Source organism: Rhododendron vialii, chromosome 4a, assembly GCF_030253575.1.
Source record: "Rhododendron vialii isolate Sample 1 chromosome 4a, ASM3025357v1".
NCBI classification, from domain to species: Eukaryota; Viridiplantae; Streptophyta; class Magnoliopsida; order Ericales; family Ericaceae; genus Rhododendron; species Rhododendron vialii.
This window is the reverse complement of record NC_080560.1, coordinates 5751973-5871393: the sequence shown is the minus strand read 5'-3', so window position 1 is coordinate 5871393 and position 119421 is coordinate 5751973. Positions and strand designations below refer to the sequence as shown.

At 38.8% G+C, this 119421-nt stretch overlaps 9 protein-coding genes and 1 long non-coding RNA gene across 32 annotated transcripts; 3 read left to right on the top strand and 7 right to left on the bottom strand.

The window, feature by feature from the left end:
* Positions 1-11970: 11970 nt before the first annotated feature.
* LOC131322883 (receptor-like protein 7) lies at positions 11971-14721 on the bottom strand. The gene has a single exon (XM_058354438.1). It carries the CDS (start codon positions 14584-14586, stop codon positions 12247-12249), a length of 2340 nt encoding a protein of 779 aa, XP_058210421.1. The 5' UTR covers positions 14587-14721; the 3' UTR covers positions 11971-12246.
* An 18700-nt stretch (positions 14722-33421) lies between these two features.
* LOC131323575 (receptor-like protein 6) lies at positions 33422-36058 on the bottom strand. Its single transcript, XM_058355428.1, has one exon. The coding sequence runs from the start codon at positions 36056-36058 to the stop codon at positions 33422-33424; it is 2637 nt and encodes an 878-aa protein (XP_058211411.1).
* A 4288-nt stretch (positions 36059-40346) lies between these two features.
* On the bottom strand, positions 40347-43278 carry LOC131323574 (uncharacterized). Its single transcript, XM_058355427.1, has 5 exons — positions 43273-43278; positions 43103-43157; positions 42900-42970; positions 40600-40680; positions 40347-40500 (listed from the first exon to the last, which is right to left on the bottom strand). Exons 1-5 carry the CDS (start codon positions 43276-43278, stop codon positions 40453-40455), a joined length of 261 nt encoding a protein of 86 aa, XP_058211410.1. The 3' UTR covers positions 40347-40452.
* Positions 43279-43348: 70 nt separating this feature from the next.
* LOC131323573 (receptor-like protein 6) lies at positions 43349-50171 on the bottom strand. The gene is made up of 7 exons (XM_058355425.1): positions 50070-50171; positions 49071-49322; positions 47903-48946; positions 45574-47799; positions 45386-45456; positions 44468-44525; positions 43349-43552 (listed from the first exon to the last, which is right to left on the bottom strand). The coding sequence occupies exons 1-7, from the start codon at positions 50169-50171 to the stop codon at positions 43349-43351; spliced, it is 3957 nt and encodes a 1318-aa protein (XP_058211408.1).
* Positions 50172-77815: 27644 nt separating this feature from the next.
* LOC131322884 (uncharacterized) lies at positions 77816-80511 on the top strand. Its single transcript, XM_058354439.1, has 2 exons — positions 77816-78233; positions 78348-80511. Exon 2 carries the CDS (start codon positions 78604-78606, stop codon positions 79969-79971), a length of 1368 nt encoding a protein of 455 aa, XP_058210422.1. The 5' UTR covers positions 77816-78233; positions 78348-78603; the 3' UTR covers positions 79972-80511.
* Positions 80076-84629, bottom strand: LOC131323572 (receptor-like protein 7). Its single transcript, XM_058355424.1, has 4 exons — positions 81681-84629; positions 81483-81545; positions 80293-80451; positions 80076-80222 (listed from the first exon to the last, which is right to left on the bottom strand). The coding sequence occupies exons 1-4, from the start codon at positions 84627-84629 to the stop codon at positions 80076-80078; spliced, it is 3318 nt and encodes a 1105-aa protein (XP_058211407.1).
* Positions 84630-89439: 4810 nt separating this feature from the next.
* Positions 89440-92473, top strand: LOC131324649 (putative FBD-associated F-box protein At5g56390). Its single transcript, XM_058356704.1, has 4 exons — positions 89440-89590; positions 90376-91350; positions 91493-91648; positions 91985-92473. Exons 2-4 carry the CDS (start codon positions 90883-90885, stop codon positions 92258-92260), a joined length of 900 nt encoding a protein of 299 aa, XP_058212687.1. The 5' UTR covers positions 89440-89590; positions 90376-90882; the 3' UTR covers positions 92261-92473.
* Positions 89460-117596, top strand: LOC131324648 (F-box/LRR-repeat protein At4g14103-like). 12 transcript variants are annotated; one of them, XM_058356692.1, is made up of 6 exons: positions 89460-89497; positions 105987-105995; positions 114629-114713; positions 115276-116248; positions 116382-116537; positions 116902-117596. In XM_058356692.1, the coding sequence occupies exons 4-6, from the start codon at positions 115283-115285 to the stop codon at positions 117202-117204; spliced, it is 1425 nt and encodes a 474-aa protein (XP_058212675.1). In that variant the 5' UTR covers positions 89460-89497; positions 105987-105995; positions 114629-114713; positions 115276-115282; the 3' UTR covers positions 117205-117596. The 12 variants fall into 12 exon arrangements, with proteins under 12 accessions (XP_058212675.1, XP_058212681.1, XP_058212682.1 ...); XM_058356698.1 differs by lacking the exons at positions 89460-89497; positions 114629-114713; positions 115276-116248; positions 116382-116537; positions 116902-117596 and adding exons at positions 107987-108124; positions 110074-111054; positions 111225-111380; positions 111498-112139 and having other exon boundaries at positions 105907-106079; XM_058356693.1 differs by lacking the exon at positions 89460-89497 and having other exon boundaries at positions 105941-106059; positions 114696-114713.
* On the bottom strand, positions 93039-97919 carry LOC131324650 (lycopene epsilon cyclase, chloroplastic-like). 12 transcript variants are annotated; one of them, XR_009199404.1, is made up of 6 exons: positions 97516-97919; positions 95926-96028; positions 95309-95479; positions 93557-93686; positions 93393-93459; positions 93039-93238 (listed from the first exon to the last, which is right to left on the bottom strand). XR_009199404.1 is itself a non-coding variant. In XM_058356708.1 (4 exons), exons 1-3 carry the CDS (start codon positions 96336-96338, stop codon positions 95385-95387), a joined length of 390 nt encoding a protein of 129 aa, XP_058212691.1. In that variant the 5' UTR covers positions 96339-96650; the 3' UTR covers positions 93039-93238; positions 95305-95384. The 12 variants fall into 12 exon arrangements, 7 of the variants coding, with proteins under 7 accessions (XP_058212691.1, XP_058212692.1, XP_058212695.1 ...); XR_009199405.1 differs by having other exon boundaries at positions 93393-93451; XM_058356708.1 differs by lacking the exons at positions 93393-93459; positions 93557-93686; positions 97516-97919 and adding an exon at positions 96139-96650 and having other exon boundaries at positions 95305-95471.
* LOC131324651 (uncharacterized) lies at positions 116141-117012 on the bottom strand. The gene is made up of 2 exons (XR_009199406.1): positions 116911-117012; positions 116141-116543 (listed from the first exon to the last, which is right to left on the bottom strand). It is a non-coding gene; the product is annotated as an uncharacterized LOC131324651 (long non-coding RNA).
* Positions 117597-119421: the final 1825 nt, after the last annotated feature.

Genomic DNA, 119421 nt, shown 5'->3' with positions numbered 1-119421 from the left:
CCTCGAGCGCAGGGTCACCCCGAGTCTTTTCCCTCAATAACGACCACTTGGGTCACCTTTCACACTTTTCACAATCGACATCATTTCATAATCAATTTCATCATCCCTTTAACGGTTATACCACTGAATTTTAATTAATCATTACGTGACTCCACAAATATACATGTTCATGCCTTTTCATTAATTTAGCCATTCACATTTGACATAGCATACTAAGCCCGTACATATAATCCTACCATACTTTATCCGTTAGTTTCTACACTTGAGCCTCATAGAGAGAGTGTCAAAAGGATTAAAAGGCTTGACGAGTCGAGAGGACACGAGTTATTTCCTCATTTCAAACAATTCTTTCTCACATCAATTTTCACTTCAAGCATTCCAAACAATCTACCAATCTACCACGTTGACTAGACTTTACGATGCCTGATCATCTAGTTTCTATACTTGGAGTCCGTAAAAGCATGTACTAAACGAATCTAAGAAATTTACGAATCGAGAGAGGGAACGGATTGCAACACTACTCATCGAATCCCTAGACATGTTCACTCTAGTCCATTGGATGCCACTCTAAGTGAGAAATGAGTAATACTCATCAAAACACTTGGAAGAATACACAAACAAGCTCATTAGAGTCGATGAGAGGCTTTGACATGCAAGTTGAAAGATATAGGAAAGCAGCTGAAAGATACTGCAGCAGCTCAAATAAGCAGGTGAAAGCAGGTGAAACTTCTAGTCTCCTACCGGTAGGCAAGCAAGTCCTACCGGTAGAACTTGAAAACAGAAAGGCTAACATTCCGGTAAAACCAAGACCTACCGGTAGGTGAACAAGTCCTACCGGTAGAAACTCCAATTCACGCAACCTACCGGTAGGCAAGCAAGTCCTACCGGTAGAACTTGGAAACAGAAAGGTCAACATTCAAATTCGAGCGTGACCTACCGGTAGGCAAGAAATTCCTACCGGTAGAAGTTCGATACATGCTTGACCTACCGGTAGGTAAGGAATTCCTACCGGTAGAAGTTCGATACGTTGAGCAGCTTTTGAGCTGCTGCTGTACGTTTGAGCTGGTTGACAAAATTTCTCAATCGTTCTACCGGTAGGGTAAAAGCTCCTACCGGTAGGAGGAGTTACTTACAGACGATTTCAACAGATTTCGACAGAAAATTTTAAGTTTCGATCCAATCTCAACGACAACCAATACCAGCTCGAATAAGGCATAAAAACACTCAAATAGCATATAAAGTGAGGTAGAATTCCCTACCTCGAAGTCGGAGCACGAAACCCAAGAAGTTACAAGCCCTAGCTTTCCGAAAACCTTGTTCCAACCGGAATACAACTTCTCCGAGCTCGAACCGGAGCGATACGGACCACAATACACGAGTAGAAGATGGAATGGAGGTTATTTGTTGTGGGTTTTGAATTTAGAGGTGAGTTTTTGGGTGAGGGAGTGAGAGAGGTAGAGAGAGCCGAGAGAGAGAACGGGAGAGAGAATGGGATGGGGTTTTGGGAATTATTTTCCCCTGGCACACACACACTTATACACACATGCACCTTATCACACTAACACCCACATATTTTAAACTCTTGCACATTGACCCACAATTAAAATAAACTCAATCAATTTCACATTTTATTTTATTTTATTTTATTTTTTTTATAAAAATGTTCAAATAATATCCGAAAAAATACGGGTCCTTACACCCTACCCTCCTTAAAGAAATTTCGTCCTCGAAATTTGCTAAAACTAATCTAGCCATGCCAAATAACATATCAACACACTCGAACCGTAGCACTATCCATCACGCAACAATTCAATAATCATCGAAGTCCACGTCTAGATTCATATCAAGCAAACCACAACAAACACGCGTATATCTTTCGAACTTCGTACCCCCATTTCCACGTAACCATGCACTAACAACATCAGCTTACCTTTCAACAATGGACTACGCGAGTCTAAGGTACGCATCGGTTTCTTTTCATAGGACACTTGAGCTTCTAATTCAATTTCGGACCTCTCTAACACATGCAATGGATTTATTTCATACCTCCTCAATCTCCGTATACATAATGCATCATATATTTTGAAAAAGTCAGGCGGTAACGTCAAACGGTACACAGTTTCTAAACTTTTCTTTATTATACAAATCCTATACACAATTATCTATCTCACCATGGAGATCTTACCTCCTAAGTATAATCAGATAATCCATTTGACTTCCCGAGACTTCCATCTAGAATGGGCGGTGATCAAGCGCCTCTTCCAAGTGGATTTCACCGGTTGTCGCCTGGGTATCCCAAAACACGCACATAGTGTCCGACACTTAGACTATCCTTCTTACGGTGAACGCTTCCTTTCTGCCAGAACGAGACAAACCCCAACGCAACTATACTTTACGAAATTCATGATTTCCCTTCTTCAAATAACATTGGGTGACGTCGACGGTCAACACAATCCTTTGGTCAGCCCTCCGCAGTTAGCAATCTTTGACGATCTTTACCTTTCTCTTTTCGGTCATTCTCCCTCGAGCTTCCAACTATCGTTGGCGAATCGAATTAATTGTTTTAGCGGGTCCATAACACAAGCCAATCCTTCTAAAGGCCGCACCAAATTTTCACTCTAGGTTGGGTCATTCTATATTACGAGAAGGATTCGATTCGTCATCTCAAATGAAACGAATAAGCTACAAAACTCAAGCAGCATTAATCAAGAATTTGAAGAACAGCAATAGGGCATCTGAAATTTAGAGAGCACTTGGAATCTTTACGGCGGTTCGGCAACAAACTCGAAGTACCTATTTATGCCAACTCACGAAATTTGAAGTGACAGGTCATAACTCTCTTATTGCTTTACAAGTCAGAGGAGTCAACGGATAACATTTTTCAAACGAAAGATTTCGATATTATGAATAAGTTCCAGGTAATGAGACTGATCTCGCGCAAACCAATTGATCCAAAATAGGAAATTTTCCATACTAGAAATGAGTAGAACTTTCAACAATTTGAGACTAAGCATCACAAGATGAATCATGTGCCTCCAGAATCGAGGAACCACGACAGAGTAAAATACCACTGAAAGTAATTTCCACAATTGAATTTGTATTGAACGGTGTCAATGAATAGACATCAATAGATATGTCACCACAAGATTTGACTCCAACAATGGAAATTCGAACCAACCAAATAGGCAAGGGCAAACAAATAGATACAAAGAGGATATGAGTTCAAATCATATGACTTCTTAGTCATGGGACCACAATGAATGATGGCCCAAGCAGGCAATGATGGGTACAAGGTCTAAATTTTGATAGTGTTAACGAATTTGTATTTCATACGGTACATAGCTAAAGGTTGGGTTCAACAGATTGATGTTGCAAATTAAATACTCATATGGAATAACGGTTATAAGCAAACGACGAAAATGATAATCGCATCAAGGAAATCTAAACTGACCAATGAAAACTTATCTCAAGCAGGATGATGTCAAATAAGACCTCGAATAGGGAACGAGAAACACTTGTCAAATTTGATAGCAACAGTGTCATAAGATACTTCGCTATAAGAATTTAAGTATGCCCAAGAAAAGTTAGGAAGGGATCGCATGACAATTGACTCAAATACTGAGAATTATAACGGGTCATCCACCCACTGGATTTCATGGAAGAATAAATTACGATACAATTCTGGCAATATTCAGCTCGGCCAATGAAAGATGGTAATAAAAGAAACGACTCTTCTAAACTCACATTTGAGATGTCACCAATCATCATGGATACAAACAATCCCTGTCCAAATCAGACCAAATCTCGATATAAGCAATTTAAAGAGGTCAAAGACAACACTTCAATACGGAATGATTAACCTCTAATCTCGGCAAATATGATCTATCGATATTTCTCAACACGCGTGGACTAAGATTTCTTATTTTCTATTCCAAACATGGACAAGAATAGGATTCTCAATGAGTGAAATGCTTCCAAATCAAAAGTATTGTAGAGAATGAGTAGCACAACTAGGAATAAATGATACCTCAAACAAGTGACGCTTCTAAGAGCTAGAGAATAAGGGGGGGGTGGTAGTTTAGCGGCGGAACTGCATCTGTTGCTGTTTCGACGTATGTGTTTCCTGCTGCATCGAGCTCGACTCACCATGTACTCCCAATCCCCGAGGACAATTCCTTGCCATGTGGCCACGTTCACCGCAAGTATAACAAGATCCCCCACGCCGTGGACATTGAGAACGAATATGGCCAAACTGACGACATCGATAACACATAGTCTGACACTTGAGAAGAGCTCTTGGAGTCCCGATATAAAGAGGTGGCTTAAAGCCCTGCTGGTCCTGAGTAAAGTGATTTAATACTCTAGGTTTCTGCCTTCCTGAACTCTCAACACTCTTAGAAGATGATTTTGTGCTAACGACTCGATGCCTAATTTCTCCCACATTCACACCACCTTGCGCACCTTCCAGTGTCTCGACACCTTTTCCGCACTCAGCAATCTCAGGAAACATCGCTTCATCCCTGGTGCATTGACTCACTTCATTCTCCCCGTTTGCACTACAGCCCTGGTGCTCACGATCCCCAGTCTCACCACACCTATCTCCACGTCCCGAAGACATCCTACTATGGAAGCATAAGAAATGAAATCATCAACATTAGCCACCTAATTATGTGCTACAGGTCTCCAACCTTTCCAACCGAAGTCAACAACTTTGTGCCACTCTATGTGATATATATATGCAATGTCACATCGACATACTGACTCTTCATGCAAGCACACATGTGATTTTTGTAAAAAGATGCATCGATTTTTTTGAACCCATGAGACCAAAAGTCTCCCCACGGTCTCGAGGTGTTCTAAACTTATGCTTTGATACCAAGTTGTCACGCCCTCGATTTTCAACATAATTAAGTAATACATTTCAATAAAAGAGAAACCTCGCATATCATATACGTTACCCAAATGAGTTTCCCACCTGTTTAATTTACAAACAAGTCCTTAAGTTTAGATAATTACAACTTTAGTCAAAAGAAAATTCAGTAATAATTAGTTACAAAACCACCTTTAACAAAATGAGATCTTCACAAAGATGACGAAATAACCAGTGATGTCAGCTTCCAAAAGTCTTTTACTGTCAAGCACATAATGCATGCAATCTATTGCCCGGCATCAGAACCTGAAAAGAAAGATTTGGTTGAGCTACACTAGCCCAGTAGAAAATTCTAAACTCAAGCTATATGCAATTTGAATGAACCATGCACCGAGAATGAATGAGTACTGACAGATACGCCTATACCACAAATGACTACCAACAAGCTGCGAATTATCGCCTAAGAGTCCTAGACTTCACATCAATGTCACTAGCCGTTTACTTCTTTAACTAGTTACATTATTAAACTCACGTCATCTCACACTTGTCTATAATCAAATCAAAACATCTTATTATTCTCCGTATGATAGTACAATCTTTCTCGTGTCCACATTGATCTTCATTAAATCCCTTAATTGCAAAACCTTTCTTTTCCTTTAATCCGGTATTTCCCATCAAATAATCACTAGGGTCACCTCGGGTCTAGTTCCCTCGAGCGCAGGGTCACCCCGAGTCTTTTCCCTCAATAACAATAATCAGGTGGGGTCACCTTGGGTCTAGTTCCCTCGAGCGCAGGGTCACCCCAAGTCTTTTCCTCCAATAATATGAATCAGTTGGGTCACCTCGGGTCTAGTTCCCTCGAGCGCAGGGTCACCCCGAGTCTTTTCCCTCAATAACGACCACTTGGGTCACCTTTCACACTTTTCACAATCGACATCATTTCATAATCAATTTCATCATCCCTTTAACGGTTATACCACTGAATTTTAATTAATCATTACGTGACTCCACAAATATACATGTTCATGCCTTTTCATTAATTTAGCCATTCACATTTGACATAGCATACTAAGCCCGTACATATAATCCTACCATACTTTATCCGTTAGTTTCTACACTTGAGCCTCATAGAGAGAGTGTCAAAAGGATTAAAAGGCTTGACGAGTCGAGAGGACACGAGTTATTTCCTCATTTCAAACAATTCTTTCTCACATCAATTTTCACTTCAAGCATTCCAAACAATCTACCAATCTACCACGTTGACTAGACTTTACGATGCCTGATCATCTAGTTTCTATACTTGGAGTCCGTAAAAGCATGTACTAAACGAATCTAAGAAATTTACGAATCGAGAGAGGGAACGGATTGCAACACTACTCATCGAATCCCTAGACATGTTCACTCTAGTCCATTGGATGCCACTCTAAGTGAGAAATGAGTAATACTCATCAAAACACTTGGAAGAATACACAAACAAGCTCATTAGAGTCGATGAGAGGCTTTGACATGCAAGTTGAAAGATATAGGAAAGCAGCTGAAAGATACTGCAGCAGCTCAAATAAGCAGGTGAAAGCAGGTGAAACTTCTAGTCTCCTACCGGTAGGCAAGCAAGTCCTACCGGTAGAACTTGAAAACAGAAAGGCTAACATTCCGGTAAAACCAAGACCTACCGGTAGGTGAACAAGTCCTACCGGTAGAAACTCCAATTCACGCAACCTACCGGTAGGCAAGCAAGTCCTACCGGTAGAACTTGGAAACAGAAAGGTCAACATTCAAATTCGAGCGTGACCTACCGGTAGGCAAGAAATTCCTACCGGTAGAAGTTCGATACATGCTTGACCTACCGGTAGGTTAGGAATTTATTCCTACCGGTAGAAGTTCGATACATGCTTGACCTACCGGTAGGTAAGGAATTCCTACCGGTAGAAGTTCGATACGTTGAGCAGCTTTTGAGCTGCTGCTGTACGTTTGAGCTGGTTGACAAAATTTCTCAATCGTTCTACCGGTAGGGTAAAAGCTCCTACCGGTAGGAGGAGTTACTTACAGACGATTTCAACAGATTTCGACAGAAAATTTTAAGTTTCGATCCAATCTCAACGACAACCAATACCAGCTCGAATAAGGCATAAAAACACTCAAATAGCATATAAAGTGAGGTAGAATTCCCTACCTCGAAGTCGGAGCACGAAACCCAAGAAGTTACAAGCCCTAGCTTTCCGAAAACCTTGTTCCAACCGGAATACAACTTCTCCGAGCTCGAACCGGAGCGATACGGACCACAATACACGAGTAGAAGATGGAATGGAGGTTATTTGTTGTGGGTTTTGAATTTAGAGGTGAGTTTTTGGGTGAGGGAGTGAGAGAGGTAGAGAGAGCCGAGAGAGAGAACGGGAGAGAGAATGGGATGGGGTTTTGGGAATTATTTTCCCCTGGCACACACACACTTATACACACATGCACCTTATCACACTAACACCCACATATTTTAAACTCTTGCACATTGACCCACAATTAAAATAAACTCAATCAATTTCACATTTTATTTTATTTTATTTTATTTTTTTTATAAAAATGTTCAAATAATATCCGAAAAAATACGGGTCCTTACATTTCTTTTGATGTACGAATGATTTTGGATCAAAACCAGTACTCCAGTTCTAGAGTAGATTTCAAATTAACCGTCTACTTTCAACAAAATTTTCATAAATAAAACTTCACTAATTTTGTTGTCCCACTACAAGAAATTACACAATTCCTGACTAAATAAAATTTAGTCGGAAATATTTACACCATTGCCGACTAATTACTATTTGGTCGGAAAATAGTAAAACTATCACCGACTAATTATTTTTGGTCGCCGAAACACTATTTTTCCTGACTAAAATTATTCTTTAGTTGCTAAGCATGTGGCGCGAAGGAAGATACTTTAGTACTTTGGAAACACTATTTTTCCGTTTTCATCATATTTTAGTACTTAATTTGGAAATCCAATTTGTCAATATACAATTGGTGTTGGTTTGATTTAAAATGAGGGAGATACGAGCCTTTTACCAAAATAAATTTTTTTGACCACTAAAGGTAAAATGGTCATTTCATTTGATGTACGAATATCAAAAGTACTTCGGTTCGAAAGTAGATTGGACAAGCTTTTCAACGGTTCAAACCACATGCAAATCGGATTTCGGGTGTGTCCGTGCCAAGTCCGCAAAATTTCGTACGCTTGTCATAAAACTTTAAGAATGTGCCCCGGGCGCAATAGAGTGCGCCTAGGGAGCATCAAAATGCGCCTGGGCACACAAAAGCTGCATAAAAGGTCCAACTTTGCATGTGTGTCCCAGACACTCCGAAAATCAGATTTGCGCGTCGTTTGGACCGTTAAAAGGATTGCCCAATCTCCTTTCTAACTCAAGTAGTTTGGACCGAAGATGATTTATACATAAAAATATTTGACCATTTTACACTCAGTGGGTCAAAAAATAATTCATTTCAGTAAAACGCTCGCAACTCCCTCATTTTAAATCAAGTCAAGACCTATTACATAGGGAAATTTTTATAAATGGTCCCTCTAGTTTGCATGAATTTTCATTTTCGTCCCTCTAGTATCAATTGTGTTACTTTTAGTCCTATAATTTTGAAAAGTTTTTATTATATACATCACAAAAAATATGAGAAAATTCGAAAAACAACCCTTATGTTATTTGTCTTGGTCTTGTATTTTTTTTTTCAATTGAATTTTCACTATCGTTATTTTTTTTGTCACATGATTAAAAAGAAAAAGTTGTTCAGTAGTATTTAGAAATCTTGTAATTGTGTTTAATTAAGCAATGAAACACTATTAAATATTAAGATATCAAATACATTAAATATGGGTATAAGTGTATTTATTTTGAGACTTACTCATAAGATCACTCATATAACAAATAAACACAGATTTTAAATATTTTTTTATTGGGTGAAAAAATAAGAAGATTATAAGAACATGATACAAAGACATTAGCTAAGAGGTTGATTTATGCATTTTCTAATATTTTTGTAATGTGTAATGAAATATAAATTTTTCAATATAGTTTGATTACCCAATAAAAAATAATTCAGTTGTCAAATACATTACTTATGGTCTTTTTTATTTTATTTGTAAAAAACGAAAGTAAAATGTAAAATTTTAAAAATAATCCCTCTGGTTTGCATAAAATTTCAATTTGGTCCCTCTGTGAGAGAAAATGACAATTTTGCCCTTCAATTCCGTTTGTTTCGTGGACGGCGTCAGGGAGAAGGACGAAATTGAGATGGAATGAAAACTATAGGGTTAAAATTGATACAATTAATAGTAGAGGGACGAAAATGAGAACTCGTGCAAACTAGAGGGACCATTTTTAAAAATTTCCCTATTATATATTGATAAATAGGGGTTTCAAAGTACTACAAGATATTAGAATGCCACCGTAAAAATGTTTAGCTTCAGTTCGTGAAAAGTGGGTAGAAAGGAAACCGTTACAAAAATCTTCCAACCCGTAAGGCATACACTGTATTAGGAGTTCCGTAAGGGGCATGTTAATGGTGTGCGATTGCAAGCAAGAAAATGAAGTTGTGACCTCGCCATCAACAACCTAAATCTTGTGTCACAGTGTGCACGACAAGTTCGCCTTATGTTTGTTTAGAACTCTAGTTGCAAGATTTCTCACACTGTTTCTTCAGTCCTTCTGAAGGTGAAGAATTACTCCTGGACGCAAATAATTACTCAAGGCCATGAAGAAATACTTTTGACCACAATGAATTACATTTGGCCGCAAAAAATTATTATTGGCCGCGAACAATTACTCATGGCCGCAAAGAAATACTCTTGGCCGTGAGGAATTACTCTTGGCCGCAGAGAACTACTTTTGGCAACGAAGAATTACTCTTGGGCGCGAGGAATTACTTTTGGCCAGAGAGAATTAGTCTTGGCTGCAAATAATTACGCTTGGCCGCGTAATTCCTAGCGGCCAATAGTAATTCTCAGCAGTCAAGAGTAATTTCTCACGGCCAAAAGTAATTCTTCGCGGCTAAGAGCCTTTCTTCGCTGCCAAAAGTAATTCTTCGCAGCCAATAGTAATGCTCTATGGCTAAGAGTAATTCCTCGCAGCCAAGAATAATTCTTTGTGGCTAGCCAAGAGTAATTCTCTGCAGCCAACAGTAATGCAGCGAAGAATTACTCCAGACTGCAAAAAAATTACTTGGGTGGCATATATAAAAAGCCCTATGACCTCCTAGAACTATGAATATTATTGCCAAATGGAACTTAGAATGTGTAGAAGCCCCGCAAATGATCGACTTTAGTGGCTCCAATGATCATTGAACCGGTCCGCTTTCAATCAAATTTTCATAAATGAAACTTCAGTAATTTCGTTGTTGGTTTTCATCGTATTTTAGTACTTTCGAAAATTCTATTTGTCAATATACAATTGGTCGTGGTCCAATTTAATATGAGGGGGATACGAACCTTTTCTCAAAATAAATTTTTTTCCTGACCTGCTTAGGGTAAAATGGTAATTTCATTTGATGTACAAGTGATTTTGGATCAAAACTAATTTGGTTAGAAAGTAGATTTAACAAACTTTTTAAAGGCCCAAATCATGCGCAAATCTGATTTCAAGTGTGTCCGTGCCAAGCCCGCAAAAATTCGCTTGTTGTAAAATTTTTTGGATGCGTCCAAGGCGCAATGGAGTGTGCCTAGGGAGCATCAAAATGCCCCTGGGGTGCACAAAAGTTGCTTAGAAGGTCCCAACTTTGCATGTTTGTTCCAGACACTTCGGAAATCCAATTTGTGCATGGTTTGAACTGTTAAAAAGCTTGTCCAATCTACTTTGTAACGCAAGTAGTATGGACTCAAAATGATTTATACATAAAAGGATTTGACCATTTTACCCTTGGTGGGTCATAAAATAATTACTTTCGGTAAAACGCTTTCAACTCCATCATTTTAAATCAGGTCAAGACCTATTATATATTGATAAATAGGGTTTTAAAAGTATACTCCAAGATATTATAAGGCAAACATATAAATATTTAGCTTTAGTTCATGAAAAGTGGGTAGAAAACAGACCATTACGAAAATCTTCCGAGCCAATAAGGTATACAATGTATTTGGATCCACGATGCTATAATCAAAAATTAAAATATCAAAAAATTGCCACATCAGCTTTTGATTATTTATTTAAGAGATTGCTAACTTTAAAAATTTTTTAGTTTTGCTTATAGCATTGTGGATACTCTTAGGAGTTCCGTTAGGGGCATGTTAATGGTGTGCGATTGCAAGCATGGAGAACGCCCCAAATCAAGCAACGAAGTTATCAGTTCTCGACGACGTCGTATGCTTTTCTCCTGGGTTATCAATTCCCGACCATTGTTGGTCAAATTCTCACACTCCTCTTTTATCCAAATACTTTTGTAGTGATTAAAATTATATGATTACCGTTTTCATGTGTAAAGAAAAAAATGTACGAAGGTAATTAATTTTACACTATCAGAACACCAGTTCCTCCTTGATTGTTCCAACTTTGATTCCTGTTGTAGTTCCTAATTCTACATATGAATGAAGACAAAAAATGAAATGCATTCAGACAAAAGGAGGTGTGAAAATCTTTTTTTTTTTTTTTCTAGACGATAGGCATTTAGCTTAAGTTCCGCTAAGGAATTTTTGAGATTTTTGGACTTTTTCTTATTTTGACTTTATTTAAAAATTTCGCATTGGTTAGTTTTGCTCCTAATTTTTTAGGATTATTGATTCGTCTAGTCAAGACGAATCGAAAAAGTAAAAAATTATGACTTTTACTCAAATAAATTTCAAAGATAAAACTCAAAAAGCTGATCCACAAAAATTAGGCTCAAAATTGAGAACAAAAGTAATCGAAGACATTTACTACATAGAGAGCAATTTTCTAATATGCTACACATAAAATCAGCTCAATCGAATATTGAAAAGTGCTTGATCAATAGATCTAATATTCAGTTCAAAATTCGTAGTTCAAAATTGTGAATGAATTATTCAAGCACTTGTTTATATCCGATTAAGCTGATTTTTTTTTATACGAAAAGAACACGTTTTAACAAACGAATCGTTGGACTATAACAGAAAGGTAGCAGCATCATTTGATCTGTTGATTGTAATTACATACTTCATCAAAATTACATGGCAAGAGGAATTTACACAGACTAAACAACAAAGTAGCTGTAGTTCTAAAATAAACAACCATCAGATGAACAAACAGTACATGTAGTAGGAATCACTTGAAGGAAAACTTAAAAATGACAAACGACATGAAAATTAATTCTTCAAAGCTAAGAGCACAGCACACACATGGACACACAACAGTATAGTACCAGCAATGCTAATAGATTTAGTTTCTTCGCCCCTTCCTTTTCGACCTCCTTTGAGTTTTCTTTGCCCTTTCAAATATCTCAACAAACCGTTCATGATACCTCGTGGTCAGCATCTGCCCAATAACCAACCCAACTATCAGCCCACTCCCATACCCCATCATTATGACCATCCAATAGATACCCGTCGAAAACTCTAAACCATTGCCTTGCGAGTTGTGTGTCGGTGGTGGTGGGGGTGACGTTTCTGAATTATTGCATAACCTCGTCAGGGGGACACCACACAATCCCATATTCCCACCATATGAACTATTATCAAATGTATCGAATTGTTTACCTCGAGGTATGGGGCCTGTGAGATGGTTATGAGAGACGTCTAGAACTGAGAGGAAAGTGAGTTTGGTTAGCTGCTGCGGGATCTCTCCAGAGAGCCGGTTTCGAGATAGGTCCAACGATTCCAGGTCCATCAAATTTGAAAAGGATGACGGGATGATGCCAATGAGGTTGTTTTCGGAAACGTTTAGCGCTTGAAGTCCCCAAAGACTCCCAAGGGATTCTGGAATTTCACCATTGAATTTGTTGTCTGAAAGATCAATAACTACAAATACACTTTGGATCTTCTCATACAGCCTTTTTGTCCCTTTGCTAGATATTGTTATTGAATAGGTAAAATCCGTTACAAATGTATATCGTCCGTTCCCTCCAAATCGTGGATTCGTCACCATGTGCATATACGTTGAATTCCCTTTCCCGACCACTTTCATCTCATTCCAGTTCTGGAAGTACTCTGATGGCAATGTACCAGAGAAACTATTGTGAGAGAGGTCAATGATCCGCAGCTTCGGAAACTTCAAATCAGTTTTAGGATTCTCAATGCCACCATGGAATCTGTTAGATCGGAGAACAAGAACTTGTAACTCAAGAAGAGCTCCCAACCAAAAAGGAAAAGTGTCCTCGATCTGATTATCTCCCAAAACAAGAATTTCAAGCATTGTACAATTAGCCAATGAACGTGGTACCCGCCCATGCAATTGATTTTGACTCAAGTCAATCATCTTGATCCCCCTCATGGACATCTGCGGAACAGTACCTTGAAAATTGTTGTTACTCAAATTGAGTAGCAGCAGAGAATCACTAGTAGTACTAGCCAAGCACCGAGGAATGGCGCCGCTTAAGTGATTGTTAGACAAGTCAAGCGTAAAAAGAGCACTGTTTTGGCAGAATGATGGTGGGATGTCTCCGGTAAGTAAATTATCATTGACAACATAAGAAACGATAGATGGTGGTGGAAGTGGCAGTGGTCCTTGCAGCCTGTTAACGCTCAAGTCTAGGACTCGTAACGATATCCATGGAATGGCATTTGGATGCTGCTCAAATCCTGTAAGAAAGTTTCCTTGAAGGTTGATATCTCTCATTGTTTCTTTACTTATGTTCCACAACCATGTTGGTACTAGACCACGAATACCATTATTAGCCAAATCAAGGAGTTCTAATTCATCCTGGAACCGTAGGAAATCAGGAAACTCCTTCAAGTTGCATGAAGCCAATCCTACACTATTGAATTTTGGTAGAGTAGCGTTGATACGGTTTGTTTCGAGCACCGTCAATTTATTTTCGGACAGAATCAATACATAAAGGTTTTGGAGATTTTGAAAGATATCTAGATCGACTTTACCACTCAAAATGTTTGACAAAAGATCAAGAACTTCAAGATGCTTGAGTCGAGAGATTGAGCTCGGAAACATGCCGGATAGTTGATTGTTGAAAAGTTCAAGAATGGTTAATCTAGTGAGGTTCAAAAGCCAAGATGGGATCTCACCAAATAACTCATTCTCGTTGAGAACCAACGAAGATAGCTGGGTCATGTTAGCAAGAGACTGCGGTAATACATCACTTAGTTTCGTATTCCAAAGTAGTAGATTTGTGAGTTTTGATAGCTTTCCAAGGGGTCGTGCATCAAAAGTGCCGCCACCCAGTCCTAAGTGAGTGAGTTTTGATAAGTTTGCTATTGATGAAGGAACCTGTCCCCAAAAATTGCATCCAATAACATCCAGAAATGTGAGCTGGGCTAGATTGCCTAGCGAGCTTGGAAGCGTCCCATCTAAATTGGAGTTTCCTAACTCTAACGCGTTTAAGGAATCAAGATTCACAATTGAAGATGGAAGCAATCCGGAAAAATTTGTCCCCCAAATCAACAATTCCTCAAGTGGACTACCACTTGAAAATTCAGGAAGATAACCATACAGGTTTTCATTGGTTGACAGGCCTAAAATCCGTAGGTTTGGTAGATGAAAAATTCCAGTTGGGAATTCACCATAAAGCAAACAATTCCTAAGCTTAAGATGTGTTATAGAGGTCATATTCGATAAAGCACCTGGCACTGTAGAAGATACGTTCACCACATTGAGGTTTAGTACTTTTAGGTTGGTGAGGTTTTGAACTAGGTCTCTCAGACTGGGTTTTTCAAGTTTCAAAAGATATCTAGTAAAAATTGGGTCCAAATATGGGTCAAAATATCCAGACAGATCAAGGAAAGTCAATTGAGAAAGGGAGGAGATCTCCGAAGGGATCTGACCGGAAAAAGATGAATTGTGGAGGTTGAGACTCCTTAGTCTCGAAAGATTTCCAATTTTGGTCGGAATTTGAGAATGATTGAAGTGGTTGTCAGCAAGGTTCAACCTCCGAAGGTGAACAAGGGTGAAGAGGCTGCTGTTGGAGTTGATAGAACCATAGAGGAAGCTGCTACTGAGGTCGAGACCAATCACACGACCAGTATCATGGTCACACTCCACACCATCCCACGAGCAGCAATCGCTAGCATTTCCATCAAGCTTCCATGACTCAACCTTCGGATAAGCAGAAGGATTGCTGGAAGCAAACTTCTTGATGTGGAAGCTATGCTTGAACTGCAGCAAGGCTGAACTCTCATCTTCATGGCATAGTGGCTGCGTAGGAGAGTAAGAGTTAGTCAAAACATTAAAATTAAAGCCACAGAAGATCATCAGGAACATGTGAAGATACAAAGATGAATCCATCATGTGTATAAGTAGCTATCTTAGAGATACAAATCATGGATGAGAAAGCTAATGCCCATAATGTGCTTTTATACACTCCGAGTGCTCAAAATGCATCTAATAATGGACCCCTCCCCCTCCCCAGGAGTCTTTGGAGTTGCACCCTAGCTAACTGATAACCTTTGAAGTCAAGTCCACCCACTGAACTTGTTGGAAATAGATTTGTTTGGTTTTTTTTGCACAGAATAGATGGGCGCATCGATCTACATCTATCCAATCTTTGTGAATTTTCATTTTATATCAGTAGTAACTAAGGAAGTTTTACTTGTGAATAATACTAACGCGCAAGACGTAAGGATTTTTTTGAAAAGGTGGCGTGTCACATTGGAAACTGGAACGACACTTGATCCCCGGCTGGTTATTTTGGTGAATGTATGCGTTTAGTGAATTATTTTTTCTTAAATGATCTTGGTTTCTTTTATTAATTTGTTTTGACGGAATATTAATCTGCAATTCTGCTTGACCTCTTGGAGTTTACGTTATCAATTCGTTTGAACCGATGTGAAGATCTTATTTCTCTGATCATTTTATTCTAAAGGGTTATAGTTAATTTTTGACTCTAAATTTTTGACTCTAAGGCTCTCGTTAGTTAACCCTAAGAAATATTTGATTCTATGACTTTTTTAGGGCTGACTAACGAGAGCTTTAGAGTAAAAAATTAATTATGATTCTTTAGAATAAAATGATCAGAGAAATAAGATCTTCGCATCGGTTTAAACAGATTGAAAATTGGAACACTTAATTTTTAACCATATTTTTTAATATATAAACGGTTTATATATACATGGTTGAAAAATTAATTGCTCCAATTTTCAATTCGTTTGAGCCGATGTAAAGATCTTATTTCTCTGATTATTTTATTCTAAAGGGTCATAATTAATTTTTGACCCTAAGGCTCTCGTTAGTTAGCCCTAAGAGATATTTAATTCTACGACTTTCTTAGGGCTGACTAACGAGAGTTTTAGAGTCAAATTAATTATGATTCTTTAGGATAAAATGATCAGAGAAATAAGATCTTCGCACAAGTTTAAGCGGATTGAAAATTGAAGTACTTAATTTTTTAACCATATTTTTTAATATATAACAGTCTATACATGGTTGAAAAATTAATTGTTCCAATTTTTAATCTGTTTAAACAAGTGCGATGATCTTATTTTTCTGATCATTTTGTCCTGAAGAATCATAATTAATTTTTGACTAGAAGGCTCTTGTTAGTTAACCCTAAGAGATATTTGATTATACAATTTTCTTAGGGTTGACTAACGAGAGCTTTAGATTCAAAAATTAATTATGATTCTTTAGGATAAAATAATCAGAAAAATAAGATTTTCAAACTTGTTCAAATAAATAAAAAAATTGGAGCACTTAACTTTTTTTTTTTCCGTTTGGTTTTAGACGGAGGGGTGACGACATGTGTTGAATTGATGAGTATTTAGAAAGCTCAGGTACTTATATAAAATTTAAGAAAGGTCAGGTATTTATGTGTGATTTGTATGAAAGATCAGGTGCCTACATGAAATTTTCCCTATCAAATATTAAATTTCAAAAAAAATGTCATGTTAATCTTGTTATTATGCATCGTTTAATCAAATTAATTTCTCACTCTCTCTCTCTCTCTCTCTCTCTCTCTCTCTCTCTCTCTCTCTCTCTCTCTCTCTCTCTCTCTCTCTCTCTCTCTCTCTCTCTCACACACACACACACATGTGTGTATATATATTTCTAACGGGTACCAATGAAATCACGTTCTGATCACATTGAGCGGCTCGGATCATCAAAATTTGATTGGTAACTATGAGATGTTTTTATAGGTGTTTCCAAAACCGCCCCGTATATATATATATATTTGTAGGTATATAGCATAGTCAAGGTCTCCTCGGCGTGCTGTCATGTCCGGCATAATTTGAATATCTTGTCCTGTTACTTGACTTAATGCCTTCCATTGTTCTCGGACATGTTTGATGTTCATTTAGTGCATTAGCGAAACATAATTACATCTAATGGGAATGGGGACCAGTTAGAAAAACGCTCGTCACTTGAACTTCTAACGAAACGGTCAACACACGGCAAAAGACTTCTACAGAAGAGCCAAACATGATCGATTGATCGTGTTCTACTGGCAAGAAGCTCGAACGCAAAAATTAAGAGGTTCAGATCACACCATTCAAGACACATAAAAGGAGGAAAGAAAAATTCATAAAAAGTAGTAGTTCATACTTCTTATCTTTAGTAAAGAATTTTTCGTTTTTTCAGTAAAGGTGGTTCATACTTCTTATACAAACCTCGAGCAAAATTCACTCTTAAAAACCAAGTTGTAAAGATTGGGTGTCCAAGAACTTATATGCTCAACGCCAAACACATGATTAGCGACTTAGATATTGAAGGTGACTAGCTAGATGCTTCGCTTGCGTATCGGTATGCAATATTTTGCAAAGCCAATTTATGGGTTGCCTCCTTTGAGGCTGGTAAAAAACAACTTGAGTCCAAAACAAAAAATAAAAAATGCCAAGTATTTCAAATACATGTGGTTTAGGTTTTTTTTTTACAGAATAAATGGCCACATGTATGTACATCTATACAATCTTTCTGAATTTTGCATTTTATATCAGTTGAAACGAAGGATGTTTTACTTGTGAATAATAACGCGTAAGTAGGTAGGATATTTCTAAAAAGGTGGGGTGTCACGTTAAATATTGCTATAACACTTGTCAGACAATCCCTTAGGTACACAATAATTCAAACATAACACTAAACACAACCATTTTAATAATACTCGTACCATTTTGGCAAAAAAAAAAAAAAAGGGTTATCAAATATTAAATTTAAAAAATTGTCATGTTACGCTTGTTATTATGTACTCCCTCGTCCCCTTTTTAAAGTCCAGCATTCCATTTTGGGCTGTTCTTTAATAAGTGTCCATTTTGTAAAGTTAGTGGGTAAAAGTTGAAACAGTTTTCATTTTTTCCCTGAAAGTAGATTCCATTTCGAAAAATTAGTGAGTAAAAATGTAATAATGATGTCTCCATAAAGGATAAGTAAGAAAAGTAGAGGTAAAAGTTGATTTGAAAAGGTGTAATGATGATGTTTTCTTAATATGTTGGAGTTACGAAGCGGGACATTTAAAAAGGGACGGAGGGAGTATCTTTTGATCGAATTTCTTAAATATATATGTCTTCATTCATACATGTACATATAAATATATGCCTTGAGAATTTTTTGGGTGTGGCAGTACTTGTCAGCGATCTTAGCCATCCAAACGTGTTTTGGATGACCAAGATTTACTCCCTCTTTGTCCCCTAACCCGACTACTCTCTCTCCTCTTTTTCTCTCTCTATAATCTGATCGTCCAAAACAAGTTTGAACATTTAGGATCGCCGACGAGGTACCATATGTGTGGTATCTGCCTCGTACCCAAAATTTCTCAAATGGCTTGCATAAATATCAATATAATAACCGAGCTGTGTTTTTGAATTTTATATGCATACATAAATCTAATGGTCTGGAGTGGTTCCTTAAATCCAATAGTGAGGATCCTAGGGTCATTTTTGGGAAGATCAAAATCTCTCTCTCTCTCATGTTTTTTCCAAATTCGATTTCAAAATACTCTCTCTCTCTCTCTCTCTCTCTCTCTCTCTCTCTCTCTCTCTCTCTCTCTCTCTCTCTCTCATTTTTTTAAAAAATCAATACCAAACAGGAATTTCATAGGTAATATGAGGTTTCTAACCATTTAATGTTTGCAGAATGTGATTTTAAGGGTGCCCGCGAGAAATTACCAAAAAAAAAGGACCGAGAAGTGCTTGTTTTGACCAGTTTTTAATTGAACCGTTCATCAAATCTAAGCTAAAAACTACTTAGATCAAGTCCTTTCCGGTCTTTTTTTTTTTGCTAATTCTTGTAGGTACAGTAAAAATCACGTTCTAATCACATTGAGCGGCTCGGATCATTAAAATTTGATTGGAAACTATGAGGTATTTTTTTAGGTGTCTAATTAGTTGTCCCCAGAATCGCCCCGATGTATATGTGTGTATATATTACTAACGGGTACGCTTGAAATCACGTTGTGATCACATTGAGCGGCTCGGATGATCAAAATTTGATTGAAAATTATGAGATATTTTTTTAGATGTTTTTATAAGTGTTCCCGAAACTGTCCGGTATTTATATTTGTGGGTATATAGCATAGTCAAGGTCTCCTCGGCGTGCCTGTCATGTCCGGCAAAATTTGAATATCTTGTCCTGTTACTTGACTTAATGCCTTCCATTGGCTCTCGGACATGTTTGATGTTCATTTTGTGGACTTCAGTGCATTAGCGAAACATAATTACATCTAATGGGAATGGGGACCAGTTAGAAAAACGTTCTTGTCACTTCAACTTCTAACGAAACGGTCAACACACGGCAAAAGACTTCTACAAAAGAGCCAAACATGATCGATTGATCGTGTTCTACTGGCAAGAAGCTCTAACATAAAAATTAAGAGGTTCAGATCACACCATTCAAGACACATAAAAGGAGGAAAGAAAAAAAAATTTTACCACCGATTTTATTGCCGGCGGTATTATTACCAGCGGTTTTCTAATGCCGCTTTTGTTTTTCCGACAATTGTGTTCCTGACGAATTTTGAACTATTTCCGGCGGTTTTGAGTATTACCGGCGGTTTTGGGACTATTAACGGCAGTTTTCTCATGCCGCTAATGCTTAAATTTGGCGTAGTGATCATACGTGTCAAAGAATTTTTGGTACGACTCATTGTGGTAAGATAATGCTAATTTATGGTATTGTCATAACATTTGTGGGTATCATTATTTAATTTGTGATATTGTACACATATATTTGGTTGGGGTACAAGTATTATGGTTTCTGGTATGAATAATTATGGCTACATAATAACAATATTTTTTTGACTATGGATAACCTGCTAATGACCTGTTCAATAGGTAAATTTTAAAGTAGAAGTCGTAACTAGCATAAAAAATATGCATTAGAAAACCAAAAATTGTCATAATGAAAATCACAAATTGTCATAATTTAGACATATGGTATACCCTGTGTACCATAACTTTGTCCCTCTTTCTATATCAACATTTTCCAACAACTGGACTTATATATAGGCAATTAAGTGTCCTTTCCAAAAAGACACAAACCAAATGTAACGGTCACCTTAGCAGTCAACTCCTCCACAATGGTCTAAAACTGAAACCATTCAAATGGTGCAACAATTCAAACATTAGTAAAATATCAATAGAAGCCACCGATTCACATGTACTGAAATAACCTGGGAAAGTATGCAAATCCATCTGATCTCGTCAAAGATTTGATACATGCATTACAACAATATCTCCATGGATATTAATGGAGTAATGCAACAATTAGATAAAATTAAATCTAATTACTACTTCATAGATGATAAGTCTCGAAACCATGTGAACCTACTGCCAGTCATGACTTGGTTCGGTGGGGCCATGTAAAAACAAATTTTACTAAGTCACAAACTGAGCCCGTTCTATCCGTTTACCCCAACCGATGCCACACTAACAAAGGAGGCCTATCAAATACATCAGTAATGTGCAAATTTGAAATGCATACAATACGAAGATTTCCTAATCCATTAGGTACATTAGGTACTGATCAAATGCAAACTGACTAATCATGCTCTTTGCAATTCCCATCAATACGATAATCAAGAAAACAAATTCATAGGAAAAGAAAAACGTACCCGTTTCCGCATTAGTTTTGTCGTGATATAATAATTCAATTTATCACACCCATTTCTGATGCAATAACAAATCCAAATCAAAGATTGAAAACTCACAGCATTCTCCAAACACATATCCGTCTTCGTCTAAAGAACCCATAACGTTATCAATCCACTTTCATCTTCCCGTTGGTATCGTCTTAAGAATGTTGGTGCAAAAGTCGTTGTAGTTTGAAGAAAGTGGATAAACAGAGATGCTTCAAGTCACGTTACTATGTCATTGTTCTTAAGATGATATTCGCCCCCACCAATTCGAGAAAATTCGGTGTGCACCGGGTTACAACGAAGCCGTTTCCAAGATAAAATGAAGCTCAGTCTCCAACTGTTGTCTAACTGCGTTATGCATAAACGAAGAAAGACCTGAATACCTTTGGATTTTGCAAGCCCCTCAAGTATAATCGTAGGAGATAATTCTAGAAACAACAATCAGAATGATTCTGATTATCTCCTCTCCAACTGGTAGAACCCCTTGCCCTTATATAGGCACGGATCATGACTGTTAGCCAAAGATCACATCTCTTGATTAATCGCAACAGTCATATCTATTCATAATAGCCATGTCTATTCATTTAACTTGAATAGACACATCTTTTAAATCCAATAACCATGTACATTCATATAACCTGAATAGACACACTTTTTGGATTAAAACCGTTCACCTATATTTACATTTAATATCCATTAAATATTTTGAAAATGTTCCAACAGGATTCACTCAAGAAGTCCAAATCCTAATGAGAAGTCCAAACTCTAATGAGAGAGCAAGGCTATATTTATAGCCACAGATTGCTTCCTAAAGCTAGAATCTTTACCAGATTATGTTTCCTTTGCATATAGAGTCCAAAACCAAAAAGGAAACTCCAAAATCAATTTTTAGGAAGTCCAAAATATAACCAAAATCAACTAAATCGCGCAGATTCGCGCTCGTTGGTTCGGACCACCACATACCGTGGTTCGGATAGAGATTCTAGAATGCACTGCCCCATCGCCGTGGTCCAGACCACGGTATGTGCTTGTCCGGACAGAAAAAATAGATTGCTCCAGAAATGCATACCAAGTGTTGATCCCAACCACCAAGGCCTTGGTCCAGACTAACCAAGCTACAAACTCCCAAAATCGACCTGAAAATCAACAACGGGATGCATGAAACTATGTATTTTGTCAATGAAATTGCCAACACAAAGAACTCGGCGTTTTGGGGCTCACAGAAGATTTAAGGGTAGGTCATTTTCATCAAATTAAATGAAAATATTTTTCTCATTTTTTATACAACCAAATACCGAAAAATAGGTAAAACATTTTACGCCCAAACAAACGGAAACCTTATCAGTTATTTTTTATCTGTTGATGTAATATTCTGTTACTTCTAATGAAATATTACTTTCTTAATTTCCTGATCAAGAAGATTTTTATTTTATTTTTATCAGTGGACCGTAGTTTGTTTCATCCTAGTCGAATAATTACGTCCAAGATTACCATGTTGGGGGACGGGATGCCGGAGGTGAAAGCGATGTCGAATGCACCATTTCCCGCCTAGATGCATACCTTGAGAACATTGGACCAATGCTTATCAAATTAGATCATTTCCTTTTGACTTGTGAATTTCAAAAGTCTCCCGTAATTAGAGGTGTTTGTACCGCCTTAGTTGTATCTTTGTAGTCTGTAATTTGTAACTGTGAGTTTCTGAATATCATCTAGTGGCGTATGCTGACACGGAGTTCAGAGCATATTTTTTGGTGTTGCAAGCGAATTGCACATGTGCAATTCTGATGAAAGGAAATGCGCGAGTGTTTCAGCGAAATTGATTATATCAATGATCTATCTGGGTTGCAAGATATTAGTGTTGGTTCTTTGTGTCGACGTACTGATGGCACGATTGAATCAAGAATTTCATCTTATATTTAGAACAATGGACCCCTCCCCTGGAGTCTTTGGAGTTGTTCCATTACCCTCTTTCTAGTCAAGTCCACCCACTGAACTAGTGGTGGGAGTAAATTGAAAGCATATTATTGTGTCGCGGTAGTGTGCAGAACACCAGGGCTCGAAGATAATGGAAATCATGTTCCACAAGTGAACATAATCTAGGCCGCGTGTTGAAACACGCATTGATTGCAAAAAGGGGGGAAAAAATATATCTTGCAAGGAGTGGGAAAATAATCTGGGCCGCGTGTTTCATTACCTATTGATTGCATTGAACTATTGAAGTGCTCAAAACGACTGTGAAATACAATTTGATCAAAAGGCAATTTTAGCGATATAATGCTGCTTCGAAACATCCACTAGATTCACTTTTCTTTTGTTCTGTGTCTACTTTTTTCATGTGCTTGCCTTATGATTTCCTCCTCCAACTTTGAAATTTGAATCCACTTTAAACCTCATCAGTTATTTCTGTTGACTGTAGTTTAGAGGTAAGGTCCCTGACTTCTGAAATTCAAATTTCGAAAGGAAATGATCTAATGTTCTCGGTATGCATCTAGGCGGGAAATTGTGCATCGCTTTGACCTCCGGCATCCTGTCCCCCAATGATGTAGAACATGTGGAGGCCCAATTCCATGATCAGCTAGACCGAGCTAAGCCCCGAAAGTCTAAACGGTGTTTAATTTCAGATTACCCAAATCGGTTAAATTCGGACGAGCTCAGAATAGGCCCAAACTTGGTGGGCTGACTTATTTTCGCGCTCCAGTCGATACTCATGAACCCTAAAGGTTGATGATGAATGGTGTTTTTCGGCCCGATTCATTCGTTTAGGCTTTCTATTGCGTTATTTTGCCGTTTTAGGAAAGATTTGTTTCTTTAATAACTCTTAGATCGTAATTCCTTTTAAGTTGATTCTTTTTGGGAAAGTCTTGTTTTTCTTTCCCGTTTTCAATTTTAGGAAAAGCCCCAAATTCTGGAACTTTTTAATTTCCAAGTTTATTTTTAGGGTTTCTAGAGTTTCGGCCTATATGAAGGTTTGTAACTTAGGGTTTATGCAGCTTTTGATTAATAATATTACAGAGATTTTCTCTTTCTTTCTTGTGCGCAAGATTTGCTCGTTGCGACGAGTTGTTTATCTCGTTTGGATTAGTACGCTAACTAATCTCTTCGTGAATTCCGCTGCGTCACCCAAATTTGGTAATCTTGGACGTAATTGGAGGCGTTTGTACCGCTCTAGTTGCATCATTGTAGTCTGTAATCTGTAACCGCCAGTTTCGGAACATATCATTTAGTGGTGTATGTAAACACAGAGTTTGGAGCATATGTATTTTTTTGGTGCTGCAGTTCAAGCGTAGTTTTGTCTTCAGTGATTCATCTAGGTTGCGGGATATTAGCGTCGGTTCTTTCTGATCATCCAACTGATCGCACAACTAAGGTTGTGTTTAGATCAAGAATTTGGAAGGATCAAGAGTTTCCTCGTAAATTTAGAGCAACGTGGTGGATCGATTTTGGAAATTGAATTCTGATGACTATTGCTATGATATTCAGTTTGGTACAGATCTCCATCTCCCACAGGCAAGTGGGGTTTTTGGGTTTGAAGGCATGAGCACCCTAGTCCCCAACCCAAGAGCAGCTACTCCTGTCGATTTTTTTAAAACAAAAAAGGGTTTCGTCAACTAAATCAAACAGATATGACATTCATATGTGGGAAAGTTTCTATCTGAGTGATATTTTTTAGATTAATCATTCGTCTCGATAAGAGGAGTTTAAAAAGTATAAAATTAACTGAAAGAAAAAAAAAGTTTACTTCACACGAAAAAATATCAAACAGCTGTTTTGTTTGTCTAAAATGCCATCTTAATTGAATTTTTTGACATTAGTCCATGTTTTTATACTTTTCTAATTTATCTCGTTAAGACGAACAATTAACCCCATAAATTACGACGAAAAGCTAAACAAAATGTTCCAAAAATAAAAAAATGTCAAAATAAATTTCAAACTTTAAAAGTTTACAAGAATGGAGCCACAATTATCAGTCTCCAACGACATCGTATTCTTTTCTCCGGGGTAGTACATTTTTTCTGACATCACGATTGAGACGACTGACGAGTTTAGCTCCATTAACGTATAAACACCTCTCTCTCTCTCTCTCTCTCTCTCTCTCTCTCTCTCACAGAACCGTTAACCATAAACAAAACCCAAAATAGGAAGTTGAAATTATTATTTCTTGGTGTAGACATGTAAAATTTACTGCCAATCACAAGTTGTCATGTGTTGCGAGATCTAGTAAATAGGGCACGGTAAATGGCCAATCAAATGTTGCCATGTGTCTCGAGGTCAAAAGTCAAGATGATGCGTATAAGCCAATCAAATGATGTCACGTGTCAAAATGATGCAGTTATTATTTTTATTAAGCTCGGCCAATCAAATTAAGCCACTTGGTAAAATAATAATTGTGTTTTTCTTCACAAATAATTATCTTTCTTAAAATAAAAGAAAGAAGGATAATTATTGAATTTTAATTATTTTTTTTACATTAAATAAAGAAATAATTAAAGGGATATAAATATGAAAGAAGCAGAGATTGGTCATGACTCTTCATCCTACATCTCTATAAATAGATGTGCTCTCCTCTCATATTTTTCCATCTGCACATTGAAGCACACAAGCTTCAGAGCTCTGAAGATCAAAGCCCTCAAGCCTTTCAGAAGTCTTCAAGTCTGCATCCGACAAGAAGGCTCTTCAAATCAAAGCTTCAAAGCTCCGAAGAATATTCAAGTCAAGTCCACATCAAATAAGATGGTTCTTCAAATCAAAGCTTCAAAGCCCTGAAAAACGCTCAAGTCAAATCTCCATCATCAAATCCAAACTCCAGAACTCTGAAGATTAAAGCCTCCACACCCTTCAGAATTCACATTCATCCATCACACACAAACTTCTAGAGTTCTGAAGATCAAAGTTGCGAAGGCCCTTCAGAATCTTTCAAGTCCACATCAAGCCCGACGCTCTTGAGTTCAAAGCATCCAAACCTTGAAGAACGTTCAAGCCAAGTCCACCAATTTTCAGTCTCCTTCAACCAAATTGAAGAAGATCTCAAATACCGATTTGAGACCAAGCTCTAAAGCTCTCAAATCAACATCTGCAAATCCACATCTTCTTTAACCAAATCGAAGAAGATCTCAAATACTAACTTAAGAAGAAGCTCCAAAACACTCAAGTCAATATCCACAAATCCATCACCTTTTTCACCTAAATTGGAGAAGATCAAGCAATTTAACTTGAGAAGAAGCTTTAAAGCCCTCAAGTCAAAGCCCGTCAAATTCGCCATCATCTTCGCAAAGACCGTAGAAGATATCGCCGTTCAAATCGAGATCAAGCTATCAAGCCCTCGTTTCAACAACCGAAGAGAAGAATCAAAGGATTAATTTTCTTTGAAAATTGCATCAGAGATTGTAACCCTAAATTTCTCAAATTAATAAAATTGACCTTATTCAGCATCTTTCCGTCTTTTTCGCAAACCTCGAATTTTGCATGATACAGATTTTGGCATGCCCGGTGGGACAATCTTTGCCTCTTATCTCTTCTCTTTCCAAATCAAATTTGAAGGTTACTCATCAAATATGTCTGGAGGAAATAAGGGTGCGTCTTCCATGACGCCACACAAATCAAGGCTCTTATGTAGCATGTTGGGGGCAAAAGAAATTGACACCAATAAGGGTGAGCACGTGTTCCTACACCCGTCCATCCTCCAAAGGTTGAGGAAAAGCAACAAATCTGCACCTTCCTCTCCTGATGAAGTTCTGCATTACATTGATGACGAAGTCATGCAGGTCATGATGGTGCAATCGTCTACTCTTGAGGAACAACTTGCGGCCTTGACCAAGGCACTTAAGAAGCTTGTGAAGTACAATCAACGACAAGAAGCTCAACTTAAAGAGCTTTCAGATAAGGTGGATCAAGTGGGAATGTCAAGGTGCAGCGAGAAAAAGTCATCTGAATCTATGACCGAAGTGGCTCCACGCATCGTCCTCAAAACTTCGCTTGAACCTATTCAACAAGACGTTCTTAAAACCTCGCTCAAAGCTACACCAGAAGATATTTTCTTAGTCTGGCGCGAAGGTATTTCACACAAAGTACTCAAAGTCTCAGCAAACTCCGAGGCTTCAAGTAAAAAGATTCAAGTCTCCGGTGATGGATCAATACCTGCTCATCAATTGAAGGAATTCATCATGGGGGCAATTGCTGAAAAAGACAAGAAGAGTTCTCAAACTTTTCGTTCAGACATTAAGCCGTACACACGGAGGATCGAACAATTGAGGATGCCAGAAAATTATCAACCTCCTAAATTTCAACAATTTGATGGCAACGACAACCCGAAACAGCATCTTGCGCACTTTGTGGAGACATGTGGCAATGCTGGAACGGATGGAGATCTACTCGTCAAACAATTTGTACGCTCGTTGAAAGGTTATGCTTTTGACTGGTATATAGACTTGGAGTCGAATTCTATAGACAATTGGGACCAATTGCAGCAGGATTTTCTCAATAGGTTTTTCAGCACACGGTGCATTGTCAGCATGTTTGAACTCAGTAACACTCCCCATAAAAGATAGTGGATTAGTCTTCAGAAATCTATCAAAAGTATTGCCTTTGTCCAATATCGGAGACCTTGATGCAGTTGCCGGTGCCACTTGGGCCTGATGCCATGCAAACAATCCCATAAAAGTCTGAAAGGCCTGAACAGCAGCTACCGGGTCAACAGAACCTGTGGGTGCACCAGAATTTGCAATAATTTCTGTAGTAGGATCGGTTGGATCTGCAGCGGGGTCGGCTAGATTAGCATTATTTTCTATTTCAACTGCATCATCAAAAACTTCAGTCTCAGCACTTCCTCGGCCACGGCCTATGGGGTTGGCGTGACCACGGCCATGTGCTAAAGGAGTGGCCTGACCACGTCCGCGAACTGTAGGAGTGGCCCGACCTTGGCTACGAACTGTTGTACCCTCATTTGTTGACCTAGAATTACGACGTGGACGAACCATTTCCTAAACTTGAAAATATAATATTATAGTCAATAAGCTAGATGTAGAATTATACAAACAAAAGATGAACTCACAAGCCTATGGGACTCTGGGGACGTGGACCTCTTCTAAGACATGATGTGATAACGAATGCAAGTATAAAAATCGAAACTTAAGCTCTGATACCACTCTTGTCACGCCCCAAATCCGGGAACATGACCGGCCGTGTACCATGAAGCAATCATGGGACCCGAAGCCTAATTAAAAATATTTTTAACAACTCAAACTAATAAAAGAAAAACTGGTTATTTTATAACAATAAAATATGCGATACGAAACCAATATTTTTCTTAAGCAAATGACATGATATCCGATATTCGAATCTCCAAATTCCACAATGAACTGCCAATAAAAAAATGCAGAAGCTAATAAACAAAAGTGTGGAAGCTTTTTGACAATAGAAAAGAAATAAAAATACAGAAGTCCGAGAGGTCCAAACCGAAGGTCCCGACAATGCCACAGAGTCCACTACAATGCTCCATGAACTAACCTGGAAAAAAAATGGAATAAATCCGTCAGCTAACGCGCTCAGTGAGTAGTTAAGCATGCTAAGGGTAATAATACAAAGTGGCATACTTTTGAACGAACGATAATGAGGGTTCCAAAGAAATGGTGTCAAATTAAGGAGGGTCGAAGGTTCAACGACTAATACCAACAAACTAACGAAGTCGATGGCTCAACAAATAGTATCCACAAGACGAATACAGATTAATGAATAATATGAACAATAATCAAATCACCACAATAATTATACCAATCAACGAGTCCAATAATATCTGAACAATGAACGACGATAAACGGGAGTCTAAACCAAAGTGGGAACCATAATCACTAATTACCAAGTACCAAATGTCAAATATTTTCTCAGGGCTTCGCCCGTTGGATCCAACACCATACTTAGAGTCACCACAAGATGGCGCCTGAGACCTTTTCCCTAAGCCGATCCGGAATAGGGTCACAGGGTATTTCACAAGTCTTTTCCCTATCCGTTGAGCACTAGAGTCACAGGATATTTCACAAGTCTTTTCCCTAGAGGCCAAAGTCACCACGATATCTCACGGGTCTTTTCCTTGGACTTAAATAAATATAACATAGTCCATGGTCCCAAACACATAAGAACAACGACGAACCGGAGTCACCTGCACCAGGAATATTCTCCGTGTCGTTGCGGATTCACAATAATATTATGGAGCAACGAACAAGCAACAAGAAAGATATGGGCAATCCAACAATCAAAAATACTATCAATAAACCTTGTATGCCAAAGGGTACGTCAATCGTCAATAAATATGAGAGCGACGAATAAGAACATCACTTATCGAATTACAACGAGTAAACGAATTGTCAAGAACAAATAGGCTCAAGGGGAATCCAAAAGAATGGATCACATGCTTAACCACTCACCTCGATTGAAAACGATGATATCACGATGTGCAACGCAAGTGCATGAACCACCTAATCTGAATTAAAGATGTACAAAATGATAATTAATTTATATGATAACTATTAGAACAGACCACTGCCAAACTATTTGGTAATATAAAACACGTATTAGCATTAACTTAGTAACTAAACAGCCAAGCCCAAACCTAAAACTAATTCACCATATAAATGACCACCATCCAAGTCCATCCTTTAACATTCCAGGAGTATAACACGACACACACACTACAACCAGCACCACATGCACGCACAAACTGATCACCATTGCCGCCCCTCTTTCTCTCTCCTCCGCTCATTCGGCACCACCAAATAAAAACCCACTAATTAAACTGGTTCCCAAATCAATCTATAAAGATAAGAAGAAAAAGGGATTAATAGAAAAGAATTACCACTTCAGGAGGCCCAGTAGAACCCGATTGCCGCAGCTCTCTCGTTAATCTCACTGCCTGGAATAAAATAACCCTAGTTTTGTATATGTATATAAGAATATAGGGCTCTCTGTCTCTCACGTAAGAAATAAAATAATCTTACTTCTCAAACGTTTCCTCATCCTAATAAACTGCCCACGTTCAAACTTAAAACTTATCTCGTCTAATTACACAATCAACCCAACATTATTCTTTACGTTAACCAATCACTTGTGGGGACCCATTCCCAGTAACAAAACTTAGGATTTTAAGCGATATGTGTAACTTATGCCAAAAATAAGCGGCCCAACATATATATATATATATATATATATATATATATATATATATATATATATATATATATATATATATTTTGTAGCAAGAAGTTTGAAAAGAAAAATGAAAGATTTAATTATTTTCGTCAAAAATATTATTATTATTATTTTTGACTGAAAAAGTGGGACGTCACAGTAACGTTCAAGGATTCTTTTTCAAGCTCGTATTCAGTTGTGAGGATTTGTTTTGTGCTTCCTCTTAATATATAGAACAAAGACAAGGCTGACTCCTAATTGGAGAGAAGTCATAAATCCTTGTCCTATACAAACACAATTGTGTTATGCGGTGGTTCCTAATTGGAAGAAGTATAGAACTCCTACTTCTTCAAATACGCTGTGTGCAAGCGTGAAGCCCGAGCAAGGGATGTCAGGCGGTGGAAAATTCAGTGGGTCCGCAAATTTTGTCTTTTGAAAGGCACAATTTGTTATGCAAAGTCCATACAACTTGGGAGCCCATGATCAAATTTTCGTGTGGATTTAATTTGTTGGGCTTTCAAGTTTTAGTCCACTAAAAATCCAAATAAATTGAGCTTGCAAATCATTCTGCCTAAAGTGAAATTCAAGCGTGCAATTGATAAATTTTCCGCTCGACTCATGAGTTAGAATCAAATCCACCCCACGTTACAAGCAAATGAAACTGTTGCTGGATACACAAATTTTTTGCATCAAATCAAATCAAGTCAACATTTTCGAGACCTACTCACTTTTGTGCATGAGCAAGTCTCGAGAGGGCATCTGTAGACATGTAAAATTTACTGTCAATCACAAGTTGCCACGTGTTGCGAGACCTAGTAAATAGGGCACGGTAAATGGCCAATCAAATGTTGTCATGTGTCTCGAGGTCAAAAGGCAAGATGATGCATATAAGCCAATCAAATGGTGCCACGTGTCAAAATGACGCAGTTATTATTTTTATTAAGCTCAGCCAATCAAATTAAGCCACTTGGTAAAATAATAATTGTGTTTTTCTTCACAAATAATTGTCTTTCTTAAAATAAAAGAAAGAATGATAATTATTGAATTTTAATTATTTCTTTTACATTAAATAAATAAATAATTAAAGGGAGATAAATATGAAGGAAGCAGAGATTGGTCATTACTCTCCATCCTACATCTCTATAAATAGAGGTGCTCTCCTCTCATATTTTTTCATCTGCACATTGAAGCACACAAGCTCCAGAACTCTGAAGATCAAAGCCCTCAAGCCCTTCAAAAGTCTTCAAGTGGCTCTTCAAGTCAAAGCTTCAAAGCTCCGAAAGCTTCAAAGCTCCGAAGAACATTCAAGTCAAGTCCACATCAAACAAGACGGTTCTTCAGATCAAAGCTTCAAAGCCCTGAAGAACGCTCAAGTCAAATCTCCTTCATCAAATCCAAACTCCAGAACTCTGAAGATCAAAGCCTCCACGCCCTTCAGAATTCACATTCATCCATCACACGCAAGCTTCTGGAATTCTGAAGATCAAAGCTGCGAAGGCTCTTCAGAATCTTACAAGTCCACATCAAGCCAGACGCTCTTTAGTTCAAGCCAAGTCTACCAATTTTCAATCTCCTTCAACCAAATTGAAGAAGATCTCAAATACCGATTTGAGACCAAGCTCTAAAGCTCTCAAATCAACATCTGCAAATCCGAATCTCCTTCAACTAAATCGAAGAAGATCTCAAATACTGACTTAAGAAGAAGTTCCAAAACTCTCAAGTCAATATCCCCAAATCCATCATCTTTTTCACCTAAATTGGAGAAGATTAAGCAATTTAACTTGAGAAGAAGCTTCAAAGCCCTCAAGTCAAAACCCGTCATCTTCGCAAAGACCGTAGAAGATATCGCCGTTCAAATCGAGATCAAGCTATCAAGCCCTCGTTTCAACAACCGAAGAGAAGAATCAGAGGATTAATTTTCTTTGAAAATTGCATCAGAGATTGTAACCCTAAATTTCTCAAATTAATAAATTGACCTTATTCAGCATCTTTCAGTCTTTTTCGCAGACTCGAATTTTGCATGATACACTTGGGATCACCATTTACTAGAGTATTGTGTTAAAAACTTTCCCCCATTTTCTTCCTTCCTTCCTTCCTTTCCTTTATTAACAATTAGCATAGCCTTTTTAACACTTCAACTTTTTCCCCCCATCGCAGTGGAAGGTTGAGGACAAACATCTGACGCTTTATTTTTCATTGCCCAAGTTGGCCTGATAAACGAACCAAACTATTTAAATTGGAGTTTGTAGTTTGTACTCTCTTACTGAAAGTTTGTTTGAGATTGATTACTTATATAAACAGACTGAGCGAGCGAGATAAAAAATTTTGTGACTACTTTTTTCATGTGCTTGCCTTATGATTTCCACCTCCAACTTTGAAATTTGAATCCACTTTAAACCTTATCAGTTATTTTTGATTTGTTGATTGTAGTTTATTTGTCAGTTATTTTTCTTAGGCTGATCCAAAAAAAAAAAAAAAGAGTTGATTTTCTTATTTTCTCCCTTCCGGAGACGTTTTGGATGGTGAGAATGATGAAAGAAGAAAAGAAATGAGAGTCCCATCATGTGTTTGGATAAATAAATAGAAGAGGTGAGAGATTAAAAAAAAAATGATGTATTTTTATGAGAAGGTTAGCAAAAAAAACCCCGAATTTTTAAGTAGGAGCACGTGATGGGCTCGATTTCAGAGTCGGTTGCTGGGGATTTCGAGTCGGCAAGAGAGTTATTGAGGAGTACTCTTCATGGTTTGGAGAAAATGACTGAGAAGTGGGATGGGATTGTGGTCAGCAAAAACAGAGTAGGGATCAAGTCAAAAACTACAAGCCCTTACATCATGAAATGGGTTTGTTGGTACCATAGCCATTGAATTGGAATAGTCGTCAATCGAATTTAAATTTCAACCAACATTTTTTTCGGAAGGGGCAACAAACATGCTACAACTTTATTGGACAACACATTGCAACAGTTATAAAGGTAGGAGTTACAAGAGCAGGTTTATATATAAGTTCCACTTCCCAGGGTCACAACAATGCTCTCTTTCCACTGAGGAATACAAAAACTAAGCTACAAAACTAAACAACCATCAGATGTAGTAGGAATCACTTGAAAGATAAATTAAAAATGACAAATGACATGAAAATTACTTCTTGAAAGCTAATAACACACACGGACACGGACAAACAGTACAGTGCCGCCATTGCCAATAGATTTAGTTTCTTCGCCCCTTCCTCTTCGGCCTCTTTTGAGTTTTCTTTTCCCTTTCGAAGATCACAACAAACCATTCATGATACCTCGTGGTCAGCGTTTGCCCAATAACCAACCCAACTATTAGCCCACTCCCATATCCCATCATTATGACCATCCAGTAGATACCCCTCGAAAACTCTGAATCATCGCCTTGCGAGCTATGTGCCGGTGGTGGTGGGGGTGACACTTCAGAATTTCCGCATAACATCGTCAGGGGGACACCACACAATCCCATATTCCCACCATATGAACTATTATCAAATGTATCGAATTGTTTACCTCCAGGTATGGGGCCAATGAGACGGTTATGAGAAACATTTAGGACTGAGAGGAAAGTGAGTTTGGTCAGTTGCTGAGGGATCTTTCCTGAGAGCAGGTTTCGAGATAGGTCCAATGATTCCAAGTTCGGTAGATTTGCCAAGGATGACGGGATGATGCCAATGAGGTTGTTTTCCGAAATATTTAGCGCTTGAAGTCCACTGAGACTTCCAAGGGATTCTGGAATTTCACCACTGAACTTGTTGTCTGAAAGATCAACAGCTACAAATACACTTTGGATCTTCTCATAAAGTAGTTTTGTCCCTTTGCTGGATATAGTTATTGAATAGGTAAAACCCCTTGAATAAACAATATTTTCCACCGTTGTAGCTAGTGGTTTCTCCACTTGCATATATGTTGAATTCTCTTTCCCGACCACTTTCATTGCATTCCAGTTCTGGAAGTACTCTGACGGCAATGTACCAAAGAAACCATTGTGAGAGAGGTCAATGATCCTCAACTTCGGAAACTTCAAATTGGTTTTAGGATTCTCAATGGTACCATAGAATCTGTTAGATCGAAGAATAAGAACCTGTAACTCAGGAAGAGATCCCAACCAAAAGGGGAAAAAATCCTCGATCTGATTATCTCCCAGAAGAAGAATTTCAAGCGTTGTACAATTGGCCAAAGAACGTGGTACTCCCCCATGCAATTGATTCTGACTTAAGTCAATCAACTTGATTCCCCTCATGAACGTTTGAGGCACGGTACCGTGTAAGTTGTTGTAACTTAGATTGAGCATCAACAGAGAACCACTACTAGAACTGGCCAAGCATTGAGGAATGGCCCCGCTTAAGTTATTATCAGACAAGTCAAGTGCAAAAAGAGCTCTATTTTGGCAGAATGATGTTGGGACTTTTCCAGTTAGTAAATTACCAGCGACTCTATAAGAAAGGACAGATGGTGGTGGAAGAGGAAGTGGTCCTTGCAGTCTGTTAAAGCTGAAATCTAGGGATTCTAGATGGTTGAGTTCAGAGATTGAGCAGGGAAACATGCCAGATAGTTGATTTTTTGAAAGGTCTAGAATGGTTAATCTGGTGAGGTTCGAAAGCCAAGATGGGATTTCACCAAATAACTCATTGTGGATGAGAACCAACAAAGATAGCTGGGTCATGTTCGCAAGAGACTGTGGTAATACATCCCTTAGTTTCGTATTGTCGAGTACTAGAATAACGAGTTTTGATAGCTTTCCAAGGGGTCGTGCATCAAAAGTACCGCCACTGAGTCCTAAGACAGTGAGTTTTGATAAGTTTGCTATTGATGAAGGAACCTGTCCCCAAAAATTATTTCCGTGAACATCCAGAAACATGAGCTGGGCCAGATTGCCTAGCGAGCTTGGAAGCATCCCATACAAATTGGACTCTCCTAATTCCAACACGTTTAAGGAATGAAGGTTCCCAATGGAATTTGGAAGCAATCCGGAAAAATTTGTCCTCGAAATCTTCAATTCCTCAAGTGGACTACCATATGAAAATTCAGGAAGATAACCAAATAGGTTTTCATTGGTTGACACGCGTAAAATTCGTAGGTTCGGTAGATGAAAAATGCCCATTGGGAATTCACCATAAAGCAAACAGTTCCTAAGATTAAGACCTGTCAGAGAGGTCATGTTTGATAAAGCACGTGGCACCGTAGAAGATACGTTCACAGCACTGAGGTCAAGTTCTTTCAGGTTGGTGAGGTTTTGAACTAGGTCTCTCAGACTGAGTTTTTCAAGTTTCAAAAGATGTCCGGTAGAAGTAGAATATGGGTCAAAATATCCGCACAGATCAAGGAAAGTCAATTGGGAAAGAGAGGAGATCTCTGAAGGGATCTGACCGGAAAAAAAGGAGTTGTGTAGGTTGAGACTCTTTAGTTTCGAAAGTTTTTCAATTCCGGTCGGAATTTGAGAATAATTGAAGTGATTGTGAGCGAGGTTCAGCCTCCGTAGGTGAACAAGGCTGAAGAGGCTGCTGTTGGAGTTGATAGAACCATAGAGGAAGCTGCTACTGAGGTCGAGACCAATCACATGACCGGTGTTGTGGTCACACTCCACGCCATCCCACGAGCAGCAATTGCTAGCATTTCCATCAAGCTTCCATGACTTGATCTTCGGATAAGCAGAAGGGTTGTTGGCAGAAGCAAACTTCTTGATGTCAAAGCTACGCTTGAACTGCAGCAAGACTGATCTCTCATCGTCATGGCATAGTGGCTGCGCAGAAGAGTAAGAGTTAGTAAAAATAGCAAGATTAAAGCAACAGAAGATCATCAGGAACTTGTGAAGATACAAAGATGAATCCATCATGTATAAATAGCTATCTTAGAGATAATGCCCTTAATGTGCTTTTATAGAGTCCAGTAGCTAACTTTTTGAAGTCAAGTCCACCCACGGAACTTGTCGGAAATAGCTAGCTTTGTTTTTTTTGCACAGAATAGATGGGCACATCGATCTACATCTATCCAATCTTTCTGAATTTTCATTTTATATCAGTAGTAAATAAGGAAGTTTTACGTGTGAATAATACTAACGCGTAAGACGTAAGGATATTTCTAAAAAGATGGCGTGTCACATTGGAAACTGTTACGACACTTGATCCCCGGCCTGTTATTTTGGTGAATGTCTGGGTTTAGTGAATTAATTTTTCTTAAATGATCTTGGTTTCTTTTATTAATTTGTTTTGATGGAATATTAATCTGCAATTCTGCATGACCACTTGCTGTTTAAGTTATCAAATATTAAATTTTAAAAAAAATGTCATGTTACACTTGTTATTATGCATCGTTTAATCAAATTAATATCTCTCTCTCTCTCTCTCTCTCTCTCTCTCTCTCTCTCTCTCTCTCTCTCTCTCTCTCTCTCTCTCTCTCTCTGTGACACGTGTATATATATTTATATATATTTCTAGTGGGTACCCTTAAAAATCACGTTTTGATCACATTGAGCGACTCAGATCATCAAAATTTGATTGGGAACTATAAGATGTTTTTTTAGATGTTTTTATAGGTGTTTCCGGAACCGCCCCGTATATATATTTGTAGGTATACAGCACAGTCAAGGTCTCCTCGGCGTGCCTGTCATGTCCGGCAAAATTTGAATATCCTGTCCTGTTACTTGACTTAATGCCTTCCATTGGCTCTCGGACATGTTTGATGTTCATTTTGTGGACTTCAGTGCATTAGCGAAACATAATTACATCTACTGGGAATGGGGACCTGTTAGAAAAACGCTCGTCACTTGAACTTCTAACGAAACGGTCAACACACGGCAAAAGACTTCTACAAAAGAGCCACACATGATCGATTGATCATGTTCTACTGGCAAGAAGCTCTAACATAAAAATTAAGAGGTTCAGATCACACCATTCAAGACACATAAAAGGAGGAAAGAAAAATTCATAAAAAGTAGTAGTTCATACTTCTTATCTTTAGTAACGAATTTTTCGTTTTTTCAGTAAACGTGGTTCATACTTCTTATACAAACCTTGAGCAAATTTCACTCTTAAGAACCAAGTTGTACAGATTGGGTGTCCAAAAACTTATATTCTCAACGCCAAACATATGATTAGCGACTTAGATATTGAAGGTGACTAGCTCGATGCTTCGCTTGCGTATCGGAATGCAATATTTTGCAAAGCCAATTTATGGGTTGCCTCCTTTGAGGCTGGTAAAATACAACTTGAGTCGAAAATTAAAAAAAAAAAAGCCAAGTATTTCAAATACATGTGGTTTAGGTTGTTTTTTTTTTTTAACAGAATAAATGGCCACATGTATGTACATCTATACAATCTTTCTGAATTTTGCATTTTATATCAGTTGAATCGAAGGAAGTTTTACTTGTGAATAATAACGCCTCAGTAGTAAGGACATTTCTAAAAAGGTGGGTTGTCTCGTTAGACACTTGTATAACACTTGTCAGACAATCCCTCGTTCTACTGATCCCCAGTTATTTTAGGTACACAACAATTCAAATATAACACCAAACATAACCATTTTAATAATACTCGTACCATTTTGGCAAAAAAAAAAAAAAAAAAGGGGTTATCAAATATTAAATTTAAAAAATTGTCATGTTACACTTGTTATTATGTACTGTATCTTTTAATCCAATTTCTTAAATATATATGTCTACATTCATACATGTACGTATAAATATATGGCTTGAGAATTTTTTGGGTGTGGCGGTACTTGTCGGCGATCTCAGCCATCCAAACGTGTTTTGGACGACAAGATTTACTCCCTCTCTGTCCCCTAACCCGACCACTCTCTCTCCTCTTTTTCTCTCTCTATAATCCGGACTTCCAAAACACGTTTGAACGGTTGGGATCGCTGACGAGGTACCATGTGTGTGGTATCTGCCCTGCACCCAAAATTTCTCATATGGCTTGCAAAAATATCAATATAATAACCGAGCTCAGTTTTTGAATCTTACATACATACATAAATCTAACGGTCTGGAGTGGTTCCTTAAATCCAATAGTGGGGATCCTAGGGTCATTTTTGGGAAGATCTAAATCAATCAATCAATCAATCAATCTCTCTCTCTCTCTCTCTCTCTCTCTCTCTCTCTCTCTCTCTCTCTCTCTCTCTCTCTCTCTCTCTCTCTCTCTCTCTCTCTCTCTCTCTCTCTCTCACGTTTATTCCAAATCCGATTTCAAAATACTCTCTCTCTCATTTTTAAAAAAAACCAATAGCAAACAGGGATTTCATAGATAATATGAGGTTTCTCTCCCCTCTCTCTCTCTCTCCCATTCTTTAAAAAATCAATACCACAGTAGGAATTCCATAGATAATATGAGATTCTCATAGTAATCCCTATAGGCAAGTGTTGATTGTGAACTTGTGATCATTATGTCAACTAGGTTTAATTACGATTATGATTTATTCAATAGGGAGAGAATATTGAGAATACTGCGGTCATCAAGTCTTAGACCATGGATTCATAAGGGTGAAAACTCACATTAAATGGAGAGAACCAAATCAACAAAGCCTAAAACAAACGAAACCAAAAAGAGACAGGGAAAAAAAACCTGGCCGAGAATGATGTCGCTAAAAGCCGCCACACCGAATCCGTCGGCTTATTTGCCGGATGAGCAAAACCAAGCCAATCTTCACTAGATCGGCCCCAACAAGGCCGGACAAGCAGATAAAGGAAGGAGGGGGAGGGGGGCAATTCATTTAGGTTTGAATGGGCAATAAAAAATCATATACCTGAACGTGTTGTTTAGGTTCTGAAAATTGTGTTTATTGTGGACAGTTGACGGTTAGGATTTGCAAATGCCTTCTAATTGCTACGTAATTGATTTGAACGATTCAATTGTTGCAAACTCAATATCAAGTTGCACTGAACCTTAAGGCATGGGCCGTTTGCTCACACTTAGGACACTCGAAGCCATATCGAATACCAAATTCTTCTAATGAAGGCACGGGCATGTGCTTGTAAGTTAAATATCCTATATTCAAGGTCTCTCCTCGGCATGCCTGTAATGTCCGGCATAATTTCAAAATCTTGCCTTGTTACCTGACTTAATGCCTTCCATAGACTCAATGTAGACTTAATGCTCTCGGACATGTTTGATGTGCATTTTCTCCCCAAGATGTGGACTCACTCTTGACTTTCATATTGTCAACATATGCTTTTATGGACTACCAAACTAGCAATAAGGGACATGGTTATGGAAGTAAGACTTAAAACCTCTAACTTTCTTCTTTCATTTTGAGTCGGCGAATAATGTCACCAGTTTCTTGAGTCCTTGCCATGATTCCTGAGTCCTCGCCATGATTATATACGGCCTCAGTCCCCAATTGTTAGCCCTTTTTTGGGAATTTCAACTTATTAAGGGGCATAATCGTTGTGCTTTGTATATTTTGATGTTTTGGTTTTCCTTATTACCCTCAAAAGTAAGGAGACAGCATCATTAGATTTCTAAGTTGCTTTTCTAATTTGAAAAAGAAAAGGGAAAAAGGTAGTCTAGTCAACGATGAGGGTATAACATTTCCATAACAAATGTTAAGCAGAAACGCGGATTTATGAATAAATTGGGCTCATCCTGCATGTGTATTGATTGCTGAGTGGCCAAAACCAGGAACAAGAGTTTTATTTGAGCTTCGAGATGGAATGTACGGAATAACAATAAAGCTATTTGGGGAGGTACGGGAGGCTGTGACTGGGAAGCACCGGGAAGACAGAGTCACAGAGTCAAAGACTACAAGATGAAAGCACTAGGATGTAGTCATCTTTACCTCCTTCTTGAGATTAATCATGCCTACTTGTGCCTTTCCCCTCCTGAATACTGTCATGATTCTTCAAAGTGTCGTGAAACAATCGATCGATCTCATTAGCTACGACCACTCCTCTCACTTAATGGCAGAGGCAACTAAAGGGCCTGCCTATTCTCTTAGTCAAGCATGGATAGCATAATACCAGGACTTACAATATGAAATACCATGTCAGTATTTTTTGCCCAATGACTTATCAAAAGGGACCATAGGGACAGCAAAAAGTATCCAAAGGGACTAACAATTGTGGATGGGGAACTACTATTTTATAAAGGAAATTACGCGCTGGGCAAAGCTTAGCATGAAGTATACTCCTCCTATACGAACTTCAAATGAACCAATTAATTGGAATTTAGAGAACTAGTACAATTGCAAGAAACCCTTTGTACCATTACGAATAAAAGGAAAAGATAGCGGCACTTACGTCCCCGAGAATGCCACAATTCCAGTAGTCAAAAGGCCTCCAAACTGCAACCAAATACAATGAGAAATTACATTCATCTATCATCAATGATACGTATGCATGCACTCATATAAGGGAAAAATACTGAAGAATGGGGGCCTCACAATATTGGGGCGTTTGGTGACAGGAGCAGCAACCAAAGCAGCTGTGTGAACCAAGTGGTAGAGAGATGCCGTGTGCCAAACCTTCAAATTGAATTAGCAACAAAAAGGTTGTAAACCAAACATGTAGATGAAGGAATCCCAAGTAAAAAGAAAAAGAAGGCAAGGATGGAACCTGTTATCCCCTTTATTATCGATCATTCTCAGGCTGCATTTGTTAAAGGAAGGGCTATTTCAGATAATATCCTTCTAATGCAAGAGTTGGTAAGGAACTATCATAGGGATGATTCTCCTGCAAGATGTGCCATTAAAGTCTATTTGACGAAGGCTTATGACTCTGTAGACGGGAGTTTTCTCTTTGAGGTTATGCATGGTATGAATTTTCCTAATACCTTTATCAGATGGGTTAAGATTTGTGTTACCTCGCCTATGTTCTCTGTTGTTGTGAATGGTGAACTTGAAGGATTCTTTCCTGGGAAGATGGTTTTGAGACAGGGAGACCCAATCTCTCCCTATCTTTTCCTCTTTGTTATGGAGGGTTTTTATGCTATTATTGAAGAAAAGATTAGAGATGGAAATTTTACCTTTCATCCTTGTTGTGGTGGGCTGTCCTTAGCTCACTTAGCTTTTGCTGACGACCTGTTCTTGCTGTCTGGTGTTGATTGGGATTCTATCTCTGTGTTTAAAGAGGCACTGGATGACTTCTATTATTTCTCTGGGTTGAAGCCCAATCTTCAGAAAAGTCAAATATTCTTCTCAGGTGTGTCAACTACTATTAAGGCTTCTTTATTGTCTTTTTTGCCTATTCCGGAGGGGCATCTCCCTGTTAAATACCTTGGCGTGCTTCTGATATCCACTAGACTTCGATATGATGATTGTATTCAGTTGAAGGAAAAAGTTCAGCAGAAGATTATTAGTTGGTCTAACAGAACTTTGTCTTTTGGGGGGAGGGCGCAGTTAATTCATTCAGTTCTTTTCCAGATCCAAATGTATTGGTGCTCCCTTTTCGTTTTACCTCAGCGCATCTTGAAAGAAATTGAAGCTTTGATGAGGGCTTTTCTGCGGTCTGGGGTTGATCTTAAGAATTCTGGGGTTAAGGTTAAGTGGACGGATATTGTGTCCCTAAAGTTGAAGGGGATTTGGGTTTTAAACCTTTGAAGGAATGGAATAAGGCGACTATGTTAAGACATTTATGGGCTATTAGTAAGAAATCTGATTCTCTTTGGGTTAAATGGGTTCACACGTATTTTATCAAGCATCAGAATTTGTGGTATATGGCTCTTCCTAATGACTCTTCTTGGACTATTAGGAATTTGTTTAAGTTGAGGACTCTAGGGCAGCCTCTTATCAAGCATATAGTTGGGAATGCAAAGGCTACCTTTGTTTGGCTTGATAATTGGCACCCTTTAGGGCCTTTGCATTAAAGATCTCTTGCAGCCAGAGTGGACTCTATTATTCAAAACGACGCTTGGGTTTGGCCTAGGCCAAGAAATCGCATTACCCTGCAAATTGTTGCTGGTACCCCTGCTGGGTTCCTTCCTAATTCCCAGGTTGAGGATGCTGTTGTTTGGGTACCTTCTTCTTCAGGGGTTTACTCTACGCAATCTGCTTGGAAAGCTATTCGGGTTGAAAGGCAGCATGTTCCTTGGTCCTCTATAGTGTGGTTTATTGGAAATGTCCCTCAGTGGGTTTCATTGTTTGGTTGGCTTGCCTTAAAAGGTTAGCAACTAAGGATAGACTTTGTGCTTGGGGTATGTGGTGTCTACTGGTTGTGTGCTTTGCAATCAGGGCATGGAATCTCATGGACATCTTTTCTTTGATTGTAGTTATGCAAAGAGTATTTGGTCTGACCTGTTGGGCAGGAATTTGGTTTTGCGTCGGTCGAATAGTTGGGATTATGAGCTTGCGTGGGCTGTCAAGCATTGTAAAGTTAAGGGGTTTTGCTCTGCTATATACAAGTTGTCGTTGGCTGCAGCTATTTACCACATCTGGCTTGAGAGAAATGCTCGAGTGTTCACTCAAAAGAGTAGGAGTCCGGTTTTGGTTGTGAAAAAAGCTATTGTGGCCGAAATTAGAGATAGGGTCTGCTCATGGGGAAGAGTCCCTTGCTCCTATGAGCATGACATGCTTTGTCGTAATTGGTCTATTTCTCCATGTGTTTTTAGTAGATCTTAGGAGTTGGTGTAGCTACAGCTCCGTTGTTGTTTTACTTTGCCTATGGGTATTCTCTGGGCTTGTTTTGTGCTTTCTTGTGGTGGTTATAAAACTTTAACATACCCAAAAAAAAAAAAAAGATGAAAAACCTCTTTGTAAGTGGGGTTTTTGGGTTTGAAGGCATGAGCACCATAAGTCCCCAACCCAAGAGCAGCTACTCCTGTTTCCAAGTTTTTTGAAACAGAAAGAGGGTTTTGTCAACTTTACCAAGCAGATACATAAAATTCACATGTGGGTACATCGAATTGTGTCTCTATGTGTGCATCTAGAGAGAGAGAGAGAGAGAGCAAACCAGAAAGAGCAGCGACTTTACCAGAGACGAGGATCCATTCTTCACCAGTTAACCACTTTTCCCAATTTCAAGAACGGAGAACGCCCCAAATCAAGCAACGCAGTTAACAGTTCAGACGACGTCGTGTGCTTTTCTCCGGGGTTGGACAAATCACTTTCGAACAAAAATACCCTCATTTTTGTTAGACAAAATACCCCTAAAATTACTACACATAACCCACTCCTCCTTCCCCCTTCTCTCTCCTTGTTACCACCACTTCAGACCACACCACCACCACGAAAGCCACTCCTCCACCACCATTGCGAGGTTAAAGAACCACGACCTGTAAGGCTGTAACCTAATACGTACCCCCACACGCCAGTTTCTAATACACTCCTCCACCATAGCCATAGGCTCTTCCTTCTTCTTCATCGCACAACCCAAATTCGGAGTTCCAACAATCCAAAGCCCCTGTACCAATTATTAGTATAAGCAGTCCGTACTTCGTGAGGTGCACTCTCCTCTAGCTTTCTGCTTCAACAATGGCTACTGTTATGCAAAAAATCAAAGACTGTGTTTCAAACCCTAGAATGAAGTGGCAGTGATTGAAGAGAATCCGAAATCACCTAATCCATCGTGCATTACTACAATGCGTGATGTCAATCGCGCATGCACGAAATGCATTTTTACAAAAAAAAAATGACGCGTTATAAAGGGTTCAGATTTTAAAACTTGAAAGTGTCATATATTTTCAAGTTTTAAAATCCGAAAATGCCTAAATTTTTCAGAAATGTGTATTCAAACATTTTCGAGTTTCAAATTTTTTTTAAAGGACTGTGTATCCAATTTTTTTTTTGTTGGTATTGGTGAAGGCCGGGGGAGAGAGAGGGGGGAAGGGGAGATTTCAAATTTTGTTTTGGAGAAAATTAACTTTGGGATAGGGAAGGGTAGAGGCTGGCCGATGATGGTGGTGGAGGATGATGGTGGTTGTGGTGATATGGTGGTGTGGCGTGTGTGGTGGTTTACTGCTGCTATGGTGGTGGTGTCAACGGAGAAGATGAACAAAACGACAGCGTAAAAGAACCCACAAGGGGAGAATTGCTTTCTAGGCCGGTATGGAAGGGCAAATATGGTAGTTCATAGATATTTGTTAGGTTGCATATAGCAAATTGTTATAAGATTTGTGACTTAGATTTAGAACATGTTACGTATAGTAAATTTGTAGTTGCAAATAGTCGGTCCCTTTTTTCTAATATGTTGTTGCCCAACCGACAATGGTTGGGAATTGATTCTCACACTCCTATTTTATTCAAATGCACTCTTTTTTCTTTTTGTTTTGTAGTATTGTTATAAGAGAAAAATGTATGAAGGTTAACTTTAAACTACCAGGACACCAGTTCCTCCTCGATTGTTCCAACTTTGATTCCTGTTGTTATTCCTAATCCTACATGAAGAAAAAAAATAGAGCGCACTCGGTCAAAAGAGGAGTGTGAAAATCAACTTCCTAAGTCTTTCATTTTTTCTTTTTGTCTAGACGATTGACATTAACGAGAATTTTTTGTGCCTAATTTTTATGAATTATTGATTCGTCTTGTCAAGACGAATCGAAAAAGTAAAAAATTATGACTTTTACCTAAATATGTTTTGAAATATCCAAGATAAAGCATAAAAGGTTTATCCAAAAAAGTTAGGCACAAAAATTGATTGTGTGAATTACTATGTAGAGAACAAAAGTAATCGAAGACATGTACTATGTAGAGAACAATTTTCTAATATGCTATACATAAAATCAACTCAATCGAATATCGAAAAATGCTTGATTAACAGATCTAATATTTAGTTCAAAATTCATAGTCCAAAATTGTGAACGAATTAATCAAACACGTATTTATATCCGATTAAGCTGTTTTTTTTTTTTATTTATTTATGAAAAAACCACTTTTAACAGAAGAATCGTTGGACTATAACAGAAAGGTAGCAGCTTTCATCTGTTGATTGTATTTGTATACTTCATCAAACTTACATGGCAAGAGAAATTTACACAGACAACAAAGTAGCTGTGGTTCTTAAATAAACAACCATCAGATGAACAAACAATACATGTAGTAGGAATCACTTGAAAGAGAACTTAAAAATGACAAACGACATGAAAAATTACTTCTTCAAAGCTAACAGCACACACATGGACAAACAGTATAGTACACAGGCACTGCTAACAGATTTTAGTTTCTTCGCCCCATCCTTTTCGGCCTCCTTTGAGTTTTCTTTGCCCATTCAAAGATCGCAACAAACCATTCATGATACCTTGTGGTCAGCGTCTGCCCAATAACCAACCCAACTATGAGCCCACTCCCATATCCCATCATTATGACCATCTGGTAGATGCCCGTCGAAAACTCTAAATCATTGCCTTGCGAGCTGTGTGCCGGTAGTGGTTAGGGTGACGTTTCTGAATTCTTGCATAACCTCGTCAGGGGGACACCACACAATACCATATTCCCACCATATGAACTATTATCAAATGTATCGAATTGTTTACCTCGAGGTATGGGCCCAGTGAGACGGTTATGAGAAACGTTTAGGACTGAGAGGAAAGTGAGTTTGGTTAACTGCTCAGGGATCTCTCCTGAGAGTAGGTTTCGAGACAGGTCCAATGATTCCAAGTCCGACAGATTTGCCAAGGATGACGGGATGATGCCAGTGAGGTTGTTTTTGGAAATGTTTAGCGCTTGAAGTCCACCTAGACTTCCAAGGGATTCTGGAATTTCACCACAGAATTTGTTGTCTGAAAGATCAACAGCTACAAATACACTTTGGATCTTCTCATAAAGTAGTTTTGTCCCTTTGTTGGATATTGTTATTGAATAGGTAAAATCCTCTAAATAAACAATATTTGCCACCCCTGTAGCTAGTGGTTTCTCCACTTGCATATATGTTGAATTCTCTTTCCCGACCAATTTCATTGCATTCCAGTTCTGGAAATACTCTGATGGCAATGTACCAGAGAAACCATTGTGAGAGAGGTCAATGATTCGCAACTTCGGAAACTTCAAATTGGTTTTAGGATTCTCAATGGCACCATGGAATCTATTAGATCGAAGAATAAGAACTTGTAACTCAGGAAGAGATCCCAACCAAAAGGGAAAAAAGTCCTCGATTTGATTATCTCCCAGAACAAGAATTTCAAGCGTTGTACAACTAGCCAATGAACGTGGTACCCCCCCATGCAATTGATTTTGACTCAAGTCGATCATCTTGATCCCCTTCACAGACATCTCGGGAACAGTACCGTGAAAATTGTTGTTGCTCAAATTGAGCAGCAATAGAGAATCACTAGTAGTACTGGCCAAGCATTGAGGAATGGCCCCGCTAAAGTGATTATCAGACAAGTCAAGCGCAAGAAGAGCACTATTTTGGCAGAATGATGGTGGGATTTCTCCGGTTAGTAAATTCCCAGCGACTCTATAATAAAGGAGAGATGGTGGTGGAAGAGGGAGTGGTCCTTGCAGCCTGTTAAAGCTGAAATCTAGGTATTCTAGATGCTTGAGTTGAGAGATTGAGCTCGGAAACATGCCAGATAATTGATTTTCTGAAAGGTCTAGATTGGTTAATCTGGTGAGGTTCAAAAGCCAAAATGGGATTTCACCAAACAACTCATTGTTGTTGAGAATCAACGTAGATAGCTGGGTCATGTTAGCAAGAGACTCTGGTAATTCATCCCTTAGTTTCGTATTGTTAAGGTCTAGTATAATGAGTTTTGATAGCTTTCCAAGGGGTCGTGCATCAAAAGAACCGCCGCCGAGTCCTAACCAAGTGAGTTTTGATAAGTTTGCTATTGATGAAGGAACCTGTCCCCAAAAATTGCTTCCAACAACATCCAGAAACCATAGCTGGGCCAGATTTCCTAGCGAGCTTGGAAGTGTCCCATAGAAATTGGACTCTCCTACTTCTAACACGGTCAAGGAATCAAGGTTCCCAATGGAATTTGGAAGCAATCCGGAAAAATTTGTCCTCCAAATCTTCATTTCCTCAAGTGAACTACCATACGAAAATTCAGGAAGGTAACCAAATAGGTTTTCATTGACCGACACACCTAAAACGCGTAGGTTTGGTAGACGAAAAATGCCCATTGGGAATTCACCACAAAGCAAACAATTCCCAAGATTAAGATGTGTCAGAGTGGTCATATTCGATAAAGCACTTGGCACTATAGAAGATACGTTCACCACATTGAGGTCTAGTACTTCAAGGTTGGTTAGGTTTTGGATTAGGTCTCTTAGATTGGGTTTTTCAAGTTTCAAAAGATATTCATTAGAAGCATGCAGGGGGTCAAAGTATCGAGACAGATCAAGGAAAGTCAATTGGGAAAGAGAGGAGATCTCTGAAGGGATCTGACCGGAAAAGTAAGAATTGTAGAGGTTGAGACTCTTTAATCTTGAAAGATTTTCAATTCTGGCCGGAATTTGAGAATAATTGAAGTGATTGTCAGCAAGGTTCAGCGTTTGAAGGTGAACAAGGCTAAAGAGGCTGCTGTTGGAGTTGATAGAACCAAAGAGGAAGTTGCTACTGAGGTCGAGACCAATCACACGACCGGTGTCATGGTCACACTCCACGCCATCCCACGAGCAGCAATCGCTAGCATTTCCCCATGACTCAACCTTTGGATAAGCAGAAGGGTCGCCAGAAGCAAACTTCTTGACGTGGAAGCTATGCTTGAACTGCAGCAAGGCTGATCCCCCTCATGAACGTTTGGGGCACGGTACCATGGAAGAAGTTGTAACTCAGATTGAAAAGCAACAGAGAACCACTACTAAAACTGGCCAAGCATTGAGGAATGGCACCGCTTAGGTTATTATCAGACAAGTCAAGTGCAAAAAGAGTTCTGTTTTGGCAAAATGATGTTGGTATTTTTCCAGTTAGTAAATTACCAGTGACTCTATAATAAAGGACAGACGGTGGTGGAAGAGGGAGTGGTCCTTGCAGCCTGTTAAAGCTGAAATCTAGGTATTCAAGATGCTTGAGTGGAGAGATTGAGCTCGGAAACATGCCAGATAGTCGATTTTTTGAAAGGTCTAGAAAGGTTAATCTGGTGAGGTTCAAAAGCCAAGATGGGATTTCACCAAATAACTCATTGTTGTTGAGAATTAACGTAGATAGCTGGGTCATGTTAGCAAGAGACTGTGGTAATACATCCCTTAGTTTTGTATGGTCAAGTGCTAGTATAATGAGTTTTGATAGCTTTTCAAGGGGTCGTGCATCAAAAGTACAATGGCCGAGTCCTAAGACAGTGAGTTTTGATAAGTTTGCTATTGATGAAGGGACCTGTCCCCAAAAATTGCTTCCGACAACATCCAGAAACGTGAGCTGGGCCAGATTGCCAAGAGAGCTTGGAAGTGTCCCATAAAAATTGGACTCTCCTAAATGTAACTCCTTCAAGGAATGAAGGTTCCCAATGGAATTTGGAAGCAATCCGGAAAAATTTGTTTTCCAAATCTTCAATTCCTCAAATGGACCACCATACGGAAATTCTGGAAGGTAACCAAATAGGTTTTCATTGACCGACACACGTAAAACCCGTAGGTTTGGTAGATGAAAAATGCCCATTGGGAATTCACCATAAAGGATACAATTCCCGAGATTAAGATGTGTCAGAGAGGTCATAGTCGATAAAGCACCTGGCACTGTAGAAGATACGTTCACCACATTGAGGTCTAGTACTTTCAGGTTGGTTAGGTTTTGGATTAGGTCTCTCAAACTGGGTTTTTCAAGTTTCAAAAGATATACATGAGTAGCATGCACGGGTTCAAAGTATTGAGACAGATTAAGGAAAGTCAATTGGGAAAGAGATGAGATCTCTGAAGGGATCTGACCAGAAAAATAAGAATTATAGAGGTTGAGACTCTTTAGTCTTGAAAGATTTCCAATTCCGGTTGGAATTTGAGAATAATTGAAGTGATTTGTCAGCAAGGTTTGGCCTCCGAAGGTGAACAAGACTGAAGAGGCTGCTGTTGGAGTTGATAGAACCATAGAGGAAGCTGCTACTGAGGTCGAGACCAATCACACGACTGGTATCATGGTCACACTCCACGCCATCCCACGAGCAGCAATCGCTAGCATTTGCATCAAGCTTCCATGACTTGATCTTTGGATAAGCAGAAGGATTGCCAGAAGCAAACTTCTTGATGTCAAAGCTACGCTTGAATTGCAGCAAGGCTGATCTCTCATCTTCATGGCATAGTGGCTGCGTAGAAGAGTATGAGTTAGTCAAAACATTAAGATTAAAGCAACAGAAGATCATCAGGAACATGTGAAGATACAAAGATGAATCCATTATGTATTATAAAAGTGGCTATCTTAGAGATACAAATCTTGGATGAGGAAGCTAATGCCCTTAACGTCTTTTATACACTCCGAGTGCTCAAAAGGCATCTAATAATGGACCCCTCCCTTTCCCTTGGAGTCTTTGGAGTTACTCCATTAGCTTTTGGAAAGAGATTTGCTTGTTTTTTTTTGTGGAGAACAAATGGCCACATGTACATCTATACAATCTTTCTGAATTTGCATTTTATATCAGTTGAAACGAAGGAAGTTTTACTTGTGGATACTAACGGTTGAGATCAGTAAGGATATTTCTGAAAAGGTGTCGTGTCACATTGTACACTGCTACGACACTTGTCAGACAATCCCTCATTCTATTTTGGTGAATGTATGCATTTAGTGAATTACTTTTTCTTAAATGATCTTGGTTTCTTTGATTAATTTGTTTTGACAGAATATTAATCTGCAATTCTGCATGACCTCTCTTGGTGTTTAAGTAATCAAATACTACTAGATTTTAAAAAAAAATTCATGTTAATTACACTTCTTGTTATTATGTAGCGTTTAATTGAATATCAAATTTCTCTCTCACACACACACATATCTACATTCATACATGTAGGTACAAATATATGGGCATATGGCTCTCCAAAATATAAGGTAAATTTACCATATTCAAGGTCTCCTCAGCATACCTGTCATGTCCTGCATAATTTGAATATCTTGTCCTATTACTTGACTTAATGCCTTCAATAGATTCAATATGGACCATATATGTTCCTAATCCTATCCATTTCGGACATGTTTGATGTGCATTTTACCGCCAAGATGCATGTGAACTCATTGCATTAGCGAAACATTATATCTAATGGGGACCAGTTACAAAAACTGGAAATAATCACCCACAAAAACGCTCTTGTCACTCAAACTTCTAACGAAACGGTCAACACACGGCAAAAGACTTCTACAGAAGAGCCAAACATGATCTACAGGTAAGAAGCTCTAATATAGCGGTTTGAACCATTTTAAGTGATGTCTATTGTTTAAAAAAAAAAGGGTCCAGATCACACACCATTCAAGGCACATAAAAAGAGGAAAGAAAAATTGATTAAAAGTAGTAGTAGTTCATACTTCTTATACAAACCTCGAGCAGAATTCATTCTTAAAAACCAAGTTTTAAAGATTGGGTGTGTTGGTAAAAATATCAAGATTAAAGCAACAGAAGATCATCAGGAACATGTGAAGATACAAAGATGAATCCATCATGTATTATAAAAGTAGCTATGTTAGAGATACAAATCTTGGATGAGAAAGCTAATGCCCTTAATGTGCTTTTATACAGTCCGAGTGCTCAAAAGTCGAAAGGCATCTAATAATGGACCCCTCCCACTCCCCTGTAGTCTTTGGAGTTGCTCAACTAGCTAACTTTTGAAGTCAAGTACTCCACCCACTGACCTTGTTGGAAATAGATTTGTTTTTTTTTTTTGCACAGAATTGATGGGCACATCGATCTACATCAATCCAATCTTTCTGAATTTTCATTTTATATCAGTAGTAACGAAGGAAGTTTTACTTGTGAATAATGCTAACGCGTAAGATGTAAGGATATTTCTGAAAAGGTGGCGTGTCACATTGGAAACTGCTACGACACTCGAAAATGCTATCCACACAACGTACGGAACACAACCATGAACACAATGTGCTGACATCATCACGACGTTAGCAGAAACGACGTCGTTTCGCTAAGAAACCAAGCGCGAGACGTTTCAGAAAAAAAAGACCCAACCTTCCCATCTGTCAAGACTAAAATCACCCAGGTCCCTCCTTTTCCTCCATTTCCCACCGAGAGCTGCTATTCCACCACACCCCCCTCCCCTTTCCCGGATTACCCTCTCTCTCTCTCTCTTCCTTTTCTTTCTTTCTTTCTTTCTTTACAGTTTCCTTCTTTCTTTCTTTTTTTTCCTTTTCTTCCCAATTTGATTTTTTTTTTCATTTTATTTCTTTTTCTTTCTTTCTAGTTTGAATTTTTTTCTCTTTAATAATAGGTTCAAGTCTAATTCTAGGCTTTGTAAAGTAATTGAGAGAAAAAAAAGTGTTTCAATTGATCATTTTTATCCGACTGTTTTATTATTATTATTTTTTGTCCTTTATAGATTAAAAAATATAGTTACGAAAATAAGTGTTTCAATTTTCAATTCGTTTGAACCCGTGCAACGATGTTATTTTTCTGATCATTTCATTCTAAATGGTTGTAATAAATTTTTGGCTTCAAGGCTTTTCAATGGACACCCTAAGAGAGTCTTGAAACTAAATAATGAGTCTTAGGGTGTTTGTTGAAAGGCCTTAAACCAAAAAATTCATTATGACCATTTAAAATAAAATAATAATAAAAAACGATCTTTGCTCTGATTTAACTGAATTGAAAATTAAAACACTTAATTCTTGAATTATATTTTTAAATATACAAAGGGTGTATTTATAGAAATTAAATAAATAAGATATAAGTAATTAAATAAAAAAATTAATTAAAAAGTATGGGGGACCCGAGGGCTCTGTTGTCCCCATTGGCACAGTAGCCCCTACGAAGTTTTTAAAAAAAATAGAAACCAGCCATTTGCAATCCTATGGAGTAGAAACGTGATTTGAAGCAACATACTACTGAATTAGTTAAGAGGATCTATGCTAAATAATGGTTAACAAATTTATTAAATTGTACTATAGTTAAAAAAAAGTAATCCTAAATATAACATTGGTATTTTGGATTAGTACGTCATTTGCAAAATAATCGTAATTAGTTCCCGAACACTAATTGTAATCTTAATGAATTTTTTGCTTCACGGCCTTTCAACAAGCACCTTAAGACTTATTATTTAGTTTCAGGACTCTTTTAGGGTTAGGGTATTCATTTAAAGGCCTTGGAGCCAAAAATTTATTACGACCATTTAGGATGAAATGATCAGAAAAATAACATCTTTGCACTGGATCAAACAGATTGAAAATTGAAACACTTATTTTCGTAACTATATTTTTTAATCTATAAAGGACAAAAAAAAGAAAAATAAAACAATTGTATAAATATGATCAATTGAAACACTTTTTTTCTCTTAATTACTTTACAAAGCCTAAAATTAGACTTGAACCTATTATTAAAGAGAAAAAAAAAATTCAAACCGGAAAGAAAGAAAAGGAAATAAAATGAAAAAAAAAAAAACCAAACTGAAAAGAAAAGGGAAAAAAAAAGAAAGAAGGAAATTGTAAGGGGAGAGAGAGAGAGAGAGAGAGAGAGAGAGAGAGTAGTTCGGGAAAAGAGAGGTGGGGCCGAGGGGTGTGTTAGTGGGGATTAGCAATTTACTTTCGAACCATGCTACTGGTATAGACAATCTGTGCACAGATTGTGCACATAATTTGTAGTGGGTCCCATCACAGGTCCCACACAAATGATCCGAGCCATTCATTAAATGTAAAATATTTTTTCAAGAGTCCCCGTAAAAAATCAGCTCAATCTAATACCTAGAAGTGCTCGATCCAATCATCTAAATTGTCATTCAGATTTTCGGGTAATGAAAAGTTAGATGATTAGATCAAGCACCTATAGGTATTGGATTAAACTGATTTTTTACAGGAACCCTTGAAAAAATGTTTTACATTTAATGAACGGCTCGGATCATTTGTGTGGGACCCATGGTGAGCCCCACCACAAAATCTGTGCACAATCTGTGCACAGATTGTATGTACCAGTAGCATTTCGGATTTACTTTCCCACCGATTCATCTCAAGATTTACAACAATCCCAATATCCCTTTTGCCTTCCTCCTCTGTACTAAAGGTATGTGTGAGTGTGTGGCATTTTTGTAGGTCTGTTTTGATTTGGGTAACATCTGTGTGGTTTGGATCTGATTTTGTAGGTTTTATGGTAGGGACGAAGGAGTAGAGAGAGAGGGAGTTAAAACGATGGCGCATAAGATAGATCACGACTACAACTATTTGTACAAGATCATGCTGATCGGGGACAGGGGGGTTTTTAAATCCAATATTCTCTCGAGGTTTACCCATAATGAGTTCTGCTTGGAGTCCAAATCCACCGTCGGAGTTGAGTTTTGTAACGCCCCGACTTTTCGAAAGCAAAATAAAATAAAATTTTAAGAAAATTTGCTAAATAATATAATTTTTCAAAATAAAGTTTAGCTATTACAGTCACAAGATAAATTTGTTGATTCAAAATACATTAATTTCAGAGCTAACTCTAGGCTTGATACAAATCCGAAACATACTCGATCTTCGTTCCTGATATTCTCTCCGTGTTGAACTGCAACATCTTTGAATCATCTCCAGTGAATCCTGCGCCCTCTAGCAAATTGATCACCAAAGCAAACAATTTGCCAGGATACAGACGTATCCATGAGTGATAAATCACCCAATAGAATAATCCAACACAACCACCCCTCTTACATTACAGATAGCAAGCAGCATGATAATAATAGCGCGAAAAAGCAAGACAAAGTTTGTTCCACATAAACCAGTTTATTACTATCCATTAACTTGTCGTGTAATCTAAGATCTCCTCCGCGGGATCTTTCCTCCCTCAACCGCTAGCCATGCTCGGTCCCATGAGGTCACTTCCTTTTGCTGTCGCAGATACATCTAAGTTATGTACCGAGTATGCATCCCAATAACTACAACAAGGGGAAAGCTTATCATGCCTGAATCACAACTAGGGTTCGCCTATCTTATATACCACTTCACCATCATCACTGGACGCACGCCAGTTTATCAAATCATCACTGGACACACGTCAGTTTATCAACTCATCACTGGACACACGCCAGTTTATCAACTCATCACAAATCTCAACATCACGCCTGCAGGCAATCTAGAAATAAAACTTTCCAATTCATCCATTATCTAGTATCGTCTAGGTAAATTCTACTCGCATACCACCCCATGTCTCTAGGGTCCAATCTATCACTCAAATCGATGCAATATACAACAAATCAATAATAATTAAAACAACTAATAAACAATGTAATCACGCAACTTATTATGAACGGGCCGTTGCCCTTAATCTTGTATAGTCACAATGTCAACAATAAAGTAAGAGTTTTAAAAGGAATTTAAAAGGAAAATTTTCTAGGCTTTTATTAATTAATTCTAAGATAATAGATTAATTAAAAACTAATTAAATACATTAATTGGATAAAAAAATATTGAAACATTTATCATGACTTTAATAAAAGTCCTAAAGGTCCTATGCAATCAGTGGAGTGTCAAAAGTTGGGTTCGAAGGGTCAAGGGATTTATTTAAATAAAGATGTTAAATAAAGTGACCGAAAGTGAAGTAAATAGATAATAAATACTTTACAAAATAAAATATGTTACGGTTAACAAAATTTCATCTTCAGAATATAGAGAGTCGAAATAAAATTATTCGGACATTTATAATAACGTTTATAAGGTCGTAAAGAATTTTTAATTGAAAACACTGTAAAAATAATAATAAATAGTAAATTAAATAAAACAAATATTCAATTAATAAGATAACATCTTTGAGGTGTGAGGAATCAAGGAAAAATAGTTTGGATGTTGAAAATATTATTTGAAAGGTCGTAAATATTTTTTGTTTGTAAACTTTGATAGATAACGAATAAATAATTTAATAAATAGATAATTAAATAAAAACAATGTGATCTTAACAAGTTATGATCTTTGGAGTGTGAAAAGTCTAGGAAAAATAGTTCGGGGGTCGAAAACGATGTTCGGAAGGTCGCAAAGTTGTTTCGAAACGTTTAAAACTAACTTAATCTACCAGATAAATTAAACTGATATAATTAATACGTTTTATACGAATTTGATATTATATTGTAAGAAAATAATATCAAATCAGTAGTTTGTTATAATATTAATATCATAAAAATTGTAAAATAAATATCAAATAGGTTATTTTCTTCGTAACTAATTTCAAATAAATTGTCGGGCTCAAAAATAATATCACTTTGGTAAATACGACAGAAAACGCGCGTTAAACTATATTTTTTTCGTTCGGGACATAGACATATAAACACTTAATATACTTGGAGAAGAGGTTGGGTAGGATTATAATACCTTGAATCAAATCGAATTGATTTAAAAACGAATCTTTGAATTTTGGGGAAGAAGACTTCGGGTTTTTTTTTGATCGGGAGACTTTGGAACCAAATTGAACGATGCTTGGTGATGCTAGGAGTAGAAGGAAGAGATTGGAATGGTCAGATTGAGTTTCGGTTGGGTCTTGGTACGAAACTCACTTTTTCTCTCTCTTTCTTTCTCTCTCTAAAACTCCATGGATTGAAACTTGGTTTTCTCTGATTTTTCTCTCTCTTTTGGATTGGTGGGGCGTGGGGAATATTGTGGTGTAAATTTCGTGGGTCAATGGGGTGGGGTATTTATAGGAGAATTTTGGTGGAAGAGAATAAGAGTGAATTTAATAGGGTTGGGTTCATGGGATTTAGAATAGATGAATTTGGCTTGGTTTTAGGGTTAGGGAGGAAGTAGAGACTGAGTAGGAGACGGAGAGACGGAAGGAGTTTGAGGTGAGGGAGGAGAAGGAGTGTGCATGTACGCATGTATGTGTAGGAAAATTTTAAAAAAAATGCATGTATATATTGTATGCATAATTGTATTTAAAAAAAAGAATTGCATTAAGGAAAATAATTCTAATAATATTATATTTAGAAAAAAAAATTGGGTCAAAAATCCGGGTCGTTACAAGTTTGCTACCAGAACTCTTCAGAGTTCTCTGTGATTCGCCGGTGGTGGCAGGTGGGAGGCCCCTTTGAGAGAGAGGGAGTTAAAACGATGGCCATAAGGTAGATCACGACTACAACTATCTGTTTAAGCTCGTGCTGATCGGGGACAGGGGGGTTGTGAAATCCAACATTCTCTCGAGGTTTACCCATAATGAGTTCTGCTTGGAGTCCAAATCCACCGTCGGAGTTGAGTTTGCTACCAAAACTCTTTAGAGTTCTATGTGATTCGCCGGTGGTGGCGGGTGGGAGGCCCCTCTCTCTCTATCTCTTCTCTGTATTTTAATCGTGAAAGTGGAGATGACCTGTTTCTCGCGCTGTTCTTTTCATTTTTTTCTCTTCTTCTTGGCAAAACAACGCCGTTTCACACTGACATCATGATGACGTCAACACGCTGTGTTCCTAGTTGTGTTCCGTACGTTGTGTGAGTAGCATTTTCATACGACACTTTATCCCCGGCCGGTTATTTTGGTGAATGTATGCGTTTACGGCCTCTTTGGATGCCCAGGTGAGAAAGGGGAAGAAAAGGGAGTGGTCTCCCTTAGTAGTGAGAGAAGAAAAGAAAGGGGTGGGGTTTCTCACCATTCCATCCAAAACGCACGTGAGAAATCAAACTCTCACTCCCATCTCCGGCGACTGATCTCTTCTCCGGCAACTCTCCGGCGACCTTGAACTATTCTCTCTCTTCTTCGGCGACCTGAAACTCTTCTCCCTCTTCTCCGGCGACCACACAGCCACTGGTCCGAAGACGAAAAGACGCCGGCGTAGCCGGCACGCGCTGCCGGAAGTTGAGCGAGTGAGATCTACTCTCACTCACGCTTTCCAGTCGCCTGTCTCTTCTCTTTTCTCACGGAATCGCGCCAAAAGTGGCGAGAAACAGAAACGGGCAACGATGAGACTCTCGTCTCCCACCCTTCCTCACCCTCTCTCGCCTTGTGGATCATCCAAACGGAGGAGAGATTGAGTTCTTCCTCCTTCTCCTTTCTTTTCTCCTGAAATCGCTCAATCCAAACGAGTTGTTAGTGAATTAATTTTTCTTAAATGATCTTGGTTTCTTTTATTAATTTGTTTTGACGGAATATTAATCTGCGATTCTGCATGACCTCTTGGTGTTTAAGTTATCAAATATTAAATTTTAAAAAATATTAATTTGTTTTGACGGAATATTACACTTGTTATTATGCATCGTTTAATCAAATTAATCTCTCTCTCACGCGCATGCACGTGTGTGTATATATATATATATATATATGGTAGGTAAATAGCATAGTCAATGTCTCCTCGGTGTGCTTGTCATGTCCGGCAAAATTTGAATATCTTGTCCTGTTTCTCCCAACACGTGGACTCAGTGCATTAGTGAATCATTATATCTAATGGGGACCCGTAGGAAATAATCACCCATAAAAATGCTCGTCACTCGAACTTCTAACAAAACGGTCAAAACATGGCAAAAGACTTCTACGAAAGAGCCAAACATGATGGTATTCTACAAGTAAGAAGCTCTAACATAGTGGTTTTTGGACCATTTTAAGTGAATAATGAGCACAAAACGACATGCGAGCATGTCACACCTTTCCCTAGTTAGAACGAAGTATTGTAGGCTGAACTATGCGGCTCGGACTATGTGTCCCCTCGAGACGGCTTGGGGCTAAGTTGGAGTGATCCGTGCCATCGGACAGAGACTCTCCCCCATATCCACGGGAATAAACTAAAGGTCAAGCGCTCAAGCTCGGTGAGGGCAGAGCTCAGATAAAGGATCTCACTCCATCTGCTCGTTGGCTCAGCCGAGGAACGAACTTCGAGGTTCGGCCAAGGCCAATGCTCAGACAAAGGATCTCACTCCGTCCCTCTCCTTCAGGGGCACCTCTATTGGCGCTAACCTTCAAGGCTTGGCCATGTTCAGTGCCGTGTTTCCCCCACGCGCAGGGAGCGGTTATGCCAAGAGATAATGATTAGTGCACATGAGAGTGCTAGCTCACCCCAAAAACGGTAATCAAATCAGGCCTTGTCAGTGACATCACAGACACGTGTAGGGCGCATGTGTGTACTTGGAGAGCAAGCAAGGAAGACTCTATAAATATCCCTTGATAGCAGCCCTAAAGAGGTACATGCTTCTCCCCCACTAGAACCCTAGTACTTTTCCTTTTGCTCTGCACATTTTCTCATCCACACGCCGGAGGAGCTATTTGGGAGCTCCTCCAGTGTGGTCTTTAGTCATGATTTAATCGGTCCTACAATTAGACATGTAACTGTACCCACGTACAAATACAATGCAGCAGGGATAATCCAAGCCATTGGGATATTAAGGACTACTCCAATAAGTTACACAACCGTCAACCAATCAAATCATTCACTCAAAGATTTCTTGTTCATCATCCTCTGGTCCCATTTTCCATTATATTCCGGTCGGTCACTGTTGCTCAAAAGAACACGCCAATTAAAAGTCATGGTGAATATTATTTCACCATTCTAACTGACAGAGCATGGGTACGAGACTACGAAATCGCCATAGAGCAAGACATGTCTCGCAAATGCCACGCATGATCGTCAATTGCAACTATTGGCCCAGCAAAATTCAACTTCTGATTTTTTTCTTGCACACAACTAGGTGAACAATTCAACGCTTAAGCAACTAAAGAGATACATACCGTAATCCCTCTTAACCTGATGCTAGCTGTAACCTGAACAATATTCAGGACTCCGTTGTTCCCTCTAGTATCTATGCATTAGCTATTAACATGTTGTCTGAAACCGTGACGAGTGACAGAGCTTTAGAATACAACTCTTTTCAGATAACTATAGTGAACAACTGAAGCAAGCGCAATCGAGACGTACACTTTAGATAAACAAATCAGGTCAATGTACTAAATTCAATCAAGGGCTCTAGATTTAGTGGTTCAAATCGTGGCTCAGTAACCATCTATCGTGTTTCGTACAACAAATGTGGTCAAACCTTGCTCTAATTGTTATGAGAGCTGTCAAAGCCGCGTATTATAGCGATCTTTGCAAAACACTACTCAACATTTGGCACTGCTATACCTGCCACATCATTTCTTCTCTCTATCTCTCTCATTATGGAACCCACAAATATCTTTTCCATTTTACATTTTGTGAGAACAATATAAGATATTACATTTGGATAATTGAGCAACACTGTCAAATTATGGCATTTTTGCTATTGTAGCACATCAAAATTTGACCTCAGCTTTGCCATTTTGGCACTAACCATTGGAGATGCTCTGACAAAGTTTATCGAACTCTGAACGCTTACAATAGATAATATCAAAATATTCGACTTCTTCATAAATTTTGAACCCCGGAACTTGTAGAAATAAGCATCTGACAAGTCAGAGGGACTTGAGTCTCTTTTTCGGGAAAATGAAATCGAAACAGCTGTGGGGTTTCCTAGGGGACAAACCCCGGACTTTGCTTTTGTCAACGTATCAAATACAACAAGAAGTTACATTCATCAAGCATGGATATGTATGTACGCATTCATAAATGGGAAAAATATTGAAAAATTGGGGCCTCACAATATTGGGATGTTTATGACAGGAACTGCAACCAAAGCATCTTTGTGAAGCTAATGGTGGAGAGAATGCAATGTGCCAAACCTTGAAATTGAGTTAGCAACAGAAATCAAAAATGCAGATTGATGCAGCGCAAGCGTACGGAAACACAAAATTAGCACAAGTTAAGATCCGTTGATTCGCGCACAAATACCCGGAAATTAAATCCTTCTCTAAACCTGTTGATTCTTAGAATACCCAGGAATAAAGGCATCAAATACTTTGTTGATTCCGCAGAATACCAAAGAATTTGGAAGATAAAAGAGATTCTCTCTCTAAAACTCAATAATATTCAATCCACCGTTGTGCATAAGACTTGCATACATATTAATACTAGACTAGACTCAACTCTCTTGATATTCCCAAGACACAATAAATACCCTAGAACCAACCTTTAGATAAATGACTCCTGTATTTACGAAATGACTTTAAAGACTATGACCCATTAAATAGACACTTAGACTATGACCAGAAATTAAATATCAGGTCGCGCTTCCATTATTTCCCCTGCTCAAAGCGGTCCAAGTACCGATTTGCTATTAGGTCCGCATCATCCTCCCCGGGTTGGAGAGAATTCGCCCTCGAATTCGTAGGCTCTTCATCAGAATTGTCACCCCGATAAGGAATGAGATGCTTCACATTAAACACGTCGGAAGTGCGAATATGACTTGGAAGCTTCAGTTTGTATGCATTTGGATTAATCTTGGCAACAATTTCCAATGGCCCAATCTTCCGTGCGGCCAACTTGTGATACTCTCCCACTGGAAATCGATCTTTAGTCAAAATAGCCCACACAAAATCTCCAACTTCAAATTCCATTGCTCGCCGCTTTTTATCCGCTGTTTCTTTGTACTTGGCAGAAGACTCCTGCAAACGTTGTGCCGTCACCTTATGAACTTCCCGAAGGTTACTTATGAAATCTTCAGCCTTGCCGTGAACACGCGTAAAATCTGGAACAGGGATCAGATCAAGGGGTGCCCTAGGGTTGAAGCCATAAGTCACAAAGAAAGGGCTAAAACCAGAACTTCGAGTGGTAGAACGGTTATACGCGAACTCTGCCTGGTATAATTTTTGATCCCACGACTTAGGATGATCACCCACCAAACTTCGGAGTAAATTTCCCAAGGACCGATTGACCACCTCCGTTTGCCCATCAGTTTGTGGGTGATACGCCGTACTAAAATTAAGCTTTGTGTTGGCCAATTTCCATAAACATCGCCAAAAGTGGCTAAGAAAACGAGTATCTCTATCAGAAACAATGAATTGTGGCAACCCATGTAAACGATAGACCTCCCGAAAGTAGAGTTGTGCCACATTAACCGCGTCGGTAGTCTTCTTGCACGCAATAAAGTGGGCCATCTTTGTGAATCTATCCACTACCACAAAAATAGAATCATTTCGCCTTTGTGTCCGAGGTAAGCCCAAAACAAAGTCCATACTGACATGGGACCAAGGCTGATCCGGAATAGGTAGAGGCATGTACAACCCTACATTAGTCGCCGTACCCTTGGACACTTGACAGATTCGGTACCCTTCCACAAACTTCACAACCTCCTTACGCATTGTTGGCCAAAAATAGGAATCGACTACCAGCTTTAAAGTCTTATCACGCCCAACATGCCCTTCGTCATGTAACTCCTTGATGATTTTAAGACGCAAGCTTCCTTCAAGTATACACAGTTGATTGCCTCTAAAAAGGAAGCCATCTTGCATGATAAAAGCTGTCCGCTTTCCTGCTGCCACATCCCTTGTAATAGGCCCGAAATATGGATCAGAAGATAGTAAATCACGAATATAATCAAATCCAACTACCTTTGTATGCATAGTGACCAGCAAGTATGAACGCCGACTGAGTGCATCCGCAACTCTGTTTAAAGCTCCAGATTTGTGCTTTATGACAAAGGTAAACTGTTGGATATACGCAGCCCACGAAGCATGTCGTGCAGATAACTTATCCTGACTATTGATGTGCTTTAGTGAATCATGATCAGAGTAAAGTATGAACTCGTTGTAAGCCAAATATGAACTCCAATGCTTCAAGGCTTGAACAAGCGCGTAGAATTCCAGATCATAAGTACTATAATTCAGCTTTGATCCCCCCAACTTCTCACTAAAATATGCCACAGGCTGGCCATTTTGACTTAGAACAGCCCCAATGCCAATCTTCGAAGCATCGCAATGCAACTCGAACGGCTGCGAAAAATCTGGTAAAGTAAGAATGGGGGCCTCTGTCAATTTCTGCTTCACGTAATGAAAGGCCTCTGTTGTTGCATCGGTCCATTCAAATTTTCCAGATTTCATACAATCTGTTATAGGAGCCATAATCGTGCTAAAATTCGAAATAAAGCGCCGGTAGAATGATACCAACCCATGAAAACTTCGAACCTCATAGATAGTCTTTGGAACAGGCCATTGCTTCACTGTGTTGACTTTGGACTCATCAACTGACAACCCATCTTTCGAAACCACGTATCCCAAAAATAGAACGCTGTCCGTCATAAAAGAGCACTTTGGTATGGCCGCAATGAACTTTTCCTGGCGCAAGACTGTAAGAACCTCCCGCAAATGGTGAAGGTGTAAGTCAATCGTAGTACTATAGATCAGAATATCATCAAAATAAACCACAACGAACCTGCCTATGAAAGGACGAAAAATCTGATTCATTACTCGCATAAAGGTACTCGGTGCATTGGATAAGCCGAATGGCATAACCAACCACTCATATAATCCCTCGCGAGTTTTAAATGCCGTCTTCCACTCATCACCTGGTCGAATTCGGATTTGATGGTATCTGCTCTTCAAATCCAGTTTACTGAACACTCGTGCACCACTCAGTTGGTCATGCAAATCATCTAATCGAGGAATAGGAAATCTGTACCGATAGTTATCTTGTTAATGGCTCGACTGTCTACACACATGCGCCATGTCCCATCTTTCTTTGGAGTGAGTAGAGCAGGCACAGCACACGGACTAAGACTCTCCCGAATATGGCCTTTGGACAGCAGAGTTTCCACCTGTCGTCTTAACTCCTCATGTTCCTTTGGACTCATTCGGTAGTGTGGACGATTCGGCAGGCTAGACCCCGGAAATAAGTCAATTTGGTGTTGGATATCGCGTAATGGCGGTAATCCTTCTGGAAGATCTTTTGGGAACACATTGATGAACTCTTCTATTAATGGCTGCACAGATTCAGGGACTGGATTACTTGCTCCACACTCTTTTCCAATCAGAACATAAACAACTCCCGATTTCGTGGCCTCTTGCACAAACTCTTTCATGGCTAAGAGATTGTTACTGCTCTCCTTAACAAGTTTCGGCTCGACCTCCTTGCTTGGTAAGAGCACGATCTTCGTTTTGTCAAACCAAAAGCTGTAAGTGTTCTTCTTTCCATTATGTTGAGCATCCCGATCATATTGCCAAGGCCTTCCCAGTAGTAGATGACACGCATCCATATTAATCACGTCGCACCACACACTGTCCTTATATTTTGCACCGATGGAGAAAGGAACAAGACAACGTTTAGACACCGTCACCTCAGTTCCCTTTTTAAGCCATGACAACTTATAAGGGTTCGGATGCGTTTTGGTTACCAATGCCAATTTTTGAACTGCCTCGTCAGAAACCACATTCTCGCGGCTTCCAGAATCAATCACAAATCGGCACACCTTGCCACCGATAGTACATGTGGACTGGAAAATATTGTTGCGGAGCCAATTGTTGTCATCATCCTTTCGGGGAGTAAAACAAGCTCTCCGAATGACTAACAAGGGACCATCATCACCCTGCACAAATTGTTCCTCATCTTCGCCAGTTGCATCAAACTGTGGCTCCTGTTCGTAACCTTCTTGTTCCTCCACATAGTCCTCAAATTCTATGAACAGTCCATGGCCTCTTTTCCTGCAATCAGCCATTCTATGTCCTGGTTCACCGCACTTAAAACAACGCGCTTGACTGCTGTTTGTCGTTGCACAGGTCACTGGGGTAGTTATCGCACCTTTCACATTAGTAGCTTGTGAAGCCTGGCTGCGATTTGGGGCTGAAAGGTTGGCACGACCACTATTACCACCTTGGAAAGTTGTTGGACCTACTGTTCTCCGTCTGAATTGTCTCTCTAATTCAAGTGCCTTCTGATGTGCTTCAGAAACAGTGACTGGATCAAAAAAATTAAGAGCATCCTTAAATTCTTCCCTCAAACCTCCAATATAGCGAGACACCAATTGGTCCTCTGTTTCAGCAAGATCAGTGCGTGCCTTGAGTTGATAAAACTCAGCATTGTAATCATCAACAGATCGAGTGCCTTGTCGTAAATTCTGGAATTGCTGATACAACACCCTCGTATAGTTATGGGGTAAGAACGTTGCACGCATATGTTTCAGCAACTTCTCCCAACTGTTAATCTTTATCTTTCCCTGTCGAACTCGTGATTGTTTGAGTTGTTGCCACCAAGCAGCGGCACGTCCTCGGAATTTTGTAGCCACAAGAGGAACTCTCTTGTCAAGGGGAACATCCTTGAACTCTAAAATCTCTTCTACTGCAGCAATCCAATCCAGAAACTCTTCAGGCTGCATGGCTCCCTTGAATTCGGGTATCTCAAGTTTGAAACCTGATTCCCATCGCCTAGACTCCACAGCCACGTGTTGCCTCCTTTGTGACCTGTTGAGAGCAAATGGGTTGATCTCGTTGTCCTCGAAATCATCCTCGTCCTCTGCATGACGTGGACTTTGAACCGGTTGTTGTTGTTGAACCACGGTCGTCAAGGTAGCGATTTGCTGAGTTAAAACATCGATTTGTTGTTGTAACCTCACATTGTTGTCACTCTCATAAAGCTCTTCCATAGAACGTTGCTTTCTCGGAGCCATGATCAATCAGGAACTGAGCCAAGCTGGCTCTGATACTAGCTGATGCAGCGCAAGCGTACGGAAACACAAAATTAGCACGAGTTAAGATCCGTTGATTCGCGCACAAATACCCGGAAATTAAATCCTTCTCTAAACCTGTTGATTCTTAGAATACCCAGGAATAAAGGCATCAAATACTTTGTTGATTCCGCAGAATACCAAAGAATTTGGAAGATAAAAGAGATTCTCTCTCTAAAACTCAATAATATTCAATCCACCGTTGTGCATAAGACTTGCATACATATTAATACTAGACTAGACTCAACTCTCTTGATATTCCCATGACACAATAAATACCCTAGAACCAACCTTTAGATAAATGACTCCTGGATTTACGAAATGACTTTAAAGACTATGACCCATTAAATAGACACTTAGACTATGACCAGAAATTAAATATCAGGTCGCGCTTCCATTATTTCCCCTGCTCAAAGCGGTCCAAGTACCGATTTGCTATTAGGTCCGCATCATAGATGAAGGAATCCCAAGTAAATGGAATAAGAGGCAAAAATCAAAACGGCTTTGCAAGCAGGTTTTTTGGGTTTTGAGGAATAGAAAGACTAATTACATAAGTAGCTATAGTTCTTGAATCTTGATCATGAGTTAGAAAGCCACACTGATCAGGAAATACAGAAACTACGCTGCAAAATAAACAACCATCAGACCTTGTAGGCTAGGGGTGGCAAACGGGCGGGTTTGGGTCAAATTGGGTAAATTGTTAGTGGGTTGGGTCTTTAATGGGTCATTGACCCATTGAGACCCATTAACTATGAGTCTAATTATCCATACCCAACCCGACCTATTTATTTTAAAGCAAACCCGACCCGCCTATTAACCCAATTACATATATACTAAAAATTATGATCAAAAAATTAGAAAAGTAAAAAAAAATTATGATCGAAACTCATAAATTTTTTCAAAAAGACGAGAATAAGTAATTTTTTTTGTCTTATTGATTTTTTTTGTCTTTATTCAAAAAATTATAAGTTTCGATCAAATTTTTTTACTTTTCCGATTCCTCTTATCAATACAAATTAATGAGTCACAAAAATATGACACAAAACAAAAAAAATGCAAAAAAAATTTGAATAAGTACAAAAAAAATGTCAATTTTTTAATCCAAACCCTTTATGGGATTACCATGAGAGAAATTTCACGGGTCCATTCGCGCAATTAATGGATGAGATGTGTTTCCAATTTTGACTGGTCAAAATAATTGTTACCGGTCACAATTGATTTTTAATTCGGACCATTCAAAATATTTTTGGTCTCGTGTGATTTAGCACAAAACAATTGAATAAAAGAGAGAGAGAAAGCCATGCTCCTGGGGGTTTGGGGGGGCGGGAGAGAGAGCGAGAGAGAGAGAGAGAGAGAAGAGAGGGGGGGGGGGGGGGGGGGGGGGGGGAGACAGAGAGAGAGAGAGGGGGGGCGGGGAGGAGAGAGAGAGAGAGAAAAAAAAAGGGGGGCCGTACTCCTTCATTTTCCAATTGCAAAAGAGACCAATTAAGAGATGAAATTTGGTGGGTTACTTTCATTGCCCATTGGGTCATTTAAATTGACCCAATTGATGCCCAATTATGACCCAATTAATAATGGGTTAGCTGGGTTTGAACCCATTCTTACCCAACTAATAAATGGGTTGGGTTGGGTCTATTTTCTAATTGATGGGTCTGAGTTTGTTAATGGGTCTGGACTCAATTTGCCACCCCTATTGTAGGCATCACTGGAAATGAAAACGTAAAAATGACGAAAGACTTGGAAAGTACTTGTTGAAATCTAAGAGCACACACATTGACAAACTGTACACTACAGACACTACTTATAGATTTTAGTTTCTTCGCCCCTTCCTTTTCGGCCTCTTCTGAGGTTTCTTTCCCCTTTCAAAGATCGCGACAAACCATTCATGATACCTCGTGGTGAGCGTGTGCCCAATAACCAACCCAACTATCAGCCCACTCCCATAGCCAATGATTATGACGATCCAGTAAATACCCCTCGAAACTCTGAATCATCGCCTTGCGAGCTGTGTGGCAGTGGTGGTAAGGGTGATGTTTCTGAATTCTCGCATAACAACGTTAAAGGGGCACCACACAATGCCATATTCCCACCATATGAACTATTGTCAAACGTATCAAATTGTTTACCTCGAGGTATGTGGCCTGTGAGATGGTTTCGAGATATGTCCAACGATTCCAAGTCCGTCAAATTTGCCATGGATATAGGGATGACACCAGTGAAGTTGTTTTTGGAAATGTCTAGCGCTTGAAGTCCACCAAGACTTCCCAGGGATTCTGGAATTTCTCCCATGAACTTGTTTGAAAGATCAACAGCTACAAATACACTATGGATCTTCTCATAAAATCTTATTGTCCCTTTAACAGATATTGTCACCGAGTAGGTAAAAGTCCTTGAATAAACATACTTAGCCTTTTCTATAGATTGTGGTTTCTCCTCCACTTGCATATACGTTGAATTCCCTTTCGCGACCACTTTCATTGCATTCCAGTTCCGGAAGTACTCTGATGGCAACGTACTAGAGAAACCATTGTGAGACAAGTCAATGATCCGTAGCTTCGGAAACTTCAAATTGGTGTTAGGATTCTCAATGGCACCATGGAATCTGTTAGATCGGAGAACAAGAACTTCTAACTGAGGAAGAGTACCCAACCAAAAGGGAAAAGTGTCCTCGATCTGGTTATCTCCCAAAACAAGAATTTCAAGCATTGTACAATTAGCCAATGAACGTGGTACCTCCCCATGCAATTGATTTTGACTCAAATCAATCAACTTGAGCCCTCTCATAGACATCTGGGGAATAGCACCTTGAAAATTGTTGTTACTCAAATTGAGCAGCATCAGAGAATCACTACTAGTACTGGCCAAGCATTGAGGAATGGCCCCACTTAAGTTATTATCAGACAAGTCAAGCGCAAAAAGAGCACTATTTTGGCATAATGATGGTGGGATTTCTCCGGTTAGTAAATTACCAGCAACACTGTAAAGAAGGATAGACGGCGATGAAAGTGGGAGTGGACCTTGAAGCCTGTTAAAGCTGAAATCAATGAATTGTGGTGATATCCATGGAATGGCATTTGGATGCTGCTCAAATCCTGTAAGAAAGTTTCCATGAAGGTCGATATTTCTCATTGTTTCTTTACTTGTGTTCCACAACCAAGTTGGTATTTGGCCATGAATACCATTATTAGCCAAATTCAGGACTTCTAATTCATCCTGGAAGCGCAAGAATTTAGGAAACTCCTTCAAGTTGCATGATGCCATTCCTATACTATTGAATTTTGGTAGAGTAGCATTGGTACTGTTTGTTTCGAGCACCGTCAATTTGTTTCCGGACAGATCCAATAGATAAAGGTTTTTGAGATTTTGAAAGATATCTAGCTCTACTTTACCACTCAAGCTGTTTGAAGAAAGATCAAGCAATTCAAAATGTTTGAGTCGAGAGATTGAACTCGGAAACATGCCCGATAGTTGATTTTCTGAAAGCATTAGATAGGATAATCGGGTGAGGTTTGGAAGCCAAGATGGGATTTCACCAAATAACTCATTGTTCTTGAGAGCCAACAGAGACAACTGGGTCAGATTAGCAATAGATTCTGGTAATACATCACTTAGTTTCGTATTCAAAAGTAGTAGTGTAGTTAGTTTTGATAGCTTCCCAAGGGGTCGTGCATCGAAAGTACCGCCACCGAGTCCTAAGACAGTGAGTTTTGATAAGTTTGCTATTGATGAAGGAACTTGTCCCCAAAAATTGTTTTCAGTAACATCCAGATATGTGAGCTGGGCCAGATTACCTAGCGAGCTTGGAAGCATCCCATAGAAATTGGATTCTCCTAATTTTAACACGTTTAAGGAATCAAGATTCCCAATTGAATTTGGCAGCAATCCAGAAAAATTTGTCTGCCCAATCAGCAATACCTCAAGCGGACTACCGGGTGAAAATTCAGGAAGATAACCAAATAGGTTTTCGTTGTCTGACACGCCTAGAATCCGTAGGTTTGGTAGACGAAAAATTCCCATTGGGAATTCACCATACAGCAAACAACTCCTAAGATAAAGAATTGTCAGGGAGGTCATGTTTGATAAAGCACATGGCACCGTAGAAGATATGTTCACAGTACTGAGGTCAAGTTCTTTCAAGTTGGTGAGGTTTTGAACTAGGTCTCTCAGACTGGGTTTTTCAAGTTTCAAAAGAGATCCAGTAGAATATGGGTCAAAATATCCAGACAGATCAAGGAAAGTCAATTGGGAAAGAGAGGAGATCTCTGAAGGGATCTGACCAGAAAAAAAAGAGTTGTATAGGTTGAGACTCTTTAGTTTCGCAAGTTTTTCAATTCCGATCGGAATTTGAGAATAATTGAAGTGATTATCAGCAAGGTTCAGCCTCCGAAGGTGAACAAGGCTGAAGAGGCTGCTGTTGGAGTTGATAGAACCATAGAGGAAGCTGCTACTGAGGTCGAGACCAATCACATGACCGGTGTTGTGGTCACACTCCACGCCATCCCACGAGCAGCAATCGCTAGCATTTTCCCATGACTCAACCTTTGGATAAGCAGCAGGGTCGCCAGAAGCAAACTTCTTGATGTGGTAGCTATGCTTGAACTGCAGCAAGGCTGATCTCTCATCTTCATGGCATAGTGGCTGCGCAGAAGAGTAAGAGTTGGTAAAAATATCAAGATTAAAGCAACAACAGAAGATCATCAGGAACATGTGAAGATACAAAGATGAATCCATCATGTATTATAAAAGTAGCTATCTTAGAGATACAAATCTTGGATGAGAAAGCTAATGCCCTTAATGTGCTTTTATACAGTCCGAGTGCTCAAAAGTCGAAAGGCATCTAATAATGGACCCCTCCCACTCCCCTGTAGTCTTTGGAGTTGTTGGAAATAGATTTGTTTGTTTGTTTCATTTTATATCAGTAGTAACGAAGGAAGTTTTACTTGTGAATAATGCTAACGCGTAAGATGTAAGAATATTTCTTGAAAGGTGACATGTCACATTGGAAACTGCTACGACACTTTATCCCCGGCCGGTTATTTTGGTGAATGTATGCGTTTAGTGAATTAATTTTTCATAAATGATCTTGGCTTCTTTTATTAATTTGTTTTGATGGAATGTTAATCAAATATTAAATTTTAAAAAATGTCGTGTTACACTTGTTATTATGCATCATTTAATCAAATTAATTTCTCTCTCTCTCTCATGCGCGACACACACGCGCGCGCACACACACACACACATATATATATATATATATATTTGTAGGTATATAGCATAGTCAATGTCCTGTCATGTCCGGCATAATTATCTTGTCCTGTTTCTCCCCAACACGTGGACTCAGTGCATTAGCGAATCATTATATCTAATGGGGACCAGTTGGAAATAATCACCCATAAAAACACTCTAGTCACTCCAACTTCTAACAAAACAGTCAACACACGGCAAAAGACTTCTACGAAAGAGCCAAACGTGATAGTATTCTACAAGTAAGAAGCTCCAACATAGTGGTTTTTGGACCATTTTAAGTGAGCAATGAGCACAAAAAGACGTGTGAGCATGTCGCACCTTTCCCTAATTAGAACAAAGTACTGTAGGCTGAAACATACGGTTCGGACTATGTGTCGCCTCAAGACGGCCTGGGGCTAAGCCGGAGTGATCTGTGCCGTCGGACAGAAAGTCTCTCCTATATCCACTGGAATAAACTAAAGGTTAAGCGCTCAAGCTCGGTGAGGGCAGAGCCCATACAAAGGATCTCACTCCATCCGCTCGTTGGCTCGGCCGAGGAACGAAGTTCTAGGTTAAGTTCTAGGTTCGGCCAACACCAAGGCTCGGACAAAGGATCTCACTCCGTCCCACTCCTTCAGGGGCACCTCTAGCACTAACCTTCCAGGCTTGGCCACGTTCAGTGCCACATTTCCCCCATGCGTAGGGAGAGGCTATGCCAAGAGATAATGATTAGCGCACATGGGAGTGCCAGCTCACCCCGAAAATGGTTATCAGGCCTTATCAGTGACATCACAGACACGTGTAGGGCGCATGTGCGTACTTGGAGAGCAAGCAAGGAAGACTCTATAAATATCCCTTGATAGCTGTCCTAAAGAGGTACATGCTTCTCCCCCACTAGAACCCTAGTACTTTCCCTTTTGCTCTGCACATTTTCTCATCCACACACCGAAGGAGCTATTCCGAAGCTCCTTCGGTGTGGTCTCTAGTCGTGATTTAATGGGTCCTACAATTAGACATGTACCAGTACCCACGTACAAATACAATGCAGCAGGGATAATCCAAGCCATTGGAATATTAAGGACTACTCCAATAAGTTACACAACCGTCAACCAATCAAATCATTCACTCAAAGATTTCTTGTTCATCATCCTCTGGTCCCATTTTCCATTATATTCCGGTCGGTCACTGTTGCTCAAAAGAACACGGCAATTAAAAGTCATGGTGAATATTATTTCACCATTCTAACTGACAGAGCATGGGTACGAGACTACGAGTAAATCACCATAGAGCAAGACATGTCTCGAAAATGCCACGCATGATCGCCAATTGCAACTATTGGCCCAGTAAAAATCAACTTCTGATTTTTGTCTTGCACACAACTAGGTGAATGATTCAACGCTTAAGCAACTAAAGAGATACATACCGTAATCCCTCTTGACCTGATGCTATAACCTGCACAATATCCGGGACTCCATTGTACCCTCTAGTATCTGTGCATTAGCTATTAACGTGTTGTCTGAAACTGTGACGAGTGACAGAGCTTTAGAATACAACTCTTTTCAGATAACTATAGTGAACAACTGAAGCAAGCACAATCGGGAAGTACACTTTAGATAAACAAATTAAGTCAATTTACTAAATTCAATCAAGGGCTCTAGATTTAGTGGATCAAATCGTGTCTCAGTAACCTTCTATCGTGTTTCATACAACAAATGTGGACAAACCTTGCTCGAATTGCTATGACTCAACGATTGGCACTGCTATACCTGCCACATCATTTCTTCTCTCTATCTCTCTCATTATGCTATCCACAAATATCTTTTCAATTTGGATAATTGAGCAACACTGTCAACTTATGGCATTTTTGCTATTGTAGCACGTCAAAATTTGACCTCAGCTTTGCCATTTTGGCACTAACCATGGGAGATGCTCTGACAAAGTTTATCAAACTCTGAACGCTAAAAAAATAGATAATGTCAAAATATCCGACTTCTTCGTAAATTTTGAACCCCGGAACTTGTAGAAATAAGCATCTAACAAGTCAGAGGGATTTGAGTCTATTTTTCGGGAAAATGAAATCGAAACCGCTGTGGGGCTTCCTAGGGGACAAACCCCGGACTTTGCTTTTGTCAACATATCCTTTAGAGACCACCAAATACAATAAGAAGTTACATTCATCAAGCATGGATATATATGTACGCATTCATAAATGGGAAAAATATTGAAAAATTGGGGCCTCACAATATTGGGGTGTTTATGACAGGAGCTGCAACCAAAGCAGCCATGTGAAGCTAATGGAGGAGAGAATGCAATGTTCCAAACCATGAAATTGAGTTAGCAACAGAAATCAAACATGCAGATGAAGGAATCCAGAGTAAATAGAAAAAGAGGCAAAAATAAAAACGGCTTTGCAAGCGGGTTTTTTTGGGTTTGAGGAATAGAAAGACTTATTACATAAGTAGCTATAGTTCTTGAATCTTGATCATGAGTTATAAAGCCACACTGAGGAAATACAGAAACTACGCTGCAAAATAAACAACCATCAGACCTTGTAGGCATCACTGGAAATGAAAACGTAAAAATGATGAAAGACTTGGAAAGTACTTAATTGTTGAAATCTAAGAGCACACACATTGACAAACTGTACACTACAGACACTACTTGTAGATTTTAATTTCTTCGCCCCTTCCTTTTCGGCCTCTTCTGAGGTTTCTTTCCCCTTCCAAAGATCGCGACAAACCATTCATGATACCTTGTGGTGAGTGTCTGCCCAATAACCAACCCAACTATCAACCCACTCCCATATCCAATGATTATGACGATCCAATAAATACCCCTCGAAAACTCTGAATCATCGCCTTGCGAGCTGTGTGGCAGTGGTGGTAGGGGTGATGTTTCTGAATTCTCGCATAACAACGTTAAAGGGGCACCACACAATGCCATATTCCCACCATATGAACTATTGTCAAACGTATCAAATTGTTTACCTCGAGGTATGTGGCCTGTGAGATGGTTATGAGAGACGTTTAGGACAGAAAGAAAAGTGAGTTGGGTTAGCTGCTGAGGGATCTCTCTTGTGAAGAGGTTTCGAGATATGTCCAACGATTCCAAGTCCGTCAAATTTGCCATGGATATAGGGATGACACCAGTGAAGTTGTTTTTGGAAATGTTTAGCACTTGAAGTCCACCAAGACTTCCCCAGGGATTCTGGAATTTCTCCCATGAACTTGTTGTTTGAAAGATCAACGGCTACAAATACACTATGGATCTTCTCATAAAATCTTATTGTCCCTTTAACAGATATTGTCACCGAGTAGGTAAAAGTCCTTGAATAAACATACTTAGCCTTTTCTATAGATCGTGGTTTCTCCTCCACTTGCATATACGTTGAATTCCCTTTCGCGACCACTTTCATTGCATTCCATATCCGGAAGTACTCTGATGGCAACGTACTAGAGAAACCATTGTGAGACAAGTCAATGATCCGTAGCTTCGGAAACTTCAAATTGGTGTTAGGATTCTCAATGGCACCATGGAATCTGTTAGATCGGAGAACAAGAACTTCTAACTGAGGAAGAGTTCCCAACCAAAAGGAAAAGTGTCCTCGATCTGATTATCTCCCAGAACAAGAATTTCAAGCATTGTACAATTAGCCAGTGAAAGTGGTAGGCTCCCATGCAATTGATTTTGACTCAAGTCAATCATCTTGATCCCCCTCATGAATGTTTGGGGAATAGTACCGTGAAAATTGTTCATACTCATATTGAGCAGTGCTAGAGAATCACTAGAAGAACTAGACAAGCATTGAGGAATGGTCCCGCTTAAATAATTATTAGACACGTCAAGCACGAAAAGAGCACTGTTTTGGCAGAATGATCTTGGGACTTCTTCAGTCAGTAAATTACCAGCAACAATATACGCAATGATAGTCGGTGGAGGAAGTGGGAGTGGTCCTTGCAGCCTGTTAAAACTGAAATCTAGGAATCGTAGTGATATCCATGGAATGGCATCTGGATGCTGCTCAATTCCTGTACGAAAGTTTCCATGAAGGTCGATACCACTCATTGTTTCTTTACCTGTGTTCCACAACCAAGTTGGTACTAGGCCCTGAATATTGTTGTTAGCCAAATTTAAGGAATTCTAATTCATCCTGGAACTGCAAGAAATCAGGAAACTCCTTCAAGTTGCATGAGGCCAATCCTACACTACTTAATTTCGGTAAAGTAGCATTGCTATTGTTCCTTGCGAGCATCGTCAATTTGTTTCCTGACAAGTTCAATAGAGTAAGGTTTGGAGATTTTGAAAGATGTCTACCTCAACTTTACCACTCAAGCTGTTAGAAGAAAGATCAAGAACTTCAAGGTGCTTGAGTTGAGAGATTGAGCTTGGAAACATGTCATATAAATGATTTCCTGAAAGGTCTAGACTGGTAATTCGGGTGAGATTCAAAAGCCAAGATGGGATTTCACCAAGTAACTCATCGTTGCTGAGAACCAACGCAGATAGATGGGTCAGGTTAGCAAGACACTGCGGTAATACATCACTTATTTTTGTACCTGTACAGTGCAGTGAGTTTTGATAGCTTTCCAAGTATGAAGGGTAGGGTACCTACATCAAAAGTCCCACCACTGAGTCCTAAGTGATGAGTTTTGATAAGTTTGCAATTGATGAAGGAATCTTTCCCCAGAAATTGTTTCTATAAAGTCGAGCTACGTGAGCTGGGCCAGATTGCCAACCGAGGGTGGAAGCATCCCATACAAATTCGTGTATTCTAATTCTAATATTTTTAAGGCCTCAAGATTTCCAATTGAAATTGGTAGCATTCCGGAAAAACTTGTCTCCCCAATCGTCAATTCCTCAAGTTGACTACTGCATGAAAATTCAGGAAGATAACCAAAAAGGTTTTCATTGAGTGTCAAGCGTAACATCCATAGGTTTGGTAGATGAAAAATGCCCATTGGGAATTCACCGTGCAGCAAACAATTAATAAGACTAAGACTTCTTAGAGAGGTCATATTTGATAAAGCACTTGAAACTGTAGAAGATAAGTTCACCCCACTGAGGTCAAGTACTTTCAGGCTGGTTAGGTTTTGAACTAGGTCCCTCAGACTGGGTTTTTCAAGTTTCAAGTGACTTTTAGTAGAATGTGAGTAAACATGTCTAGACAGATCAAGGAAAGTCAATTTCGAAAGAGAGGAGATCTCTGAAGGAATCTGACCGGAAAAAAAAGAATTGGACAGGTTAATTAAGACTCCTTAGTCTCGAAAGATTTCCAATACCAGTTGGAACTCAAGAGTAGTTGAAGTCATTGCTAGCAAGGTTCAGCCTTTGAAGGTGAACAATGCTGAAGAGGCTGCTGTTGGAGTTGATTGAACCGTAGAGGAAGCTGCTACTGAGGTGGAGACCAATCACACAACCGGAGTCATGGTCACACTCCACGCCATCCCACGAGCAGCAATCGGTAGTATTTCCGTCAAGCTTCCATGACTCGGTCTTTGGATAAGCAGACGGGTCAACAGAAGCAAACTCGTTGATGAACAAGCTGTCTTTGAACTGCAGCAAGGCTGATCTCTCATCTTCATGGCATAGCGGCTGCGTGGAAGAGTAAGAGTCGGTCAAAATATGGAGATTACAACATACGATCAGGCACATGGGAAGATACCAAGATGAACCCATGATGTATAACCAACTCTAGCTAGTTTACCATTCCTAGTCGAACAAGCTTCATGGTTATGATGTGCTTTTATGGTTTTATGAGTGCCGTGGCCACCTTGAAGAAATTGTCCAAAGTACCCAGATTTTTAAGTCAAGTCACATCCATGCTCTTCTCTCTAGACTTTATGAATCAGTAAACCAAATTTCACTTCGAATGAGATATACTTATTTACGGAGCCGCTTGATCTCAGCCGTTCGTTTCGGCATTGAACAGTCCGGATTAAAACAATTTATTACCGGTAATATCTATTTTCGGAGATATTTCCGGTAATAGATTATTTTTAATTCAGATCATCCAAAATACTTTTGGACAGCTGAGATTGAGCTCCGTAAACACTTGCTTACGGCTGCTCTGTAAATAACTTTTTCTCCACTTCGAATACCATAAGCTGTGATCTCATACCCCAAGAAGAAATGTGAGAGAGGGGACGGAAAATTATTGCACTTGGACTTTCCAGGCTGCTGTAGCAAAATAGAGAGGGGACGGAAAATTATTGCACTTGGATAGGGTTTGTCCCGACAGCAGACAAATCCCATCCATTTCAAAATATCAAGAAAGAGAATAACTTACTCACGTGGTAGTCTTGAATATTTTGTGAATAAGTTATTCTCAGAGCTGCGCAAGCAACAATTTATTTTTAATTCGGATCGTTCAAAATATTTTTGGATGGAGAAAATTTCAGAAAAATCTCTGAACTTTCTGACAACTCGCAAAAAAACACCTGGACTTTTACTATTAGCATAAAAACACCTAAACTTAGCATTCCGTTAACAATTAGGCCCCTGCCGTCCAATTACGTCTAGTCCTAACTGAAGGCGTTAACTTTTTTTTTTTTTTTACTTTTTACATTCAAAAATTACTTTTAACTCTTTCTTTTTTTTATTGGTAAATAAATATGCAATAAAGTTCTTTAAATCTTACTATTTATCCAAAATTAGTTTAACTCTATTTTTTACTATTTATAAAAATAACTTTAACCACCATGTTTTTTGTTACTTTCAAATTTTACCTTTCCCCTTCTCTCCTTCTCTCTCCCTCTTTTTTTTTAGACCTTTAACCCCAAACCACCAATCAATCCCACGATCAATTGCCATAGCTCTAGCTCTAATTTCAGAAATTCAAAATTACTTTTAACCTCCTTTTTTTTAGCATTCCTATTTTTTACAATTTTTACTTCCAAAATTACTTTTAACTCTTTATTTTTAGTAGTAAATGAATATGAAATAAAGTTTTTTTTCTTACTATTTATCAAAAATGACTTTAACTCTAATCTTTACTATTTATTTATAATAAAGAGTTTAAGACCCATTTTTACTTTCAAATGCTCTCTCTCTCTCCACTGATGAAAATCCTCCCCCCTCTTCTCTCCACCGATCAGTTTGGAGAAATCCAAAATTCCTCTATCAATTGGTTGTGGGGTTAATTGGTGGTATGAGATCGAATTTCTAAAAAAAGAGAGGGAGATAGAGCAGGGGAAAGGTTAAATTTGAAAGTAAAAAAAAACGGGGCTGGGTGTGGGGAAGCAGGGGGGGTGTTAAAATAATTTTCGTAAATAATTCAAAAACGGGGGTGAATAATTTTTGGAAAAGAGTAAGGAAAAAAGAACTTTAATGCATATTTATTTATGACTAAAAAAAGAATGAGTTAAAAGTAATTTTTGGAAGTAAAAGTAGTAAAAAAAAGAAAAGAAAAGGTTACAAAGAAGAGGTTAAAAGTACTTTCAAATTTTTGAAATTGTGGCTAAGGTTTTGGCGGTTGGTTATGGGGTTAATTGGTGGTGTGAAGTCGATTCTAATAAATAAAAAAGGGAGAGAGAGAGAGAGAGCGACGGGGGGGGGCCAAGGAGAAAGGTAAAATTTGAAAATAAAAAATAGAGTTAAAGTAATTTTCAATAAATAATAAGAAAAAAACTTTATTGCATATTTATTTACTAATAAAAAAGAAAGAGGCAAAAGTAATTTTTGAATGTAAAAAGAAAAAAAAATTAAAACGTTAACGCCTTTCGTTAGCTCCATCTGTTAGGACTAGACGGAATTGGACGACAAGTGCCTAATTGTTAACGGAATGCTAAGTTTAGATGTTTTTTTGTTAATAGTGAAAGTTCATGTGTTTTTTTGTGAGTTGTCAGAAGATTCAGGGACTTTTTTGAAATTTTCTCTTTTGGATGTGCGAAATTCAGCTCGTAAATCCTCCGTGAATAGTTTTTCTGATCCAGAAAATCCTAACTCCCTCCCTCACTCCCGATCAATCTTTTGACAGAATGTGAAGATTTCTTCGAGCTATACCAAGGCAAGTCTCTCTCTCTCTCTCTACCCATTTCTTCGACATTCTAAATGCAATATAAGAAAAAGACGATGGAGTAATTTGATTTATTAGATGAGATCATAGAAATCTTCCATTTCCCAAACGCGGGCACTGGACAGCACAATTGGACTGGAGACGATTCGTTCTGATCTTCTTCGTCTAACGGTTTTAGGGCTTTGACCCTTCCGTCAAGGATGATTGGATTTTTGCCAGAATTTCCGTGTATCTCCTTGCTATTTGCTAGTTTCCTTGTATACATTTTTGGGAACAGTAACCGAGCATGTGTTCGCCACATTGCATGAGTTGGTTTCCTACTGTCACGAGGTACTCATCCTGAATCTTGCTGCAACGAGGAATAGCGAAGAAATTTTATCTTCGTCCTTTGAAGCTGATCCCATATATTATGCTAAATTTCTGTCATTTTAATTTTTTTTGTAGAGGAATGCTGACCATTTTAGAGCAATTTTATCGGCAAATTTGAGAAAACAATATTTGTTGAGCTACCTGTTAGAAAAGCTTCTGTACAACCACATATCCGAGCCCATTGGGGTCTATAATTGATTGGCACTTTGTACTGATGAAGGAACACTCTGATATCCATAACCAAAGCCTTAACATCCCATGGTGTGATTAGTAAGAAGCTTTTGTAGGGATTTTCATCTCCAGTTCTTGGGCGTAGAGAGGTTTCTTCGGCATGGCTCCAAAAACAACTAAAAAATCAAAAGAAAGCAGTTCTGTACACCAGTATATCTGTGTATCGATGGCGATAAGTCTGAAAGCTCGTAAGAAAGAGCGTATTGCGGAACGAAATGCCATAACGCTGTACTCTCAGAAGAAGAACGACAAGTTTGTGGTTAGTCATCAGAGAACTACGCCCGAACTCCGATGCAAGCTTGATAGTGAAATCCAGCCTTGGCCGGACCTTCCACCAGAAATACTCGCGTCAGAGGTTGTTTCCCGCCTCTCTTCTTTCGATCGAATCCGTTTCCGTGCCGTTTGTAAGAATTGGGAAAGGCTACTTCCTCGGCCACCTCATGAGGATGATAATGTCAAAAAACTCCCGTGGCTGCTGGACTGCCACTGGAATGATGATGGGTTCTTGCTTGATGACCCCATGGTGTTGGTATGTGAGTTGTTTGACCCATCACACCACAAGCAGCCCTATTACCACAAGAAGCCCTATTCTGTGGATCAAGTTATTGGGCAAGATATCCGCAGCCATAATGTCCCCAAAATCCGCGCTTCACACCACGGTTGGCTGCTTTTCTCGTGGCAAAAACACCCTGCGATGGAGTCTATCACGTCTTACTTCTTGTTTTCGCCTTTCACCAAGCAAATCATCACTCTCCCTGATTTAAACCACGACATCCGATCGTGTTGCCGAGCCCATATAGCCGCCTTTTCTTCTGATCCTTGTTCCCCAGACTGTGTTTTCTTTGTTGTGCGTGATTACTATTGCTGCACGATTACAATCAGTACCTGTTGTCCTCGTGATATGTCATGGACCACTCAAGCGTTCGAGGGGCAGCCGTATTGTTTACAAGGCGTGGTGTTTGTTCGTAGATTCCTTTGTTGTCTCTTTGACGGTCATGGGGCTCTTGCAGCATTTAATGTTGCTAAGCGCAAATGGATTCTTGTTACTACTAACTCAAATTTGAGGTTATTACCGGGAAGTTATCACTTGTTTGAGTGTAAAGGACAGCTCTTTTTTGCCAACTTGTATGTTGATCCGATCTTAAGTGACGACTACAGAGGCCAATGTCGCCTGTTCAGGTTAAGTCACTCTCGAAGGGCCTGGGTTACTGAAACAAGCTGCCTGGGAAATCAAGCATTGTTTCTTGGTCGTACCTCCTCATTCTGCATTTCAGCATCGGGAGAAACGACAAATAAGGTCTATTACCATGCCATTGATGGGTCATTGAGATTTTATTCCATGGAAGATGGCACAAACCACGCTCTTGAGGGTTCCCCACATGCTGGTTGGGTTGCTGCTAAAGGGTGGAATGAACGAATATGGATTCAGCCACCTCAGTTGCGCACAAACCTAGAATTTGAGGGTTGAAGGGAGCAGCAGGTTCCGAATCAAGTAATTGGAGAAATTATTCGTATATTAACAGGAGTTATATCTGTACCAGGAACCTAATCAAAGGCTTGGACCTGTGTGTTTTAATTATCTGACTCGGTAGTATTTCCATCGAGCTTCCATGGCTTGGTCTTTGGATAAGCAGACGGGTCAACAGAAGCAAACTCGTTGATGAACAAGATGTCTTTGAACTGCAGCAAGGCTGATCTCGCATCTTCATGGCATAGCAGCTGCGTGGAAGAGTAAGAGTCGGTCAAAATATGAAGATTACAACACACGATCAGGCACATAGGAAGATACCAAGATGAACCCATGATGTATGACCAACTCTAGTTTAGCAATGCTAGTTGAACAAGCTTCATGGTTATGATGTGCTTTTATGGTTTTATGAGTGCCGTGTCCACCTTGAAGGACAAAATCCTCAGTTTTTTCAGCCAAGTCACATCCGTGCTCTCCTCTCTGGACTTTATTAATCAGTAAACCAAATTACACTTCGAATACCATAAGCAATGATTCAATGAGACGATTCGCGCTATGTTGAGATTGCCTTTACGGTGTATGAGTCCTGTGAACCCTCTCGACGATTGTCGATAGAGATTGCAAGTCCCTACCGACAATCTTATTTGTTTTGTTGAATAATTACCCTAGTTTTTATTATGATTATATTGCAAGGGGAGGTGGAATCGAAACCCATGTCTAATCTCTCTCCTATTTTCAAACATTCAATCGTTTTCTTAGTTTGGTAGTATTAGTTTAATCAAATCAATCACAAATTCAACTTTCATTTGCTTTCTGAATTAAATTAAAAAGTTGATTGTAAGTACCGCAATTCAGCTTTTTACTCCCCTTAAATGATCTCAGATTTAACTGCTATTCTTCGGGATAATTGTTAATTCTCTGTTTTATAAATTATATTTTTGGTACGAAAACGACAGACCATCCAACTTGAAGAAATCGCCCAAAATCCCCAGTTTTTTCAGTCAAGTAACATCCGTGCTCTACTTTCTTGACTTTATGAATCAGTAAACCAAATTACACTTTGAATACCATAAGTAGTGATCTCATACCCCAAGAAGAAAAGTGAGAGAGGGAACGAAAAATTATTACACTTGGACTTTCCGGGCTGCTGTAGCAAATAGATGTAGTTTTTTTTTTTTTTTAGTTCAAAATTCGTAATCCAAAATTGGGGATGAATTAATTAAGCACTCATTCATATCAGATTAAGTTGATTTTTTTTATAAAAAAATTCACTTTTAACAAAAGAATCGTTTTACAGGAGGTGGAACCACACATACGGTCAAATACACTTGTCAACAACCGGCTCATGGAATTTGTTTTTCTTTGTTATTGCCTTTAGTTACTAAGGCTATAACAGAAAGATAGCAGCATCATTTCTCTAGTATCATTAGTAAGCGCTTTCATCTGTTGATTGTTATTACTATATACTTCATCAAAATCACTTAGCAAGAGAAATACAGAGACTACATAACAGAGTAGCTGTAGTTCTTAAATAAACAACCATCCGATTTCGTAGGTCTCACTTGAAAGAAAACCTGAAAATAACAAACGACATGAAAATTACTTCTTGAAACTAATAACACACACGGACAAACAGTATAGTACAAGCACTGATAATAGATTTAGTTTCTTCGCCCCTTCCTTTTCGGCCTCTTTGGAGTTTTCTTTGCCCTTTCGAAGATCGCAACAAATCGGTCATGATACCTCGAGGTCAGTGTGTGCCCAATAACCAACCCAACTATCAGTCCACTCCCATATCCCATTATTATGACCATCCAATAGATACCCGTCGAAAACTCTGAACCATCAACTTGCGAGCTGTGTGCCGGTGGTGGTGGGGGTGACGTTTCTGAATTCCCGCATAACATCGTCAGTGGGACACCACACAATCCCATATTCCCACCATATGAACTATTGTCAAATGTATCAAATTGTTTACCTCGAGGTATGCGGCCTGTGAGACGGTTATGAGAAAAGTCTAGGACTGAAAGGAAAGTGAGTTTGGTTAGCTGCTGAGAGATCTCTCCTGAGAGCAGGTTCTGAGATAGGTCCAACGATTCCAGGTTCGTCAAATTTGCCATGGATGACGGGATGATGCCGGTGAGGTTGTTTTCGGAAATGTTTAGTGCTTGAAGTCCACAAAGACTTCCAAAGGATTCTGGAATTTCACCGCTGAATTTGTTGTGTGAAAGATCAACTGCTACAAATACACTTTGGATCTTCTCATATAGCCTTTTTGTCCTTTTGCTAGATATTGTTATTGAATAGGGTAAACGCTTTCCATAAGAAATTGGTCCCTTCCCTCTATATTGTGGTATCGCATCCATGCCCATATACGTTGAATTTCCTTTCACGACCACTTTCATTGCATTCCAATTCCGGAAGTACTCTGATGGCAACGTACCAAAGAAACCATTGCGAGACAAGTCAATGATCCGCAGCTTCGGAAACTTCAAATTGGTGTTAGGGTTCTCAATGGCACCATGGAATCTGTTAGATCGGAGAATAAGAACTTCTAACTGGGGAAGGGTTCCCAACCAAAAGGGAAAAGTGTCCTCGATCTGATTATCTCCCAAAACAAGAATTTCAAGCATTGTACAATTAGCCAATGAAAGTGGTAGGCTCCCATGCAATTGATTTTGACTAAAGTCAATCATCTTGATCCCCCTCATAGACATCTGGGGAACAGTACCTTGAAAATTGTTGTAACTCAAATTGAGCAGCTTCAGAGAATCACTACTAGCACTGGCCAAGCATTGAGGAATGGCCCCACTTAAGTAATTATCAGACAAGTCAAGCACAAAAAGAGCACTATTTTGGCATAATGATGGTGGGATTTCTCCGGTTAGTAAATTACCAGCAACACTGTAAAGAAGGATAGACGGCGATGGAAGTGGGAGTGGTCCTTGCAGCCTGTTAAAGCTGAAATCTATGAATTGTGGTGATATCCATGGAATGGCGCCATTTGGATGCTGCTCAAATCCTGTAAGAAAGTTTCCATGAAGGTCGATATTTCTCATTGTTTCTCTACTCGTGTTCCACAACCAAGTTGGTATTTGGCCATGTATACCATTATTCGCCAAATTAAGGACTTCTAATTCATCCTGGAACCGCAAGAATTTAGGAAACTCCTTCAAGTTGCATGATGCCATTCCTAAACTATTGAATTTCGGTAGAGTAGCATTGGTACTGTTTGTTTCGAGCACCGTCAATTTGTTTCCGGACAGATCCAATAGATAAAGGTTTTTGAGATTTTGAAAGATATCTAGCTCGACTTTACCACTCAAGCTGTTTGAAGAAAGATCAAGCAATTCAAAATGCTGGATTCGAGAGATTGAGCTTGGAAACATGCCCGATAGTTGATTTTCTGAAAGCATTAGATAGGATAATCTAGTGAGGTTTGAAAGCCAAGATGGGATTTCACCAAATAACTCATTGTTGGTGAGAACCAACAGAGACAGTTGGGTCAGATTAGCAATAGATTGTGGTAATACATCACTTAGTTTCGTATTCTCAAGTACTAGTCTAGTGAGTTTTGATAGCTTCCTAAGGGGTCGTGCATCAAAAGTACCGCCGCCGAGTCCTAAGACAGTGAGTTTTGATAAGTTTGCTATTGATGAAGGAACCTGTCCCCAAAAATTGTTTCCACTAACATCCAGATATGTGAGCTGGGCCAAATTACCTAGCGAGCTTGGAAGCATCCCATAGAAATTGGATTCCCCTAATTTTAACACGTTTAAGGAATCAAGATTCCCAATTGAATTTGGCAGCAATCCAGAAAAATTTGTCTGCCCAATCAGCAATCCCTCAAGCGGACTACCAGGTGAAAATTCAGGAAGATAACCAAATAGGTTTTCGTTGTCTGACACGTCTAGAATCTGTAGGTTTGGTAGACGAAAAATTCCCATTGGGAATTCACCATACAACAAACAACTCCTGAGATAAAGAATTGTCAGAGAGGTCATGCTTGATAAAGCATGTGGCACCGTAGAAGATACGTTCACAGCACTGAGGTCTAGTACTTTCAGGTTGGTGAGGTTTTGAACTAGGTCTCTCAAACTGGGTTTTTCAAGTTTCAAAAGATATTCAGTAGAATATGGGTCAAAGTATCTAGACAGATCAAGGAAAGTCAATTGGGAAAGAGAGGAGATCTCTAAAGGGATCTGACCGGAAAAAAAAGAACTATGGAGGTTGAGACTCCTTAGTCTCGAAAGATTTCCTATACCGTTCGGAATTTGAGAATAATTGAAGTGATTGTCAGCAAGGTTCAGTTGCCGTAGGTGAACAAGGCTGAAGATGCTGCTGTTGGAGTTGATAGAACCATAGAGAAAGCTGCTACTGAGGTCGAGACCAATCACATGACTAGTGTTGTGGTCACACTCCAAGCCATCCCACGAGCAGCAATCGCTAGCATTTCCCCATGACTCAACCTTTGGATAAGCAGAAGGGTCGCCAGAAGCAAACTTCTTGATGTGGAAGCTATGCTTGAACTGCAGCAAGGCTGATCTCTCATCTTCATGGCATAGTGGCTGCGCAGAAGAGTAAGAGTTAGTCAAAACATTAAGATTAAAGCAACAGAAGATCATCAGGAACATATGAGGATACAAAGATGAATCCATCATGTATTATAAAAGTAGCTATCTTAGAGATACCAATCTTGGATGAGAAAGCTAATGCCCTTAAATGTGCTTTAATTTGTACACTCCGAGTGCTCAAAAGGCATCTAAATGGACCCACCCCTCCCCCTCCTCTAGAGTCTTTGGAGTTGCTCCACTAGCTAACTAATCAAATTATTTTCTCTCTCTCTCTCTCTCTCTCTCTCTCTCTCACACACACACACACACAATGTGAATTCATAAAAGTCAAGTTCTCCTCGGCGTGCCTGTCATGTCCGGCATAATTTGAATATCTTGTCCTGTTGCTTGACTTAATGCCTTCCATAGATTCAAAATTGTTGAAATGTGGTAAGCTTGATTTACATGTGAGAAACATGTTTAAATATTTGCCAAGTGTTTGGATGAGACTAAGAGATTTTGTCGAAGATAGATTGGATAAGATTTGGTCTTGAAAGTCCAATTTGGTAGGCGCACGGGAGAATCCATGGGATTTGTCTTTTGTTCGATTTAGAACTTGTATCCCATATATCTGTGTGTGTACAAGTCGTAGTGTAAAGATCAATCAACTAGCAAAGAAATCAAACCTGGGAGCAAAGCAGAGCAAGACGAGCGAGTGAGAATCACCCACATGCGCAATTCTGCTTATAGGTTCATACTTTTTATACAAACCTCGAGCAAAATTCACTCTTAAAAACCAAGTTGTAAAAATTGGATGTCCAAGAACTTATATGCTCAACGCCAAACATATGATTAGCGACTTAGATATTGAAGGTGACTAGCTCGATGCTTCGCTTGCGTATCAGTATGCAATATTTTGCAAAGCCAAATTATGGGTTGCCTCCTTTGAGGCTGGTAAAAAATAACTTGAATCCAAAATAAATAAATAAAAGCCAGGTCTAGGATATATGGGATCACCATTTTCTTGCCGTAGAACGAAAAAGCTAGGAAGACCGCGAGAGTTGGCCCGATCTCATGGAAGAAATTCGGAGCGTGTAATCCCTTGTATATACTTTCTCCAAAAAAGGAAGGTGGGCCGCGGGCTTACGACAAAAATCGCTACTAAAGTTCTTCAAATTAGAGTACCAATAATTCCTAAATTGTTGTGTGCAACCACTAAGACGAGTATGGGATGGAATTACAAGGGAAGTAAGGCCTTCAAGATAAGGGTAGTCATGACCATCGGTGAATCGCATGTAACCGGGCGCCCCTTGATCAAAGCCGAATTGCCTAGCTAGCCGATCCGGACGATAAACAGCCACGGGGAGCCCATCCTCATCACTCTACCTGATTTAAACCACTGCATCCGATCGTGTTGCCGATTCCATATAGCCGCCTTTTCTTCCGATCCTTGTTCCCCTGACTGTGTTTTCTTTGTTGTGAATGATTACTGTTGCTGCACGGTGATAATCAGCACCTGTCGTCCTCGCGATACGTCATGGACTACTCAAGCGTTCGTGGGGCAGCCGTATCATTTACAAGGCGCGGTGTTTGCCCGGGGATTCCTTTATTGTCACTTTTACGGTCGTTGGGCAAGGGCTCTTGCAACCTTTAGTGTTGCTAACTGCGAGTGGAGTCTTGTTACTACTAACTCAAATTTGAGGTTATTACCAGGAAGTAATCACTTGGTTTAGTGTAAAGGACAGCTCTTTTTTGCCAACTTGGACGATCCGATCTTAAGAGGCAACGACAAGGGCCAATGTCGCATGTTCAGGTCTAGTCTCTCTCGAAGGGCCTGGGTTACCGAAACAAGCTGTCTGGGAAATCAAGCATTGTTCTTGGTCGTACCTCCCCATTCTGCGTTTCAGCATCGGGAGAAACGACAAATAAGGTCTATTACCATGCCATTGATGGGACGTTGAGATTTTATTCCATCGAAGATGGCACAAACCGTGATCTTGATGGTTCCCCATATGCTGGTTGGGTTGCTGCTTAAGGGTGGAATGAACGAATATGGATTCAGCTGCCTCAGTTGCGCACAAACCTTGAATTTGAGGGTTGAAGGGAGCAGCAGGTTCCGAATCAAGTAATTGGAGAAATTATTCCAATATTAACTGGAGTTATATCTGTACCAGGAACCTAATCAAAGGTCCGGTACCTGTGTGTTTTAATTATCTGAGTTATGCTACTTTTGACTTTATCTTCGTGAATCCTGACTTGAGTTAGTAGGGTTCATGTGGATTCAACTTTATCATCTTTCGGAATAGGTAATTTAGTTCGGTTAACCTGTTAGTATCTCTTTCTGTTTGTATCTGATATTTTACAAAGGTAAGCGCTTTCACGCTTGGACATCTTAATGAGAAATTAATTTATCGTGCTGTATGTTGAACGTCATCGATATCTTTTGCCTTTTTTGTAATTGTTCCACATGATATCTAATGTTCTCTTGTTCGCATCATCTTTGGCTCAGTTTTATGTTACTGTGAATTTGAAATTTTAAATAGTGCTTAGTTTTATGTCATTGATACCTTTTGCCTTCTTTGTAAGTGGTCCACTTGATATCTAATTTCTTTCTTTTTGGCATATTATCTTTGGATAAGTTGTTTGTTACCCCTTCTATTTTCAATGTTTACTTTGATTGAGATTCAACTGAACCATGATTCTTTCAAACCCCACGACTAAACTGCTTTGATTGTATGTTTGGGTGCCATGAAATCGCAGAGAAAGAAACTTGTTTGATTTAAAGTTTTCTTTACTCTCACATAGACTTGTCACTTCATTTCGTTCAGCAATTGTGCCACGGTCGTTGCAACCATCGCAACTCTCTATAACAATCGAAAGGAGGGCAGTTTCTTAGGTAGTAGCCTAGTAGGTTATGTTTTTTTTCCGTTGGAAATCCTATTCAAGTAAGCGAGTAAACAAACAAATACCATAGCATTGGGTCAGTTCAAAGAGAGATGTCATTTTACTCCTGCAGTTAACTGGGAATTTAGGATAGAATCTCTTCATGTGCTTGTCTCGTGGGTTTTCAGAGGATTTACCGAACGGAAAGTCAAATGATTCTGAAGTCAATAACCATTTAACTGTGTCGTCAAGGGCCTATCCATTTAGGGGGATTGGCCTGGTGAGCCTTCACATTGCCCGATCTTTTATTTTGGCATGAAAAGATTCTTACTTCGGTCTTTATTAACGGTGCAGCATATGCTTTTCTCCTTTGCTGAAGAGTACGTTTGAGGCTTCGAGAATCTAATACAGGAAAAAGTGGCCTGCCCGAGGAATGTAAAATATGGTTCAGCTAGATCAATGTTGTTTGCGAGTTGATGTAACTTGTAGTAGAATTACGACTGTGCTACTTGGCCGGTAGATTCATTGGTTAAACCTTCAAACAGGCAGGACTTACAGAGCTAAAGCATGAATTGTCTTTTCTACCCATTTTTTGGCTATTACTTCGATGCTGGATATTATACTGGTATATAAACACACAATGCGCGATGTTGAATCTCCTTTCCGGACAGTTCCTCTACGGTAAGGGTGGAAACCATGAATCTAAGCCTCTTCCATGGACATATTAATTTATCAGGAAGATGTCAAATGAATGTGCTGCTTTCTCTGTTTTATAGACTAGGTTATCAGATGATTGCCTGGTTCTGTGGTTGATCAGTTGCTTTGGAAGTGGAGATCGCCTATGGTGAGCTCAAAAGATATGCAAAATGGTCTACAACTTTGTCATCCATTTTTTTAACTCAGGCCCCGGACATCATAGTTCAATCTGGTCTGTGGACTGGAGACATTCAGTCTAATCCTCTGGCGTATTCCTGTCCTCATGATTTGTTCTTCCTTTTTGTTCATAGCTATATATTGGTTTCATTTGATTCTTTCAGAGCTTTGATCCGTTCAACGACAATGGTTTCATGTTGGAATAGATACCTTCTTGTTTTGCGTCTTCCCATAAAACCGTTTGCATTGCGGATTTAGATAAGAAGCCATTGGAGATGGACTTATAAGGTTTTTTGTTTGAAAATGCATCCATTTTGGGAAGGATGACGTTGCATTGTGACTCAGAAGATACGAGTATGAAACAGCAGCAAAAGGTCAGCCATCAATTGAACTAGCTTCCCAGGTGATAAAAAAAATTGAACAAGCTTCCCAAAGGCTCAAGAAGTTGTGTTATCGAGTTGATTTCACGCTAAAAATCGATTGTTGCTGTATTGTATTAAAATGGCAGAATTTCCGAGTCGGTGTTGCTATTTGCTCATGTTTTCTTTGTATTTTGCAATGAAGGATGACAAAGAAATTGATACAATTCCAAATTGTTTGTTGATGACTGCAGAGGCTTTCACAGTAATTTCTCAGCCAAAATCCATCGATTAATATATTTGGTTGGTTTGAAAACATAAATAGGTTCAAACAAATTTTCACACTTGACTTTTTTATTAGGTGACTTGATTTCAAACGAGATTTAGTCAATTATGTCACAAGTAAATTTAGAGAAATTTAATTTCTTATGTCACAATGCTTCTTGATGTTCGTCCACCGGTGGGGATCCCAATTAATGACAAACCAAAGACTAGTATGAATTTGGCCCATAAGTAGGGTCGACCAACCCTGACCCTAAGCTAGCTAAAATTCGAGGTGCGGCCACCTTAAATCCAAATTTTACAGAGGTACTAGGAGAAAAAAAAATTACAAAGGTGTAGGGGCCTTTTCAACTAGAGTATTTTATTTCAAAAATTTATAAATATTTTTCTAGATTTGTGAGATCCAGGATAAACTTAAACCCGTTTTTTCCTGCGTGGTTGACTATAAATATTCCTTGATATTAGAATTTCCGTTTATTTATCCACCTTAGTCCACCAAAAAATTCGTACATAAACTAGCAGAGAGTGGACCTTCCATCTCTCTCTCTCTCTCTCTCTCTCTCTCTCTCTGCCGATACAAGCGTTAGGGAACCCTAATAATCCGTTCTTTCGGAGCTCAGAAAGACAAGCTTCCATTTAACAACTCTCACCATTTCTGGGGTTTCAAAGGTAAGATTTTCCATTCGCATATTCTTTAGCAGGATCGTCTTAGCCACTGATAGTAGACGATCCGCGATAACCTAGATTTTCTTTTGAAATTCCGTTTGGGCGTAAGTAAGGTGGATTTTGATGGTCGTGCTGTCAATTAAGCTCCTGATTGATTTGTTGAGTTTGGTGATTTGAGGCCTTTCGTGTCCATGTTTTCTCACTTTGGTTGAATCAGTGTGTATATATAGCTGTATATAAGCATATAACGCCGACTATTTGTATGGTTTTTTGGGTAAAGAGTAACTTCTTCAAACAAGCCATTTTGCATATATAAGCATTTAGCTCTGTTTGGAACCCATGGAAAGGAAAGGAAAAGAAAGGAAAATAAAAAAAAATTCCTGTCCATTGTTTGGTTGGAAGAGAAAGAGCGAAGAAAATAAGGATTTCAAGTGTAGTGAATAGTAAATTTTCTCTCCTATTTTCCTTCTCTTTTATTTTCCTTTCTTTTCTTTTCCTTTCTATGGGTTCCAAAGAATCCAAACAGATAAGTGTTAATCATCAGTATCTGCAAGTTATTGCTATGGTCATTTGTAATTGTACCATTTACTTGCTACACATTGTACCCGTATTTTGATAAAAACAAGCAAAATCTTCTGATCGTCATTATTTTTTCATCAGAGCAGTCTAAGCTTCCATTTATTTTCACTAGTTTAATTTGCTATCCATTATGAATTCTGTAAATTTTCCGTCTCATTGGGTCATGTCTCTTGATCATTGACTTTTAGATTCTTAATCCCTTTATTTAGGCTGCAAATGGGAGAGAGAAAGCGACAGAGGGATGATAGCGTTCATCCACATTCTTCCAAAAACGTAGAGCTTTCAGAACAACAAAATGTCGGCAAGGGCAATGATATAATTAGCAGCTTGCCTGAAAATGTTCTCCATCACATCCTCTCGTTCCTCTCTACCAAAGATGCCATACGAAGTTCCGTATTATCAACTAAATGGAAATATTTGTGGACCTCTATTGCCAACATTGATTTGAAGGAAACGTACCATCTCGCAGGCGAAAAGGAAGATGGAAGTTTCTTGGATTTTGTGGAAAGAGTTCTTCTCCTTCACGATGCTTCAGATATTAAAAGTCTTACTCTGAGTACGTACCAGCTTGTGGATTCTTCTCGCATTAATTCATGGATCTCTGCTTCGATAAGGCATAACATTGAAGAGCTTGATCTTTCTTTACTTTGGAAAACGCAGCCTGTATTGCCTTGCTGCCTTTTTACTTGTCAATCCCTAGTGGCATTGAAATATCTATGTTCTGGGTTTTGGAAGTTCCACGTTCGACTCAATTCTCGAACCTTAAGACCTTGAAACTTTCAAATGTTACATTTTCAGATGATAACTCCACGCAACATCTTTTCTCTAGTTGCCCAGTGCTTCAGGAGTTGGCCTTGCTGAACTGTGGATGGGAGAATCTAAAGACTATAACGATTTGCATTCCCTCACTGAAGAGCTTGACTATTGACAATAACTACGAGTTTTTATGGCCTGAGGATGTCCTCAGTTGTGTGACCAAAATTTATGCTGCAAATCTTATCCATCTTGATTGCTTTTGTTGCCTAATAGTTGACTTTCGTCTATACGACCTATCGTTATTAGTTGAGGCATCTATTTGTTTATATGAAGATCTGCCGGAGCAAGACGTTACCCCTCGAGTGCTCGGGTTACTTACTGGGATTTCCAATATTAAGAAACTTACGGTTACAAGTCAAACGCTGGAGGTATGCTAGCTTATTTAAGTTGCATTATCAATATGGAAAAGCTGGAGTTGTTTAGTTAACACTACCTTGCTTATGTTTGTGGCTCACTTGAAAATTAAACATTTACAGTACTAATTTGTTGGTGTGTTTTTTTGGTGCCAAGTACCTCACGCCCGTTGCAAATCTCTTGGACCGTCTTCTTGTATTTTACAATATGACCCACTTGGTGCTGCATTCAGAACTTTTTGGTGATTCCTTTAGAGTTATGATCGACCTTCTAGAAAATTCGCCTAAGCTAGAGTCTCTTAATTTTGAGGAGGTACGTATCTACAGGTACTGGTTTGTCTCCAGTCCACTTGGTGGATTGAACCATACTGTTCAAGCCCGTGGGGTGACCCCACAAGGGTCCCTATGAAGAAAAAATATCAATTTGATCCTGCAGTAGCAGCTGCATGATTTTACAAGTCACATTTGTCTTGAAAAAAATGTTCATATCCCAAAAGCATATTTGTCATCCATTTTTCCAACATGGCCCCCGAACAGCACAGTTCATCTGATGGACATTCATTCTGATCTTCTGGGTTATCCCCGTACTCAAGAATATTTTTTTGATATCCACTGACAGTAATTGTATTGGTTTCATCTAATTCTTCAGGGCTTTAACCCTTTCGTCGAGGATGATTGGATGTTGGGAAGAGTGCCTTCTTGTTTTGCACCTTCCCTCAAAACTGTTCGCATTGCTGATTTCGATAAGAAGCCGGTAGAGATGCATTTTATAAGGTTTTTGCTAAAAAATGCGACAGTGTTGGAAAGGCTAACTTTGCATAGCTACTCACAAGATTTGATTCAGCAGCAACAAAAGGTCAGCAGTCAATTGAACAAGCTTCCCAGAGGCTCAAAAAGTTGTGTTATTGAGTTTACTACAACCTGAACTTGTATCCTTTTATATAATACTAGTGAATTGGCACGTGCGTTGCACGTGGTATATGTGGGTAGTATATCATTAGTAGATGATGAAATCAAAATACATGATTGTCGAAGTATAAACAAATGTGCAATTGTCGTTTGAGGAAAGGGAAAGAAAAAGGAAGATGTTGGATAAATAAATAAAAAAGCATATGAAATGAAAATACATGGTTTGATGTAGCCTTACAAACATCTGTGTAGAATTGTTGTTCTTCAAAAACGGGAAAAAAGATAAAAAACAGTGTGTAGCATTGGTCCAAAAGTTTCCACCCAAAAGAATTTTGGCACCGGGCATTTTTTCTTTTTGTTCTTATGTTCTTAAAAAACATAGCGCCAATTGGCTCCGTCGCTAAGAGCATCTCCAACAGAAAATATCAAAGCTGAGATGACATCTCCAACGGTTACTTTTGGCATAAGTGGACAATCCAATAGATATGCCTTCACTCATGTCAAAGCTAAGGTGGCTTTAACACCTCCCACTCCCATGTCAATTTTGACATCTACCTCTGTACATGCCAATTTTCAAAAACTACCTTTGGAAGTTCAAAAACAATTTTGCCGTTTTAGGTTTTCTTATTCTTTTTTTTTTTTACCTTTTAAGTTTGAGTTCTATTATTTTGACATAAGGGCTGGAGAGGGAGAGTTTGATGTCAAATGGAGATGTCAAAATGCCATATAAGCCTTAAAAAAAAATTGACATCTCCTGTTGGAGATGTTCTAACTACTCCAACATCAAGGGTGCATTGGATTTGAAAAATCAAGGATTTTATCTTCCCACAGCAACAGGAAGAAAGCTGTTTTTAAGTTTTAACCTGTGTCATACAAGGAAAAGGAAGAAAGCTACGAAGGCATAAACGGTTTGAACCTACGTCAAGCTCATTCCTCCAGCACTGAGACTTCTAATCTTTCATCCCAACAGAGGAGCATCGAACTGCAATGAAAACTGAATAAACAGAAGAAATTATCAAAATGCAAAAGTGAGGCAATATAGAAGTAACTGAAAATTATGAACCTGAATAAAACTGAATTTTGACGGGGTTTCAATTTCAACAAAAGCTGAAAGAACAGGCATGGATATCAAAATCCGGAAAAATAACTTGCCAGGAAATAAGTAGACGAATTTCCTCTTCACTTTTCCCATGGATTCTTCATTTTTCTGATTTACTGCATGAAGTGCAGCTCATGTGATTCACAGAAGTGTTTATTTTTTGCTTTTAAGACTCAAATCTTAAATCAGGACACAAGTTTTTAACGGAAATACCCCAATTGGAGTTGTTCCTATGACTGAACAAGGAGTGCAGCATATTAGTTATCAGGAGTCTCGCAACTGCAAACTAATGCTTTATAACGGCATAACTCAAGAACCCAGCTGGCCCAGATCAGCGACAAAACTGATGCCGGCAAAACCCCGTTAGCTATATAGGAAAAAACTGTAGCCTCAGTTGGGTTTCACATTTTACCAGTTTAACCAACAACCAGAGATAGTAAACAGAAATGAAAAATAACCAAATTAAAACAAATTAAGGGAAAATGCTAGGATTGGGAAGTGTCATGAAAAAGCAAGGCGGCACAGGAGGTTTAAGAAACAAGAAAAATCACTCCTCATTATTATCACTGATCATAGCAACCATAATAGTGTCGCACTCTATGTTTATGTCCAGAGTTTGAGTGCACTATAATGTCACGTTCATGTGTGACATTTGCATTATTTCCTTCTATCCATATTGCAGCCACCCGGTCAGCCGATGGGGAGTTGTAAACCCTTTGGTCGAGCTTGACATCAGTCCTTATGTGTATTCTATATGAATCCAATGAACTTTGGTCTAGTCTCCTAAGAAACATGGCATAAGGGTTTGCAGAGAGCATATCCATTAGTGTTCTGACAATGTGTGGGTTAAATGGGGTTCTTTTTCTTTTTGTCCAGCTGGTTTTCCATAATGTCTAACCTATTTTGGAGTTCATTATCAATATCGTAGAAGTATAGTTGGAAGTGACAAGGAAAAGTAGCTGATGGAATCAAAGATGGCAATTCATGGTAAATTTGCCCTTGTGCACGAAATGTGTGAACTCCTCCTGTTAAATTAGCAAGTCCTTTGTCTAGCATGACGCCAAAGGATGTGAAACAGAAGCTGCTATTATAGGCACAGATGTGTTTGCTGAATTCCAAAGCTTCAACAGTTTGAGAAGTGAACAAGTTTCGTAGGCTTGATGGGACAAATGGGCTTGTCAGAACTACTTCTCCATTGTGGCAACAAAAAGTTGGAGGCTCGTTTTGGAACCTTTTAGCCCAACAAAATCGGCAAATTGCCATGCTCCGCAATTCATGCGGTTGGGAAAGATGGACTTGTCGCCTTCGTTGTCCTATGAATGGCATATTCACAAATAAAGGGTAGGGCATTCGTGGAAAGTGATGACCCTTAGAGAGCATAGATTAAATAATCTAGTCTTGGCTTGACACCTAAACAGAGAGGTTATGATTCGAGGATGGTGAATGAGGAACAAATGATTGTGATTGACTTTGGCTGCTACCTACTGAAACATCATACAACATACCTATAATGAGCAGTGAGCACACGCCAAAAAAAAAAAGAAAAAAAAGGAAAAGTTAAAGCTTTAGTTTTTTGAGCTGCGCTAAAGAAACAGTTGGACAAACTTTTGATATCTTGCATAGTTTATAGTTCATCTCAAATGCTATCGAATTGGACCTATTCCATTTGTTTGGATGACATGCTCATGGCTGAAGTTGGTTTCATGAGCATGATGATGTTCTGTGCTACTTCAACCAAGATGCTGATATTTCTTTTTTATTCCAAGCTAAATCAGTGATTTGCACACCAGCTCAAATATTTTTACACAGAATTCTTGAACAGCCTTTTATCTAGCCGTTTGGGCTTGTTTTTATTTTCAAAACATTGTTTCAAAAACAGAAACAGAGCCCATGTTTGCAGAGCTAGCAATAGAAGAGTAAGATCAAAGACCAAAGTTTGGCTTGCATGATTAAGAGAAGACATACCAGAAGCTAAGATTTCAGAGGGCAACAGATTCAATGTGAGTGCAGGAGCTCAAATGAAGGTGCTAATACTTCTTTTTCATTCAAGCCCAGTACAATCATCTGCACTCAAAACGAAATGTATAGATACATCCACCAAACAAAGGTAATGCGAATCACCATACCACTGCAACACTGAATCAAAGATTAGAAAACCAACACACACAATTGGAATAAGTATTTCTTTTGACAACCAGATTTTGGTAATACAGAAAACAAAAAATAAATGATCAGCACAACAGAATACCCTATTAAATGGTAAAACAAAAATCACCCTTGAACTTTTACATTAAGTCCCATTAGATGTGATCTATTTTAGGTGACCGTAAACCATAGATGAATAATACAGACACATCACAATGGTAAAAGCAGATGAGTCTAACAAAAGCAAGCTGTATAAACTAAGAAAAAATGGAACCATCTTATTCCCCCACAACCCCCGTCAGCGCCCCTTTTGGGGAAACTATGTTGCAACTCCAGGCAAAGTCTTGCCGTATTCCATGTCAAATGCTGGAAATAACTATTGATATCTACTAAAAGATTAGGTGTTTAAGCAAAACAGAACATCGTGTTTGTTCTACCTCAACCTCCAAGCCATAAGCTGTTTGGACAGAAAGCCTGGGACCTCCGACCACATATTCCAATAGTTTCCCAGAAGATGCTCCAGAAGCAACAGTGGCAAACCTATAACAAATAGGCTAGAAGCATGAGATAAGGGGTAAGAGTTACAAACAAACTCAATGTCAATATGTTGCGAAACAAAGTGCTTTGTATTAGAAATAACTCCAGGATACCTATAAGGAATACCAAAACATGCTATGAGTCTCTGGCCATTTCTAGTTTCGATTATCCTTTCCACTTTTGAGCTCAGATACGAAACATCTGACTCCATGATTTGTGTTTGGAGGAGTATAATGGGCATTGCGTTTCCTCTTCCTATTTTGCATTTTCTTCTGAATATACTTCCCTTTTTGTGTAGGTGTAAACCTAGCATATCTCATCCTTTGAAGAAAGCGGCGCCGGCTGATTTCATCTTGGCCAAGACAATCCAAACCTTGTGTCTCATCCAATTCTTTATTTTAACAAAACAAAGATGGGAAAAAATCGAACGCCATAAAAGGGAATAGAGAGGTAGTTCACGATTAACGCTTGAAGTGGACAGGTAGCGTAAACTCATAGTTGGTAATGTTTTCGCGATGGTTCGTGGAAAGGTAGAAGTTCCAAACAGTCATCATATGGTTTTTGTAAAATTAGTTGGAAAGGAATAGCTGATATCGCAGCATTTCCATAGTGTGAATTCATAGTCTTTTTTTTTTTTTTTTTTTGTGTACACGTGTGTCATTGACATGATTTCCTGACTTCTGAGTTGGAAGTTTGGTACATGTCATCTGCCTAATGTGAGAGAAATTCAATGGACAGTGTCTTAAACATATGATGCAGAGTGTTTTTTTTAAAGGGGATTTGTTGTCTTCTAAAGACCCGCTTTGTTGTAAACTTTTTTTTCCCATTTCTGATTGCTAGTATACACCGAGGCAGGCCAGAGTCTACCCTTCTTTATAATTGTGATCAAACGACTGAGTCATCTCAATCTAAGCCTCTCTCTTTAAATAATGTGTAATGGGGTACAATACGTAATCCCACTCAATAATTTTTGCACATATACACTGTCCACAAGCATGCCATCTAGGGAGGGCAGTCAGTGGTGATGAAATAAACAGTCATTCAAAACGCGCCTACAAAAACAACTTGTTTATGCACCTATCTTTGTCCCGGTTAGAATAATTTTCTGGAGACATATTCTTCTCTTCGGGTTCTACTGAACGGTATTTTTGTCAAGTGTCTTTACTGTTTAAGTAAAGTCTTAGTGTATCCTTTCACCTTACTTTTTTTAAAGCATCCGAACTTCTATTATTATTGTTTAAGTGCTCTCATATTCGACATCTTCAACTGGTCTTCAAAGGCACATTTTGGCAAACAGTTGGTGTGCGTAATTATGGTCTACAGAATTGGCGTCATTGGCGGACGAAGGGGGAAGGGGAGAGTCTGGTATTCGAAGGGACATTTTTGCCACCAGTTGGTATGCGTATTTATGGTCTACAGAGGTGGACAAAGGGGAAAGGAGAGAGTGTTTGCAATCAAAGACGGGGTGGAAGTTTGAATGCATGACTTACTTGTCTTAGCCTTGTGTTGGGATGCACTTGGGTTCTGTCCGGTACGTTGTTGTTGTTGGAGTCTTGGTTGTTGTTGTTGGAATCTTGGTGGGAGGCTGCCGGAGTAATTAAGCAGGAGAACGGGGTGCCAGAAGGATGGTGCAATTGTTTTTTGGGAGGCCATGGGAGTCGGAGGTGAAGGGGCTTCCAAAAGGAGGATGGATTGGTTTTGGGCTAGGGGAGGCAGTTCTTCTCTTTTTTGTGTGTAGTGTTTCCGTTGGGGTGTTGCACTGTATCGCTTGAAAAGAACTGTTCGTTGGAGTGTTTCACTGTTTCGGTTGGGAAGAGGTGTGGAGTGTGCAGGGATTAATTACAATTGCAAAGGGTATTTGTGGAAATGAAAGAGTAGGAAACACTTTTGTACATTTAAAAGAAGTAATATAGATTGCAATGTTAGAATGCCGGGATGTCCATGTACCCCTTGCTATATGCTAGTTTCCTCGTATTTTGATAACTGTTGCTGAGAATGAGTTCACCAGTCGCGTGAGTTGGTTTCCTAAGGTACTCATCTTCTTGTAATTCCGCTGCAATGGGAATGGTGAAGAAATTTTATCTTCTTCCTTCGAAGCTGATCCAAGATATTGTGCTAAATTTGTGTAAATTTTTTTGTTGAGGAATGCCGTCTTAGAGCAATTTTATTGACAAATTTACAAAAACAATAATATATTTGTTGAGCAATCTGTTAGAAATGCTTCTGTACAGCCACATATCCGAAGGGTCTATTTGTTTTCAAAATTCTCATGCTTACGTTTTACTCTTACTGATGGTTTTATTATCTTGGACCACGAAGTCCCCAGTTGTGCTTCTGGGAAGGGACTATTTGTTTGAATACAGTTTTTTTGATAGCACATGTTCAAACTTGATTCGTTTACGCGGCAATCTATTAATTTCAAAAAAGCTTTAGTCGGGCAAATATCGAGCCAATCTTCGGAAGATTGAATTTTTAGTCTATCATAACATAAACGAGTTGAACAATGATATATTCCAATTTTGTTTTATAAATTTAGCATCTCAGCTCCAAAATCTAATCAAATGTGTTCTACCAAATGTTTAATGAACTGAATAGAAACTAGAATTTGATAAGCTTGGTTCTTAAGCCTGTATCCAAAGAGTCCTAAAATAGAGGATTTAGAGCATCTCCGCCCTTATCTTTTTTTAACCTAAATTTGGATCAAGAAATTAGTCCCTTCGTCCCATAATATCTGTCAAAAATAATGCCATTTTTTCAAAAAAAAATTTTTAATTTTTTTCATAAGTTAAAAGAACTCATCGATATTTTACTTATCCAAAAAAAAAAAAAATTCATTACTAATATTTAGTAAGTTGTCGACTTTTTTTAAACTTTTCATGCAAAAATTGTACTACTATCATTTTTACGTCTCAATTTTGTGGAGCTGACAAACATGGAGGGAGGGTAAGTATTGGAGAACGTCACTTCGTCAGCTACGATCTACTAACGCAAAGAGCGAGCTGAGTTCGAAAATCTTGAGCCCATTCATACTTCCAGAGGTATGGCAGGCAAGGTCCTCCCTCTCTCTCTCTCTCTCTCTCTCTCTCTCTCTCTCTCTCTATATATATATATATATGTAAAAGCCCTAGTTTTGGTTTTTTTTTTGTTTTTTTTACAAAAATGATACTCACATAATAATCCAAACACAACAACTTACACAACCTCTCACATGCATGTGGGCTCCACACATACTACTATGTATGAGCCCCACATATATATGAGAGGTTGTGTAAGTTATTGTGTTTGGATTGTTGTATGAGTAGCATCTTTGTTTTTTTTATACTTTTAGCTTCTTTGTAAAATCTTCGACACGATTTAAGTAAATGAACCCAGCACAGCACGACACGATTAAAAAACGGCACGATACGACACGGAACGATTGAAGTAAATGGGCACGGCACGGCACGACGTGATTGAAAATGACACGGCACGGCATGACACGATTTAAGTAAACGGGCTGACACGGCACGAAATTATGGTTGGCATGAAGCTAAACGTGCCTGGCTGGCACGGCACGGCACGGCCGTTTGACATCCCTAATCTCAATTTTCACGCATCCAAAGCCCTAGTTTCACATGCTTCGAGACAGGAGTCCCTAAAAGTAAAACAAGGCGTGTGATTAGTAAGAAGCTTTTGTAGGGATTTCACCTCCAATTCGTGGGCGTAGAGGTTTCTGTAGACCAGTATCTCTGTATATCAATGGCTTCAAAAAGTCTGAAAGCTCGTAAAAAAGAGCGTATTGCGAAACGAAACGCTATAGCACTCTACTCTCAGAAGAAGAACGACAAGTTCGTGGTTAGTCATCACAGAACTCCGCCGGAAATCAAACGCAGCAATCTCGATAGTGAAATCCGGCCTTGGTCGGACCTTCCACTGGAAATACTAGCGTCGGAGGTTATTCCCCGCCTCTCTTCTTTCGATCGAATCCGTTTCCGGTCGGTTTGTAAGAATTGGGGAAGGCTACTTCCTCCTCCACCAATTCCAATTCATGAGGATGATAATGTTGAAGAACTCCCGTGGCTGCTGAACTACCACTGGAATGATGATGGGTTCTTGCTTGATGAACCCATGGTGTTGGTGTGCAAGTTGTTTGACCCGTCACACCACAAGCAGCCCTATTCTGTGGATCAAGTTATCGGGCAAGATAACCGCGGCCGTTACGTCCCCAAAATCCGCGCTTCAAACCACGGTTGGCTGCTTTTCTCGCGGCAAAAACCCCCTGCGCTGGAGTCTGTCACGTCTTACTTCTTGTTTTCGCCTTTCACCAAGCAAATCATCACTCTCCCTGATTAAACCACGGCATCCAAGCGGACTGCCGAGTCCATGTAGCCGCCTTTTCATCCGATACTTGTTCCCCTGACTGTGTTTTCTTTGTTGTTCGTGATTATGACTATTGCCGCACAATCAGCACCTGTCGTCCTCGTGATATGTCGTGGACCACTCAAGCGTTCGGGGGGCAGCTGTATGGTTTACAAGGCGTGGTGTTTGCCGGTGGATTCCTTTATTGTCTCTTTAACGGTAATGGGGATCTTGCAGCATTTAGTGTTGCTAAGCGCGAATGGAGTATTATTTCTACTAACTCAAATTTGAGGTTTTTACGGGGAAGTTATCACTTGTTTGTATGAAACGGACAGCTCCTTTTTGCCAACTTGGACAATCCCATCTTACGAGGCAATGACAATGGCCAATGTCGCCTGTTCAGGTTTAGTCGCTCTCGAAGGGCCTGGGTTACCGAAACAACCTGCCGGGGAAATCAAGCATTGTTTCTTGGTCGTACCTCCTCATTCTGCGTTTCAGCATCGGGAGAAACAACAAACAAGGTCTATTACCATGCCTTCGATGGGACGTTGAGATTTTATTCCATGGAAGATGGCACAAACCACGCCCTTGAGGGTTCCCCATATGCTGGTTGGGTTGCTGCTAAAGGGCGGAATGAATGGATTCAACCTCCCCAGTTGCGCAAAAACCTAGAATTTGAGGGTTGAAGGGAGCAGCAGGTTCTGAATCAAGTATTTGGAGAAATCATTCCTATATTAACTTGAGGCACATCTGTACCAGGATCCTAATCAAAGCCCTGGACCTGTGTGTTTAATTGTCTATGTTATGCCACTTTTAACTTTATCTTCGTGAATCCTGACTTGAGTTAGTAGGGTTCATGTGGATTCAACTTTATCATCTTTCGGAATTAGTATTTTTGTCGGTTAACCTGTTAGTATCTCTTTCTATTTGTATCTGATATTTGACAAAGGTAAGGGCTTTCACGCTTGGATGTCTTAACGTGAAAATAATTTATCGTGCTGTTACGTTGAATGTCATTGATATCTTTTGCCTTTTTTGTAATTGTTCCGCTTGATATCTAATTGTTTTCTTGTTCGCAGTATCTTTGGCTCACTTTTATGTTACTGTGAAATTATAAATTGTGCTTTTGAGTTTTATGTCATTGATGCCTTTTGCCTTCTTTGTAAGTGATCCACTTGATATCTAATTTCTTTCTTTTTTGCATATTATCTTTGGATATGTTGTTTGTTATCCCTTCTAGTTTCACTGTTTACTTTGATTGAGATTCAACTAAACTATGATTCTTTCAAACCCCACGACTAAACTGCTTTGGTTTTATTTTTGGGTGCCATGAAATCTCGGATAAAGAAACTTGTTTGATTTAAAGTTTTCTTTACTCTCACATAGACTTGTCACTTCGTATCGTTCAGTAATTGTGCCATGGTCACTGTAACCATCGTAACTCTCTATAACCATCGAAAGGAGGGCAGTTTCTTAGGTAGTAGCCTTGTAGGTTATGTGTTTTTTCCATTGGAAATCCTATTCATGTAAGCGAGTAAACAAACAAATACCATAGCATTGGGTCAGTTTGAAGAGAGATGTGATTTTACTCCTGCAGTTAACTGGGAATTCAGGATAGAATTTCTTCGTGTGCTTGTATCGTGGGTTTTCAGAGGATTTACTAGAAGGCAAATGATACTAAAGTCCATAACCATTTAACTGTTTCAAGGGCCTATCCATTTAGGGGAATTAGCTTGGTGAGCCTTTACAGTTTACATTGTCCAATCTTTTATATTGGCTTGATACGATTCTTACTTCGGTCTTTATTAACGGTACAACATATGCTTTTCTCCTTTGCTGAAGAGTACGTTTGGGGCTTCAGGATTCATAAAGCTTCGAGAGTCTAATAGAGGAAAAAGTGGCCTGCCCGATGCATGTAAAATATGGTTCAGCGAGCTCAATGTTCTTTGCGATTTGATATAACTTGGAGTAGAATTACGACTGTGCTACTTGGTAGGTAGATGCATTGGTTAAACCTTCAAACAGATAGGACTTATAGAGCTAAAACATGAATTGTCTTTTCTACCCTTTTTTGGCTATTACTTCAATGCTGGATATTATACTGGTATATAAAAACACACAGGACATGAGGTTGATCTCATTTCCGGACAGTTCCTTTAGGGGAAGGGTGGAAACCCTGAATCTAAGCTTCTTCCATGGACTTATTGATTTATCAGGCAGATGTCAAATGAATGTGCTTCTTTCTCTGTTGTTTATAGAATAGGTTAGATAAATGCTTGGTTCTGTGTTTGATTAGTTGCCTTGGAAGTGGAGATCGCCTATGTTGAGCTGAAAAGATATGCAAAATGGTCTGCAACTTTGTCATCCATTTTCAAAATGCAGAGGCCCGGGATGGGCCGGACATCGTAGTTCAATCTGGTCTGTGGATTGGAGACATTCAGTCTTAACCTCTGGCTTATTCCTGTCCTCAGGATTTGTTCTTCCTTTTTGTTCATCGCAATATAATATTGGTTTCATTTGATTCTTTTAGAGCTTTGATCCTTTCAACGACGATGGTTTCATGTTGGAAAGGGATCCTTCTTGTTTGGTGTCTTTCCTTAAAGTCGTTTGCATCTCGGATTTTGATAAGAAGCCATGGAGTTTCGTAAGGTTTTTGTTTGAAAATGCAACCATTTTGGAAAAGGATGACGTTGCATTGTGACTTAGAAGATAGGAGTATGAAGCAGCAGCAAAAGGTCTGCCATCAATTGAAAAGCTTCCAAGGCTCAAAAAGTTGTGTTAGAGTTGATTTCACGCTAAAATTCGAACGTTGCTGTATTAAAATGGCAGAATTTCTGAGTCGGTGTTGGTATTTGCTCTTGTCCTTGTATTTTGAAAACAATTATCGACCATGTGTGTGCCACCTTACGGCATACATGAGTTGGTTTCCTACTTCATGAGGTACTCGTCTTGAAAATTTTCTGCAATGAGACAATTTCAAATTGTTTGTTGATGACTGCTGAGGCTTTTAGAGTGATTTTTCAGCCGATATGCTAAAACAAGATTTTTAGAGCAATGTGTCACAAGTAGTGCATTAACGCCTAGTGGGTGGTGTAGTTCTTGAATTTGTTCGAATGGAAACAATTATGTTCTTTCAAACCGCCGCAAAAGGTAATTATACACGCCGTTTATTAACGGCATTAGTAAACCGCCGATAAAAGTAACTATTATCGGCGGTAATATAAAACCGCCGGTAAAAGTAACTATTAACAGCGGTAAGAAAAACTGCCGGTAATAATACATTATAATATAAATATTATTATTTTTCTAACAAAACACATAATTTTATGTAGCTTAGTGGGTAAGTGCTCGGGTATTAATCAATGGGTCGCGGGTTCGAATCTTGGCAATGTCATTTTTTTCCCGAAACTATTAGCGGCGGTACCAAAACCGCCGTTAATAGTCCGAAACCTTTACCGGCGGTAATTTACCGCCGTTTTTATATTCCCAACAATTGTTTTGCCGACGGAACTTTTACCGGCGGTAATTTATTTTTATCGGCGGTAATGTACTTTTACCGACGATTTTGAGACTATTACCGGCGGTTTTTAATGCCGCTAAAAGAAAATTTTGGCGCAGTGAATCCAAGATTTGGATGATAAAATGGGGGGAAAGAAAAAGGACAGATGGAGGATCTGATTGATTGGCATATTGTGATAAGTTTATTTTCTTGCATACAATGAGGTTCAAACAATTGAGTAATTTATTTTCTTGGTTTGAAAACACAATGAGGTTCAAACAAATTGCACACTTAACTTTTTTATCGGACGACTTGATTTCAAACGAGATTTAATCGATTCTGTCACGAGTAAATTTAGAGAACTTTGATTTTTTTATCTATGCTAAACAAACTAATAGCTCATTCAAGCTTGATTTTGTTTTTATAACTCAAGTGTTTGGGCTCGTTTATGATGTTTTCGAATGGCACCCACGATGTTTCTTGTTGTTCGTCCACTAACGAGATTCCAATTAACAATGAACCAAAGTCTATTACTCCTTCCGTTCCCGAAAAAAAAAAAAAGAGTCCACGTCCACCATGAAAATCGTGCCATTTTTCAAATCGAAAAATCAATTACTTCCATGTACAATTTTTTTGAATTTTTTCGCACCGTATTAAAGTACTAATTGAGATCTTTAATACAGTGCGAAAAAATTCAAAAAATTATGTACGAAAGTAGTTGATTGTTTTATTTGAAAAATGGTAAGAGAGAGAGAGAGTGACTCTTTTTTTGGAACGGAGGGAGTATGAATTTGGCCCATAAGTAGAGTCAGCCATGAGCTAAAACTCGATGTGAAATCCCTTTGAGCCCCCAAATTTTACAAAAGTATTTTTTTTTTAGTGAAAAGAGCAAGAAATGCATATATACAAGCCAACAATTAGATAATTGTGAGATTTAAAAAAACAAGGGATACAATAAGATACTTTTTTTTTTCTTTGAAAACATCACAGATACAATAAGATACTCTCTCCGTCCCAAAATGATTGTCCGGTCCGCAAAATGGAGTGATAAAAATAATGCAATTTTTTCAAGAAAAAATTTAAACTTTTTTCACAAATTAAAAATACCCATTGATATCTAGTAAGTTGTTAAAAAACTTTTGATTTTTTCTTGCAAAAATTGTACTGTACTATTATTTTTAACACCCCGTTTTGCGGACCGGACAAACATTTTGGGACGGAGGGAGTATATTTATAAGAGCATCCCAATTGTAATAAGCAAATAGGTGTGGATAAGCAAATTTAATAACAATTCTCAAAAAACACCCCACATTGTAATAAGCAAAGTTACAAGTTTTTTTAGCAAATAATCAAATTCCACCCATTCGTTAACCAAACTTAACAACTTTTACCAGTAACCAAACTCAATAATTCAAAAACACCCGACATTAGAATCATCTCATCGAGACAAATAATTTAGTGTGGTCTGGTGCGTGATTGAAACTCGTTTGCGATCAGACAAATATGCATTGTGTATTGTGGGGTTTTTTTTGGTTAGAGATGCAAAAATAACCAATGTGAAAGTAAAGGTTATTAAGTTTGATTGTGAACTAAATGAATAATCAAATGCTGACGTGGTACATTTTGATTATTGGTTTTGATTATTACCATTGCGGATGCTCTAATGTGCCGTTCCGCTTTCTTTTTAAACCTTCTTTTTAAAAAAAGAAGGTAATTTTAATTTCAAATATAATGAAAATGAAAAATAATTTTCCAATTTTTTTTATACCGTTTAAAAGATCTCAATGAAATCTATCAAACAATATCCATATTGGTAGAAATTTTTTACATAAACACATAATTTTTGAGCTTGATATTACCTTCTTCTTCTTTTTTTTGAAAATGTCACTTCATTTCATCAGCCGAAGGGAAAGATTTCATCACAAATACGAGGAGAGAACCAAAACTACCAAATCGAGACACGAGTTACTGCTTTTCAAAAAATTCCTTTTCGAAGAAACTGGATCGAGCCTAAATAGTGCACCAAAAAATCCGTGCATAACAAGATATAAGGCCCAATTTAGAACTCACTAGGGCCCAAACTAGCAGAGAGAGGACCTTCCATCTCTCTCTCTCTCTGCCGATTCGAGCGTTGGGGAACCCTAAAAATTCGATCTTTGGGAGCTCAGAAAGACGAGCTTCGATTTAACAACTCTCTCCGTTTCTAGGGTTTCAAAGGTAAGATTTTCCATTCGCTTATTGTTTAGTAGGATCGTCTTAGCCACTGATAGTAGACAATAACCTAGATTTTCTTTGAAATTCCATGTAGGCGTAAATAGGTGAATTTTGATGGTCGTGCTGTCAATTAAGCTCCGGATTGATTTGTTCAGTTTGGTGATTTGAGGCCTTTCATGCCCATGCTTTCTCTCTTTGGTTGAATCGGTGTGTATATATAGCGTATGTTTTCTTGGGTAAAGAGTAACTTCTTCAAGCAAGCCATTTTGCATATCAATTTTCATGTATAAATACTATTAAATGTTAATCATCAGTATCTGTAAGTTATTTCTATGGTCATGCTCATTTGTACCATTTACTTGCTACACGTTGTACGGTTGTACCTGTATTTTGATAAAACAAGAAAAATCTTCTGATCTTTGTATTTTTCCTCGGAACAATCTAAGCTTCCAGGCATCCCAATGCTTATTAGTTCATGCTGGAGTGTGCTAAGCTTGAGGTGTATTAACATGTGTGCTAGACAGATTTGAGACTACTGATGTCTCTAGCACTGATACATAGAGTTGCCGGGTAGTACTATTGTGATTTTGTCGGCTTGAATGGTTCTATGAGTCTTTCTTAATTCCTTTTTACGTGGAAAAAATAAATAAAGTAGAAGGCCTAATCTGTTATTTCTTTCATCGCCCCAAACATATTAATATTGGCACTGATGATACATAAATGTATGTATTTTGGTGTTCAAACAACCGTTCAGAGTTCCTAGAGCTCCTTGTGAGAGCAACTCTAACCCTTGTCTCTAAAATAGAGATCCAAAAAATAATTTTTTTTTATCAGAAAGTGATTATGGAGAGTGAGATTATTCATTGTAACTCCAACCATACTTCTCTATATCCATTTTTATATTTCAGAAATTCACTGATCTCTCAGTTAATTTTTCATTCACTTTTTCTCTAAAATATAACTACTCGTCTTTCGCATTTAATTTGACAGAAGTCTAAATATTTATTTCTAAGACTTTTAACTTAACATGTTCAATATTGAACTGTTTGAAAGGCATAGTCAATATCTTGTCGATGATATAAACTTTATAGAGAAATAAATTTATGGAGTAGAAGTTATACTTATTATCCAAATATATATACAGCAAAAAGTACAACGGACATGAATGGTAGGGAGTATTAGAATTTTATATAAAAAGAAAAACGAGGGTAAATTTAGAGACCAAATATTCCCTCAATACTGAGATTTGGAGTATTGGAGCATCTCCCTCTAAAGTACAAAAAGTTAAAAAAAAAGGAGTAGATTACAAAATCTCCCTTCAATATAGAAATTTAAAGAATTATAGAGCTTGGTCGGAGACGGGAGATGCTCTAAGGCTTGTTGAAAAACTCATTGTAGTATCTTAACACGAAACCGGGGGGGAGGGGGCATGCGTGTTCTGCACAATCTGAACTGTCTGTTAGGTCATCATGTGTGTTGTGCACAATTTGAGCTGTCTGTTCGGTTATCCGACGCTCGGGAGCCAAAACGAACATGCCTGCTACCTACTGTACTGGACCCAGGCATTCTACAAAGGTAGAATCAGAACCAAGTACCACTGCATTGCACTTGAAGAGTTGAAAGGGATCCGGGGACTTTATGATCGGAGAAAGGGAAGGGATGTGGTTGGTTTGTCACTGGGTCGGTGGGGTAACCCAACTGTCCAGATCCGAACCGTCGTTCATTGTCGAGATCGGAACGATGTCGTTCATTGCCGATATGAGATCCGAATTATTGAATGACCGAACTGACACGGTGCACAACACACAAATTGTGCACAAGTGAACCAGGGTTCCCCAATTCTCTTTAGACACTTGTGGAACCCACTTTTATCATTAATAAACACATTAATAACAAACTTTTTAACACAGAAATACAGAGAGGCATGAGCGAGCTGAGTTCTCTCCCAAATAGCCGAGTTCGGAAGAATTGAGACCCTGAAAAACCCAGGCTTAAACACTCCTCTGAATATCTGGAGCCAATTCTTTACTTTCACATAGGCGAACCAGGTAAGGCCCCCACCCTCTTCCCCCCCCCCCCCCCCCCTCTCTCTAGCTTCGTATGCTTCTGCTTTGGTTATTCTTAGGTTAATCTTAGTTACTCAGAAATAGGTTTAGATGTTCCATTCTCTGTGGGAGCATTGCCACTGATTCAGAAGTCCCACATATGAATCTATGATGCTGTTTTGTTTTGTTTTTGCGTAACTAATATCTGTAACACGACAGATTTTGTATCTGTTCTATGAAGCAGAAACCTAACCCACATTCGATGTCAAATCCGTAATTAACACTATTACATCTGTTTTTGAGATTCTCTTACACGCATATGATGAAGGCTTGGCATCTTTCTTGTCTGCTGGAAGATAGAGATCTAAATTGACTCTATTTGGGCGTAATCGTTGTACGCAGTTCCCCTTTAACACCAACGGTTGATAGGAACCGAACTGTCTCACGACATTCTAAACCCAACTCACGTACAACTTGAATCGGCGAACAACCGAACCCTTGGGACCTTCTTCAACCCCAGGATGTGATGAGTCGACATCGAGGTGCCAAACGACTCCGTCGATAAGAGCTCGTGGGAGTCATCAGTCTGTTATCACCGGCGTACCTTTGATCCGTTGAGCAAGAGCCCTTCCACACGGGACTCCCAGATCACTATGGCCGACTTTCGTCTCCGTTCGACCAGTCGGTCTCACAGTCAGGCAGGCTTATACCATTACGTATACCAAAGCTCCTTTCTTTCTCTTCCGATCCGATCTCAAACTCCAACTTTTTAGTTTAAGACTTTTTGCCCTTCACTTCTGAAAGCCCGCCTCCATTAGCTAACATAGAAATTTATTCCTGTTGGACGGGCTTCAAGGACCAGACTTCCTATACTAGATGGGATAGACGAATACAACCCGAAGATCGAAGAGCACTGTGTTATGTTTGCTTGCATCAGTTGATTCATTTCTTCCTTTCCTTCCTGCATGGGGTTCAACGTGACGTAGACCTTCTTCTGCTTTTCCCCAACAACATATCCACATTCTTTATAGTTATGTTAATCTATCCAAATAGAGCATATGACAAGTGTATTTGTCTTTTCAAGTTAAAATTTTGGACTGGCGAAGGTTTATTTTGGTCTCTGCATTTCTAATGTCCATTGATTAAAAGCGTATATCACTAGAAGGGTTTCAATGGGGCCCCTCCATCTAAATAGGTTGTAAGTTGAAACTTTAACTAAAAAGAACCATGAGAAAGTAAATCTTTAGCAAAGTTTTATGAGATCCTATTTTTATCTAGCTCAAAACCTGCATGGAACAATCAATATAACAGCAGGAAAATGAATTTGTGTGTGTGTGTATATATATATAGAGGAATTTTCAAGTGAGTGATCCCTCTCATTTTATTAAAATGAGGGACTTTCATTTCCCGATCAAATTTTGAAAATCCGAACCGTTCAATGTGTGCAGAACGTAATTTTAAGGGTCCCCGCGAGAAATCAGCAAAAAAAATGACCGGGAAGGGCGTCATCCGAGCAGTTTTTTTTTGAACCGTTCAATGAAAATTGCTCGGATGAAGCCCTTCCCGGTCATTTTTTTTGCTGATTTCTCACAGGGACCCTTAAAATCACGTTTTGATAACTTTGAGCGGCTCGGATCATCGAAATTCAATCGGAAAGGGGAGTCCCGCATTTTAATAAAATGAGGAATCCCTCACCGGAACCTAACTCATTATATATATATATATATATATATATATTGATTTTGTCTTAACTTTTGTATGAGGAAGTTCTTTCACGGAAAATCTTCTTTTTTGTTGGTACACTAGTATTGGCCCCACTAGCGCAAAATTTATAGATCCGTCCCTAATTTTCGATATTCACAAGTTTCATTTGCTATTTGTAATGAGTGCTATAGATAGTCTATCACATGAAGTCATTCTTGACATTAACAACCCTATGTTCTTGTAATTAGGTGGTGACTGAAAGAGAAAAAAGAAAAATGGATGATGTCGTTCTGCTACCTTCTTCCAAACATCAGAAGTTGTCCAAAGATGTGACTTATGGTGAGGGAATGGATGTAATCAGCACCTTGTCGAACAATGTTCTCCGTCACATTCTCTCCTTCCTTTCAACCGAAGACTCCATACGAACTTCTATATTATCAAGAAGATGGCAATATTTATGGACCTCCATTTCGGACATCAATTTGGATGATATTTCTTGGTCGAAGGATATTGACAAAATTAAAGATCAGTGTCCAATGTGTCATAGGTTCTCAGATTTCGTGGATAGAGTTCTCCTTCTTCATGATGCTTCAGATATTAGAAGACTTCATCTTTACATTCTTGACCCTGTGAATCCTGGTCGTCTTAATTCATGGATCTCTGCTGCTATAAGGCACAATGTTCAAGAACTTGATCTTGACTTGCCTGTGAGAACGTGCTTTCTGTTGCCTTGTTGCCTTTTTACTTGTGAATCGCTACTTTTGTTGAAGTTATCTATGGACTGCGTTTTGAAAGCCCCTAGTTTTATTCACTTCTCGAGCCTCAAGACCTTGGTGTTTAACTTACTTACATTTTCTGATGATGACTCAATGCAACATGTATTTTCTAGTTGTCCAGTGCTTCAAGAGTTGGCCTTAACAAATTGTGGATGGAAGAATATAAAGACTCTCACCATTTCTGTTCCAACACTAAAGAGATTGACTATTGAAGATGATTCAACTGGTGTACTCAGTTGTGTAGTCAAAATTCATGCTCCAAATCTCATCTACCTGAAGTTCACTAGTAATCTGCAAGTTCACTTTCATTTATGTGGCATATCTTCCTTAGTCAATGCATCTGTTGACCTTCCACATCGAGATCTGTCGCAGCAACACGTTTCTCGTGCGATAGGAGTGCTTACTGGGATTTGCAATGTTAAATGTTTGACAGTATCAGCTGATACGCTTCTAGTATGTCTGCTTCTCTTGTTTTACAATATTGCTGTAAGAAAAACAAGAGTTTAGGCAGTTGAAACTATATTGTTTTTTTACCCACGCTTAAACTAAACAACTAGAAACGAGCCCTCACAATATTGACTGGTTTATTCTTTGGGTTTTTTTTTTTTGTGTGTGGTGCCAAGTCTATCTCTGATGCGGAAAATATCATGGGTCGTCTTCCTACATTTCCCAATATGACCAATTTGGAGCTGAATGCAGAATTTTGTAGTGACTTGACTGGTGGTCTGATCAACTTGCTTGAAAAATCACCTAAGCTTGAGTTTCTTGACTTTGATAAGGTATATCTCCAATCTATTTCCTTGCCAAGGTACTATTTTGTCTATTTGTTTGATATCCAAAGGCATTTACTAAATTGTTTTGATTGGAGTTTCAAATTTGTTTTTTTTGTTGTTTAGGGCTTCGACTTAGATTATATCCATGACCATGAGGTTTGTTTGATGTTGGAAAGAGTTCCTTCCTGTTGTTGCTTTAAACGGTTTAGCCTTTCTTGCTTCGAAGGGAAGCCGCCAGAGATGCATTTTCTAAGACTTTTGTTGAAGAATGCAACTGTGTTGGAGAAGATGACGTTGTACTGCGAGCCTATATTATCTGAAGATTCGGAAAAGGAAGAGGAGGTCAACAATCAGTTAAGGGGATTTCCAAGAAGATCTGAAAGCTGTGTTATTGAGTTGCTTTGAAACCTTTGGTCAACTTTCTTGGAAGCTCAGTGTCTTATCGTTGATCGTTTCAAGATATCTAGTGGTTACTTGTCTATTTGAAGCTCATTTCAAAACACTTGGCAAAGTTTCTCAGGAGTATGTTGCAAAACACACAAGGCTTGTGCCCTTTTGAACTGTTTTAGGAGCTCTGATTTGCAGAGGATCATGGGATGTCGTCCAGATCAGTTTTATCGAAACGGTCTTGTATTTTGTGATGGGGCAATGTTAGTTGTGATTTGTGTATTAGGAATGACATCGAACTTTTCCTTTTCATGGACAGATTTTTGCGAAAAGACTTAATGGGCCTCGCAAAATATCCACTAGCCCTTCTGTTCAAAATTGTCCCGGAGTATTTCCTCTACTTATAAGTTCTGCTGCTCAGTCGACGGGTAGATGAAGGTCCCACACCTCCCTTCCAACTAGGATGGGACATAAAACGTCTTCAGGTCTTGCACAACCGATAATTCCAGTTTTTGCGATGGATTTTGTGAGCCCATCAGGATTCAAACCTAAGTAGAAAAACTTCCAACAGAGTTACATTCTGTCTTGTAACTTGTAAGCATAGCTATCACATCCATAACAGGGTCGAGTTGATCGGGTTGTTTGAGATTTCAGCCCAAGTCCAACCCAATTTCAACACAGGCTTTTGGCCACTACCGGAACTTGGGCTCAAATTTATTATTCAAGAGCCCTAAAATTCGTTGGACTTCGGTTCGGGTTTACGCGACCCAAGTTGCCTCCTAGTCATGCCCTGGCCCCTAAGTCACATGCTCTGATACACGTGCGTGAGCGGGAAAATCTAAAACTGATTTGGGTGCCAACAAGCAAAGCCAAGTCCATTTTCTGGTGGGTCTGGATTAAAAAGTATGGAGTGATTTTTTTTTTTGTCTTTATTTAAACTTTTTTTGCATTTGTTAGTTTTACGTCAAATTTTTGGGATTTTTGAGTTCGTCTCGAAGAGAGGAACCGAAAAAGTAAAAAAAATTCGATCAAAATCCATAATTTTTTAAAAGACAAAAATAGGTCAAAAAGAGCTTTTTGAATTCTTTTTTTATCTTTTTCAAAAAAATTATGGGCTCTGATAAAAAAAAATTATACTTTTTCGGTTCCTCTCGTCGAGACGAATCAATAAGTCACAAAAGTTTGACGCAAAACTAACAAATGCAAAAAAAAATTGAATAAAGACAAAAAAAGTCACTCCCTACTTTGTAATCCAAAACTACCCGATTCATTTACTAAACGAGTCGAACTTTTTTCAAGTTGAATTGAGCTTTAGAGTATTGAGTTCAACTCATTCTGCTACACAAGGCTAAAACTTGAGCTTGAACTCGGCACAATTATTAAGCGAGTCAAACCAAGCCGAACCCTTAATGAGCCAAACTTCGAGCTGCATGTGAGGAGCTCGGTTCATTTGCTACTTCATGAGGTACTCGTCTTGAAAATTTTCTGCAATGAGGGATGACAAAGAAACTGATTGTTGCGGTTTGCGTGGCTCCCACCGTGGTCGTTGTTGGACGGCCCAGTACTCGCCTAACGGCAAGGGTAGCATCCTCGGTAGTTTTTGCATGTCTGGGTTCCGGGTTGGCATCTTCGGAGGGGCAGCCAATGGTGGCTGACTAGCGGTGATGGGTTTACTGTCTGTTTCGAAAGGCAACAGTGTTTTAGGGTTAGGTTTTGGGTTTTATCTGGACTGGGCTTCATTGTAAGATTTGGACTTTTAGGCCTTTTGGTTGTTTGAGCTTTATTTGTTTTTATCTGGGCACTGTAGGCCTTCCGGGGTGTATTTGGACTTTGTCCCGCTAGATGTTTTTCGGGCGCAATGTGTAGGCCTTTGCCCTCGTTATCCAACCTTGGTTAGATTCCATTTCCCCTTCCCCTTACTTGATGTATCCTAATCAAGTTCCTCAACAAATATTACTTTTACCGATAAAAAAAGAAAAGAAAAAAGAAACGGATAAAATTCCAAATTGTTTGTTGATGACTGCAGAAGCAAGCTTTCGGAGTAATTTCTCTGCCAGTATGCTAAAAACAGGATTTTTAAAGCAATGTGTTACAAATAATGCATTAAGGCCTAGCGGGTGGTGTAGTTCTTGAATTTGTTCAAATGAAAACAATTATTATGTTCTTTCAAAACAAAATTCAAGATATGGGAGATCACCAACTTTTATTTGCGAATTGCCAAAACATAACGCTGATATTGAATCCAAGATTTGGATAATAAAATGGGAAAAAAATAGGATAGTTAGAGGATCTCATTGATTGGCATATTGAGATAAGTTAAATTTCTTGCATACAAAAGTTTTAGGCTGATAATAAGCCGGATCAATCGAGTATAATATATTTGGTTGGTTTGAGAACACAATAAGATTCAAACAAATTTTCACATTTAAACTATTTTATAGGTCTGACTTGATTTCTAACGAGATTCAGTCAATTTGGTCACGAGTAAATTTAGATAAATTTGAATTTTTTTTTCTTTCATAAGCTGAACAAAGTAGTAGCTTATTCAAATTTGAAATGAATTTTTCTTGATAACTCAAGTGTTTGGGCCAATTTATGACGTTCTCGAATGTCACCTATGATGTTTCTTGATGTTTGTCCAATAGCAGGGATCACAGTTAACCAGTACGAATTTGGCTCAGAAGTAAGATCGATTTTAAGCTAAAACTCAAAGTGCGGCACCTTAAATCTCAAAATTTTCACAAGTGGGCCCTTCTAGTATTGGGAATCTTGGGTACCATTTATTAGTCCACCGAAAAATTCGTGCGTAAACTAGTAGAGAGTGGACCTTCCTTCTCTCTCTCTCTCTCTCTCCCGATTCGAGCGCTTAGGGAACCCTAAAAATCTGTTCTTTCGGAGCTCAGAAAGACGAGCTTCGAATTAACAACTCTCACCGTTTCTGGGGTTTCAAAGGTAAGATTTTCCATTCCCTTATTCTTTAGCAGGATCGTCTTAGCCACTGATAATAGTAGACGATAACATAGATTGTTTTTTTGAAATTCCTTTTCTACGGTGAATTTTGATGGACGTGCTTTCAATTAAGCTCCGGATAGATTTCTTCAGTTTGATTATTTTATGTCTTTCATGTCCCTGCTCTCTCACTTAGGTTGAATCAGTGTGTATATATAGCTGTATATATAACGCCGAGTGTTTGTATGTTTTTTTTGTGTGAAGAGTAACTTCTTCAAGCAAGCCATTTTGCATATCAATTTTCATGTATAAATACTATTAAATGTTAATCATCAGTATCTCTGTAAGTTATTTCTATGGTTGTCAATCGTACCATTTACTTGCTACACATTGTACCTGTATTTACAAAATCTTCTGATCGTGGTATTTTTCCTCAGAACAGTCTAAGCTTCCATTTATTTCACTAGTTTGATCTGCTATCTGTTATGAATCCTGTAAATTTTCCTGTCTCGTTGGATCATGTCTCTTGATCAATGACTTTTAGATCCGTAATCCCTTTCTTTAGGCGGCAAATGGGAGACAGAAAGCGACAGAGGGATGATAGTGTTCATCCACACTCTTCTGAAAACATAGAGCTTTCACAAGAACAAAATGTCAGTGAGGGCAATGATATAATCAGCAGCTTGCCTGGAAATGTTCTCCATCATATCCTCTCCTTCCTCTCTACCAAAGATGCCATAAGAACTTCCATATTATCTACTAAATGGGAATATTTGTGGACCTCTATTTCTGACATTGATTTGACTGACAATACATTTCCTCGGACTGGCAAAAAGGAAGATAGGAGTCTCTTGGATTTTGTAGACAGAGTTTTTCATTGTCACGATGCGTCAGATATTAAAAGTCTTACTGTAAAATCGTCGGAGCTTGTGAATTCTTCTCGTGTTAATTCATGGATCTCTGCTTCGATGAGGCACAACATTGAAGAGCTTAATCTGTCTCTAAATTGGAAAGCACGGCCTGTATTGCCTTGCCACCTTTTCACTTGCCAATCTCTAGTGACATTGAAATTATTTATGAAGTGGTCTTTGAAAGTTCCAAGTCTGACTCACTTCTCAAACCTTAAGACCTTGGAACTTTCATATGTTACATTTTCAGATGATAACTCCACACAACATCTTTTCTCTAGTTGCCCAGTGCTGCAGGAGTTGGCTTTGGTGAAATGTGGATGGAAGAATCTAAAGACTATAATGATTTGTATTCCCACACTGAGAAGATTGACTATTGAGAATGCAGCTATGTGGACTCCGGATTTCTTCAGTTGTGTGACCAAAATTTATGCTGCAAATCTTATTCATCTCCGTTGCATTAGTTCCCCGGTAGTTGACTTCCGTCTATATGACCTATCTTTGTTAGTTGATGCATCTATTGGTTTTCATGACAATTATTCTGCAGTAGACGTAACCCCTCAAGTGCTCGGGTTACTTTCTGGGGTTGTCAATGTTAAGAGATTGTTGATTACAATTGATATACTCGAGGTATGCTAGCTTATTTAATTTGCATTGTCTATATGAAAAGCTGGAGTTGTTAACTGTACCTTGATTATGTTCGTGGCTCGCCCAGAAATTAGACCTTCACTGTACTAATTTGTTGGGTTTTTTTTGTGCCAAGTGCCTCTCGCTGGTTGAAAATCTCTTGGACCGTCTTCCTACATTTTACAACATGATCCATTTGGAGCTGAATTTCGAATTTTATGGTCTTTTATTTGGAGTTCTCATGGTCCTACTGGAAAAAACACCGAAGCTAGAGTTTCTTAATTTTGAGAAGGTACGTCTCTGGAGGAATTGGTTTGTCTCCGGTCCACTTGGTAGATTGAACCTTGTTGTCCGAACCCGTGGGACCCCCCAAAGGTTTCTTTTTCATCATCTGCATTTATGGGGGGGAAAAAACTCAGTTTGATCCTGTAATGACAGCCACGTGATTTTATTAGTCACATTTGCCTGAGAAAAATTTGAAGGCCGAACACCAAAAGCATATTTGTCATCCACTTTTTCAACGTGGACAACCCAACCCAATCCGATCCATGGACTGGAGGCAATTCATTCTTATCTTCTACCTTATCCCTGTCCTCATGAGGTTTTTTTGGATACTCGTTGACACTGATTATACTGGTTTCATCTAATTCTTTTAGGGCTTCGACCACCGTGACAACATGGAGGATTATACATTGGGAAGAGTACCATCTTGTTTCACATCTTCCCTCAAAACTGTTCGTATTGCATATTTTACTGAGGATCCTGATCCTGAAGAGATGTGGTTTATAAGGTTTTTGTTAAAAAATGCGACAGTTTTGGAAAGGTTGGTGTTGCATTGTTACTCAGCAGATCAAGAAAAGCACAGCGGTCGATTGAACAAGCTTCCTAGAGGCTCAAAAAGTTGTGTTATTGAGTTACTCCCCTTCCGTTCTCCATTCCTAAATGGTAATCCACCATGAAAATACGTGCGAACCGAAATATAAGATGCTTCCGTACTAATGTAGTGAACTTGAGTTTTAGAGACCGTTTAATTGCTTGCAGAATAGCTAAAAGCTCTGTTTAGAGTTGTAGAACAACATTGCTTCTTGTTGGACCACGGAACCATGTGAAAGGCTGATAGTGAAACCCAAACCACTCCAAGTGCTTCCATCCTCCCAGGCCCCGTCGACGTGGAGGTTTACCATACGATGGGAGAAAGCAAGCTTCTAAGTCTCGGACTTTGATCACTCGGCCAACCCCTTAAGATTGATTTGAAGCCTTAGAGCTTCGAAAAATGTTTAAATTCAATTTCTTAATGAACTGAATATGTATCCAAACTTCAATCTTCAATAGTTAGAACCTTTTATCAACACTGCATACCTGAGTCACATAAGAGCATCTCCAATGAGTTTTTATTGTTTTGATGGTGTGTATTAGGAGCTAGCAAATGAAGATGATTTTAGGTGTCCCAATGCTTTTTATGCTAGAGTATGCTGATCTTGAGGTGTATTAGCATATGTGCCAAGTTTGGCGATATAATTACCAAACATTAAGTGAGTCCCCTCTTCACAAATTCAAGTTCCAAGCTTAAGAAGTAAATGCCCGGTTGTTCTTTTTGAAAATTAAACCAATTGAAATTTATTTTAGAGAGTTATTAGTAGAATTTATTGTTAAAAGATAACACACTCTTAACTAAACCCATGTACGAAAGGTGCCAATAAAGAGTGGGGGAAGAGACGGATTTGAGACTACTAACGTCTCTAGCACTCTCTAGCACTGATACATAGAGTTGCCGGGTAGTACTTTTGATGTTGGCTCGAATGGTTCCTATGAGTTTTTCTTAGTTCTTTTTTGTGTGAAAAAAAATAAAGTAAAAAGCCTAATTGGTTATTTCTTTCATCGCCCCAAACATACCAATATTAGCATTGATGAACTGTAAATGTATTTCAGTGTACAAACGACTATTCAGAGTTCCTAGAGCTTCTTGTGAGAGCAACTCCAACTCAAGTGTCTAAAATAGAGATCGAAAAAATGATTTTTATTCAAAAAGTGGTTATAGAGAGTGAGACTATTCATTGCAACTCCAACCATCTTCTCTATATCCATCTTTATATTGCGAAAATTCACTTCTCTCTCTAAACAATTTAATTTTCGTTCACTTTTTCTTTAAAATTTAACTCATCTTTCACATTAAATTTAAAAAAATTCTAATTTTTTTTTTCTAAGACTTTAACTAAACGTGTTCAATTTTGGGTGAGAGGTATGGTCCATATCTTGTCAATGATATAAATTTTATAGAGAAATAAATTTATGGAGTAAAAGTTATAGTACTGATTATTCAAATATAGAACAAAAAGTACAAAGGACATGAGTGGTATTAGAATTTTTATATATAAAGAGAAAAAGGAGAGTAAATTTGGAGACCAAATCTCCCCTCAATATAGATATTTGGAGCATTAGAGCATCTTCAATTCAACCCATTTTATTATTCATATACTTAAAATTTGAGTAAAAAGTCTAAAAACCTATCTCCAATATCATACCCATAAGCATCTCCCCCAATATAAAGCCAGAGTACAAAAAAATTAAAGAAAAGATTAAATAAATTATAAAATCTCCCATTAATATAAAAATTTAGAGCATTATAGAACTTGTTCAGAGACTGGAGTTGCTCTAAGAGCCCGTTCTAGAAACCTTCTTATTTTATAAGTACTTATTTTGGTGCTTTATTTCACAAAACCCAAATAAGCAGCTTATTTTCACATTTTCAAACTTAAAAATAATGTAAATGAAAAATAATTTTTCAATTTTTTTTACACCGTATTAAAGATTTCAATGAGATCTATCAAACAAGATTCATAGTGATAGAAAAATTATTTGCGTAAGCACATGATTTTTAAGCTTGAAATTACATTTTTAAAAAATAAGTACTTATTCACCCTTTTATGGAACACACCTTATTATTAGACAAAAAATAAGTTCTTATTTCGGTTCTGAAACGGGCTCTAAGGCTTGTTGAAAAACTCGTCGTAATACCTTAACGCATTTGTGGAATCCACTTTTATCCTAATCCAAATTTTATCCTAATCCTAATGAACACATTAACACATTTTTTGACACATAAGAGCATTTCCAGTTTGACCCATTTTAAGACTCAAATTTAAAAATTGGGCAAAAACTACTAAAATCTCTCCCCA

What these genes read in the sequence shown, in the direction of transcription:
- LOC131322883 (XM_058354438.1), bottom strand. Translation starts at nt 14,586, where the DNA reads ATGACCTCTATAACACATCTTAAGCTTAGGAATTGTTTGCTTTATGGT.
- LOC131323575 (XM_058355428.1), bottom strand. Translation starts at nt 36,058, where the DNA reads ATGGATTCATCTTTGTATCTTCACAAGTTCCTGATGATCTTCTGTTGC.
- LOC131323574 (XM_058355427.1), bottom strand. An exon ending in TAAAGTCGCTGCTCTTTCTG is followed by an intron (nt 42,971 to 43,102) that starts GTTTGCTCTCTC and finishes ACTTGGAAACAG; the next exon opens with GAGTAGCTGCTCTTGGGTTG. An exon ending in AAAACCCCACTTACAAAGAG is followed by an intron (nt 40,681 to 42,899) that starts GTTTTTCATCTT and finishes TTCAATTTGAAG; the next exon opens with GTTTGGCACACGGCATCTCT.
- LOC131323573 (XM_058355425.1), bottom strand. Translation starts at nt 50,171, where the DNA reads ATGGTCCATATTGAATCTATTGAAGGCATTAAGTCAAGTAATAGGACA. An exon ending in GGGCAGACGCTGACCACAAG is followed by an intron (nt 44,526 to 45,385) that starts GTATCATGAATG and finishes TTCTTCATGTAG; the next exon opens with GATTAGGAATAACAACAGGA. An exon ending in GAGGAGGAACTGGTGTCCTG is followed by an intron (nt 43,553 to 44,467) that starts GTAGTTTAAAGT and finishes TAATTGGTACAG; the next exon opens with GGGCTTTGGATTGTTGGAAC.
- LOC131322884 (XM_058354439.1), top strand. Translation starts at nt 78,604, where the DNA reads ATGGCTCCAAAAACAACTAAAAAATCAAAAGAAAGCAGTTCTGTACAC.
- LOC131323572 (XM_058355424.1), bottom strand. Translation starts at nt 84,629, where the DNA reads ATGGATTCATCTTTGTATCCTCATATGTTCCTGATGATCTTCTGTTGC. An exon ending in TTAAGAACTACAGCTACTCT is followed by an intron (nt 80,452 to 81,482) that starts GTTATGTAGTCT and finishes AATAAAGTCCAG; the next exon opens with AGAGGAGAGCACGGATGTGA. An exon ending in TACATCATGGGTTCATCTTG is followed by an intron (nt 80,223 to 80,292) that starts GTATCTTCCTAT and finishes TCTTCCACGCAG; the next exon opens with CTGCTATGCCATGAAGATGC.
- LOC131324649 (XM_058356704.1), top strand. Translation starts at nt 90,883, where the DNA reads ATGTTCTGGGTTTTGGAAGTTCCACGTTCGACTCAATTCTCGAACCTT. An exon ending in TTACAAGTCAAACGCTGGAG is followed by an intron (nt 91,351 to 91,492) that starts GTATGCTAGCTT and finishes TTTGGTGCCAAG; the next exon opens with TACCTCACGCCCGTTGCAAA. An exon ending in AGTCTCTTAATTTTGAGGAG is followed by an intron (nt 91,649 to 91,984) that starts GTACGTATCTAC and finishes CTAATTCTTCAG; the next exon opens with GGCTTTAACCCTTTCGTCGA.
- LOC131324648 (XM_058356692.1), top strand. Translation starts at nt 115,283, where the DNA reads ATGGGAGACAGAAAGCGACAGAGGGATGATAGTGTTCATCCACACTCT. An exon ending in TTACAATTGATATACTCGAG is followed by an intron (nt 116,249 to 116,381) that starts GTATGCTAGCTT and finishes TTTTGTGCCAAG; the next exon opens with TGCCTCTCGCTGGTTGAAAA. An exon ending in AGTTTCTTAATTTTGAGAAG is followed by an intron (nt 116,538 to 116,901) that starts GTACGTCTCTGG and finishes TAATTCTTTTAG; the next exon opens with GGCTTCGACCACCGTGACAA.